The following is a 143,130-nucleotide window of genomic DNA, read 5'->3' on the forward strand; positions in this document are numbered from 1 at the left end:
TTTATTTAATAATTAATACAAATAAAAATAACAAAATGATTCCATATGCTTGACTCAATTTTAAAGTTTTTTAAAATTTTTTCTTTCAATTTATATTTATATTTATATTTATTTAGTTTTTCATTTTTATTCTACTTACTTATATGTTTTAAATTTTTACATATTTTCTTCTACAAATTTCTAAGAACCATCAACCATATTCTTTTTTTTATTATGTTATATGTGGGTTCTATCTTCTACTTGTCGTGTTTTTCTTTTTTCTTTTATGTGATTTTATTTTCTATGATTTTAATATTTAAAATTATTAAATTATTATATAATTCTCAAATATAAGTTGTAGTATTGCACTATTGCTTAGAATTTCATTAATGTATCATTTTTTATTCAAAATAACCAATGCATTCTGACATGTATGTTGCAAACTTCAATAAATAAGGATATACATACAAATTGACAGAATGAAATGATTGTATTTCTTTCAATATAATTTTATTTATTATATATATTTTTAATGACCCTTAAAATAATTTTTTATTTATTAATTATTTTTATTCCTCAAACCGTTTAATAAAATTAAAGTCATTATTGTCAGCATATTGTTAGTTAAGCCCAGCAAATAAATTCTATCTTAATATGTTAAGCCTATGAAATTGAAAAAAAAATAAAAGCGAGTCTGCTAACTCAATCCCACTAATAAATCTAAGCCCATAATAACATATTATATCTTAACAGTCTAACACAATAACCTATCATAACATATTTTATCTCAATAGTTCAACCCAATAACCAAATATGTTAATTAGTAATTTAAGAGGCAAATAGAAAATAAGAGGAGAGCTTCCTCAAAAAGCTACCTATTCTGTGTAAAATACACAAAGTAAGGAGACAATTTATTTGAGTTTGAAAAACTATTTTCTCTTCCACTCTTGCACACAAAGAGTGAGAGAAACTCCTTTCATAGTTTCATTCAATCACACACACACACACACACACATAACACCATCATTACTGTTAATGTGCATTTTTTTTGTATGTCCAATGTCTTGTGAAGTTTATTTAATGTTTTAGATGAGTGAGAATTGAATTATATATAAAGTTCTCTTAGACTGTTTAATGTCTTATTCTATTTGACCCTCTTTAAAAATGCTTTAGTTCCACCCCTATCCATTGTCATAATCGAAATACTAATTTAGATCACAACCAGACCTTGATTCCTTTATTATGACTCTTGTTGTTACTTTAACAACTCGGAATCAGTTATTGGTTTAGTAAACCAATGATCCCAATTTCTCTTCTTATGTAGCCTAAACAAAAAGTTTGTATCTGATTATAAATATAATCGTGCAGTTAGCTTTTTTTTTTTGAACCATTCTAATACAACTGCCCAATCATGACTTTTGTCAATTTAGCATTTAGGATTCTCTCTATGTTAAACTCTTTTAACATGTTATTCTAAATTCTTTTGTTAAGTCCCTTTTTAGGTTCTAACTCTTTTGTCTTATTTTATTTTTCTTAAACTGGCAAATGTATCTTGTACACTTTTAATGAGTAACTTATCTTACTCCCACTAACCTTATGATTTCCACAAAATATGTTTATCTCATTCAATGTATTCAAGTATTTTGAATTTATCCCATTGAATAGAGATTATTATCCAATCATTCATGTTGAATCATTTAGTAGACTAATCTTATAGAACTGGTGCATCGATATGCATCTTACTAGTAATTTGTATCATTTTGAGAGAATCACAGATAATTTGAATCAAACTCTTTAATCCTTAAAAATACATACATTTTTCCTTTTCATTTCGTTCTAATAACAATATATATATATATATATATATGATTAATTGACTGTTCATAAATTAAAATAGGATTAATATTTGATGCATAAACAATGCATAATTTCTGTACACTGTCAGTTCACTCAATGCTGTCACAACATTAATGAGGTAGAACTAAAAATTTTAGAGACTTAAAATTAAATATTAAAAATCTTTTAATAATCAATTAGATAAAAAAAAAAATTTTTTTTTCTCTCTCTAACTTAATTATTTTCTTCTCCCCTCCTTTATTCTTCTTCTTCTTCTATTAAAACTAAGTTTGACAAAATTATTTAACTTCAAGAGATTTCAAGATAATTTTTACTTATTGACTTTAGAGATTTTTTTAAAGTTATTCTTACAATTGATTTAGAGTTATAATGTGATAATCAATTGTTTCGTTTCAAATAAATAAATTAGGATTTTACTTTTAGTTTGATTTAAGGTTATAATGTGATAACCATTAAAGGTAAATGATAAAACTGGTAACATCAACTTAATATCAAATTAAAATTCTAATAGAAGTTGTTACAAAATTTTTCCAACACTGATAATACCCACGGTAACAACTTAAGGAAAGATACTTTATCACAATTGGCGGTCAAATTGGCCAACAACCCACCCATCTTATTACAATGCTAACTAACAAAAGAATTACTTCCTTATTGAGTTACAAGGCATTTTGATCCAGCAATCCTTTTTCTTTCTCTTTCTCTCAACAAAAAGCAATCTCCATACCAAATTCTTCACTTTTCTCTCTCTTAAGGTTTCAACATCACTCTCTCTTAAGAATTCAATAAGATTTTACGAACAAGTAAAAAAAAGTGAAATATTTTAATTTTTAATTTTGATGGAAGAAGAAGAAGGGAAAAAAGGGAGTTAGAGAGAGATAAAAAAAAAGAAAAACAATAAAAAATGTTGTGAGGGAGTTGGAGAGAAAAAAAAGAGATTTTTTTTGGTTTTTAATTAATTAATTATTAATAACTTTTTAATATTTAAGTTTGTATTTTAAAATTTTTAGTTTTATCTCATTAATAAAGTGGCAGCATTTAGTGAACTAACAATGCACACTTGTATACATTATCAATACGTCGAGTATAAATCTATTAAAATATGTAATAAGTAATCAAATTCAATTGTTTTGTCGAATCAAATTAAGTAGCAAAAGATAGTGTTTGAATGGGTCATGTGGTGGCTATAATAAAATTATTGCAAAACAAAGTAGCTAAGGAAATCCTAAAAAAGTTGAACAAAAATTGCATAAACATCTAATTCAGATGGTGATTGATCGTTCAAATTTATTTTCTTTTGATAAAGTGATTCATACATAGCAATAAGTGGGGTCCAAAGTTCATTTCACTTGGTTTTTTTTTTTTTTATAAAGCTGGAAAAATCTCTCAAGACCATCTACTCAATAAAAAGTTTTATTAAAGATGAGAAGGGGATATGAACTTTATCTCCATAATTACATGTGAGAGATAAAAAAAGAAGTCCTAATGAAGTTACTAAGTAAAATCTCTATAAATTAATAACTTTGATTAAATAATATTTTTGATCCGTCCAGACTTGGAACCAACGTGGTAAATTAATAATTCGCTAAATTTATAAGATAATACATTTTAAAAAACATATAGGTCCCATTTGATATATAAATTAATAATGTCTTTATACATCAAAATTATATACACATATGACTCAATTAGAAGGTTTTTGTAAAATATGACTCCAATGTTACTTATTTTTCTTGAAATTGATGTCTCTTTTGACCTCATTTCTAACTTTTCTTGGTATTGAACAAACCATTCATAGAGAACCTTTTCTAGCTCTAGGAATTTTGCAGTTTTGTATCATTTGGCATCACTTTTTTCAATGTTTGTTGATAAGTACTCTGATAACCTCTTGATCGTATTTGATATTGTTGCTTGGCTCACTTGTAAGTTAAACTTTTTTGACACTTGCTTTTGGGTGTAATTTGGATTTTCTATGTTGTACTCTCACAATGCTTTACTCATTACATCTATCATTGTTGATTTCTTTACATCTTTGAGATAAGAAGCCACTGTATTTAGTTTTATCTTTTGTAATACTGTATATTCTTTTATAGATGTTTTTGTTTGACTTAATGTTCATGAAGTATATTGATTAAGTATACATCAAATATAATTTTAGTTTGTTCGCAAAAATGGATAGATTTATGACTTCTATTTAATAAGACTAATTACATTTATGAACTTGTTTTGATTAAACAAATACATAGAATAATGATATATCGTAATTCAGTAATTAGGCAATATTCGTATAATCACAATACATAATATATGTATTAAGTTCAATATTTTGAAAACAAAATAAAAAATACCTTGATAAATTAACTTTTTATTAATTAATAGATAATTTAATAAATTATTAATTTATCAATTAAATAATATCTCGATTAATTAATAAATTTTCATGGTCCCAAGGGTATTAATTTATAAAGGTTTTACTATACTTTCCTTGCATATACTTTATGAGTGTATGTGGGATAAGTAATACTACTCTATTACAAAAAGCTAAAGGTAAAAAATAAATAAGGAGTTCTACTTCTTTACTTTTATTGAAATCTAACACAAGGTAGATTAATCCTATCTAGCTTTCTAATATCTATTAATTCACCATCAACTTTCTGAAATACTTTGAGTCCTTCATGTGAATATCCTCGGTTGGAAAGGAAATTTACAGCTTGGTTCCCTTCATGATGAATGTGAGAAATTCTATAGGAAAAATTTTTCAAACAATTCTAGATAGAAGCTAAAACATATATAGTATCATAAGAACTAGAATTGCTTTCCTGTATCATATTCACTACCACCATGACATCCATTTCAATCCAAATTTTGGAGAAATTGTACTCTTGACATAAATCAATCCAAATTTTGGAGAAATCGTACTCTTGACATAAAGATAATCTTCGTTGAAGAGCAAGAAGCTTGGCTTTCAAAGAGTTATTAAGACCAAAGTTCTCTGAAAAATAAAAAATGAGCTTACCTGTGTGATCTTGCATAACTGCTCCAGCTGCGGTATGTTGAATTGATTCTTGGAGCTCCCATTAACATTCAACTTGATTTCATCGAAGCATTGCTTGGACCATCTAATTATATATTTGGAGCGATATTGACTACTGATTTGGAAAGTGAATATTCTACAATTTCAAAATTTCTAAATCACCTCTTCATTGTGATTTTTTCATTAAGTCCCTTTTGTGAAGTTGTATAAACAATTTTTTAATGCGTCATATAATTTGTTGAGGGTAGATTCCTAGTTACCTATGTTTAACATCATTTCTTTCAACCCAGGATCCAACATATAAAGTTTCACTTAGTTTATTTACATCAATTTTCAACAACTTACAGTAAAAGTTTAGATTAATTTTTCTCAAGTTTCTCAATTAAAAAATAAGACAAGCCTTGTTATTTGTGATAAAACTAAGTTTATATGTGTCCATTTTATTTTAGAAATGTCCATGGGCTTGGCCTATTGGGTTTTTCTTTTAAAAGTCAAACTTGAACCCTATTCTCCATCTAGTTATTAATTTAATATTAAAATAATAAAATATTTTTAAAAATTAAAATTCAATAAAAGTGTATAATTTGTTAATATTTATAATCTAATCGAGACAGGTAGTCGGTTCTTGGACACCTCTAGTCCATTCAAAATCAACAATAACTTTTAAAAAGATTGACATAATTATCTAATTGAGGAAGGTAAAGAAAAAACCCTAAAAAATCTTATTATATAAGTTTTTTTTTCTTTTAATATTGCACCTAGAGGTGGGATTATAGGGAAAGGGCAAGGATGGTTTCAGGGGTGGAGCTAGTCAATTTTTATTGGAAGGTCAAAGACGAAGAGGAATAAAGACTAAAAATTTTTAAAATTAATATGTTGAATTTAATCAATAATTAGAGAATTTATAATAGATAATTTTATATAACATGTAAATCAAAAGAAATAAAAAAAATTATAATAGGTTTTTAGGAAAATTATGTTTGACGATATTTCAAATATTCAAATTTATCCATTATTGACTTTGTGCTGAAAAAGCTAGTAATGTTTTTTTCAATATAAACAACTAAATTATTTATGATAAACTCATCATCCATTTAGTTCCAAAATCTTCTTTTCACAATTTTCGTTAGGCTTGGTGGTTTAAGTGTAAAAGAATCATTTGAACAACTTGCATATTTTTTTTAAAGAATTTGTCAATTGTTTTCAACTTACTCATACTTTAATCAAACTTTTAAAAAATTAATGCAGTCAATAGCTAATATTTTTATTTTATTTATATTTATATTTAAAATACTAAATATAAAACTATAATATATAAATATATATACGATATATAGGATTTTATACAATGGTTAAATATATAAATAGTTAAATAATATAAATAAAAAGAAAAAGATAAAAGAAAACGTTACCTCGTCTTAGTTTATACAATAGTGGTGAGTAGTCATTATCCAAGTTCATAAATCTCTTTTAAAAAATGAAATATGTTTCAATGGTGAGTTTAAAAAAAGAGAGTAAAAGTTAAAATAAAAGGACAAAAGAGAAAAATGAGAGAAAGAAGTGGATAGAAACTTAATTAAGAATTAGGGTAAAATTGAGTAGAATTTGTGAAGTTATTTTATTGTTATTTTTATTTATATAAATTATTAAACACAAAAATTATTTTGAGAGGCATAAAAAATATAAAATAAATAAAAATTTTCAAAAATTTTCGAGGGGTCACACCTTCATAAAGATACTATTTTTTATAATAATTAAAATTTTCAAAAATTTTAGAGGGCCGTTTCACACATGACCCTCCGGCCCTGGATGGATTGGAGATTTAATATGGATGGTGGATTTTGTAACAGGGTTATAGGGTGGATGAACAGTTCATATGTTCTTCTATGGTGGGTCACTGTTTTCAACTAACTCCTATTTATCTATTAATTTGCTAAAAAAAAATGTAATTCATATTCATAAAATAGTGAAGGATGCTTTCTTCTTTTATACTGCACATTTCACACATCAAATGAGCTTGGAAACTTTTGCTCGAGCAAAGTTCCTTAGTTAGCAACCACTCACTTTATAACTTTTGGTATGGCAGAATCGAATAATTTTGTACTCTTCATCATCTTGCCTCAATCCTTCATCAGATCAACTTCCAGCAAACTTAATTATTATCACGTTCGAGCATATATTCGGGGGCCAAAGGTGGTCTCTGCATCCCATTGTTTTTTCTATTACCGAATAATGATCTTGTCCGTTTATTCATCCTATAAGGGAAGACATGAAAGGCAGCCGTTTAAGTCTTCCACCCATTGCTCGCCTCATTCTTAATATATACTATGATGTTGACTTGGTAAACTAACATTTTTGGTCTGCCTAAAATTTTATATATCCTCCGCCAACTTGAATGGTCATGGGCAATCTTAAAAGAAGTTCTAATATTTTTTCATTATATTGCTTGGGAATCAAAGTCCAGTCAATTTAAGTTGCTGTCAACGGATGCAATGCCCACCTGGTAAAATATCTCAGCCTGAGAAACGTTTGCTAACCACTTGGAGTCTATAAATTCCCAAAAATTGGTAATCAATTGCAGAAGCTATAGATTGGTTTCATCTTAGCAAATTGGAGATGGAAATTCAAATCATCTCCAGAGAAACCATCAAACCTTCTTCTCCAACGCCACACCACCTAAGAACCCATAAGCTTTCTCTACTCGATCAGTTAGTCCCTCCTGTTAACATTCCTGTTCTTCTTTTTTACTCGGCTACCGCTGAGAACCCAAGAAAAAGATCCCTTCAACTCAAAGAGTCTCTCTCGAAAACATTGGTCCACGTCTATACATTTGCGGGACGACTTAGTGAAAGCTTTTCTATTGACTGTAATGACAACGGTGCCACCTATATTGAAGCCCAGGTAGCCATTGACATGTCCGTTGTCCTTAAAGAACCAGAAATCGATCTTCTGCTACAGTTACTACCGTGTGATCCACATGAGAATTTAGCTGAACCAAGTGCTCAGGTTGTGCTATCTATTCAGGTGAACTACTTTGCTTGTGGTGGCATGGCAATCTGCGTTTGTGTTCATCATGCGGTAGCTGATGCCTCAGCAGTAGCAACCTTTCTTCAAAGCTGGGCAGCGGTTGCTTGTGGCGCCAATCTTACTGACACCGAGACTTTCGATTGCACTTCTCTCTTCCCCCGGCAAGATTTATCAGGCTTTTGGGAGGTCCTTGAAGAAAACAAAGATCTGATAATCCGCGAAGACGTTGTTACAACGAGGTTCTTGTTTGATAGGTCTAAGATAGATGTTTTGAGAGATGAAATTGGCAACGGATCATCTTTATATCGTCCAACACGTGTGGAGGCAGTGTCAGCGCTCATTTGGAATGCCATGGTAGCCTCCATTGCAGAATATGATAAAACTATTCCCATTTATGTGGCAACTTCTGTGAATCTACGAAAGAGAATGAATTTTCCATTCCCACAAAAATGTGTTGCAAATGTCTCCCAATTCATAATGACGGAATTACCGATCGAGAAGACGAAGAACCTTAGCAATCTAGCTGGAAACTTACATGATTCCATAACGAAGGTAGATGATGAATACGTGAGAAAGCTTCATGCAGGCGGTGCTTACCTTAACATCATGAAAGGTGCAATCAAAGGATTCGGAAAGAATTGGATTTTTAGTTTTAGCAGTTGGTGTCGGTTCCCATTCTATGAAACTGATTTCGGATGGGGAAAGCCCATCTGGTTTGGAACTACTCTAAGGCTTAACAGGGTTGCCTTTTTCCTGGATACTAATGATGGTGGGGGCATAGAAGCATGGATCACATTGACCCAAGAAGAAATGGTCAAACTTGAACAAGACACTGGCATCCTTGATTATGCTACTTTTAAACCAAGCACATAAGATGAGAATCCTTCACTCATCGTTTCAGCTGGATTACTTCAACATATTCCTCTCTCTTAAAGCTGCATTGAAACTTAACAAATTGTGAGCAGTCCACTCAGTCACATGGTGTTCAGAAAGCTCTCAAAGTTTCATTGTTACTTGTAAAATATTTTGTTTTTTGATCTGTTGGGTGTGTTTGATTTGTGAACATCAATTAATTTCATTAGATATTGTTGAACAATTAAGAATATTCTAACCTTGATGTCGAATATTTTATTTGAATGATTTAGGCAGCCTCAATCTTGTTTCTAACTATTAAAACTCTCAATTTGATAATCCTTCCTTTCCTTTCATAGCTCTGCACCTTTTGGATTTCACTTGTTTTTGAGACAACTACCATCTTGAGGGAAAATAAATATTTTCAAAGTTGTAGCTTTCTAATTAAATAAAATTTTACTTTATTCCTTGACACCTTTCTATGAACCATTATATGGAGATTGTGTCATAAAAGTGATAATAGTGCTCGGTTATTTATTCGACTAAACATATCCTTGCATCAATGCAGGCTAACTCATTGGCTCCATCTAGTTTTATAAGCTTTCACTTCAACAAAAAAGTTGAGAATTTAGAAGGGGTAAAAAATAAAAGCAGGTTGACTGGAGGAAAAATGTGAAAGAAACTCTTTATATGTGTCTTGTTCTAATGTCAGCATAGCTTGAATTCCATCCGATCACCATTCACCAACCCTTGTTCAATCAGAACATTGACATTGTTCAACAGTAATCTGGCGCTTCTTACCCAGATAGGCTTTCTCCAGCCAAAATCTGGTCACAAGAACAAAACCCCGTTTTCACCTTGCATTCTTCACGGTCAGTGCCAAATTTTTTATTGCATGCCTGATCTGACTCACTAGGTCATTCAGCTCTATCTCAGGATTAGTATAGCCGTTAAATTTCCAGCCAAAGAAGGTCTCCAGCTGTGCATTCTTTTGCAAGCAAGGGTGAATTTATCCTCGCCATACCTAAACTCACGGTTTGTTTCACTGGGACAGGACACACATACCCATTTCTTAACATATCCTTAGCTGGAGACACGGGCTTGAATTCCCATTTGAACTTTCCTGACTAAAATACTATATTATAATTTCTGATACAGGTTGGCTAAGAATTTTTAAAAGGCAATAAAAAATTGACCCCTCATTGTTACACAATCAATAAATTCTCTCTAATCCTCCAAGCAAGAAGGTAGAATTAATCGTATTAAAATTTCTCTACCTAAACCGTAGTCAGTCAATTTTCTTGTTTCGAAAACAAAAAATGAGTGTGAAAAGATCAATGTGGGCATAGTTTGACTTGAACTTGTACACAAGGGAAGAAGATCGAAGATTCGCATAGGAAACAATGCATTGTGCATCAAAGTATAATTCCTTCCTGCATTGAGCAAAGCTTTAGCGATGTCGATGTGAAAGTGTTGGTCAATAGGCTAGCTTAGTTTATTTCTTCATTTTGTTGGCCCAACATTGCTAGCTTTTTCTTATTCATTACCATTACAATGTAAATATAAAAAATTTAAAATAAATTTCTAGGTTAAATTTTGTAATTAGCACTTGTATTTTACAAAAGGTATGGATTTAGTTCTTATACAATAATTTGTATAAATTAGGTCTTTATACTTTGTGAATTTATTAATTTTAGTTCATAATGTTTACATTGTAAAATTTTACAATTAAATATATTGATGTGACATTTTAATTAAGTTGACATAGCACTTCTTATTGATGGGGTATTGATTACGTGTTGATGTAACATAGTCATACTAACATGGCATTGACTAGACTGGTAACAAGAAAATATAAATAAAGAGAAAGAAAACTTGCACGATTTGAACAGTTTTGCAACAACGATGGTAGTAGAGTGAGACTTCACCAAATAAAGAATAGAAGTTCTATACTTGTAAACTAGAAGTCTCTATCTTTGCTTCTCAATGCTTACATGCTCATATATGTGAAAAAAGAAAAAAAAAGTTTGATTAAATGCTCAATTTGGGATCAAAATTTTTGAGTTTTTGTCAATTTAGGGTCAAACATTTCAATTGTAACAATTAAAAGTCAAACGTTTTCGATTTCTTATAATTAAGAGTTAAGGTGAGAGGTATCTGGCGTGTGTACACGCTGAGTTGGATTTTTGCCTCTAACATGACTGGTGAATTGGATTTTTGACTAACAACGCCGTTTTGTCCAAGTAAATATGACTTAATTTTCCCCTATTTGATAACTCCCATCAATTAAAATTTCCCACCATCAATCCAAATTATCCACACTTTGCCTCCTCTCTTGTCATTTTCCCTCTCCATTGTCTCACCGTCTAGCTGGACATATGTCACCATCAGCTTATCAAGCGTTGCCTGTAATGTGTAGGTTCCTGTCACTGTCATCTTGTCACCGTTTGCTAAACCAAAAATAGTTAGGTATACCCTACATTTTCATTTTCATTTTTTATCTTTAATAGTTGCCACTAGTAAGGTTACCATTGAACAATTTTTCTACATGGCGTATAATAAATTTTGTAAATAGCGTGTAGCTTCTTTGTGATAACTAGTAATGGCGTGTAGCAAGTTGTTGTTACACGCCATGTTGAAAAAACAATGTTATTAGACGTCATGTTCAAAAAAATTGTCTAATCGTGATATTTTCTATATTTTGAATAGAATGGCGGATCAATTACATATCATAAGATTTTATTACGGTAGTACTTTAGTTGGGGGAGGAAAGAACCTCAAGTATAACAATAGTTTAGTGGAGGACTTCACATCTTGTCATGCAAGTTATAGAATAGTAGTTTTGTAAGAAAGTCTTTTCTATCAAGTCAAAATGGTTCAAATTATGGTGTGGGGTGTACAATTACATTATTCGACATGGTATGTAACAACTAAATTTTTAGCATAACGTGTAACAATTACATAAATTTTCAACATGGTATATAATAACTAAATTTTCAACATGGCGTGTAAGAATTATATTTTTTAACATGGCATGTAATAACTAAATTCTCAATATAATATATAACAACTATATTTTTAAATATGGTGTGTAACAACTAAATTTTAATATGGCTTATAACAATTATATTTTTAACATGGCATGTCTTAATTATTTACAACATGGTGTGTAACAACTAAACTCTAAAACATGGTGTGTAGCACTACATTTTTCAATATGGCGTTAATAATATTTTTTCCGCAAAAACCCTAAACCAAAATTCCACCAACATGACATGTAACAATAATATTTCCCAACATACCGTATAACCAATATTTAGAAAATGGCATATAACAACATTATTTTTCTACATGCCGTGGAACAACTTTTTCAACCATGGCATTTAACAACACATTATACAAGCTTGGCCTCTCACATATTTGCATATTCTGAGAAGAAGTTCACAGACACCCAAAAATTATACAAATCTTGATATATCAACATTTTGTGCAAATCATTAGCAACACTTCATACAAGTTATTAATTAGTTAACATCTAATGGAAATGGCTAACACTTCATATACAAATCAGCCACTCGATCGATAGATTTAACTGTAAAGTGATATGCTTCATTGAATTTTTAGCTCAACCGAGAAGTAGCCCAAAGCTTGGGGGCGTGGAAACTTTGATGCACTGCTTGTGTCACTTATGAAAACAACGTTGGAACATGTCTCTAATGAACTTGATCAGAACGATAATTAGCATTTGTCTTGCACACTTCAAACACAAGTTAACACATTTTGCAATGTTTAATGTTATGAGTTGATATCGCCTTACCAATGTCCGTGCACGTGCCTATCTTTGAAGAGAAGAGAGTTGGATCAGGGAGGAGATGAAACAGAACAGGTGAAATTAATTGGGAGAAAATTAGGCATAAGAGTTAGATCAAAATAGCGCCGTTTGGATAACATGCCAAGTTTGCTGCTACGTCATCAACTGACGTGATTTTTTAATGCATATAATACACGCTCCATCCACTTGTCAACTTCGCTTTTAGTTGTAAGAAATCAAAAACGTTTAACCCTTAATTATTACAATTGAAACATTTGGCCTTTAATTGAAAAATTATCCAAACATTTAATCTCAATTTGAGCATTTAGCCAAAAAAAATTTTTAGAGAAAAAGTAAAGACAAGAAAAGCAAAATGAAAGAATAAAAATTGAAAGAAAAGGGGAGAAAGAGATACCCAAAAGAGGAGGAAGAGAAAGAAAAAGACAAGAAAAGTACGCCGCCTCCGTTGTCGTTGAGGAGGCGGGGCTTCTCAGTTCCAGGTTTCCATAACGCGCCATCATTACGTTGAATCAGCGTTCTTGATTTCCTTTTATGTTTCGTTTTGGTGCTAAGGACTAAGGAGGCATCTGTTCAAGACAAGCTGCTTAGGGGATTTAATTTTCTTGAATTGCATGTTTCAATTTCCCTTGAAGAATAATATCAGGGGTGGTTGGATGCCATAATTTCGAATAAAGAAATAATTGTTTTAAAAGAATCAAAGAAGAAAAACAAGTTCACATAAAAAATCTAACAAAAAATTTCACAAGAGAGAAAGAAAGAGTGAGGAAATATGTAGTGAGTAGAACATCTCATCAACTCAAAATAATTACATATGGATTCACTTTTCTTTGAGGTGATTGAGTGCCAGAGACAATTGATGCTAAAAGTCAAGATCGGAGAACATCTATGACAAGAAAACAGCATGCAATCAATTTCCTCAACTCCACAATGTTTGGAAGCAAAGTTTTCCAACTGGATTCGCGTGTCTTCTATTTCACAGCAGCATAGGTTCGATTCAAATGATTAATTATCTTTAATAGGGAGATTAATACGTTTAAAGAATAAGACACACTTTGAAAATTAACACGTAAGCTTAATTAAAATATTGCATCGGTATATTTAATGGTTAATTTTAAAGATGTTAGAGTTAGAGACTGAAATTAACAAATTGACAAAGTAAAAAAATTTAATTTACACAAATTATTATATAGACATTAAATTCATATTTTTTATAAAATATAAAACCTAATTACAGAATTTAACTAAATCCATACTTTGAGTTGGTCCCATTGATGTTTTAAGACTTTGGATTCTATATAAATCGCCCCTCAATTGAGCCAAGCCGTATCAATATAACCGGACGCGCTATAAGCCATTGAGCAGCTAGAGATCTATCAGTTCATCGAATTGTAATATGGAGATGAAAGTTCATATTATCTCTAGAGAAACCATTAAGCCGTCTTCTCCAACTCCACACCACCTAAGAACACATAAGCTTTCCCTTTTTGATCAGCTAGCGCCTCCTCTTTACATCCCAATTCTTCTTTTCTACTCAGCTACTAGTGAAACCAATCCTAGCAAAAAGTCTGATCTCCTAAAGGATTCCCTCTCCAAAATATTAACTCACTTCTACCCATTTGCAGGACGAGTCAAGGAAGGTTGCACTATCGACTGTAATGATGATGGTGCCGCCTATGTTGAAGCTCAGGTAGACTCTGACATGTTCCTGGTCCTTAAAGAACCGGGATTGATCTGCTGCTACAGCTACTCCCTTGCGAACCACTTGAAAAGCTACCTGAACCAAGTGCTCAGGTTATCCTAGCTGTTCAGGTAAATTACTTTGCTTGTGGTGGCATGGCAATCTGCGTCTGTCTTAGGCATGTGGTTTCTGATGCATCAGCCGCTGCCGGCTTTGTTAAAAGCTGGGCTGCAGTTGCTAGTGGCGTAGATATGGTACTCGATGCTGTGATTTATGACTGCACCTCTCTCTTTCCTCCACAAGATTTATCAGGCTTATGGAAGACCATTGAAAAGAGTCAGAATGCGCTGCTAGCGGAAGTTGTGACGAAGAGGTTCATTTTTTATGGCTCTAAGATAGCTGCTTTAAGAAATGAAATTGGCAATGGGCTGAGTCTGTATCGTCCAACACGTGTTGAGGCTCTGTCCTCGCTCATTTGGAACGCTATAATAGCCGGTGACACAGAAGAGGGCGAAATAGTTCCCATGCATGTGGCGACAACTGCTGTGAATCTACGAAAGAGAATGAATCCGCCATTGCCGCAACTGTGTATGGGAAACATCTCCCATGTAACAATGGCGAATTTATTCATGGCAAAGACCAAGAGCCGCAACAGCTTAGCGGAAAAAATCCACGAATCAATATTGAAGATCGACGATAAGTTTGTTAGGCAGTTTTTTGGAAGTGGTGCACACTTGAATGTCATGAAAAACATGGCTGCAGAACTTGGAAAGAGTTCAAAAGCACGGTTGTTTAACTTCAGTAGTTGGTGCAGATTTCCATTTTATGAAACTGATTTTGGATGGGGAAAGCCTGTTTGGTTTGCAACTGCCCTGAGGCTTAACAAGCTTGCCATTTTCTTGGACACCAGAGATGGTAAGGGCATTGAAGCATGGATAGGATTGACAAAGGAAGAAATGACAAAGCTTGAACGAGACCCTGGAATTCTTGCTTATGCTTCTTTCAATCCAAGCATATGAGGGTTCAGCTACTCATATAAACTTGGAAAATTAAGATCACTGCATCAAGGTTCTCTTTCTTGAATCTTTGAAAGAGGCTCGAAAAGTGCTTTCGTATTTCTTGTAAATTACTCTTGCTTATTTTCTCAACATCCCTAATCCCTCTCTACGGAAGATGATTGGAGATTAGCAACTTAGAGTTGAAGGGTATTTTGCTGGTTAGTGTCAGAGAAATGTATTGCAAGTCATCTAGCCTTTGTGTATTCTTTTAGGTACAATTCCAAGTAATTTAGTCTAGAATAAAGAAATGATGCTTTTTTCCTGTTACTCAAATATCAGATAGATAAACTTAATATTTTGTCAAGAGCCGTATTCTTGAATCCCAAATTTTCCCTTTTTATAAAAATAAAAATCTTCTGTTGCAAAATTAACGGCAACAAATTTTAAACTCAAATTAATAAATAAATGATGCTAGACAATTGATGTAATGATATGAAACGAGCATCAATAGAGGTATCAAATGGGGTAGAAGTACCAAGATAGAAACTATGAACCTTCTACTTTCTAATCTTGCATACTCATATTTTTCCAAAATTTGGGACTATGTTAATAGAGAACTTATCACATTATTATAACAGCTGTTTCAGATTAGAGACTTAGCAACAATTACATAAATATTATATCACTTCAACCGTGCCCAGTAACATTTTTTTTATAAAAGTTTAATTTAAAAGGAAAAGAAACAGGGACTGTAATCTTGAAAAAATCACCAACATATTGATGGATATGTAGTAACAATGCTTAGTATTATCGAAGAACTTGTCCTTGATATATAACAGAACCATCGTGTTTGCTCATTGTTTCTATCGCAAATTAACATGTATTGATTCCTAAGTTCAAAAGCATGTATGAGTGGCACTTAGCCTTTTCAGGTTGGATTTGGAATTTTGTTTCTAAGGATTTTGAGGATTTTTTTTTTATTGTAAGCTTTTTAGATTGGATTTTTCCGATTGAAAATTTGGGCTGCCTTATAGTTGGTTTGATCTATCTTAGTTTGTCTTTATTCCTTCATTTAAATCTATGTTAAAAGCTTAGACTTTCATGTGTTGTTTCATGTTTTTAATATATTTCTATTTAAAATTTATATTTAAAATTAAATAATGGTACGCATTAAAAATATCAATTTCTTTTTGAAAAAATTGCCTTAATATTACCAACAATATCAATCAACTTTTTGTAAAAATTTTAAACTGATACGTAGAATTACAATAATCTCATCTTTTTTATACACTTGTGTAAACTTAATTGTAAAATATTATTATCAATTCAATGACTCTGACGTGAAACGTGGATGGGGATTTTACTCAACCAAAAAAAAGGAAAAAAAGAAAACACATTAAGTCGGGATGGGCAGTTGGGCAGTAGGCCAGTCCAACTACATAAAAAGTAGGATTCTTATGAACTGCTGCAAACTTCACTGGCCTGATTTTGGTTACGACTGTTCACGGCCCAAGGGCCTGCTTTTGGAGCACTTGAACAGTTATATAGCTATTATATAAATTTTGGTTAGGCCTGTGTAAATCACAAGTGTAAGAACGAGATAGCGTTCGAATAGAAATCCTTTTGAATTTCCAATGGAGTAATCCCTACTACAAGACCTGGAGTAAGAAGAAAATCTTCACATATATTGACTACGAACAACAGTAAATCTCTCTTTATTGGCAAACCAACAGAATACCAAGTTGTTGAACGCCATAAAACATAGCAATATAATCTTGACCCTCTGTTTCAGCACATTGTTAATTGAACTTTATAGTATAAAATAATCCATGTACGACCATATTCAACAAACATCATTAGCATTGGAATAATAGCAGAGTTGTCTGGTTCATGTGTCCATTTGAATGTTGCAGAAAAATTACGTCCGAATTCTCATAACCAAATAGGATATGAGCCTCCATGTATTCTACAATATCATGTGCTTCCTACCTACTTGGCATGATTTTATACTACTTATAAACTTTGAAATAAATATAAATTCTTTATTTCAAATTCTCAACTATGCAACTCATACTCAATTAGGTTAATTTCTATATACCAGTGCATAGATAATAATATTATAGTATATGGTATAACAAGTTTCTAGAGATACCTAAAACCATGGTATTTTGTCCATGGTTTTGATATATACATGTACATTTATAAGGAGGGATATACTGTGCCCTTTCATATTTATTTATTCAATTTAATAATTAGATTTTTAATCAATTTTTGAAAATTGACTTGCTTAGTTTACGTAAATAGAATATAAAATTTAAGGATTAAATTAATAAAATATAAAGTCATATAAAATAAATATGAAATGGTTTATTCTATTATATTTTAAATTTTATATTAATTCTATTCCTATTCCTTTTCATTTATATGTTATATAAAATTATTATCTATTATATATCTTTTGATTATTGGTTAAATTCAAAATATTAGTTTTAAAAATTTTAAATCTTTATTTCTTTTTGTCTTTGACCCTCTTATTAAAAATTAACTAACTCTGGCCTTAGGTAAGGTTGCTTGGTTGCGGCCACTAATATGACGCCTTCAACCGAATTTTGACTAGTTTATTATTTGTACCATTCTTAATCTTGAAGACCCAATAATGTCCAAACGCCATAGAAAAATATATGAACATACTATATATAAAAGAATATTAGCCTAAATATGGACCAATAGTTATACTTTACAATTTTAATGTAATTTGATAAATGATCTCAATAATAAGTGCATATGACATCTGTCATGTATATTTGTGGGCAAAACAGAATCCTGCTTTGGTTGCAACAACAGTAAAACAATATAACCTATATTAGTATGTTTTTAATGACACTCTCACATTTTTATTTCATGTAAAATTCATAATTCTTAACTTAAATCTCAAAAAGAAAAGAAAATTCCATCATTTTCCAGTTTTTGATGAAGCAAATGAGAGAAGCTCCGGGTCACGTTCGAATATGGCCATGTCTTCTTCCAACAGGTTCACCCACGCCTCAACGCCCTCACCTCCTTTGTCACTCATCAAAATAACCAAATTCTTGTAAGGCCTGCTAGGACTGCAAGCCCAAGCAGGCTTCCCCCATCCAAAATCAACTTCGTAAACGGGGAATCTGCACCAGCTGGTGAAGTTACAAAACTCTACTTCACTCTTAGAGAACTGTTCACTCACCATTTTCATGGTTTTTAAGTATCTATCACCATCTTGCAGCATCTTCACGTAATTATTATCAATTTTGCTAATTGCATTTCTCATGTGACTCACTAGGACATGATAATCTTGCTCCATCTCAGCAGGAAATGTAGCAATAGCCATCCTCCAAAAATTCCCGAAGGAATGCTTTGGCAACGATGGCACCATCCTCTCTCTCAAGTTCACTGCGTGAACTGCTGCATAAAGCTTTGCTCGTTCTGGTTTGGTCTTAGCTATCGCCATTTGGCGGCTCCATATAAAGGATGAAATTGCCTCAACGCGTGTTGGAGTTTTAACTTGAGAACCATCTCTCGAGGATGCTTTTTCTCTTGGAACGGTAATGCTCGGTTTATCGAAGACAAACCTTTTGGTCACAATCTTCTCTTTTGTTATCCCTATGCTCGGACGGAACATTGATATATCCCTTGGTGGAAAATGTGTTGCTGCTTCGAAAATGGGAATTATAACTTCACCAGGTTCTCGGGACATAGCAGCCCAAGCATTGACAAATGTGATTACTGATGTTCCGTCAGCAATCAAATGTGACAGACGGATACCAATGGCTACTCCACCGCATTTAAAGATATTGTATTGGATAGCAAGAGGAACTTGCTTTTTGGACTCAATGCAGTTTTGTTGGGGCTCAAATGGTAAGAATAGATTCAGGACATTGACGTCAGGATTTTCTGTGACATCTACCAGCTTACAGGGTACTTTGGTTTCAAAATACTCGACTCCCTCATCGTTGCATTCAAAAGTGAAATCTTCCCTCATAGTTCCTGCCAACGGATAGAACTGAGTCAGGGTTTTTGAGAGGGACTTCTTAAGCAAAAGGGATCTTTCCAAAAGATCAACATTTTGTTTAGCGGGATAGAACAGAACAATTGGAATGTAGATCGGGGGTGCAAGCTGGTCCAAGAAAGAAAGCTTCAGGTTTCTAAGGTGATGCGGGGTTGGAATTGCAGGCTTGATTGTCTCTTTAGAGACAATTTGGATATCGATCATCGTCATTATCTTCTAACAGATGACTAATCAGCAATTACAAAAGTTTTATAAGAAAAAGATGCCAATGCTTGTTCCAATGCGTGAGCTTTCCCTCTTATATAGAGGAGCTGATAACCTTGGAAATGTCTAATTAATAGACTTAAAGTTGTAACTAAAAATCATAGATTTTTACCAAAAATAGACATGGATCGCTATCCTTTGACGTAAATTATTAAAGGATGCATATTGACTTGGCCCCTGGCTGCAAGTGCCATTTTAATGTGTCATGCTTTGATTCATATTACCATCATCAATAAAAAATATGGTGCAAAAGAAAAGCCCGTCAAAATCCACCACCGCAAATGTTGATCACGGTTAATCTTTCAGGCCTACAGAGTGGTAAAATACCTTGAATTCCATTTTAGAGCGAGCTCCAAGCCGCAACAGAAATCTGGCGGAATATATAATGTTGCTTTGAACTGAGAATTCCAACCAAGGGTTTGACATTTTGAATCAATGTCGACTTCTCTCCTTATTCTAACATATTATGGATGGTCATTGGTCATATTTGATGCCTAGTGAGAAGACGTGTTTTACCCATTTTAAAAGTCAACTCATAAACGACAAAAACATAAAATTCTATGTCCGTTAAAATAAATACCAATTTTTGTTAAATTTGATATTATAGCTAAAGGTTTAGGATATTTCTTTGTTTTTTTTTTTTCGTAACTTAATTTTCTCTTCTCCAGTTAACATTAAGCCTGTTTGGCTTGATTTTTTTCTAATTTAAAAACTATTATGAAACTTTTATGAAATATAATAGCTTTTAAAATTAAGTTAAAATTGTTTGGTAAATTTCTTTTTATAAGTTATAACTTTTGTTAAAATTATCATAGAAGGCATTTCTTTTTTTTTTTTTTGAGAGGGTAATATTGTAATTATTTTTAACAAATGAGGATATTTTTGGAATAAAAATAAATATTTTCTTATATTTTTAAAAGAAGAGAAGAAAAAACTCCTCCTTAGAGCTTTTTTTTAAGCTCTTTTTTTTAATTTTTGTTCTTAAAAAAAAGCTGTTTTTTTTTCTAAGAGCTTCTCAAAAAATCATGTTTGGCCTAACTTTTGCTTTTAAAAAGTAGATAAGTTGAAAAAAAGCTAGGCCAAACTACACAGTATAATGGCTTCTCTAACTCTTATGATCGAAAAAAAAATAATATCGAAAATTCTTCTAACATTCTCAAAATATACTTTATCAATTAAAATTTGAGACTACATCTTATAATCATAGGCATAATATTTTAAAAAAATTAAATTATTCAAAAAATTCAAAAAAATTATTATTTTTTGTGATGTTTAATCAAGTTTTTATATTTTTATCTTGAAATAAATAAATTTTTTTAACTAACGGTTGAAGTTAGTCAAAAAACACCACTTATTATTTTATATCACTTGGTTAACAAAACATGCTAACATGTTGTAATAAATGATGATATACATGGCATGTTGATGTGACATGATGACATGATCATGTGATATTTTTTATTTTTCACATCAATGTCACTATCACTTGGTATAAAAAATAACAGAGACGTTTTGAATAATGGTCATTAATCAACAGTTAGTTATAAAAGTTTATTTGTACCAAAATAGAAGTATAAAAATTTGATTGAATATAATAAAAGAATTAATATTTATTTGAATTCTCTTCAAAAGTTTAGAGACTTTTTAAAACGTTATTTCTATAATATAAATCTCAAATATTATAAATCTTAAAAAATAACTATAATTAAGATCTATGGGATAAATAAAAGCAAGCTCTTTCTCTTCATATATAATCTAGAGCGATATACCTCCGTATGAGGATTTGAAGCGGGGACAATGATCGGCTATTCTTGGATGAGATTGGTTGAACAAAACCGATATAATATTAAAACACAATTCATTTCAAACTATTGTTAAAAATTGTGCAAATAAAATGCAAATTCCATGATTATATATTAGCCATGAAACAATTTGATCATTCTATGAAGTTAAAGCTCCTACACTTTTTTCAAACTACTATTTCTTTCTTTCGTTGTCCTTTAGCGAGACAGTTGGGTGGGTTTGACAAATGAATCATTCCTTTTCCTCTCAAAATAGGACGTAGAACCAAGAGAAAGGGGTCAAACAAAAATTTTGTAGTTCTTTTCTTTTCTTGTCTTTTTTTCCTTTTGTTTGTTAAAACTTTTATAGATGAGTATTTACAAAGCGATAACAACATTTTATAACAATATCTAAAACGTATTAAATGTAAACTCAAGCTAGTAGTTGTTCTTATCCTTTTGCTGATCAGAGGTTTGACCATGACTTTTTTAATATATGTCAATTTAAATGCTATTTTTCAATAAGCGGAAAGTGTCAATTAAAATGGTATTGTGTTCGTTGCCTTCTTTTTTCAGTACAAATTAAAGAGTCAATTCACTTACTTGCACTGATAATATCATGGAACAAAAAGGCTGTTAACTACATAGGGAGATTGATAAAGTTTCCTTCACAACGAACATGCTGTGTTGAGTGTTGGTTTAACTAGAACTTAAGATTTTATGTATCGCCTTGTGCAGCACTGGTTTGTCTTTCCCCTGTTAATGGCCTTGTGCAGAATGAAATTAGACAAAAATTGTTATTATGACTTATTCTATTACTTGGTTGGTAAGAATAGTTTTAAAAATAACAAAGAAATATGCGATAAATGATAAAAATACCTTTTATTATATATCTTTAAGCTCATTATCTCAATTAAACACAATCTCCTTTTTTTTCTCTATTGCTAGATCATTAATTCCATCAAACACACTTAAATTCTTTAGCCATTGTTTATCTCTTTAGGTGGAGCAACTACGAGTCTCAAGGTGTATTTCCACTCTCCCACCAAGAGTGATATTGGTGTGTTTCAACTCCCCCACTAAGCTCATTATCTTGTTTGAACACAAGCCTCTTTTTTTTTTATCTATTCCTAGATCATTAATTGCATCAAACACACTCAAAATCTTTAGCCATTGTCTATCTCTCTAGGTGGAGCAACTACAAGTCTCAAAGTGTATTTCCACTCCCCCATCAAGGGTGATGTTGGTGTATTTCCACCCCCCACAAAGCTCATTATCTCGTTTAAACACAAGCCCTTTTTTTATTTATTCCTAGATCATTAATTGCATCAAAGACACTCAAAATCTTTAGCCATTGTCTATCTCTCTAGGTGGAGCAACTACGAGTCTCAAGGTGTATTTTCACTCCCCCACCAAGGGTGATATTGATGTATTTCCACTCCCCCACCAAAAATGATATAAAAAGGATAACAAACCCATATAATGCAATCCAATGCCGAAGCCAGTGACCATATATCAAGAACAATACGACTCTAATGGCCCACCTTAGTCCACAATCATCAATAAAACCATAAAGCACGTAAACACACTATCATGCTATCCACAAGCCAATCATGGCTATCAACAAGTTGACCTCAACAACATTTGTATCATCATTGCCAACACAATCCACCCTATGATATTATCTCTACACAACTCATGTGGTCTCACAACACACACATATATATACATCGATCATTTGTATCATAACTACCAATACAATCCACCATACGCCATTATCTCTACACAACTCATGTGGTCTCACAATAAGCACAACAGAGCATGACTATATATATTAAATCTGCCTCATCGTCATTTGTATCATAAAAGCCAACACAATCCATCATATGCCATTATCTCTACACAACTCATGTAATCTCACAATACGCGCAACATATATATATATATATATATATATATATATATATATATATATATATATATATATATATATATATATATATATATATATATATATATATATATGTATGTATGTATGTATAATTTAAGCTTGTTGTTATTCTATTTAAGCTTGTTCTTATTCTATATGATACGTACAAATATATACATATATATAATATATAAAATAATACTAAACTTAATGAGTGTATATATTTATATACATACTGTGTAGAATAATAGTAAACTCAACACAATCTGATGCATAACAGAAAAGCTTGTTCCATGATCATTTATAAAATATTTATTTGCACAATCTTAAAATAATCTTTCATGCATTTCCAACAAAACGTTTTTATGCAAGCCACCCACCTTTTGATGTCACTTTCACCAAAAATTAACACTCTTTCACCAAAACTCTCCTAGTTGATGGGCCTTGCAGCTTTCAATGAAACCTAGGGCAACCAATAACCACAATTAAGTTCTACTAAATTTTACTCAAATTTAGAAATTCATGAACCCTACTAACAATCTCTAACTAATTCGCTCCTAAACCTAGGTTCGTCCTCCTATCACTTGGAATGCTACAAACCCATCGTCTAAACACTTAGGTTTTCTTTTTTTTATAGGGAACCTTACCATGCAGCTCTTGATTCAAATATTGTATAAGCAAGAAACCTAACATTTTAAAAGAAGAAAATGCTAGGAAATTTGAGATTAAATCAGAAAATGGTAGAATAAAAAAACACCCATCAATTTGAAAGTCTAAAAGTTGAAATTTTTACCTTAGTTTCAAAAAATTGAAGTAAAGCCCAAGGCTTCGGTATAAATAAAATGGTTAAAAGATGGAAGAACAATGAGGAAAGCGTGGCTGCTAAAAGTGGATAGGGAGCTTCGGCCAAGTAGCAGAAAAATAAGGGCAGAAAGGAAGTTTTTTTTTTTTTTTTTTGTAGTGGTAGATATTTTATTATTATTTATATAATATATAACAGATAATTAAATTAAATATGTAAAATTTTGTTGGTGTTTGGATTTTAATTTGTGCAAAGATGAGAAATACTCAACATTTTTAACAAATTTATAAATAATTCATTTTGATAGAAATTGATAGATATATTAATGTTATATGATTGTTAGTCAAATTATTAATGTGATGTCATTAATATATTTAAATTAAAAAACTATTAGATTATTAGTTATGTTTAAATAATATGAATATCTTATCATATTACAAGAAATATAATTATTATATATATACTTTTAATAAAAACATATTTACTTTCTATTTGTATTTTACAAAAATTATAACTTATAAAATTATTAGTTATAATATATATACTTTTGTTTATGTAAACTTATAATAATATATATACCTAAAAAGAGATTGTGAGATTAAAATAGTTTTGCAACTTATTTTTTTTAATTTCATGTAATTAAGGATAAATTTATAAAGTTAATTAAATTAATTCATGAAAGTATGATTATTGATCAACTTTTAATGTCTTTTAATATATATACTTTATAGATTGTGTTAATTTATAAAGAATATAATTACAATTACATTTATACTTTTACTATAAACATATATATCTACTTTCTATTTTGTGTTAATGTTACAAAAATTATAATTTATAAATTTTTTAAAGGGACTTCTTAAGCAAAAGGGATCTTTCCAAAAGATCAACATTTTGTTCAGCGGGATAGAACAAAACAATTGGAATGTAGATTGGGTGCGCAAGCTGGTCCAGGAAAGAAACCTTCAGGTTTCTAAGGTGATGTGGTCTTGGAATTGAAGGCTTGATTGTCTCTTTAGAGACAATTTGGATATTCATCATCATCAATATCTTCTAACAGATGACTAATCAACAATTACAAAAATTTTATAAGAAAAAGATGCCAATACTTGTCTCAATGCATGAGTTTTCCTATTATATAGAGGAGCTGATAACATTGTAAATTTGTAATTAATAAGTTAAGGGTATGTTTGGTTCGCATAAGGGTGAAAATGAAATAACTATTCTGCAAGAATAGAATAAAAGAAGAATATTTATTATATAATTTGATTCATGAGAATGGAATTAGACAAGATTTGCTATTATAACTTATTCTATTACTTGGTTGGTAAGAATAGTTTTAAAAATAACAAAGAAATATGCGATAAATGATAAAAATACCTTTTATTATATATCTTTAAGCTCGTTATCTCGATTAAACACAATCTCCTTTTTTTTCTCTATTGCTAGATCATTAATTCCATCAAACACACTTAAAATCTTTAGCCATTGTTTATCTCTTTAGGTGGAGAACTACGAGTCTCAAGGTGTATTTCCACTCTCCCACCAAGAGTGATATTGGTGTATTTCCACTCCCCCACTAAGCTCATTATCTTGTTTGAACACAAGCCTTTTTTTTTTTTTTTATCTATTCCTAGATCATTAATTGCATACTTTATACATACTTTATACATACATTTAAATAAAACGGTGATCTTTTATTTTGTATTTTTTTGCTCTTGATATTTGGTCTTTATACATACTTTTTTCTTCTTTTTTATTATAGATATTTTTTCTCTTATTAAAATGGTTTTCTAATTTAATTACTTATATTGTGAATTTGGATTTTTACAAATATAAATCTTAAAAAAAACAATAATTAAGATCAAATACTTTATACATACATTTTGGATTTTTTTTTGGAGGGGAGAAATGTTTGTTAAATTTGTATGGATGAGTGTTTACAGAGTGATGGCAACAATTTATAACAACTAGAAACAAACTCTTACGTTGCACAAGGCTCGTCCAACTTAGACCCCTCAGGACGTGGTCCACCCACTAAACATATCAAAATCCACGTGGTAAAATTTGGAAATCCTATTGGAATCATTGTTCAAACTTGACAACCCCTCTTAAAGTCTCTACGTGGTTAAGTGTGGAAGTCATTGGACTTCCTTTTATATAGTATAGATATATACTATACACTAAAGCGAATTAAATGTAAACTCAAGTAGTTGTTCTCATCCTTTTACTGATCAGAGGTTTGACCATTACTTTTTTTAATCACCCAAAGACAAGATAGATGCATGTGTCAATTTAAATGCTATTTTTCAATAAGCGGAAAGTGTCACCTAAAGTGGTTGCATTCTTTTTTTTTTTTTTGTAAAAGCGCAAAACAGTTACACTAATAATATCATGCAACAAAAAGGCTGTTAACTAAATCAATTGTATCGCTTAATGATGGAGGAGAGTGAAGATTTTATGAAACATACAAGCAAGTTCAATAGGATCATTGATCTATTAAAAAATATTGACATGAATGTGAAGGAAAAGGAGAAAACACAATTATTCCTCTCATCGCTTTGAGATTTTTATGAGGTATTTGTGAAATCTTTGATTTGCAAGAATGATACAATAACATTAAAGTAAGTACAAACAACTTTAATGTTCCATGAAGCCCAAGAGAACAAGAAAGAATAGGGGAAAGATTCAATTGACTTGGCATTAGTTGTTAAGGGTCGAAATAACAAGTCAATCGACAAAGGATCTTAAGGTAGCAAGTGTGGATCTAGTAATATTGTATAGAGTATGGGTATATTTAACAGGATGATCTTAAAAATTGGGTAAAGGAAATAAGAAAAAAAAAGTGAGTGTATTCCCGTTGCCGGTGATATCATAATACTATTCTCATAATTTTGAAATGTATGGATGTAAATTTTAGTAAATGATTATTATTTGGGTTTTGCTTGTGTCACCCATGTAAAATCCAAAAACGAACATTTTGATTTGCTTCAAGGAGCGGTTAGAAATTTTACTTTGAATGGAAATTCAATTGTGAAGGTCATGAGTCTTGTGGTTGTAAGAATTAAAATGTTTGATGGTGTTATGCATTCTTTGACATGTAAGATTCTAACTCTCAATGTTGTGGATATATATTTTGTCAATGCTTAAATAGTAACAAGGCAACATGATCCTCATAAGAAGAAATTTGCATAATAATTTGTATCGTTTAAAAGGTGAAGTCAGGAAAGGATAAAAACAGCACACAAGGGATAATAGCAAGCGAAGTTAGCTAAGGAGCTGATCAAAGATTCCAATGGTGTAGATGATTGCAAGAGGATGATTTTAAGTTACATTGTGTTTTCAACTTAAAAGGATAAAACTTATGAAGACAGGGTATGCTATGGCAGCGAACAAAACTTTCCATTCTGCTGTTCATTATGAGGCTGTATATGTATCATACGAGGACCAATACACCCATTTTGTCTTTATCTAGCTAGTTGATGGTTTTGAAGTCTTCTTCAATTAATGGTTCAAAGTTTGAAGTTTAGCCCTCTCCTTTATCTTCATGTTGAATTTTATGTACCGAAGGTAGATGTAGGACCCACTTAATTTGCAAGTACTGAAGGAAATTTTAATCAATATAAAAAAAAAAAAACAAACAAAGATGAAGAAGCACACCGAAACTTGTTGAATGTCTTATGTGGTTTGATGTCTTCTTCTTCATGGTTGTTTTCTTTTCTTTCTTTTTTTTCTTTTATTCACACACTTGAACTCCGTTAAGATGTTATGAATGTAATCTCAATTTTTATTTTTTGAGTAAATTACACTAGACATCTATGATTTTTTGTAAAATATTTTATTTTTATTTGTGCTTTTAAAACTCATTTTTTGATCTATAAACTTCAAAATATTTTAAGTTCATTCATTTTGTTAACAATGATTAAATTTAACGAAATTTGCTATTTCAATGTGACGTAAACGTCCATGTAAAATTCCACATGACATCTAGCCAAGCCATGTGTGGAAGCTCATGTGTTAAAAAAATTGGACCCATATGACTTTTTTTGGAGTGATCATATTTATATCACATGAATATTCATATTACGTTGAGGTGACACATATTGTTGATTTTTAACTATAAATTGATGAAATGAATAGATTTAAAACATTCTTAAAGGGTTAGGATCAAAATATTAAATTTTAAAAATTATAAATAATTAAATTTAAAAAATCATGAATGAAAATAAAATATCTTTAGTATATGAAACTCGTGAATTATTGGTGCATTTTACTCTCTTTTGCTAGAAAGAAAGTGTTAGTGGAAAAATTGTACTTTTAGTCTTAACTAAATTTCTGCCAGTCGCGCTGTAGCAGAGTTATCTTCTTCATCTCCAATTGTTTGGTTTGGCGGGCGCTCCACCAACACATGCATGAAATAGAGTCAAGACAGTGCAGGCGCCACCGTTTATAAAGAAACTTTTGGCTTTTGGCGACACCCATATTAGGTGGAGACTGTCTTGTTTCCTTTTAACTCATGACCATTTAATTTTGGGTCGATGCATGTGTGCATCTTATTGCACATGATGATGTGTCAGCTGATAAACTCTTTTAAAAGAAAATGTAAATAATACTACAATACGTATTTGAACTAAAAAAATGCAGGGAAACAAGGAGAAGTTAGAAATTCTAGCTAATACAATATAGAGATTTAGGCTTAGTGAACATTAACACAGAGAAAAGATACAGGGGAGACAATAAAGAGTCATAGTGAGGGCGAGGAGGAGAGGAAGGTGAAAACGGAAGCTTACGTCTACGTTTATATGTATAGTATTTAGGTGATCAATACGAGGGAGTGCAGGCAATGCAAGCAAGCAAGAGAATGGCAGACGAAGCACCATCTTCTTCAAGATTGGAGCTGCTCCTCTTAAACTTGGGAGTTTTCCCCTTGTTGCATTGTATCTGCTTCTGCAGCTGCTGCTGATGGCAATGATCCCTTCCCTTGTGACTATGTTGCTGTGACTGCTGTTGCCTCTTCATAGCTTCTTCCACTTTAGAAACCATAATTTTCTTTTATTCCTCTTACGACTTGATCGGGAAACTCACAGCAAATTATGACAATTCAGAGAGGAAAATAATAGAGGAGAGGAGAGAATCGGGCTTGTGCATGGGGAGCAACATGAACCTTGTCAATTTATAGCACAAAGTTGGACCAAAATGCCCTTGGTTTCTATTCCTTATCACAATTGCCATGCATTGTGCTACTCAACAAGACCTGGTTGGGATCTCCCGAGTCCCCACTCTTATCATTTTCCAAGAATATAAAAAATTTCTATGATCTGAATATAACATTATACTTTGAATATGATATACATAAATATAGAGGACATGGTGGGGTGATGCATGTAAGTCTTTGCTTCAACGTTGAATAATTGTTGTTTTTTTTTTTTTTTGAAGCATGGCCCTCCCTCCCCATTTTAAATGAATTCGATGTTATGTTGCAGGAGTTCAGGTCCTACATGTTTCGGTGCACAGCCTTTTAGCCATGTGTAGGCACAGCCACCGGTCCCCCTACCTTATATATATGATCTCTACTTTTAACTAATAATGCTAGATTCTGGACATAATGTCGTAACGTGCGGGTCCGGGAACCCGATCGCTAGACGTGACCTGTGAAAACTCACTAAAAAATTCAACTAGGAGTCGCCACCAATCTTTTTTTTTACTAGGTGTGATTGGCCACCTATTGACTCGATTCTAATCGATGCAAACTTAAATTAATTTTAAGCCCACCGAAAAGAACCTTAAACCGGTCTACAATTTTCTGGATCTAGGTTCGGGAGTACGGTTACGCCCGGGGAAGGATTAGCACCCCTCGGACGCCCGTTCCATGAACGGTACCATTTTTAGATTATCCTATTGGGCTTTAATTTTTAATTTCACTGGATTTCCTTAATTATTATTTTTTATTTTATCTCCTATTTAACCTAAAAAGGAATGCAAATGGGTGGTGAGATGAAATGCATGGCGTGAGATAAAAATGCCGGACAAATAACCTTTTATCGAGGATATTTTCCGAATCCGCCCATCATGCTGGTGGGACTCGGGATATTCTCTCACCTAAGGAATTATCCGAGAAACTCGCCTTCGCAAATTCGACGAATAATTCCCGTCATCGGGGTCATCGTACGTTTTCTTTTTAAAATAATATTTTTGTGCATAATGAACCTAATTCGGGCAAAAGCCTTTTATTAAAGATGATTCTCGAGCCCTCCCATCATACTGGTGGGACCCGAGGACATCTTTTCACCTAAGGAACTTTTCGAGAAATACCCGCCTTCGCAGGATCCCCGAAAGATCCCATCATCGGGGCTTAGACTCGAAAACAGAAATATTTATGTGCAATGATATGTATGATGCAATACGTATATGCTATGCTAATGCAATTATCTATATTTTTTGTTGTTATTAATTATTTTTATTTTATTATCATATTTCCTATTATTATTTCTAATTATTATTATTATTATTATTTTTATACTTTACATTTTTTGTTCTAAGTTCTTTGTTTTTCACTTATAGTTAGACAAATTGTTTATAATTCTATGTTATTTTAGTGAGTAAAAATTATATATTTTTTTTATCGTACTATTTTTATGTATTTTTATATTTTTATTATTATTATATTTTTCATAAGCGATTTTTATTCAAACCTAATGCTTAAGATCTTATTTTATATATATATATTTATTATCATTATTTTTTTTTTTTATCTTTACATTTCTTATAGTTTATGCCACTTAATGCTCAATATTTAATTTTAAATTAATTCTTTTTTTACTATTATATATTTATTTATTTTCATTTATTTAATGTCATGTATATTATATTTTCAAATTTATTATTTATTATATGTTTGAATTATTATTATTTATTATTTATTTATTTTTAATTATTTATTTATTATTTTTATCAAGTAATTTTTTGATATAGTCAAACTTTTCATTTATTAAGAATTTCGGAACCTTGAAATCGAGGCCCTCCCATCGTACTGGTGGAGCCTTGATTCGGATTCTGAACCTAAGGAATATCGGCCCGGGATTGCGACTTCTCGCATCCCGATCGATTATCCCATCATCGGCACTAAGTTAAATGATTCTTTATCTATATTAAATAGTTCTTTATCTCCTTCTATTTTGTTCTTTCTCCGTTTATATAGAACTACCTTTTTACCTAATTTGATTTTTCCACATTTTTGTTTCATCATATTTTAATTCTAGTTCTCCCTAATTTATTTTCACTCTTATTATCTCTATATAAATTTTCATGACTATGAATCTCATAAATATGTTCCACATTTCATCTTTTCCCATATTTATATATATATATTTTAAAACAAACAATCCGCTAAATATTATATGTTTTTTAGCTAAATTAATACTCTAACGAAACCAATTAGCTTCCTTTTTTTTATTTTATATATACATATATATATTTTAAGTCAAACTTAGCACCACAAAATCAAGCCAATATATCTATAATAAAAATGAAAAATTTACCTTGTTATGAATAGCCACACCCTCCAACACCGAAACAGTGTCGTTTTGTAATCAAAAGGGGTCTTGGGGTGAGTCAAAACGGTGCCATTTTAAATCTTTGGACCCTCCCTCTTTCTTCACGCACCATTCTTCTCCCTTTCTCCTTCTCTATTTTTCACTGTCGCCGGCACTGCGTCACTTGCAGATCTGGTGCCGCGCCAGCCGTCGCTCCTCCCTCTCTGGTGCCGCGCCAGCCGCCGCTCCACTCTCTCTTCCTCCGTTCGGTGCTCCTTCCCCTCGCGCCAGATCTTCGCTGCTGCTGCTCCCTTTCTCTCTGGTGCCGCGCCAGCCGCCGCTCCTCTCTCTCTGGTGCCGCGCCAGCCGCCGCTCCTCTCTCTCTTCCTCCGTTCGATGCTCCTTCTTCTTGCGCCGGCAGCAGAACACCTCTCCCTCTCTTCTCTATTTTTCTGCCCCGCTCTCCTTCCTCTTCTATTTTTCTGCTCCTTGGTTGCTCTCCATTGTTTTGAAAGCTGCCTCTCTGCTGCAGGTTCTCCCCCTCCCATTTATACCCGATTTCTGGGCTTTGGAGGGGGCGCTCCAGTACTGCCTTGTCCCTGGGCACCCAGGGGCAAGTTCCACTAACCTGCCAGACGCGAATTTTTCGCGTCTGGCAGGTGAGAGAGGTGCCTGGCAGGGTGCGTCCGCACCCTGCCAGTCGTACCTCTCTCCCTTTCTTTCCATCATTTTTTGTTCATTGTCTTTTTAATCTAGTGTCTACAGCTGCCCCTCTTTGAGCTTTTCGAAAATTCGAAATAGTGCAAAGACGTAGACACTGTATTTGACTAAATTCTTTAATTCTCTTATCAAATTTTATTACATATATATATTTATTATTATCATTATTATATTTATATTCATATATATATATATTTTTTTTAATAAATTCCTTAAAACTGAGGTCACCAGACTTTTAAGATGAACTCCTCAAAACTGAGGCAATGAAAATTTTTAAAAGTGAGCTCCTCAAAGCTGAGGCAACGAAACTTTAAAAATGAACTCCCCAAAAATGAGGCAACGAAACTTTTAAAATGAACCTCTCCGAACTGAGGCACTGAAACCTTAATATGAACTCCTCAAAACTGAGGCAACGAAACTTTTATATGAACTCCTCAAAACTGAGGCAACGAAACTTTTATATGAACTCCTCAAAACTGAGACAATGGAACTTTTTCATTTTTCCGAAATGGTGAAAAATAACCAATTCCTCATCTGAAATTCCTTATGATTTTAGAGATAAATTTCCCTATTTTTCAATTGTTTTAAAATTTTGAATATGTCAATTCATCTTCATTAGTTTCCCTTTTTTGGTGTTTTTAGAGCCTTTTCTTTGATCAATGGGGGATGAATCGATCACATTTCTGATCTCTCGTCTTCCTCAATTCATTGCTCATAACTGTTTTCTTCTTCTATCATATGCATAGTCCAATCACTCTTCACATTTTTACTGTGCTCCATTCTATTGCTAATTCCATTCTTTTCTTTCTCTTCTTAGACTCCATTTCATTCCCTGTCAATTACAATCCTTTTTCAAAATATTGCAAACATTTCTTACTTTATCATGCTCTTTATTAAGTATCATTCCAATTTTATGACAAATGCAATGCAATGTACTCATATCTCCTCTTTTGGCAGAATGGAAATGAGGGCATTGTTGGGAGTGAAAGGCTATTTTTCATTAGAAAAAAGTGAAGTTTCTACAATCAAGTATAATGACAAGGAACAAGGGAAAATTGATTAATACAAAAGGGATACAGTCTTTTCTTAATGACTGTTTCGATAGATATTAACAGTAGTCTCAAAATTTTATCCCGAAATAGGCACATTTGTCAGCTCCCTTGCCTTTTGTATGAACATCTCGGATCATGAGCTTCACCCATTCTGTGTTAAGCTTTTGTAGTATTTGGACCTTTCCGTGTCTAGACCGCCCTTTCGGGTTTTCGCCCTAAACACATCTCCCAAATTCAAGCTGCCTTTTCAGGTTTTCAACTTGAAAATTTTCTTTCTCTTTTTTTTTTTTTTTTTTTTTTTATTATTATTATTATTTTTTTTTATGCAAAATATTTCTTGACAGCATCGGCATTCACCGGGTTGGAAAACTCCCTTCCATCCATCTCCGCCAAAATTAGTGCTCCTCCTGAAAAAGCTTTCTTCACCACGAATGGTCCTTCCCAATTCGGTGTCCATTTCCCGCGAGGATCATGCTGGTTCGGGAGAATTCTTTTCAATACTAATTCTCCTTCTCGGAACTGTCGAGAGTGTGCCTTCTTGTCATATGCCCTCATCATTCTCTTTTGATATAACTGCCCATGGCAAAGTGCTGTCAACCTTTTTTCTTCTATGAGATTCAATTGCTCATAACGAGCATTAACCCATTCGGCTTCTTCCAACTGTACTTCTTTAAGGACCCGAAGGGAAGGGATTTCCACTTCAATTGGCAAAACTGCTTCTATCCCATATACCAAAGAGAACGGTGTAGTTCCCGTGGAAGTTCGGACTGTTGTGCGATAAGCATGCAAAGCAAAAGGTAACTTCTCATGCCAATCTTTGTATATATCTGTCATCTTTTCAATTATCCTTTTGATGTTCTTGTTGGCTGCTTCCACTGCTCCATTCATCTTTGGGCGATAAGGTGTTGAATTGTGATGCTTGATCTTGAACTTGGCACAAACCTCTCTCATCATCGAACCATTGAGGTTACTAGCGTTATCCGTGATGATCCTTTCTGGGAGACCATAGCGGCATATTATTTCTTTTTGGACGAATTTACATACCACTTTCTGGGTCACATTGGCATAAGATGATGCTTCTACCCACTTAGTGAAGTAGTCAATTGCCACCAGAATAAATCGATGCCCATTTGATGCCTTCGGAGTTATCAACCCAATCACATCCATGCCCCACATTGAGAATGGCCATGGTGATGTCAATACATGCAGTGAATTAGCAGGGGTGTGGATTCTGTCCGCATATATCTGACACTTGTGACACTTTCGAGCGAAGTCTATACAATCCCTTTCCAACGTGAGCCAGTAATACCCCGCCCTCATGACCTGTCTTGCCAACTTATGTCCACTTGCATGTGCTCCACAAACTCCTTCGTGAACTTCTTCGACTATTCTCCGAGCTTCGGCTGAATCCACGCATCTCAAAAGTGTTTGATCCCTACTTCTCTTGTATAGGATGTTCCCATCCAAGAAGAAATTCATTGCCAACCTTCTAATGGTTTTCTTATCATTTTCTGAGCTTTGATCCGGGTACTGCTGAAATTTGAGATAGTGCACAATATCATGATACCACGGTTTCCCGTCTATTTCTTCTTCTACACTAGAGCAGTGCGCGGGACACTCTCGAAGGTTAATCATGATGGGTTGGATCTTGACATTGGTACCAACTTTGAACATTGCTGCCAGCGTGGCTAATGCATCGGCCATTTGGTTCTCCTCTCGGGGCAAATGATTGAAGCAAATTTCATCAAAATTTTCAATCAGCTTTGATACATACTTGTGATACCGAACTAACTTTGAGTCACGTGTCTCCCATTCTCCTCGCAACTGATAAATAACCAAAGCAGAGTCCCCATACACTTCCAAAATGTGAATTTTCCTCTCGATTGCTGCTTGAATGCCCATGACACAAGCTTCATATTCAGCTACATTATTGGTGCAATAGAAGTTGAGTTTAGCTATAACGGGATAATGATCTCCTTCTGGTGATACTAACACGACCCCTATGCCATGCCCCAAGGCATTCGAAGCTCCGTCGAAAAACATCTTCCAATTCTCTTTCTCTGATTCCTCCCCACTTGTTTGACATATTGACATCAAGTCCTCATCTGGAAACTCAAACTCCATTGGTTCATAATCCTCTTCCACCCTTTCTGCAAGAAAATCTGCGATTGCACTTCCTTTGATAGCTTTCTGGGACACATATACAATATCATATTCAGACAATAACACTTGCCATCTTGCCACTCTACCTGATAAGGAAGGTTTCTCGAAGATGTATTTAATTGGGTCTAACTTTGCAATGAGCCAAGTGGTATGATATAGCATGTACTGCCTGAGTCGATGCGCCGTCCATGCTAAAGCACAACACATCTTTTCCAACGAGGAATACTTGGACTCGTATTCAGTGAACTTCTTGCTCAAGTAGTAAACTGCCCTTTCTTTCTTACCAGTTTCATCATGTTGCCCTAACACACATCCCATGGATCCTTCATTTACCGTTAAGTATAAGAGGAGGGGTCTCCCGACCACAGGTGGTGCCAATACTGGTGGACTCAACAAATATTCTTTAACTTTGTTAAAAGCAACTTGGCACTCCTCATTCCACGCCCCCGGATTGTGTTTGCGAAGGAGTTTGAAGATCGGGTCACATTTGAGTGTGAGTTGTGATATGAACCGGGCTATATAATTTAATCTCCCCAAAAATCCTCTAACTTCTTTTTGCGTCTTGGGAGGGGGCAAATCACGGATTGCTTGAATCTTATCTGGGTCAACTTCTATTCCTCTTTCACTGACGATGAAACCCAGTAGCTTTCCTGAAGTGACTCCAAAAGTGCACTTTGCCGGATTTAATCTGAGCTGGAACTTCCGTAACCTCTTAAATAATCTTTCAAGATTAGTCGCATGGTCCTCTGTTTTGCGAGCTTTTACAATCATATCATCCACATACACCTCAACCTCTTTGTGCATCATATCATGGAAGAGAGTCACCATAGCTCGCTGATAAGTTGCCCCGGCATTCTTCAAACCAAATGGCATTACCTTATAACAAAAGGTCCCCCACATAGTTATGAAGGTAGTTTTCTCTCTATCCTCTGGTGCCATCTTAATTTGGTTATACCCTGAAAAGCCATCCATAAAGGAAAACATGGAGTGGCGGGCAGTATTGTCAACAAGGGTGTCAATGTGGGGAAGAGGAAAATTATCTTTTGGGCTAGCTCTATTCAAGTCTCGATAATCCACACACATTCTCACCTTCCCGTCTTTCTTAGGAACTGGGACAATATTTGCAACCCATTCAGGGTACTTAGCTACTTCCAAGAATCCTGCATCGAACTGCTTTTTCACTTCTTCTTTAATTTTCAACAACATTTCGGATTTCATTCTTCTCAACTTTTGCTTAATCGGTTTGCATTCAGGTTTCAAAGGCAGTTTATGGGCTACAATGTCTGTGTTGAGTCCTGGCATATCTTGATAAGACCATGCAAACACATCTACATATTCATGAAGTAGCTTTATTAGTTTTTCTTTTTCCATTGACACCAACGTCACACCAATTCTAACTTCTTTCTTATTTTCTTCATCTCCCAAATTAATTGTTTCAAGTATCTCTTGATGTGGGACAATTTGTCTCCCCTCCTGTTCTACTAGCCTTAACAAGTCCGGAGTTAAATCATAATCCTCCACGTTTTCTGTACTGTCAAGTTCACTGACACTTGTACCTTTTTCAAAATCAACTTCAAAACCACTGTCATTATCATCTTTGCATTCATTATTTGGAATCCTGGAAGGTAAAGGGAATTGAAATATGTAGAACTATTGTATAGGTAAATAGTTAAAATAAAAGGATGAAACGACACTAATGGAAATGATTAATTATGAGAGGAGATATGAGAAATGCACTACGCATGTCAATTTATTAAAATGATAAATGATAAAAAGCCCGATACATAAAATTCCAATGCTTTTGGGCATAAGCATGGATGTTTAGTTTGCATTACTTTGAAATTGAATCACAAGTGACTGGTAAACTCATGGTGGTCCAGTTGCTCAGCTTTAGATTTGGTGGCCCAAGGTATGTAGTAGGAATCTCATCCGCATTTCTTGGCTGTTCTTCACCTTCCTCCGTTGCACATATTGACAAATCAGAAAAAGTCCCTCCTAGAGCTGACACTGATTCTTGGTTCTCAACGGTGAGTGATTCAGGAAAGATGCAACCTCCAGATCGGAATGTCTTGTAAAGATGAGGATATGTCATTCCTCGGATTTCCAACTCATGCCCCTTAAAGCGAGCCAACCTTTCTTTTCTTCTTTCGGCTATCATTTCTTCTCTTTCCTTCTTAGTTGGCTTGTACCCCAGGCCAAACCTTTCTTCATTTTTGGTAGTGCGTATGGGACTTCTAATACCTTGCAGTTCTTTTCCCAATCCTGCCCCCGCTCGGTATCCTTTTCCTAATATCTGACTGACAATCATCTTGGTGGTTTTGGAAAGCCTCGGAATAGGCGGTGTGGTTCCTTCTCCCACATACGTGGTGTTAACAAACTCGAAGGATCGAAAGGAACATTCAGGCACTTCTTCCGCTGCTTCCACGTAAGGCGTATCTGCTGGCTTGCTTATGAGTAAGTCCTCTTCCCCGTTAACACAGACAATCTTCCCTTCCACGATGAACTTGACCTTCTGATGAAGAGATGAAGGTATGGCCCCAGCCATGTGTATCCAAGGTCTTCCCAACAAATAATTGTATGAAGGAGCAATATCCATAACCTGGAATTCAATGGTAAAGGTACATGGGCCAATTTCTACTGGTATCTCAATGTCCCCTACTACTTCTCTCCTTGTTCCATCGAAAGCTCTTACGATCATCTGACTCTTTCGCATGTAGGACATGTTGATGGGTAAACGGGCCAAGGTCCTCATGGGCATCACATTTAAGGACGATCCGTTGTCAAGCAGTACCTTTGCGACGGTACAACCTTTACACTTGGTAGTGATGTGCAAGGCTTTGTAATTTCCTCTACCTCCAGAAGGGATTTCTTCATCGCTAAAGGATATTATGTTACCCACCGAAATGTTCCCAACAATGTAGTCCAAATTTTCAACCGAGATATCATGATCCACATATGCTTGGTTCAGAATCTTCATCAGAGAGTTCCTATGTGGTTCTGAGCTGAGGAGCAAAGATAGTAGTGAAATACGAGCGGGCATCCGGTTCAATTGCTCGATTACATTGTACTCACTATGTTTGATGAACTTGAGGAACTCGGCAGCTTCTTTTTCTGTCACCGATCTTTTCGAACCATCTGTCGATTCCGGAGGTTGTACCTCTTCTCCTCTAGGACTTTGCTCTTTTTCCTTTCCCTTCTCATTCTTGAGATTCTCGAATGCTTCCGGTGAATAGCAACGCCCGCTGCGGGTAATCCCTCCAACACCAGTTATATTGGCAGCATCATCTTGAGATTCAGCTATCCATTTCTTCGCTTCCGAAACTTGTACATTGCAGTTGTAGTTCCATGGGACAGCTTTGTTGTCTTTGTAGGGGAAGGGTTTAGGGACTTCGATGACCATCTTGGCATGGTTTTTGTCCTCCACAAACTCTCCTTTTGGTTCGTAGAAAATGGTCAAAGGTTTTATCTTCATTGGGTGAGTAGACTCCTTGGATATCATGTTTACTGCTGACTCTGAAGCTTCCGTATAGAACTCGATCTTTGATTCGTCCATCATTCTTTGCACTTCCTTCCGGAAAGAACTACAACCCTGGATTGAATGTCCCACACATCCTTTGTGGTACAAGCAACATAGTCTTTGGATATCTCGTGAGTCATTCACATTAGGACATTCAGGCCACACCTCGAGCATATCGGCCTTTACCAAGGCTTCAAATACTTTCTCCATGGAGGTTTCCACTTCCCGAATGTTCCTTTTAACATACACCTCCCTTTCGATTGCATTTACCCCCGCCCCAGCATGATTTGGCAGTGGGTTGTTGTTAACATTCTGTTCTGGCTTTTTTTCAAAGTTCAGGATTCCTGCCTTGATCAACCCTTGCACCTTATGCTTAAATGCCGTGCAATTCTCAATCGAGTGACCTTCGATTCCGTAATGGTAATCACAATGGGCGGACGTGTCATACCATCTTGGGAACGGAGGTTTTAATGGCTCTATGTATAAGGGAGCTACTAGATGGTTTGCAACCAACTGAGTGAAGAGTTCAGCATAAGGGATTGGGATAGGGTCAAACTGCACTTTCTCTTGCTTGTTTCGCCATCCTCTTGATTCACCGGTAGTATGGTTGTTTGAAGGTGTTGTTTGTTGTGTGGTTGAAGCTGTAACAGGTGTGGAAGCAGGCGGGTAAGGTGTCCGTTGGATGGGATTATATGGGTACGGGTTAGGGAAGGCATTTGGCATAGGCGGGTATGGGTATGGGCTTTGTGAAGTGTTGTGCACAGCTGGGTAATAGGGGTATGGTAGGTATGGCTGGTAAGGGTTGTATGTTCCTCCTTGGTGTTGTCCTGAAGTAATGGCTTGGGCTTCTCCTTCTTTCCTCTTGAAAGTTCCCCCTTTCCTTGTGTTTGCCATATCACCTCCTTCTATCTTCCCTTGCTTAATGGCAGTTTCTATCATTTCTCCCGAAATCACCATATCAGCAAAGTTCTTGGTGGCACTACCAACCAATCGTTCATAGTAAGGGGCTCGCAAGGTGTTAACAAACATTACAGTGGTTTCTTTCTCAGTCAATGGTGGCTGAACTTGAGAGGCCACATTCCTCCATCTTTGAGCGTATTCTTTGAAGCTTTCAGTGGTTTTCTTCTCCATGTTTTGTAAAGAAAGGCGATCTGGAGCCATATCTGTAACGTGCTTATACTGAGCTACAAACGCCCGAGCAAGGTCTTTCCACGTGTGGATTCGATTGCGGTCCAGTTGGACGTACCATTTTGCTGCAGCACCAGTAAGGCTATCTTGGAAGCAATGTATCAAGAGTTTGTCATCATGAGCATATGCGGCCATTCTTCTACAATACATGGTGATATGTGTGACCGGACACTTGGTTCCATCATACTTCTCAAAGTCTGGAACTTTGAACTTTGGGGGTATAACCACATCTGGAACCAGACAAAGCTCAATTGCATCCATAGAACAATACATTCCCATTCCTTCTACCATGCGCAGTCTTTCCTCAAAAAGGTCAAATTTTTGATGAGTATCGGGATTATCTTTCGATTCAACGGATCCACATTTGAGCTTCTCTTGTTCCTTTGGATCATCCAAATCAGGCACAGAGATGGGATCTGAAGGACTTGCCCCTCCAATTGGCCTTTGTTGAGCATAAGTCGGTGGTGGTCCTATTGGCATCCCAAAAAATGGATATTGACCCATGGATGGCATGGGAATAGAAGCATTCCTTGCAGGTGGAGGTGTAAATCCTGGTGGATACACGGGGTCTGTATTGGTTTCTGTCTGTTGAACGGCTTCTGGTGTACCAAAACTCCCCGCCACTTTCTTTCCTTTATCTGTAGATATTAACTCCAAAATTTTTGATAACTGACCCATGATTTCTTCTTGCTTCTTCTCAATCTTATCCATCCTCTCTGAATGCTCGTCCCCCATGATCTTAGAACGGGCTCTTGTATTGTATCTGTGGAGAATTTGTTTTTCTGGAATTTTGTTCTATTAGTTCAAGGAATAAGTTAGAATTTTATATTGAGTGCATTATTATTTATTATTTTTGTCTGAATCATGCATTATGATGCAAATGAAATGTATTTGAATAGAAAAAATATTGGCCATCCAACATTTACCATAAGAAAATCCGCATCCATAAAACTTAAATATCCAATTACATCATTGTCTAAAACCATTCATAACTATCAAAAAGAAAAACCGACTTTGTCATATTGGTCCCTAACCATCTTGAGGTGACTGATCAACCGCTCACTCAATTCATCCTTGGGAAGGATCTCCCGCCTGAGTTCTTCAGTCTTGTCTGCCATTACTCGAGCTCTAAATGCCACTTCTCTCATCTGCCTCAGTATCCATTGCATTTCAGCTTCTTTCCTTTGAAGGCTTTGTGCGCATGAATTGTTTCTTTCCCTCATTTGGAAATATTCTTGCCTTACTGCTTCATACTGTGCCTTATAGCCCTCCATGGCAGTTTCCAACATGTCGCAGTCATTTTTCAACTCTTGGATGGTTTGTTCTTTCCTTTGTACCTCGTGCTGCAAAGCGTTGTTGGCACTTTGGAGTTCTTGTATTCGGGCTAACAGAGAAGAATTTGCCACGCTCGCTTCCTCAAACTTGCTTTGCCACTCATCCCGCTCTTTCAAAGCCACCCGTACCTTTCTTGCAGTTTCTTTCTTCACTTCTTCTAGCTCATCCTCACGCCTACGCTTCATATTCATCATCTCCTTTTCAAGTCTTTTCCTCGTTAACTCACTCTCCAACAGGACGTCTTGAGGTTCTGGGTTTACGGGATGTTTGGATGGGTTCTTCGGGGGATGTATGACATTTTTCACCCTTTGGTCATGCCAAGTATGATATCCTGTGGTGACTTCATCAGTAACCCTTCCCTGATCTACTCGGCAAGTTTTCTTCCAGTCTTGAGCAATTTCCTCAATTCTCTTTAGCGTTTCTGGCTCTCCATATGTAAACTCTAACTGGTCGAGCTGGTGAGTCATGGGCACGAATTGCTCAGATCCGAACTGTCTCCGCACCATTATTGGGGCATAGCTGATGGCTCCCCAAGGTCCCATCAGTGGTACCCACGGCTTATCCCCACATTTATACATTACTTGCATTCGTGGCATCCATGGAGCTCTCCAAGTCACTTCAATGCTCATTAACCTCCGGAGCCTTGTGACCCACTCTTCTTTCCTTTTGTAGTCAGGCCATTCACTTTCGCAGAACTCAAGGATAGGACAACTCGCAGACAGATAAAGCTTTCGAAATTTGCTCTCTTTGCATTCGAAATGGCTTTTGATCCATATGGTTAGGAGTTGAGCACATCCGATGAACCGTCCCTCACCTTTGCGTCGACAGAAATTCAAGGATCTGAAGGTTTCAGCTAAGATGGACGGGGCCGGGTTGATGCTCCTTGTCACCTGATCAAAGAAGTCTATGACTGACACCTCCACATGACCTAGAACCTTTGGGAAGACCACTAAGCCGTAAATCGCCATCGCAAAAGCCAAGAGACCTTGTTCATCCTCCATGTGTTTTTTAATATATCCGTTCAAGAAACTCCACGGAAGGCATTCTGTGTCTCCTTTCTTCTTCAAATGCTGATCCACTTCCACCGTAGTCATTCCTAATAACTTGGCCAACTTTCGTCGGTGTCCCGTCTTCTGGGCCCTCCAATAGATCTTGTCAGGCTGCATATGGTCTATCCGGAGCAGAGAGGAGTATTCTTCTATGGTAGGGGTCATGTCCACCTTGTTAAAGACAAAGCAACGATATGAGGGATCCCAAAACTGGACAATGGCTCGGAGCATCTGGTCATCGACTGGTACATATAGGAGCCATGCAATGTGTCCATACTTGTTCTGAAAATCGTCTCGGTGAGCACGTCTCCATTGTTCCCAAATTCCTACCATCTCTGTGAGGTCATTCTGCTGAAGATCCAAGTGAACTCTCTCGGGTAAATTTGAGATATGTCCTTGGGTCAAACAGTCTCCTTTTTCCTGTTGAGTCTGCCTCATCTGTAACTCTATCTCATAGTCATTTCTGTATATGTTGAGCGGGCCGGCTGATGACGATGCCATGGATATAACTGGGATCTCTTAGGTTGAATGTTGTGTAGCCAATATTCCTCCTATATGCAATTACGATGTATGCAAATGAACATGTAACATGCGCATGACAAGCAAAATAAACTTAAGTTAGTATGGTAAAAAGAAATAATGTGGTGTTAAAAATAATAAGAGAATAACAAGCAATATCATGGGTATTATTGTCTACTCCACGATACTTTATTATCTCGGGGCATAATTTAAAATGGAGGGAGTGGAAGAAATTCCTTCATGTGTACCTATTTATAAGGTATGTTCTCACGGGTATGGCTCTTTCTAAGGTTAAGCTGCTCTCGGTACTCTATATGCTGAGCGGGGTTTATAAACAGAGCTAAGGTTCCCAAATCGTTCCTCACTGTCGTCCACGCGGACTAGTAAGGCACCCCGGTCCTCACCCATTACAGGCTTCAAACGGACTAGGTTCGATTTGAGTGGGAGTCTTCACTAGCCCGTGCGGAGGTTATCACCTCACGAGAGCGTAGCTACGAAACTCCCTCCTAAAAAGGACATAACCCGGGTGGAGGGTTTATGCATGAAGGTAGAACGTGCTGTGTGTGTGAAGGAAATCATGAGTTCAAAGTAACAATCTCACATCCCTCTACCTTAAATCCCCACAAGTATTAGAAGTAATAAAGTAATAAATGCGAAATAAACTAATGTACCAAACAAAGTATGCAGTACAAATCATTAATATTAAGAAAACAGTGAATTATTTAAAGCCTTGGATAACCTATTATTATTTTTTATGGCTCGACTCTCTATTCCCCAGTGGAGTCGCCAGCTGTCGTAACGTGCGGGTCCGGGAACCCGATCGCTAGACGTGACCTGTGAAAACTCACTAAAAAATTCAACTAGGAGTCGCCACCAATCTTTTTTTTTACTAGGTGTGATTGGCCACCTATTGACTCGATTCTAATCGATGCAAACTTAAATTAATTTTAAGCCCACCGAAAAGAACCTTAAACCGGTCTACAATTTTCTGGATCTAGGTTCGGGAGTACGGTTACGCCCGGGGAAGGATTAGCACCCCTCGGACGCCCGTTCCATGAACGGTACCATTTTTAGATTATCCTATTGGGCTTTAATTTTTAATTTCACTGGATTTCCTTAATTATTATTTTTTATTTTATCTCCTATTTAACCTAAAAAGGAATGCAAATGGGTGGTGAGATGAAATGCATGGCGTGAGATAAAAATGCCGGACAAATAACCTTTTATCGAGGATATTTTCCGAATCCGCCCATCATGCTGGTGGGACTCGGGATATTCTCTCACCTAAGGAATTATCCGAGAAACTCGCCTTCGCAAATTCGACGAATAATTCCCGTCATCGGGGTCATCGTACGTTTTCTTTTTAAAATAATATTTTTGTGCATAATGAACCTAATTCGGGCAAAAGCCTTTTATTAAAGATGATTCTCGAGCCCTCCCATCATACTGGTGGGACCCGAGGACATCTTTTCACCTAAGGAACTTTTCGAGAAATACCCGCCTTCGCAGGATCCCCGAAAGATCCCATCATCGGGGCTTAGACTCGAAAACAGAAATATTTATGTGCAATGATATGTATGATGCAATACGTATATGCTATGCTAATGCAATTATCTATATTTTTTGTTGTTATTAATTATTTTTATTTTATTATCATATTTCCTATTATTATTTCTAATTATTATTATTATTATTATTTTTATACTTTACATTTTTTGTTCTAAGTTCTTTGTTTTTCACTTATAGTTAGACAAATTGTTTATAATTCTATGTTATTTTAGTGAGTAAAAATTATATATTTTTTTTATCGTACTATTTTTATGTATTTTTATATTTTTATTATTATTATATTTTTCATAAGCGATTTTTATTCAAACCTAATGCTTAAGATCTTATTTTATATATATATATTTATTATCATTATTTTTTTTTTTTATCTTTACATTTCTTATAGTTTATGCCACTTAATGCTCAATATTTAATTTTAAATTAATTCTTTTTTTACTATTATATATTTATTTATTTTCATTTATTTAATGTCATGTATATTATATTTTCAAATTTATTATTTATTATATGTTTGAATTATTATTATTTATTATTTATTTATTTTTAATTATTTATTTATTATTTTTATCAAGTAATTTTTTGATATAGTCAAACTTTTCATTTATTAAGAATTTCGGAACCTTGAAATCGAGGCCCTCCCATCGTACTGGTGGAGCCTTGATTCGGATTCTGAACCTAAGGAATATCGGCCCGGGATTGCGACTTCTCGCATCCCGATCGATTATCCCATCATCGGCACTAAGTTAAATGATTCTTTATCTATATTAAATAGTTCTTTATCTCCTTCTATTTTGTTCTTTCTCCGTTTATATAGAACTACCTTTTTACCTAATTTGATTTTTCCACATTTTTGTTTCATCATATTTTAATTCTAGTTCTCCCTAATTTATTTTCACTCTTATTATCTCTATATAAATTTTCATGACTATGAATCTCATAAATATGTTCCACATTTCATCTTTTCCCATATTTATATATATATATTTTAAAACAAACAATCCGCTAAATATTATATGTTTTTTAGCTAAATTAATACTCTAACGAAACCAATTAGCTTCCTTTTTTTTATTTTATATATACATATATATATTTTAAGTCAAACTTAGCACCACAAAATCAAGCCAATATATCTATAATAAAAATGAAAAATTTACCTTGTTATGAATAGCCACACCCTCCAACACCGAAACAGTGTCGTTTTGTAATCAAAAGGGGTCTTGGGGTGAGTCAAAACGGTGCCATTTTAAATCTTTGGACCCTCCCTCTTTCTTCACGCACCATTCTTCTCCCTTTCTCCTTCTCTATTTTTCACTGTCGCCGGCACTGCGTCACTTGCAGATCTGGTGCCGCGCCAGCCGTCGCTCCTCCCTCTCTGGTGCCGCGCCAGCCGCCGCTCCACTCTCTCTTCCTCCGTTCGGTGCTCCTTCCCCTCGCGCCAGATCTTCGCTGCTGCTGCTCCCTTTCTCTCTGGTGCCGCGCCAGCCGCCGCTCCTCTCTCTCTGGTGCCGCGCCAGCCGCCGCTCCTCTCTCTCTTCCTCCGTTCGATGCTCCTTCTTCTTGCGCCGGCAGCAGAACACCTCTCCCTCTCTTCTCTATTTTTCTGCCCCGCTCTCCTTCCTCTTCTATTTTTCTGCTCCTTGGTTGCTCTCCATTGTTTTGAAAGCTGCCTCTCTGCTGCAGGTTCTCCCCCTCCCATTTATACCCGATTTCTGGGCTTTGGAGGGGGCGCTCCAGTACTGCCTTGTCCCTGGGCACCCAGGGGCAAGTTCCACTAACCTGCCAGACGCGAATTTTTCGCGTCTGGCAGGTGAGAGAGGTGCCTGGCAGGGTGCGTCCGCACCCTGCCAGTCGTACCTCTCTCCCTTTCTTTCCATCATTTTTTGTTCATTGTCTTTTTAATCTAGTGTCTACACATAACCTAAGAAAAACAGGCCTTTTCAACAGTAGTTAAGAGAGGTACAGCCACAAATATTCAAAAATTAAAATTGTACCTCAATTTTATTTTCAAATTTGACAGTTACTGTCAATATAAATGCATGGCTATGCATGCAAAGAACATTAAAAATTCTCCTTAACATGACATAAATAGCCACTAAACCAATCAAAGTGTCAAAAAATTTTACATGAAACTAGACATTGACAGTGGAGGTAAAATTTGACCGAATACGAAAACTCTTGTGAACCAATTTGAAACCGAAGTTGATCCAAATTAATTAAAAAAAATTAAAGACTTTAAATCAAAAAGAAATTGAACTCGAGATTATCCGAATGCAAAATAGTCCAAACTTTACATCATTAGAACCTGAAACAGCCCAAACTCAAAACTTGAAACTGATTTAATCCAAAACCCAAATTTTAACTTGAAAATATCCAAATTTTAATTATGTTTTTTACAAATGAGTAAATGAATAAATGATAATTTTTTCTTAAATAAAAATTTTAAATTTTAGAAGAATATTATCATATGTAATTATTATAGAATTATATAAATAATGTATTTTCAATATTTTTGATGTTGAATATTGGAATTTTAAACTTGAACTAATGTTATACAAAATAATTTATCGATTAAATTTATTATGTTATTGTCAAGCCAAGACATCTTTATTCTTCATTAATGCCAACATTAAAAAAATGATCCAATGTTAAAATTATAACAATATTATATCAATTAGGTATAAATATCATATTATTGAATTTCTTATAATTTCTAAATATTAATGTTAGATCAACTAATTGACCCATTAAGGTTAGTATTCTTTATGAGCGGTAATTAGTTATTTTTTAAGAAGGTCCTTTAGTCACTCTAATTGGACATTTGTCTAAGATCATATCTAATGATCATAGTGCTTATAATTTATATCCAAACTAAAAACAATAATTAGACACAAGAAGAAATACAAATCTTTATCAATTTTTGTATCATATTTTTATCTTAAATTTATTAAATTAATCGATAATATTAACATTGACATGACACCTAGTAAAAAATAAAATTATTTTTTTTGAAAGGTAAAAAATAAATTAAAATTATTTATTTTATTCGAATTTACAAAAATATTTATAGCTCATATAAATTTCAAAATGATCCGAATCTCATCTGAAACTATTTAAATCCAAAACAACTCGAATACAAAGGTTCAAAACCCATACAGTCCAAATTTAAAATATCTTAACTCAAGACGGTTCAAGTGCAAAACAGTTTGAACCCAATACAATTTAATTCGAAAGGATCTAAATCCAAAATGATTCAAATCCGAGATAGTTCAAACCTGAACTTAAGTATCGTCCAACCTGAACCCGTTGGAATCTGACCAATTACCACTTGTAATCATTAACATGGACACTAAAAAAAGAAGAAAATGCCTTGTCTAGAAAATATCTCAAGTTGAGCTAATAAACCAAGCTTATATAAGTACATTTGATGATTGTTCAATCCAGCTGGAAGTGTTGGCAAAACTGTGCATCGGATTCTCCTTCAACCATATATGCAGACTTCAGGAGTAATAATTTTTCTTAGCTGGTCCTACGTTAAAAATTATACTCGTTTCCGTCTGGAATGGAATCATTTCTCGTCCATTGACTTTCGCCTATATGCAAAAACAAGATGTAATTTTATATTTATTTTATTTATAATTTAAAGTTTTTTTTATATTATTGATGGACAATGCTTTTTAATGTTAAAAAGTAAGAAAAAAATTATGGAAAATAATTTTATTTTGAGATATTTCAGAAAATATGGGGAAAAAAGAAAGAGAAAGGAAGAGTATTTAAACTTGTGGCTTAGCATGCACAAATATAAAATAAATAGGGAAGTTGATACCTTAGAGTGAGAAACCAATCATTATAGTTTATAGATGAATCAAGATCACAAAAAATCGATGAAAATTTTGAATCTGTGTAATGATTAGTTTTTGACATTTGAAAGCCTAGAAGAGAAATATCAGATACAATTATGGAGATGGAAATTAAAAATAAACACAAAACAAATGGAATAAAAGACAAATTGAAGAGATGAAACCATTGCAAGAGACGTATATCGAATGGGGATTGGGTCGAGTAGTCATTGTCGTGACTCCGGAGTGAGGGAGTTCCTTCATGTGCATAGCCATGTGGGCATGTGTTCATGTTTCCGCTATCTTGCAGTCTGACCCGCTTCTGCTCGTCCTCACTTATAAAATTATGCTCTTAACTTTCTCTTTTTCACTTTCATTTCTTTTGTCCCACTAAGCATTGCCAGAGTTTTTACATGCATAACACCTACACTTCAGTACTTGACGAATGCGTTAAATTCGTTCAACCTTGATAGCAAGTAACACTAGATCTGAACCATTAGAAGATTGAGCAATTTATTTATGTTAACTGAAGCTTAATATCAAGTTTAAAATGCAATAGTTATATCAAGTATGTTGTAATTTTCTCAATTATCAATTTCCAGTATTACAAAGTCAATATCTCAACTCTAGTTGCTTGGCACTAGCCAAAGCTAGAATACTAGAAGCCAAACCTTTTGCAGTTTTCTATGTCCAAATGCATGCATGAGTACTTATCCTTACGACATGTGAGTAGGAGACGGAGCAAATGCACAACAATGGAGGGACCCGTCTGAATTCCAAGGAACATGAATGAGCCAAAAAATGGGATGGATATGCGAGTTTATCATTTATCAATGAAGAAGAAGAAAGGCGGTCAAGGTTCGTAACTGAGTTTTGTTGTAATCGAAAGAGACAAGAAGTAGAGGGGTGAGGGTCATTGAGCCCATAATTCTAAACATTGAAAGGGGCATTGGCTATAGAAAATGGGATGTTGGCTATTCAGAGAACAAGCCATTTTGGCCGGTTTGACCCTCCCGAAGAGATTTCATGGAGAACGCTATTGACTCCATTATTTTTTGATTGAATGCAACTATCTAGAGTCTCTCTGTTTCTGAAAACATATCTCCTTGTTTGTATTTTGGACCTTAACTGTTTCTTTCTTTCTTTCTTTCCTTTTTCTTGGTAGAACAGGCAAATATACTTGACCTTTACAGACTGGATCTTTGTCTTCCTACATACCTAGGAATACCAACTACGTTGATTCACATTAGTTGTATTGCCATCCTGGCTCTATGATTGACTTCAATTATATATAATTATCTTAAATAAATTTGAAAAAAAAAATGCCAGCCATTGTATGTTCAGCTTGATTAATTTGTAATCAACTCAACTAAATGGAATCAACAACTAGATTAAATTCTATACCTAAGCACCGGTATTTGAATAGTAGTATAATAGGTTGGACTCTTGTAAGATGAATGAGATGCAAAGGGGAAGCTAGCTAGCTTGTCAATTGTCATATCCAACACCAATTGTCGACTTTTATGCCTCAGTTTGGAGCCAACTATTTTAGGAAGAAAGTTGCAAATCCATCACCTGGTTGCTCGGGTGACCTTGGAGATAAATTTCAATGAAATGGTCTCTTCTCTTCTTCTGTTCTTGTGCTCCAAAAGAGAGAGAGACTGATACGAAACCCGGGCTTGGGCTTTTGTGTGTGTAAGCTGTCATGACTCGTGAGAAATTGGTCCAAGTGAGAAAAAGCCCCAAACTCCATCACACAGGAACCCAACATTTGCTCCAATGGACCACGAATGTTATCATCTAGCCCAAACATTTAACACAAACCTTTTTTGAAAAAAAAAAACACTTCTTTTTATTTGGGACAAGAATACTAGAAATAGATTTAACGCCCAGTCTCAAATTGCCTTTCATCTTTGAGCCTCGGTTTTTCCATTTCCCGAGCAGTAGCTTCGGGGCTTAGAAGAGCGACGAAATTGGCCTATATAACATAAAATCCAAGTAGGGCTACGTAAAAATGGACCCAAGTTATAGTCCGCCAAATTGAATAAAATTTGCATAAAACGATTAGTTTAATTGGTTCAAAAATTTTGATTTTATCAGTTTATTTGATTGATTTGCAATCTTAAAATTTTTAAATTAAATCTATCGAAAAATTGAACCTAATATTATATATAGTATAATTATATGTTAATTTTGAGGATGTTAATGGTGTTAATGTTAAATGTAATAATTTATGTATGTTTTATTAGTTTTTTTTTATTTATGTTGGTTTGTATTAATTTATTTATATTTAGATTATTTTTATATTTTATAATTATAGATAAAATTTATAAATTTCAATACTATAATTTGTAAAAGATAAAAATGATAAAATTTCGATTCTTTTGATAAATAATTAAATCAACTGAATCAATTTAATCTTTGGTAGATTCAATCCTATTTTTAAATTAAGTCAATTCAATCTATTTTCTAGCAAAGTTTGATCTATTCGATCATCAACTATAATAAACCAAACCGACTAATTACTCACCCTTAATTTCAAGGGCTAATAAAGTCTATAAGGTAGAGTGATGACCAAAAATGCATTTGAAGAATAAAAATCTATGACAAGGCAAAGATGATTAGATCAAAGGTCAATCTTCGTAGGAAGATTGTTTGCAATGGTAGCCTCTTTTAAAAACAAAAGAGGGACATGGTCCTCAAATATTTTAATTTTACATGTAATTAATTTTTTTAAATTTTTTTAACGTACTCTCATAATATTGTGAAACTTATATTTATCAGTTAAACCCAACATATAAAATTTAATTCAATATGCTAAGCTTATTAGATTTTTTAAAAATAAGAATGAGTTTATTAACCTAAATCCACTAATTTTTAATATAAATTTAAACCTATCATAACATGTTATCTATTAGTAGTACAGCCCAATAGGGGTGAGTAAAACCAAACCAGACTAATTATCTACTAAAATCGAATGTGTTTTGGGTAAAACAATTTCATCTAATTGATTCATTGGATCAATTGGTCCAAAATGTTTGATTCAATTGGTTTTTTGATCGGTTCTTGATTTTAAAATTTTTAGACCAATCCATCAAAAAATAAAACTAATTTTTTATAGATACATATATTATTGTTACACCTTAATACAAAATGTTTCATAATATACAATATTATAAATATATATATAATTGTATAAATATATTATATATATTTAATTTATACATAAGCATTACTATAACTTATAATAAACTTTATTTATATGATTACACTTAATAACTTTATTAGTTATTACTTTAGTTTTTATAACATGTTATTTATAATTAGCTATTATTTATACAAACTTTAATATAAAATATTATAACATATGAGTTGTGTCATTAATTTCATATATATATATATATATATATATATATAATAATAAAGTAATACGTATAAATATATACTATATAAAATTAACATATTACTTATACTTATTATATATAAGTAATTAATATTTTAAAAAATAATAAAATTAATTAATAATTAATAAATAATATATTATAAATAAAGAACAAAATAATATTGGTTTTGTTTACAAAATAATATTAAATATATTATATTATACATTAATGTTTAATATATTATGAATATCTAAAGATATTATTATTAATAATTATTCATTATATAGTAAATGTTAAATTTTATGACTTTCTATATAATTTTTCATTTTTAATCTTCTTTTACTTTATTATTTAAAAAATTTATACTAATTATATTTTTTATTTTCTTTTAATTGTTAACTAGTCTACGTGATTGAATGTGAAAAGCCAAGTCATGGAGAAGATTCAAGTTAATAATCCGTGATGGTTAATGGTTTTGTATTTGTTTTATTTTACGGATGTTAATTTTATTATCTTTGTTTTTTTGTTATGTTGAATCTTGAATGTTAAATTGATAGTCTATGTAAAAAAATATAGTTATGTGAGTCAAAGAACGAATGTATGTTTTTTTTATGTTTAGATTATTTGCATATTTTATAATTGTGAATGAAATTTAAAAGTTTTAATATTGTAATTTACAAAAATAAAATAAAATAAAATTTTAGTCTATTGGTTCAAAACCAAACTGATCAAATTAATTCTATATTTGATCGGTTTAGTCTTCCTTTATATTTGATCGATTTTAATTGATTTTTTAAAAATATTTGATCTATTTCATTCTTAATATGACGAACCAAACCACCCAATTCACCTATTTACTCAATGCTATAACCAAAAAGCCCAATATGCTAATTAGCAATTAAAGAGGCAAATAAAAAATAAAAAGAGATATTCTTCAAAAAGTAACCTATTTCGTGCAGAACACATAAAGTAAATAGATATTTCATTTGAGTTGGAAAAATTATTTTCTCTTCCACTATTTGCACAAAGAATGAGAAAGAGACTCTTCTATAGTTCTATTCAACCATAAAAAAAACAAGAAGCAAATTGTTAATGAAAATTTTATATATCATTCAATTCTTACAAGTATCTCTTTCGTTGATTTTTAAGTGCTTCTTTCTATTTGATCTCCTTAAAAATGCTCGTTCCGCCTCCGCCTCTGATCGTATGTGGTAAATTATCTTCAAATGAAAAATGCACCTTTGCTACGAAAATAATGAAAATTGACTGTTAGGTGCAAAGACAACAAGAATATGAGACAAACAATGGGTCTCCCTTGGGTTTTCAAAAGCTTGACAACCCCAAAGGTTTTAAGGTTTGAAAACGACATGCCTTGTTTTAGACCAAAGCAATATTATCATATGTTTCTTTGTCATTTTAATTTAATTTCTGTGTTTTGAGCCCACCAAGATACATCACAAATTTCCTCCCCAAGTTTCTACCATTCAGCTTCCTCCATTGATTGACGTTTTTCCCTTTTTCGATTAATACAATGTTCCTCAATTCAATCCTATCATTAATGACATTCTCCCAAAATCTTGTTCCTAATAATTTTGAGATAGTATCAAATTAAAGGAAAGAATAAAATTAAAATAATCATTGTCTAATCTTGATAATTCTATAAAATCACATCAGAATTAATTTTTGATTTTCCATAGCAAAACTTTTACGCAAATTAAGATTTTATAATATGAAAATAACAACAAAAATCCCAAAAATATTGAATACAAAAATTTGTATCGACACAAATTTTCAACCACAGCGGGGCTCAACTGGGGTTTTTAGCCTCGATTTGAAGTTTGGTCCACCAAACAAAAAAACCTGGGCTCGTTGACATTGAAGCACGGGGGAGTCACCACGACTCAACAAAAAGCTGACCACGACATATGTCAACCTTAAAATCCACGTGTTCAAAAATATGGCGTGGCAAGCCAGCAGTCATTGAACGTACTTTAAACTCCTCAGCAAAAGTACCATTTTAGATTTAAATCATATTAAAATTAATAATTAAAACTCAGATTGACATGCAAATTATATCATTTTAGACTTACAATATTTTTAAATTTAATTTTTTTATATTTTCATCAATTCAAATTTAATATGAATATTTGAGTTTAAGTATGTTTCGTCACCGTTACACCTACAGAAGTGCGATTCCATTATTCGACAACAATGCCGGCGGGCGGCCCCGTTACTGTGACACCTTTCTCTTTCCGGATGCTTGGAATCATCGGCCTTGATCTAAATGACCGGGCGTCACCTCCCATTGGCAGTCATCGAATCAGACAGCGTACAACCAGCGCATCATGATGTTAAGACGAACCTGAATTTTAAGATAGCTTTAATCTCGACACGTAGCGCACCACCCCACTCCCGAACCGGCAGTTTCCGGTTTCCCGCTTTACTGCCCTTTATAAAGTAGTAATAAAATAATCCGTAATCTCACTTTTCACCTAATAATAAATCATCTAAGCCATTTCTCTCTTCCACTACGCTGCTTGCTTAGCTTTGAACATCTTTCTGTCTCTGCTCTATCACCCTTTACACCCATGGGTAAGCAATCATATCGATTTCTTTTTAGAATTTAATCTATTTTTCTTCGTCTAATCTACCTTATTTTTTCTTTTTCTTTTTGTTTGCATTGATTTACAGCGAAGGTGAAGATCGGAATCAACGGTACGTTGATCTTACGCTGATATGATTTTATAAGTTTTTCTTTCGATCATAAATTAAGATCTAATTTAGTTTTTTTTTTCTTATTACAAATGAATAAAATTAGGATTCGGTAGGATCGGTAGATTGGTGGCTAGAGTTGCTCTGCAGAGGGACGATGTTGAACTCGTTGCTGTTAATGATCCTTTTATCAGTACTGATTACATGGTACCTCTTTTTACTTTATTTGATCATTTCTTATTTCTTATTTTTCTTTTCTACAAAGTTTTCATTTTTTTTATGGCGGATTGTTATTTATTTGCTCTTTTTTTTTTTGGATTATGGTTTTTTAGACATATATGTTTAGGTACGACAGTGTTCACGGTCAATGGAAGCATAACGAGCTCAAAGTAAAGGATTCAAAGACCCTTCTCTTTGGCGAGAAGCCAGTTACCGTTTTCGGTATTAGGTATAATTTGCTCTTCAAAATTCAGGATGTTTAATTTTAACCTTTGTTAGTGTATATGATTGAGCACGGAGTGAACTGTGTTTTATGTAACTCTAGGAACCCAGAGGAGATCCCATGGGGTGAGACCGGAGCCGAATACATTGTTGAGTCAACTGGAGTGTTCACTGACAAAGACAAGGCTGCTGCCCACTTGAAGGTATTTTTTTATTTCGTTTGTCTTTGCATTTTTGAAATTTTTTTTTTATGTTATTTTCCTGCATGGTTTTTCTTTGTTATTTAATTGTGAATGCCCTGTTGAATTTTTGGTCTGTTTCTTTGGAATATAGTAAGTAAAGCATAATGATGAATCTATTTATAACTCTTCAGGCGTATGGTAAGGTTCTTCACCATGAATTGACTTGAACTTACACAGGGATTATCTCAAATGATGTTGGTTGATTGATTATCAGGGTGGCGCTAAGAAAGTAATCATCTCAGCCCCCAGCAAAGATGCTCCTATGTTTGTTGTGGGTGTTAATGAGAAGGAATACAAGCCAGAATACGACATTATTTCCAATGCTAGCTGCACCACCAACTGCCTTGCTCCCCTTGCTAAGGTTTATCTTTGATTGTTATTCTTGAGTGACTTAATCTTTACTCTGATCTCAGTTGGCAACTGTTAATATTGCCTTGAATTACAGGTCATTCATGACAAATTCGGCATTGTTGAGGGTCTTATGACAACTGTTCATTCCATTACTGGTAAGTTTTCCAACAGAATTTTTACGCAGTTATTTTAGTCTGCTCTGTGTATTCATTGTGTTATTCCACTCTTACTCAGCCACACAAAAAACTGTGGATGGTCCATCAATGAAGGACTGGAGAGGAGGAAGAGCTGCTTCATTCAACATCATTCCTAGCAGTACTGGAGCTGCAAAGGTAAAAATTGTGTCAAGATTGTAGCTCAAGAGTTGATAAGCACTCTCCACTTTCATTTCATAATTATTATTCTTTTATTTTCTAGAGATTGATTTCTGCTAAGAAGACTGTTGATTGCAAAACAGAAAGATAATTAGTTCAATAAAATCCCCTTTTCCATAAGTATGCATATAGGAACCAATTTTTTTTCAGTAGGTTAGATTGCTGTTCCTTGTTATCCTTCACATTCCAACATCCAATGCTAATATTTTTTGGGATGAATTCTGTTTTGTCACTAGGCTGTTGGTAAGGTGCTGCCTGCCTTGAATGGAAAATTAACTGGAATGGCTTTTCGTGTTCCCACTGTTAATGTCTCAGTGGTTGACCTCACAGTAAGACTTGAGAAGGCAGCCTCCTACGAGGAAATCAAAGCTGCTGTCAAGTAAGGAATTTCTTAGTTGTAGTTTAAAGTGTGCTCTGTGCGCCAATTGAAGATATTCCTTTCCTATAATATTTAGGCTACGCTTGTTTTGTGGAATAAATAATAATGAAATAAAATAATTATTTTTTTAAAAAAAATAAGATAAGAATAAAATAAAGTAATTATTACGTAATTTGGTACGATAAATGAAATATAGTAGGAATAGTTATTATAATTTATTGCAATATTTGGTTATTAAAAATAATTTTGAAATAATAAAGAAATAAAAAATTAAAAAATAAAAATATATTTTATTATATATATAATTTATATTTTATTTTTTAAATATCAATAATTTATAATTTATTTGAAATATGAATAATTAATAATTTAAATGTTAATATTTTATTTATAATTTAATCCTTAGCATTATATAATATCAATATTTTATTATAATTTAAATGTTATTATGATTATTTTTATATAATTTTTTAAATATTAATAATTTATAATTTATTTCAAATATTAATAATTGATAATTGAAATAATATTTTATAATTTAATAATTAACATTATAAAATATTAATATTTTATTATAATTTAAATGTTATTATGATTATTTTTTATTTTTATTTTATTTTTTAAATATTTATAATTTATAATTTATTTAAAATATTAATAATTGATCATTTAAATATTAATATTTTATTTATAATTTGATCATTAACATTATAAAATATTAATATTTTATTTATAATTTAAATATTATTATGATTATTTATTTTTAAATATAAGTAATTTATAATTTGATCATTATATTAATAATTGATAATTAAAATATTAATATTTTATTATATTTTAATCATTAATATTTAAAAATATTAATAATTTATAATTTATTTAAATATCAATAATTGATTATTTAAATATTAATATTTTATTTATAATTTAATTATTAATATTTGAGGGTTGTAAATTTCTAAATTTATGAAAGGTAATTTAGTCATAATAATTTTTGAAACTATTGCATTAGATATGAAATAGCTAATACCATGGGGAGGTGAGTGTAGTTAAAAAAGACTTTTTACCAATTTTGAGGAATAACTAAAACAAAGGAATTGTTATTCCTTGCTAAATTACCAAGTTACCAACCAAACAAGGGGAGTAAATAGTAGCTGGAAATAAAGAGGAATAGCAAACGTGCCCTTAGGCGTTTCTATTCCTGTGTGTTACTGGAAGATACAATAGCTCCAGTACTGGTGGCGCTGATAATATTAATTTCCTAACTAAGAAGTTATAAAGTTTTGTTTGTAAGCTTTTTTCTGCCTTTCTTCGACTTCAAAACCATTTCTTTTTTGGTTTGACATAGGGAGGCATCTGAGGGAGAACTGAAGGGAATCTTGGGTTACACTGAAGAAGACTTGGTTTCCACCGACTTGGTTGGTGACAGCAGGTAAAGATAGAAGCACATCTAGTCATCTATGATAACAGTAGCAGTGAAATCATGTGCAGTGTGCCATGCATCTTTTAGCCATGATTCTGTTAGAAGCACTGATGATATAAGGACCCAAGTACATCATTATCTGATGGTGTGTGTCCATGATGCATATATAAAGGACTGATTGATTATTTCCTTCCGCATGTTTGTCATTGGTTGAAAGTCACCTATGTTGCAATGGCTTTGAAACTTCTGGGTTTAATCTTTTGAGCTGTCTGTTAAATACAATGGACTGCAATAAAGTGATAACTTTTGCTCAATTATCCAGGTCAAGTATCTTCGATGCAAAAGCTGGAATTGCTCTGAATGAAAAGTTTGCCAAGCTTGTCTCGTGGTATGACAATGAGTGGGGCTACAGGTAATTCCATGCAGCAGTTTTACACTTTTTCTTGATTGTTAAGTGCAGACGGCCAACTTTTGTATCCGAATTGAACCAATCTGCTGAAAATTTGTCTCCCTTTTCTTTACCTTGTCAATAAGCTATATATGTGGCAGTACTCATTTTTTTTCTATTTTCCATCTTGTTTTGCAGCTCCCGTATTATTGACCTGATTGTTCACGTGTCAAAAACTAAGTAAGTTGCTTGGCAGTATTGCTTCGGCTACTATATTCTCCGCATGCTTCCCATGTTGTTCCATGTCTACTGTGGGGGCAATGAGTTAAAAATAAGCCTTGTTTTGAGACAATGGCAATAGCTTTTATCACTTGGCAGTTGTTTTTAGTTATCTAGTCTGAGTGAAGCTATATCTTGCATGCATGTATGTTTTGTTCTCGAGGAAATTTGAATTCTTAAAACTGGCCTTAATGCTTGCTACTAATATATTTTGCTTCGCTGGATTTGAATATGAATATAAATATATGATCTTTCTTCTTATTCTCTCTCTCTCTCTCTCTCACACACACACACACACACGTCCCTGCATGCTTAGAGAGGAACTATTTCGAGTGAATTATCAGAGTTAAGTTTGGTTTTATTGTTTCTTTATGATTCAAACTAGTTTTGTAACTTGACAAATGGGGTGTTGAGTGGCGCTGCCACAAGTCATTAACTCCGGATAATCTCCCTAGAAAAGTTGCATTCGACATGAGTCTTGTGGTGATGGTTCATGTCAATGACACAACGAACTTTGATCACATTCCTGTCTCACTTTTTTATTTTCAACAAGACAATACATAGGAAATTTGTTAGTTGCACTAAAGTGGGATTACTAATTTCGATTTGTGTGATTCTTAAATTTTAAAATATCATTCATCTTTATAAATGAAAAAAAAGGTGATCACCGGGCCGATCAATGTTATGTCATGAGTCGAACATGTGAAATTGTAGATGGTGTCCCATATTAAAAGCTATCAGTAAATGGATCCCAACTACTCTTGCATCTGTTGGAATAGGACCGGTGATGAAATGAAAGGGTTCACAGCCTTCGAATGTTAAAACCTTTTGGTCCCCAAACAGAATACCTTTTGTTGTGGCTCACTCACTCTTCTTATTGATCTAGTGCCCACGTTCCCGCTTTTAATTTGCTTTGGCTGCTTATTATGTTTGGTCACAATTATTGAATTCGAAAGCAAAAAAAAAAAAAAAAAAAAGAAAAAGAATTTTAAAGTTGAAATGAAACATCAATTTGAACGAGGAATCAACATAGATTTCATAGTATTGTCCAATAAGATTTCTTTCTTTTTTTTAAAAAAAAAAAACAAATTGAAGAAATGGCCTGCCTGCGGTAATTAATCACCCTGGATATTCCACATCTGCTCATTAACTTATAAGCTAGGTGGCGGTACAAGTTAAACAGCCCCATATTTCAAATTCCCCCCAAATATCGATCTCTCCGCCAATCTCCCCATTTTTTCAAAAAACGTTACTCTCTCTTTCTGCGTCTCTGTTAGGCGGCTACCTCTTCCTTGTTGAGCTGTATAACTCTCTCACGACAACCCCCATTCCTCTCTTTTTACTATTGTTTTTCTTTCTTGGAACGTTTTTGATTTTCTCGATTCAAAATTAAATGCCCCCAAATCATGACCTCCCTAAATCCCTAATAAATTGGCACATTCCAGCACTCCTAGATTAATTTCCCCCTTCCTCTTTGCTTCTGCTCTATCTGCCCTTCCCAATGGCAACTTCAGCGTTCAAGTCAACCACCAAGAGAACTTCCCTCGCCAACTCAACCGGCGACTCTTCTTCCTCCAATCGGACCTCCGTCCACCGTCGCGCCAGGAGTCTCAGCAGATTCTCCAGCCGGCTTCCCGGAGCCGACGACGATGAAGAGCCTACTCCGGCTCCGAGGTCCAGAGGAAGGTTCGTCAACACTGTCAGGGGATCGGGCTTCCCGGAGATTAGTCTCGACGATCTCGCCATTGAGCTCTTTGACTCCTCCCTCAGAGGACGCTCGGCTTCGCGGAATGCTGACGTCAGTCCCCGTAATGGTGAAGGAGGGAAAGGAGGAGGAGAGAGTGCGACTCAGAGAAGAGGAAGGTCGGTGTCCAGGCAAGGATCCAGGGGTAGTTTTGTAAATAGTGGTGGTGGAGGAAGGTTAACTTCGGACACTGCTAACTCCAGGAGGAGAAGATCGGTCTCAGTTGTTCGGTATCAAATTAGCGATTCTGAGGTAGTATTATCATCATCAGCATCAGCATCATCACGATTGTTTTTATTCTGATGTGTATGCTCATTATTTAGAAGAATGCATTAGTCATATTAGACTGTTTAGCTGTATAAAGGATTAGAGGTCTAATCTCATTTTAATGACACATTATTGAGAGCCCTGACTTCGCTATCTGTTTGCTTGTTTTGCGGTTGACTTTTGCTTAATTTGGAATCAAACATCAATTTATGTGGACAAGCCAACAAAAACTTTTATCTTGTAAGGCATGCACTTGTAACATAGCCGTAATTGCTTGGTTGAAGTTTAAATACATTGACCAATATGAGAAAAATGTGGGATTATTTGGTAAGTACTTTTGGCTTCCCTTTCAAGTATTCAATAACTTTCAAACTCTTGATGGTATAGCTAGTGTCATTGCTAAGTTTGTGTTCCAAATCTGGAAGGTTCAGTTCAGTTCATTCATTGGCATTTATTTTGTGGATTTTAGTGATTAGATGCCAAATCATTTTGCTTTACTTGATAGTAGATTAATCTTTTATCAGGCTAGGTAGTTTTGCATGTCATTTGAAGGAAATAAATGCAGAATTTAATTAGTCAAATACTATTATTTTCTTGTCTTATATTTAAGATGAAGTGTCACTGATAATAGACAATAATGTACTAGTGTACTTGGTCAACTGGAACGGTTTGGTTGGCTTTAATAAAATCTATTGGTTTTTTAATCGTACTAGGAATAACTTTCAAAATACTTACTTGTTATCATGTATGCATATCTTGTTATTAAAAATGGCAGAGTGATCTAGATAATTCACATAACTCAAGCAATCGTGCAAGTGTGAGGAGTTCCATTGGTGGAAATCAGATATCCTCGACTCATAAGCCAACAGCTTTGAATGATAGACAAGGATTGAGAAGGACTCTGAGCCAAAAGGACTTAAAGTATCATGATGGCTACTCTGTAAGCTTTCTATCTCTTAAAAATCTCATTCAACTTTATTTTATCACCACTTAGTTAAGTGGGATGTTTATATAAGGATGCAATTTAGTGGTTGGGTTTATCCTCACTGTACCAGAATATCTTTTAGCATCTTTCAAACTCATTTTTGTCAAATTTGTTTCGTAAGCTTAAATGAAATTTATACATATATGGAACCAGAGCCACTCTTCTGCTTTAACTGATGATGAGGGAAGGGATGCTCTTTCCAGTAAAAATGGGATGGAGAGGACAATACGAGCGGTTTATGCGCAGAAAAAGGTTGGTTTTCTTTTATAGAACACTGCAATTTTATATAACCACTAGGAAGATGTTTTGCTAAATCTGCCACTTACTTTTGTGTTTCCTACCCGTTAGGGGGAGCATCCCACTGGGGATGATATGAATGGTGGGTTGTATGCCGCAATGCGAAAAGAGCTTAGACATGCTGTGGAAGAGATCAAAACACAACTTGAAAAAGTCTGTATTTCTATGTCCTGTTAACATGCTTAATGCTTTATTCACTCCTACATGAGCAAAATTTGGTGCACAGATTTTATCTTCTAAACTTGCTGGATGGTCTCATTGTTTTATGCAGGCAATGGTGAAAACAGAGAAGTCCGGGATAGCAAGTGATTATAGTTTGCAGTCTGACAATTCTGATGTTCTTCAGGCTGTTTCTACAATTAGAAGGAAGTGCACAACAAAATTTGAAAAGGTGTAAAGTCATATCATGAGCATTCTGTGGTGCAATACTTACCAATGTTATGTCATGTGATTATGGTTATCAGTATGGCATGCTTGTTAAAGTGTCTAAATTAACTAATAAATACTTAAATCCTTTTCTCTGTTTTTTCTGTGTACAGAAGTAACTTTGGGTTGCTAGTTGCATGTGGCCTCTTTAGTCTTCAACAAGTTATACAGTGCACTTTGTAGAATATTTTTATGTTGCTGAAGATTATTGATTCCATTCAGTGACTTAATTTTGTTGGTTCATGATAACCCTAAACTGATGTTTGTTCAGTTTTGTACTTTATATGGGGAAACCAGAAATAAGGTTGCATTTAAGTTGCTTTTGATGAAAAAAGATAACTTTCTGTTTCACATTTTATGCATATAAACAAAGATTTTGGTTAATGCTTAATGACCAGACGATTGATAATTTATATTAATTATTTACTTTAAACCTTTGATGCTATTTATTTCCTTAATTGAGGTTCTGTACCTCATAATGGAATTCGTTGGTGATTGGTTATATTTCTTGATTTGACAGTCAGAGAAGCGTAGACAAGATTTATTAGCTGAGATTCTGTTGGAGGAGCAGCATGAGAGGGAGCTGTCTAAAATTGTTAAAGAATTGCTTCCTGAACCAAAGAACTCAAGTGTTGAGAAACCATTGCGAGCCAGAAAGGTACAACGTCCTCTTACCATCTCTACAATAATGCAGGACTTTGAATTGCATATGGTTATTTTCAAGTTCTCATTAGTTATTTGTTAAAAATCCATTATATTCTGATGTTCTTTGATATAAGAAAGGTGAATGAAACTTCTTTTGATTGTTTAATGAAAATACAAATTGTTTTCCAGAGGAGCAATGATAGAACTAGGATGTCCAAGCAATTGACTGAGGAAGCTGAAAAATATATTGAAGATTTTATTTCAAATGTTGAAGATACAGATATTTCTTCATTAGATGGAGACAGGAGTGATACTAGTTCCAGTTTAGGAGGAATGACAAAGACACCAACTTTCCAGAGTCCAGCAGTATTTAAGTCTGTACCCGTTGAAATGGATGGGGTAATGCTGCCTTGGTTACAGTGGGAGACTTCTAATGATGCTTCTCCATTATCTTGCAAGAATAAACGCAATCCTTCTCAGGTAATTTGTGACCTGCTAATTGCTATGCTTGCTTCCTATCACTTGGTGACTTACATACCTGCTGTTCATGCTTGTATGCTTGTTGGGCCTTGACAACAAATTGAAAGTTTGCTGATTATGCAAACCATCTCTAATCATTCTCTCTCCATCTCCTGTTTTTTTCTATTCACATATTAGGAAGCATCCTCTGCACAAGATATATGCAATCAATTTACCAGCAGCCGTGGGAGTTGTAGCCCGGCATTTACTGATTGCCCTTCAGTAAGTATTGGGGAAGATACAGGCACTAAATTTGGACAACCTGGAAGTTACCAAAGCCAATTCTCTTCAAATGGAAACAATGCAATGCGGTTTGATGTGGATGATTATCTCAACCTTAAAAGCAACGAAGCGTTTCTACATGAAATATGGAGCCAACGACATAGAATTAGTTCAGGTGGTCTTCTGCTTTGTAACCAGATGTTTTTTTAGCTGCAACCTTGCGGTGCTATGACATATTCGTCTTACTCCGATTTAAACTACAGTGATTACCCCGTATATATAATTGTTTAATTCCTAATAATCTTTCAACACACTTTCAAGATATTATTCTTTTCTTGCCCTAATCTAGTCCAGATTGAAAGCGACAGGGCAGTTTAAACAAGCTCATTCTAGCCCACACGAAATACCTATCGGGGGAGTCGGTAGCTATTCCAATTTCTCTCGAATTTCGTAAACCAAATAACGAAATAGAGGAAGAAAAAAGAATGGAGAATGGATTGGAAGCGACGCAGGGGTTTAAACAAGTATATTCTAGTCCACACCAAATACCTATTATCGAGGGAGTCGGTAGTTATTTTAATTTCTCTAGAATTTGTCATTTTTCGAAATGATCTTTTCATGAGCCAAGTAACGAATTAGAGGAAGAAAAAAAAATGAAAAATGGAATAGTCATTTTCTCAACTAAACATGTGTATATTTATCATTCTTAAAGATGATTTGAGTTGTTTTTTTTAATAAAGGAATGAAGTACAAAGATTGATTGATTGCATCATTTTAAATTAAGAAATGCTTAGAGTGTTTGTAAATAAAATAACACTAACACTAGTTGATGGAGAATTAAAAACATGTAACTCTAGAGATAGATTCTCATGGTGAGTGGTTATTTAATCAGTACACTAATTCGTTTCATGATGAACATGAAATATGGTGGCATCCCAAACTGTTAGAGTAATTCCTTTATAAGCTTGAGCATATTGATATTCAGATCCAAATGTGAGCTCTGATTAGATACCTTTAAATGGCAAGCAAAGAGTTTGATTCTACCTGAATTTTCTTGAAGCCTCTACCCTAACATAACTTTAATCCCCAGTATAAAGCTCTTAGTTCTGCTGTTAAGGATAAAAAATATCAATTTTATATGTAAAGCCTCCTATCTAATTACACCGCCCGAAATTGTCCTCTAGCACTTCCATCAACATTAAACTTAACATAAGAATGCTTTGGTAATTCCCAACCTTTTAGGATTTTCTTTTTCATAATGCCTTGATCTCTCCTCCAATTGTCCCAAGCTTCTTCTCATATTTGTTGCCATGCATTGTTAGGTCAAACAAAAGAAGAGTCAGACATAGATAAGTTGCTCCAGTACTATAACGCCACATGGAATGAACAAAAATAGTGCCTCCTGATATTCCATCAATCATTCCATAATTCAGCATATTGTCGTTCTTAATGATTGATTATTTTTTATATTGTTAAATATAAGGTAAAAATTTGACTTTGGCCTCGTAGTATATAGCTCATTCACAATATATTTGGATTTGTATTTGATGCGCTTAGATTATCTTATTAAAAAATTTTAAAAATAAATATTATTAATTTTTAAAAATTAACAAAAAATATAAGTACAATTTTTTTTTTCTGTTCGTAAATTCGTCTCATCCAATATCCACTTCTCATTTTCTTAACAACAATAAGTCCTCCAATTCCGTCTCACCTAATCTCTTTTTCTTTCCTCTTCTCTTCTCTTAACAACAATGAATTCAAAACTTGAATTTTAATTTTAATTCTTGAAAAAAATATTTATTTTACTCTTCTTCTTAATTTACACATTTTTTTTACTATTTATGGTTGTTTATTTGTCATTCTTATTTGATTAACAAAAGAGATTTTTCAGATACTTAGGTCCTGGCTTAACACCATGCAGTGTAGTATGGGGTTAATTCTTCTGTGTGTGGCTTGGCTGTCTACTTCAGTGTAGATGCGTTGCTATTGCTATTGCTGAACAGATAATGAAGAGGACCAAATAGAGATATATCTTAATGATTTTATGGCCTAAGGTAAGCTTGGTTCCGGGTAGCATGGAGACAACATTGCTGTTAAAGGAAACTAAGAAGAAGACTGAAACAAATATTAAAAATTAAATTAAGAAGAAGAAAATAACTATTATATTCAAGAATTAAAATTAAGAATTTTGAGTTTTGTGACCTATTTTTTTAAGTTTTTATAAAAAATTGATAATATTTATTTTTAAGTATCTTAAAATTTTATATTTGTTTTTTAATGACTAACAATATTTCATAATTTAATAGTATATAAAAACTATATATGACATTTGTGCATCAAATATAAATATTATTCTTTTTGTCATATGTTTTTACAATTTTGTACAAACAAATTCTCTCTTAAAAATAAGAGTAAAAAAACCAACATTATAATTGTTAATATTTTGAATTTGACAGAGATATTCTTATTTTGATTTATTAACCGAAATTTTATAATTTTAAAAATTAAACTTCAAAATAATGTACAAATCTGTTTGTTATTCCAATGTCAAATTTATGTATCTCTGGTACCTACCAAAAACTTTTTAATGAATTAAATAAAATTTTTAAATTATGAAATACCAATAATGGACTTTTAAAATTTACTCAAATTTTTTTTTCTAAATGTGAATAGTGACTTTAGTCAAGCTTAGCCTATCACGATCACATGGTAAAAAAATCAATAATCAAATGCATTTTCTTAAATTTATACTAATCTTAATCATCCTTCTTTTTCTCTGTCTGTCTGTGTTGGATAGTTTGTAATATTTATTGGAAGATAATTATTTAGGTGTGACTGTTTAAAAATAAATATAATTCTTAAAAAAAATAAGTATTTATAATCAACACAACTATTGAAAGTTGTAGATACAGACACATCTGTTGAAAGTAAAAAAGACACATCTGTTTAAAGGCAGTAGACACAACCTCCCATTGTCTATAAAAAGAATGTATTTCCAAGCCAGAATTCATTCAAAGCATTCTGCAAAAAAGGCTTGTTGAATCCTAGAGAGTCATTGTCTACAAATCCCCATACTAGATAATAACTCTTTAAAGAAAGTGTGTTGCAACCTACTTTCTTCTCTTTTCTTCTTCTACTAATTTTCTAACAATTTTAAAGAGTTGTTTTCAATGGAGTCTAATTCAAATTCAAGATTTCAACTCATGAATCAAGAATTCATCAAAACTTGATCGGTTTGATGGAAGCAATTTCACTTGCTGGAGAGATAAAATGGTGTTTTTGCTCACAGCCTTGAAGGTTTATTATGTTCTAGATCCAACTCTTACTACACTTCCAGAATCGACTGTTGAAGACTCTGATGCACAACAAGTAAAGAGGAAAAAACGTGAAGAAGATAAATTGATATATCGTTGATACATCCTAAATACTTTGATAGATCGTCTATATGATCTCTACTTCAATATGAAAACTCCAAAGGAAATTTGGGTAGCTTTAGAGACTACCCATAAAAACAAAAAAAAGTACTGACAAATTTTATCTTTAAAATATTTCGAGTTCAAGATAAGTGACAATCTAGCTATTTAATTTCAAAACTAAATGACCTTGAGGTTAAAGGCAATTTCACTCGCTGGAGAGATAAGATGATGTTTTTGCTCACAACCTTGAAGGTTTATTATGTTTTAGATCCAACTTTTACTGCACTTTCAAAACCTACTGTTGAAGACTCTGATGCACAACAGGTAAAGAGGAAAAAATGTGAAGAAGATTAATTGATATGTCGTGGACACATGTTAAATACTTTGACAGATCGTCTATTTGATCTCTACTCTGATCTGAAAATTCCAAAAGAAATTTGGGTAGCCTTGGAGACTACCTATAAAAACAAAAAAAAAATGTATTGACAAATTTTTATCTTAAAAATATTTCGAGTTCAAGATAAATGACAATCTGCTTATCATGGATTAAGTACATGATTTACAAGTTTTAGTTTCAAAACTAAAAGTCCTTGAGGTTAAGGTTCCTGATGCGCTACAAATAGGTGCAATTCTTTCTAAATTGCCTCAATCTTGGAATAATTATAGAAAAATGATTTTGCATTTTATGGAGTCTCTATCAATAAAACAATTCATAACTCAAATGCAAATAGAATGTGAAACACGTGCTCGTGATGCTAGTTGGATAACTAGTATTGATTACAATAAATCCACATCAAGATGTACTTTTACTTTAGGAGGTGGTGCCATTAATTGAGCATCTAAGAAGCAAACTTGTATTATATATTTCATAATGGAATCAAAATTTTTAGCATTAGCAGTTGCTGGAAAAGAAGCAGAATGACTGAGAAATTTGTTATTAGATATAAAGTTGTGGCCTCAACGATGCCAACTATTTCCATATATTGTGATAGTGAAGCTACAATGTGTGTAGCCCATAATAAGATCTATAATAGAAAGTCTAGACACATAAGTCTACGACATGCCTATATAAGTGAATTAATCTCAAATGTCATTATAACAATAGTTTATGTTAAATCTTGTAAGAATTTGGCTAATCCACTTACCAAAGCTTTGTCAAGAGAGGCTATAAAGTCAACTTCTAGTGAAAACGGGCTAAACCCTTGACTCAAAAGCATTAGTAATGGAAACCCAACTTTGAGTTAGCAAAATTAACAATAAAAATTCAATGGGTAATAACAAGTTACTATATATTGTCATTATGCACTGAGTTTTTATATTAAATAGCCTCATTCTAGAATATTCAGTGCGACTGTTACGAGAAGAGGATGAGCAAAAGGCTCTTAATGAAAATATCAAATGCCTGTAGTAACAGAGGCATAATTACAAATTTCACCTATATGAATATTGGAGTGGTGCCGCTTCAAACAAGAATTAAAAAGGTCTATTCTTATAAATATTCATGAAACTAAGATTAGCACAAGATCAATAAGTGCTAAAGCAGTTGGTAGAATCTTAAAATAATTAAATAATAGTATATGTGTGACATTTTCGATTATGACATAAGGAGTTGAGGTTCAATCCTTGTGATACCAATAACTTCGTCTTAACTTTAAAATTTCTACACTAATAGAAAATTCAATTTTTCAAGGTACTTTCTAGTATGCATAGTATTATTAATATTACAAACTAAAAGGGATTGTTGGATAGTTTATAATATTTATAGGTAGATAATTATTCAGGTGTGACTATTTAAAAATAAATATAACTCTTAAAAAAAATATAAGTATTTACAACAAATACAACTATTAAAAGTTGTAGATAGGTCTGTTGAAATACAACAGACACATCTATAAATAACAGTACAAACATATCTGTTGAAAGTAAAAAAGATACATCTGTTAAAAGACAACAAACATAACTTCTCATTGTCTATAAAAAGAAAGTACTTTTGCATTATGCAAAAAAGGCTTATTGTGTCCTAGAGAGTCCTTGTCTATAAATCCCCATAGTAGGCAACAAATCTTTAAAGAAAGTGTGTTACAGCACACCTCAAGCCTACTTTCTTCTCTTTTCTTCTATTAATTTTCTAACAATCTGAAGTCTAAATAGTCTCAACTCTCAAGATCAAAAATTTGCTCCATTGATTAAGTTCCTATTGGAAAATATGGAAAGAAGAGATTCTTGAAAATCCTGATTTAGAGACTGGTACTTGCTCTTAATGGACTATTGGCATTGCTTTAATGTTGATTCTCTAACAATATATGACAATGCAGACTCAAGAAATTAAGTTTTGTTTGGTCACTGATCATAGTCTTTAGGCTTTCTTCATTGATGATTAGTGTTAATTTTGCTTAAAATTCTTGAGAATTCCCTTTCAGTATTTGTGAATAGTCTGACCTTTTTGGTTTGGAACAGAAGTAAATGAAACAACAATAAATATACAGAAGCTGGAACTGATAGCTAAATGCTATTTCAGTTGCGATTCCACGAGTCTACATTTTCCTCCACGGGGCAACAAGCGTTGTTGGTAGTTGATTTGACAAATACCTTTAATCTACTGGTTCATTTAATACATGATCTTACCTTGGGCATGAAATAGTCTTCACTCTCTTTTCACCCTTGGTTTAATCAGTATTACCTCCCGCTTCGCATAAACAAAAAAAAATAACCTTTGTAAAAAAACAACCTTAAAAATTCTCTGCCTTTATCTTTTGCCATTCTCATAAAATTCTTATATTAGTCTTCTTCTAATCTAATAAGTATGTCTAATAAGTAATCACCCACTTAAACCTCCAAAGCCACTGAACTAGGAGACTTAAAGCCAAGATTTAGTAATTATTATTGTTGTTATCAATTTTTTACTCTTATTTCATTATTCATTCATGGATACTCCCATAATTGTGCACCTAAACACAAACAAAGAAGCCAACCGAAACCTTGATCATCCTTTGACAAACTCTCACTCATCAACTTTTCTCCTACACAACGGTTGGGCCACATTGCAATTATTTTGCAACAAATTATTTTTAAAAATAAATTTGCAACAATTTGAGTTAGAAATTAAAAGAGTACTAGCATTATGCAATGGATTAATTGATTATAAATTAAATTTAAACTGTTTCTATTACTTTAAGCTATCTTAGTATTTATATCTTATGTGTGATGTTTAACACGTTAATAATCACTTAAGAATTTAATTAACAAAAATAATCAATTTTCAAAGCAAGAAATTCAATTCTATTAACTCAATTTGCATGAACTTTATGACATTGAACATGACAAAAAGAATTTTTTTTTATTTTTTCAATGTTTGTTTAGAGTAATATATTTTTTTGTTTTTATTTTATTTTGTTTTGTGGTCTCAAAGCATGGGAAAGAAATGAAGGAAGGAAGGGAAGGGAAGGAAATGAAAACATGAGGTTTTGATAGGGGAACGGTTGGCTGTATTTAAAGGGGAGTCTAGGAAATTGAGTGAAAAGAAAAAAGGAAAAAGAAAATCGATTAGACCTTTTTATTAAAATTGAAAAAATATCTAAATCATGTATAAAGAATGATTGAGACACAAAAAACAGTGATATTTTGTTAAAAAGCATAACAAAAAATATAAAAATACCAAAAAGTAGATAAATACATGTTTTTAATTTAATATATAGTAAAATACTAAAAAACATCTGTTAAAAAAATATAAAATAACTATAATACCTTCTATAAGTGAGGATCATGGTGGTTTTAATTGAAAAAATATTCAAATCATGAGTAAGGAATGACTATGCAATACATAAAACAGTAATATGTTGTTAAAAGCATAAAAAAATACCAAAATACCAAAAAAATATTGACAATCACGTGTTTTCCATTTAATAAATAGTAGAATACAAAAAGCACCTGTTAAAAGATATAAAATTACTATAAAAATCCTATAAGTGAAAATCATTATAGTATAGATGGAAACAAACTCTAGTCTTTGGGATTCATGCACTTTGTATTTCTAGAATCCCGCAATGAAAGGTCATCTTCTCAGTTTTGTAATATGAGAATCTTTATTACCATCTAACTGTTACTCGAATTGTCAAGTTGGTGAACAAGGAGGGATGGAGACTCAACCAGAGACGCAAGACTCATCATCCAAGGCGGAAACTCTCAACGATTGGCTTCCCATTACCAAGTCTCGCAATGCTAAGTGGTGGTACTCTGCCTTCCACAATGTCACTGCCATGGTTGGAGCAGGAGTTCTGGGTCTTCCGTATGCTATGTCTGAACTTGGATGGTACGTTCTGATATTCTCTTTCTATGTGAACGACTAAAATCTTGATTGGTTTCCAAGAAAATGTGAAAATAGTAAAAAGATTCAAACAGAGAGAACAAAAAATTGAAGGGTTTAGCATGTAGGATTGAACCCATTTATATGTTTATGCCTTTGTCATTTTTGCTTTGTACAGATTTCATGGTTTGATTATTGCATGAGAAAATTTTTCAATTTCTCTTCGTCATGACTTTTGAGATCCAATAGCATGTGTTTAAATGTTTTCGTGCAAAAATAAAATGACTCGAAAATTTTCATCAGGGGTGCCGGTACTGTTATCATGGTATTGTCATGGGTGATCACTCTTTATACTTTATGGCAAATGGTGGAGATGCATGAGATGGTTCCTGGGAAGAGATTCGACAGGTACCACGAGTTGGGGCAGCATGCCTTTGGTGAAAAGCTGGGGCTGTGGGTAGTGGTGCCTCAGCAATTGATGGTGGAAGTTGGTGTCAACATTGTGTATATGGTCACAGGTGGAAAATCATTGAAGAAGTTCCATGACACCGTTTGCCCTAACTGCACAGACATCAGAACAACTTACTTCATCATGATCTTTGCATCAGTTCACTTTGTGCTCTCTCATCTCCCCAGTTTCAACTCCATCACCGCTGTCTCTTTTGCTGCTGCTATCATGTCCTTTAGGTACACTACAGATCGTCTTTCAAATTTGGTGAAAATAGCCTACAAGCACCCGTTAATCAATTAGCTAGTATTTTTTTGTTGATCTACCAGCTATTCTACAATTGCTTGGGTAGCCTCCATTCACAAAGGGATTCAGCCAAGTGTGGAGTACATTGAAAGGGCCTCAACCAGTGCAGGGCAAGTGTTCGGCTTCTTCAGTGCTTTGGGAGATGTAGCCTTCGCCTTCGCTGGGCATAATGTGGTCTTGGAGATTCAGGCAACAATCCCATCCACCCCGGAGAAGCCATCCAAGAAACCCATGTGGAAAGGGGTGATTGTGGCCTACATCGTGGTTGCCTTGTGCTATTTCCCAGTTTCCTTCATTGGCTACTGGGTGTTTGGGAACAGTGTCGAGGACAACATTCTCATTTCGTTGGAGAAACCCGCTTGGCTTGTTGCAACTGCGAACTTGTTCGTTGTCATTCATGTCATTGGAAGTTACCAAGTAAATGATTCGCCCCTCTCTTTCTTTCCAATGTGAATTTCATCTGCAAGATGTTCTCTTCATTTTTCTCTCTTTGTTCATTGCAGGTCTTCGCAATGCCAGTTTTTGACATGGCAGAATCATATCTTGTCAAGAGGATGCATTTCACCCCAAGTCTAATGCTTCGCATCATTACACGCACTTCATACGTTGGTAAGTAACATTGAAGTGGAAATAAATATAAATCTCATATCAGATATCATAAGATATCAATAAACTTCAAATGCAATAATGGGGAGAAAGTAATTAATCTGATAATGACAATTACAATCTGTCTAATTCTGACTTGGCAGCCCTGACCATGTTCCTTGGAATGACTTTCCCTTTCTTTGGTGGACTGCTGAGTTTCTTTGGAGGCTTTGCTTTCGCTCCCACGTCATACTATGTAAGGCATCCGTAGTAACATCAAAACTTTTCCCCCTATATCACCTTTAACCTCTATATTGCAACTGCCAAAACCATCTAATTTGTTAATCAACTTTGCAGCTTCCTTGCATCATATGGCTTGCCATTTACAAACCGAAAAGATTCAGCTTGTCATGGATCACGAACTGGGTATGCTCTTTGTGATTTTGTGGAAACTTAATTATAATTTTGACTGTCTAAAGTATCCAATCGGATAATATATATTTCCTTGGATGTGGCAGACATGCATTATCGTTGGTGTACTGTTGATGATATTGGCTCCAATAGGCGCATTGAGGCAGCTCATTCTTCAATCTAAGAACTTCAAGTTTTACTCTTGATTAAACTTTCTTCAAAGAGAAAGATCAGGGAGTGCATCAATCGACAAGCTGCATGCTGATGTGCTGTTTAACATTTACTCTTTTTTCTTTTTCCCATTTTTATTTTGTTTAAAGATTAGAGATCTTGGTTAATGTAGTAAAGGTACATAAAGTTAGTTACTAGCTTATGTTTAGGTAGAGTTGGGAATGTGACACATAAAGAATGTGTAACATCTTCCTTATTTTTTTTAATGTCGATTGTGTTCTAATGTTGATTATGTATTAAAATTACAGATACATATGTGACATAATATTTAAAAAAAATTTCAAAAAATTTATTATATACTTTTATTAGATAAATCCTTATAACTAAATTTTTTTTTTCTTATTGTAAGAGTTAAACAAACTTTATCCATTTCCCTCCACACTCACACTCACTCTTTCGCTTGCAAAATGCAAATCCTCCAAACCCCTCATTTCTTCTCTTTCCCTAAACCCTTAAACCTTTCCGCCCCAAAACCCTGTTCTCACCCCCATCATTTACCATGCTTCCCTTCCTTGTTCAAAACCCATTTCCCCAAACCTTCGACCACCCCAAAATCCTTCAGCTCCGACGAATTCCCCGTCGATGAAACCTTCCTCGAGAACTTCGGGCCCAAAGACAAAGAAACCGAAGACGAAGCCCGTCGGCGCAACTGGATCGAACGAGGCTGGGCCCCATGGGAAGAAATCTTAACCCCAGAAGCCGATTTCGCTAGAAAATCCCTTAACGAAGGCGAAGAAGTCCCTCTCCAAACCCCTGAAGCCATCGAGGCTTTTAAAATGCTAAAACCTTCTTACAGGCTTCAAAAAATGAAGGAAATGGGGATTACAGAGGATGAATGGTATCGAAAGCAGTTTGAGATAAAAGGGGAGATTCCAGACCCTCTGGAAACGTTGTGGGCAGGGCCATTGGCGTTGAGACACGTGCCGCCACGAGATTGGCCGCCGAGTGGATGGGAAGTGGATAGAGAGGAACTGGAGTTTATGAGGGAAGTGCATAAGTTACAGGCGGTGAGGGTGGATTTGGAGAAGGTGGAGAAGGAGGCGATAACTGGTGAAGCAAATATGGGTTTGGACAGATATAAAGCTTTTTTGAAGCAATATAAAGAGTGGGTTGATGCTAATAAGGATAGATTGGAAGAGGAGTCTTATAAGGTTTGCATTTTATTATATATATAGTCTTCCTTTTTCATTTTGAGCGTGTTTGGCATGTTTTCTTTTATGTGGGTGTGTGTGTGTTTATACTAAGTTGATTTGGGGTCAAATTTGGACGTTTTGGTTAATTATTTTGTAATGGGGTTACAAAGAAGTTTATATTTAAAGTATTTTATTGTGAAGGCATTTAAAGAAATAATTATCTAAATCTTAAAAGTGTGATCGAAGGAGAATGATTCGTTGACGCTGAAATCTCTCTTTGAGTTTCGAGTAAGGTTGATATGTTAATGAGTTTCTGTGCTGGGTTTTAAATTGGGATAAAGATCTGGTAATATATGAGTAGTGTATGTATGTATAATTGAAGAAGTTCACCTCGTTAAGCCATTATATTCTGCTGTTTGGTGATGCAGTATGACCAAGATTACCATCCTGGTAGGAGAAAAAGAGGGAAGGACTACAACGAGGACATGGTAAATTGAATTGCCAGTTTCTCCTAGTTTATAAGTATTAGTTTTTCCTTTTCTTCTTTTCTTATATTTTGTTCCAAATTACTTAAAGGTATTGATGATGACCAATTTATTGTTTTTCGACAGTATGAGCTTCCATTTTATTATCCAGGACAGGTAAGTTTCCCAGGTCATTGTTTCTTATTGAAATACTTTTTAAGTTTTCAAAGATCACATTAGAAAGAACAGGTGTATGATGGATTATGTCTGTGCAGATCTGTGAAGGCAAAGTGACTACTTTACACCTATATCAGGGGGCATTTGTGGACATAGGTGGTGTATATGAGGGGTAATTTTCATCACTCAATCTAACTTAGTTGTACCAATAAAATTATTAGTTTAAACTATAAATTTTATCATCTCCTAAGTTTTGTTTTTTCTTTTCCTCAAATTAGTTTTGCATAACTTTCCCCCCTAGTGTATCCTAAAGGCTTTTGTAGCCAAAGATCACATGTACCCAAAAAGAGAATCTCTCCTAAAGGCTAAAATTCCCTATTTGTTTACAATTTGATTTTTTCCAAACTTCAAATATGTGTAGCTTTGTTCACAATTTTTTAATGTGCAGTTACTAGGACATTGACTTGGCATAAACTGTGTAATTCTCACCCATAATTTTGCAAAGAAGAGATATGGTATTTTGCAATTCCAAATGGCATACTTAAAGACATAATGTAAATTCTGAGAGGCATCGTTTATTTAACAATTTGATAACTAATGATTTCAAATATTCAGCAGTAGTGGATTAATGGCTATTGTATAGGCTTGATTCACAATAGCTGATTCAGTATCAACTGATTCAATAGATTATTTATGATTTCACTCATGATTATAAGTTGATAGAGTCCATGTTTAACTGTGAAGGTTTCCTACTAGATTTATATATTGTATCCATATATTTCAGGTGGGTCCCAATCAAAGGTAACGATTGGTTTTGGATCCGCCATCACATAAAAGTTGGTATGCATGTTATTGTTGAAATTCTGGTGAGTATTTTTTGGCTTTTCCTTTTTGTATTAATTATTTCTATTAATTCCTTTTTCTGCTACTAAACTTCCTATTGACATTAATTATGTATCTGTTAATTGTATGTTTCACCTTTTTCTTTTATTTCATCTTTTCTGTAGGCCAAACGAGATCCTTACCGGTTTCGGTTTCCTATTGAAATGCGTTTTGTCCATCCTAACATAGATCATCTGGTGTATGTAAATATGGTAGTTCTTTGTTCTTTATTTTCTATGTGGTATAACATGGAATCTGATTGGTATTTAGTGCCACTAGGAGTTCATGCTGTTGTTAAGTTTATTAATTCTAAAATGCTTTCTCATTGTTTTCTGACATTTGCATCCTTACTTCCAGGTTTAACAGATTTGACTTTCCACCAATATTTCACCGTGATGAGGATACTAATCCAGATGAATTACGGGTATGTACCTTCTAGTCTACTTTTTGTCCTTTTTATCATTACTTTGTCAAGGTTTTCTATATCTGAACTGAACTCGTTGAGACCATCTTTTATGGTGTCAACATGGTAGAAATCGGATTTGCCTCAACTTTAACATGTTCTATTTTGATTTGTTTGGTTTTTTAGAGTCTTTCTCAGGTGTTGTGTTTTATCTAACGCACATTTTATGGACTGTAATTCTTGTTACTATAAATTTGTTGGTTTTCTCTCGATTGTTCACTAGGAAGCAGACTTGTGGATGTTTACTCCTCTATTGATGGTTTTGTCTATCTAATTTGTTTGTTTGGAGGGTGGGGGGACTTTGATTCTACCATCCTGAAGCTTGTTGTTCGGGTTATTTAATTAAAGTATGACTTCAAAAATTAGTGCAACTGAGATATTTGTTATCCCCTAGTGATTTTGTTTACTGATTGTTCTATTAATTATTTTGAATTTCAAATTTCTACCATCATTATGCTCTAATTTCTTTTTGCTCCCTTTGCAGCGTGATTGTGGAAGACCTCCTGTTCCTAAAAAACATCCTGGAACAAAACCAGAAGAGGAGCCATTGTTGTCAAATCACCCTTATGTTGATAAGGTAATTCGGCAGCAATATCTTTGTTGCTGATCAGTTTTTTAGATATGAATGCATCTGTTTTCTTCTTTTTGGTAGGACTGACTTCTTTTTGATAGCATTGTGCTAAACCTCTGGCTAATAAGTTTGTTCATGCATGTGCATCAGTGCATGCCATGGGTGTGGGCATTCCAAGAACTGATGCATCTTCTTATGACAATATTTGTACATAGCCATGTTAACAATGGTTGTCTAATGCTATTATTACCCACCTGACCACTTCTTCTGTGAGCCGCATATGATCAATCTTTCTACTAGATCCATTTTTGTCTTTTATGCAGTTGTGGCAGATCCATGTTGCTGAGCAAATGATTTTGGATGATTTGGAGGCAAATCCTGAGAAATATAAAGGTAAAAAGTTATCAGAATTAACTGATGACGATGATTATGATGACGAGAACAATGTTCAATACACCAAAGCATATTACAAGAAAAGCCTAATACCAAAAATGATTCTGGTGAGCCTTTTTTTTTTTTTTACTCACCAACTTATCTGCCTATATCTACCTTCTAATGGTTATATATCTGGATAGAAAACAAGTGTTAAAGAACTTGATTTGGAAGCTGCCTTAGCTGAGCGTGAGGTAATTATTCCTTAGCTGTTTGCAGCCTCTATTCTTGATTTTTTTTTTAGTTTCTCTCTCATCTTTCAGAAATTTCTTTTTACCACCTTAGTGCTTGGTAGTTATGTGAAAGATGGACAGTCTTCTGTTCTAACAATATTCTATGAACAAGGCATGTGCTTCTTGTGAACTAGAATAAGATGCAAAGCCTGAGAATTGTCCTGGTGGTCACTAATCAAAAGTGATTGTGTTCATTTTATGTATACCTTACACAAAGGTCAAACAATTTCATAAATATCCATAATGTCAATATGATATTGCTTTCCAACCATGAAGTGCGAATTCTTTTATAATTCTACGAAGCCGTCGGGAGTTTTCTGTTGTTTTTTTTTTTTTTTGAAAGGTAAGTGTTTTCTCTGGTTGTGGTCTTTAAGTTACCATATAATCAAACTTCTGATGGAGATTTATTTTTTTCCCTGGAATCTAATACAGCTCCATAATAAACTTAGAAGTGAAGCAAAAGAAAGAGGAGAGGAATATAAAATCAGCAAGTTTAGGCGAAATATTGAGATGGATGAATATGATTTTATACATTGGCGTCGATCATTTGAGGAAAGAGAAGTTTTGATCAGAGACATCAGCTGGTATTCCCATTGGTCTTTTTTCTTCCTCCCCCTTTTACCTATATGTTAACCCCACAGCCGACCTCTGTTATGCTGTTATATGCTCCTATATCAGGATATCAACCTTCAAATCAAATTAAACTGTAACATGACCTCACAATTTTGAATTTTATTAAGACTGAACCGAAGGGCAATCTTGTTTTTGATTGCACCGTACTAAACATTTTTCTAGGTAATGAAACTAATTCTAACAATATAAAGGGAGGTCAGTGATGCTAGTTGCCTTTAGAATTGTCATTTCAAAAAATTAACATATAAAGTTGCAAATGCTGAATAAATTAAGTTATCTTGCCATGTATGCAAATCACTCTTTTATAGGTACTTCGTCTTTTAATTGTGAAATACATGCAATACATTATTCATTACTTATGGTGATTTTAGCAAATTGCAACTGGTGAAAAAATTGACTGTATTAATAGCTTATTTTCTTGGCCTAAAGTAGTGCAATTTTGAGTGATGGTTCATCAAGATATTTGTGTCATAGAATCTTAACCAAGCATTAAAATAGAGTTGGCTTTTAATCTATGGTTCTTAGGATCAGGTTAATGTAATAGTCTTTCACTAAATCTTGATCTTGTCATAATGCTGTTTTGCTTAAACCTTGTTCCATCATGTATTTGATTTTAGAAGTACATTGATACATGGCTTTGCTTTTGGCTGAACTTTCTTGTTGACACTTTAGAGCACTTACAATTACACTTGAGTTGCTTTTATCTATAAAGCTCGACCCCTCCTGCTTCATTCTGCATTGCATCACTTGTACCTCTATCTAGGTATAGCAGGCAGTTATTGAGCACATGTCTATAGGTGTATGCTTTCTGTATCTTAACTCCTACTGAAGCACTTATTTTTCACAGCCGTCAAGCTCTTGGTTTGCCATTGGAAGAGCCCGGAAGGTATAAAGATGCCAGTTATTTTGGGAAGGATCAATATGATCCTTCAAATCCCCTGTATCGATATGACTACTGGGGAGAACCCAAGAACTCTGAAAAGAGTAAACAAGAGCGGATGACAGATGCCCACAACAAGTCTATTGTAGGCAAGGGCACTGTTTGGTATGAAATGTCTTATGATGATGCCATCAAGCAGAAAATGCAAAGAGAAGCCCGTTCAAAAGGAACAATGCAGAAGGAGGCTGATGAAGATGAAAAAAGACAGCAAGACAGCGATGATGAGGATTTTGATTACAGCATTCTGAGCGAGTCTAGTTTGGGGTTCCCAAATCAGCCTCTTGTTAATGGGACTGAATCTTCTAGTATAACAGATGGGGGAATGTTTGAGAACTAACGTTAGCGGAGGATCATGCTTGTACACAAATTGATGTATAGTTAACAGGTAAGAGCTGAATATACGACGGGGAGATGAGATGAGACTTTTATTGTAATGCTTGTCATATATTTTGAGAAAACAAAACCAGACATCAGTTGCTGAAAACAACTACCGGACCATCAGTCACAGCCTGTGGCTTTGAAATAGTAAAAGAGAGTTGAAAGCAAGCGATGAACAGAAACGAGCCAGAAAAAGGATGTACTGCTCAACCATTAATGCAATCCTTCAAGTTGTATTTCACGTATTAAAAAGCTTGAGATTATGTAATAACAATGGAAAGAATTCCAGCAATGGTGACCACAAGTAATTATGGAAAAAAGAATGGACGCACCGTGATTCCCATTTTCTCTACTTAAAATATATTACAATTCGCCAACCCACCTCTACAATTAAAAATACACTCCCAAGCCCCCCCCGGAAGACCGACATCCAAATCAAAAATAAGGGTAAAGCAGTGAAAAGAGTGAAAAAATATACTAACGAGAAGGCAGAATTCCCTTCCTCAGCCCCCAACACCTCAATGCATCAGAAACATTTAGCTTTCTTTTTACAAACAAACAAACAAAAAAAAAAAACACCTGAACTCTGATGCTTCCTACCAAGCACAATCCAACAGCTAGTCAATCACAAGATCCGCAAGCCAGTAGCAATTCATGCTAAACACTAACGCTGCTTCTGCGGTCTTCATTTCTCTGAAGGTTGTGCTTAGGGTGTCAAAGGACCATTGCGCAGAATTTTTCAGAACCGCACTTACATTCCACTCAACAAGCAATGGGAGAAAACACAATCAATCAATTTCTCCTTCCTCTACATCATTTACTGGCTCTGGAGCACTTTGGGGAGGTTCATCTTCTTCATCCTCATCATCCGCCTTCATGTACAATCCTAGCTGCTCAAGGGGATTACTTCTCCCCTGGAGTTTGAAACTTCCCAACCCATTTTGAGAATGACTTGGGCTTGTCTCCTCCATGAAATTAGGTAAATGTTCATCATTGGAAGTCCTAAGCATTTCAAAATCTTCCATAAATTGACTGTTCCCGTTGATATCCACTGTCTTCTCCATCTGCAAATAGCATAAAGTTCTTAGTGGCATTAAGATAAGGCCGCACCATTTCTGCCGCATAACAATGTTATCCCTATTTACCTTTAAAAGTGCCTGACGTGCAGCTTCTCTTTCCAGCTCCCTCTTCCTTTTTGCTTCAGCAGCAGCTTCTGCTTCAGCTTTTATCCTAGCCTCTTCTGCAGCCTTGGCCTCTACTTGCAATCGTGCTTTTTCTGATAACAAATTAAAAAAAAAAAAAGGGAAAAGGGGATCATAGAGCTTCAGATATTCAGAAAAGATTTCTAAATTTGCTTTCAATCAAAGGAACATTAGTGCAGGAAAACATTTCAACAATGATACAAATTCCAAACCTTCTCTCTGCCACCTTTCAAGTTCCTCCCTCTCCATCCGCAGTTTCTCAGGATCACCCTTTTCACCCTGCACTCAATCACATTATAAATTACCAACCGGTGAGTCAGAGTAAACTGACTCTTCGACCATATTGCACATATACAATGGCTACTGGACTAACCTTTTCAAGTGCCTTTTCTCGAGCTTTAAGTATGGTGTCAGCAAAACGTTTCCTTAATACAGCTGCACGATAGAGCTTCTCAGGGGAGACTTGCCTCTCAGCAGGAGCACTCTCCTCTATTATATTACATTATTATGGGTGAGATGATGCCCCAAAAGTTAACAGTACAGAGCTTAATTATGCTTACCATCTTGGTGCCCTTCTGCCTCAATAGCACTAGGCTTATCATGAAATTTTAACTCAACTTGACCCAACTCGTTTAAAGACTCTGAACAAGGCACAGAAGAATGGGCACTTTTATAAGACATTGACCCAAGACAGATTTTCAGGAGGCATGCATGATGCATAGTCAAGAATGGGAAACTCACGATTTCCATCTTTAGGAACAGCAATACTGCCGTTCTTTGAATCCACATTTGTTCCTGAATCCAAATTTTCCTACCACATAGGGAGGGGAAATTAGCTTTAGAACAGTGATACACTATGTCTCAAACATAACCACTGGAGAAAGAGAGACAGCAGATTCATTTTCAATTCACCAAGACACTCAAATTTTCCAAATTATCACGACATAGAGATACCTTCACAGAACTTACAGGAACTGAAGCTTTAACAGCATCTGATTCACTACCAGATGAACTACCAGAATCTGATTCTGAAAGAAAAATATCAAATGAAAAAGAAAGTTTTTAAAAGAAACAACATAAGGTTACAATTGCTGTGAAGCAGGCTCCACTTAAAGTAAAAAATAGCACACAAAAGCCTAGAAGTCTTCGCCAATTTATGGATGCCTAGACAAAATTAGTAGGAGATAAAAATAAATAGGCAACCAAACATATATATATTTTTTGTGGGTTGACTCACATAGCTCCAAATTATAGATACATCACCAAGTGAAATGTAGAAATTATCCAAAAAATAAAGACACGAAGAAGTAGAAGCTAGGCAACAAATCTCATCAAGCAAAACTAATTTAATAAAATGGTTCTAATTTCAGAAACTCTACTCTCAAAACCAGTAAACTGAAACCACCTTGAGCTCCAGTTTTAGTGACTCATGTTCCCATAAAGGCCTAAGGTAATACGTCAAACACTTGATAGAAAGAGTTTCACTGTCAAACACTTGATAGAAAGAGTTTCACTGTCAAAGATCGACAAGTGACTTGGTCAACATTACTCAACCTCGCATCATAAACAAAGATGGCATGTTACCAAACTATTCCCCTTTCTTTCTTTCATCTCAAATATGATGCCCCAAAAATATTCAAGAGTCATCTACGAATGCTCAACCTACTCCAAAATCAAAACAACCAAAGTTACCTAAAAGCATCAGGGACAAAGATCCAGAAAGAAAGCCAATCTATGGCTAAGCATGTCAGGATGATTAGATAGGCTGAAAATGACCAGAATTACCCATTGCAAAAGAAGGATTTTACTTGAAGGTTCAATTCCATCAACGAAAAAATTTCCACATGATGTCATTTTCACAAATCAAAAACAAACTCCTAAGGATTAAGTTAGATTTGAGTTTCAACATGTTAGGACAGATATGCAAACTTCATAAACAAGGTTTTGCCCTTTACTCCAAGTAGGAAGTAGAAACCTAAGGACATCATGGAGCAGCAAAAAATAAAAAACCATAAAACTGTTTTATTAGCCAATCAACAACAATGAAAAGTAACAAAGAAAATTTTCAGGCTTGAGAGCAGTTTGAAGTTGCAAACTATGGTCGATAAAAAATAGTTAAAAAGCTCAACAGGGATAGGAATATAACATCAGAATGTTTATTAGAGATAACATTCACATAAAACTGCAAATTTTTCATACATAGCAAAGACCAGCAAGACCCTAATCCAGCATATTTCCCATATTAAAAGAGTAAAATATATTTCCTACTAAACTTTTCTTTGATGATGAAACAGTGACGGCATGCTCATACACACTCCAGTTGCTTAAAAAAGGATCAGTGAGGCTGAATAAATAAACAAGGAAAGGTTAACTATGATACAAACCACTAGAAGAAGAGCCTGATTCACTGCTGGAGCTACTGGAACTACTGCATCTACTGTTTCTACGGGTTAAATCCTTCTCTATTTCTACAGGAGGGCAGCTTGAAGTAGGATGATCATTTCCACCAACGACATCTACATCCTCGTCAACTTGATCATTACCTAATAAGAAAGCGAAAAAAATCAGTTCCTTTGATGATTTGGTTTACTAGCTTACTATCTGCAAATAACCCAGCAATGAACAGAAGTACAGAAAATTACCTCTACATGGCTGCATTGATGAGTTGCTAAACCCTGATTCATTATGAAGCTGCAACAGGGGAAAGACATAGCAAAATCATAAATGCCATTATCACATTCTGAATAGATAAAGCACCAAACAAGGATGAGATAGAGACATGGGAATACCTCCATTTCGCAAGGTTCAGCTTTTGCCTGATTTTTCTGCTTCTCCAGCAAATAATCATCCAAAAGTTTTCGCAATTTGAACAAAGTTTCACCACTGAGTGCATCAATGTCAATCTCAATCTCATCCTCCATTAGACCTTCACTAGAACTCTGTTCTTTAAGGAAGTCAACAATGTTTTCAGGCAATTCTCCCAACAAAGCCTCCAACTCTGCGCTCAAATTATGCCTCTCCTGATCATTCATGATCTGTCTAACAGGGTCTGGCTTGATCATAGTGTCTTTTGGGTTTATAGTTTTCTTTTTGAAAGGTAAACTGCCACTATTTTTTTCAACTTTTATAGGTGCAGTTGCTGTTGAAGGTACAGCATCTATATCCATGGTCACAGGAAGCTTCTTTTCTATAGCTTTCCATCTCACTTCAAAATATTTACTTAGCGTCTCAGCCATGTAGTGGACATCGTTTCCAGGTGGGTTATATGTCAATGCATTTGAGAAAGTAAGGCGAACATCAGCAGCAAAGTCCAATGGGCTCAAATACTGCCCTGAAGCTAACCTCTTCTTCACAGTGCCCAAATCCATAGGTTGCTTGATGACAGTTAAATAATCCGGAATGTTCAACTTCACCACATCGACAGGGTTGTTAAAAACCCAACCAAAATTATGTTGCATCAAACGGTTAAGTAAAGTCTCACATTGCTTCATCAAATGAGCATTCGAATTACTCACTGTCACAGTTGGCTTCACAGTTTCAAAACGCTTGGACATGCTCTTTTTAATGCAGGCTCCATTACGTCCTCCGAAAGGTCGTTTCCTCCCTTGCAAACTCAATACTCCTGCTGATTGACGAAAACTCTCTACTGGAGGCCTCTTCTTCCCATCATTACAGCTCTTGTTATTAGTAGACAGTGATAAACCAACAACACTCATGTCCAAAGAAGCAACCTTTTTCTGTAGCACCCGAACCTGTTCAAGCTCCATCTTTAATCTCAACTCCAAATCCTTTCTCTCAGGTCGTGACATCTTAGACAATGACAATACTTGCGTAGGGACACCAAAATTACCATAACTATCAGCATTCAAACTGATACATTTCCTTTTAGGTGCGCCTGAATCCTCTGATGCAGTCATCTCTGTATCAACCTGTCCAAAGCTCCCAAAGCCCTCCGATCCACCCATGGTCTCAACCACATGACGGTAATCGGGAACAAAACCAGAAGAATTCCCTCCCTTAGAGTACTTCCTAGACTTCCCCATCAATTGTGAAAATGAACACTTTTTGTATTCCTTCTGTCCTGTGTACTCTATGGGAATAGCAGGTGCCATAAGATTAACTTCCAATGACCGCACATATCAACTATTCCAGCAAGTTTTATACTCCCTCACAAATTATCCTATTAAAATCCAGTCTCCAAATGTTCAATTTGGTGTAACTAAAATAAATCTATTCGTAATTCGTTTGTAACCAGTTGAAACTCCAAATGTTACGTACCTATTTATTCAAAATCTTTAAAAGTCACAAATGGGCAGTTCATTACTCCTCCAAAGAATACGTATGGCAAAATTGCAACCTTTTCAACCCCATCAATAGTCCTTTATTCTCCAGCCGAACACCAATCTCAAATCTTAGGATTCACATTAGTCAAAGAACAAAGTTTTCAATTATAACCCTAACAAAAGACAATCAATATCTAAAAATGAAAACCCAAGAATTATAAACTCTCTTCATACGTCCCCAGTTGGTGCTACCTCAAAAAACCCTAAAACTCTATCTTTCCTTTATTTGCCGCTCAAAGAAACTCAAATTTCACTTATTTTTCCTCGTTTTCGAACTAATTGAAATGAATTGGCCGAGCGATGAGGATATATTTAAAGCGAGAACTATTGAAGAAAATAAGAAAGAATTGGTACTTACAAGCGAAAAAAAATGAAAATCTATGCTAAGCTCATTTGAGCATAAGGCCTTTAGAAATGAGATCGAATCCAACCAAAAACCGGGAAAAAAAATGTGGCTAAAACCCTAAATCTGCTCCACAAGAATCCCAATTTCAAAACCTGGATCTCGCAACGGAGCCGCTGATTTTCTCGATTAGAAACCCTAGAGAGAAAAACTGAAAACCCCTTCCTCGACAAATCTTCCCTTAGCAGTGCGAGCAAAAAGAGAGAGAGAGAGAGAGAGAGAGAGAGAGAGTAGACGCTGATGATGATGGGCTCCGCTCTCGAGTTTGCCTCCCTACTTAAAGGCCCAATGGCTTCGTCACCCGCCGCAATTGAACGGATCCCAGCCGTTGATATGTTCAGTCGGTGAAATCTAGCGGTTAGGATTTTTATTACTACATCAACCGTCAGAGTCTAGATCTGACGGCAGTTATAATTCTCTGTCAAATCTTGATGACTTACTTAAGTTCTAGAATTACAGAAATCCAATTATTTAGATAGTCAAGCGAGTGAGCAAACGCTCTTGTTTAGGTAAATATGCATTACTCGCTCCGATAGCTAGACGCGCTGTTACGGTTTTCATAATGGGACAGGTGGCATAATAAAATCAGCGAGTAATGTGTTTTGAAGGAAATGAGGGAAGTCATAGATGGGAAGAAAAGAAAAGTTACCGACCACGTGTCTGCATTGACTTGTCACCGTCAGAACTCACATGTGACGCGGCAAGCAAGCTGCTTTGTCAACAAGTGCTCAAATTGGGTGCTCAGCCGATTCTCTGCATCTTTTTACTTCAACGAAATTTTCAAAAAGCAACAATTTCCTGTGTTCTTTTTTCTGCAACAGTATGCATGCCCATTGGGCCTTGTTGGAGAGCCGAACGGACTCAAAAAGAATCGTAACCCACCTGTGGGAATTGGTGTGGGCCTTGATCGGATGACTGCGGTCTGTGGATTTTAGAGCATTTTGCTTTTCAAAAACTAACAGAGAGAACTGAATGCAAATAGTAAAAATGTAGTAAATTCGACAATGAAATAAAGCCTATATATCCCAGATTGGGCTACCCTAACTCTATTCATTTAATGAATGAGAGGTCTAAATGTTTTGCGTCTACAACACATGTAGGCAAGTGTTTGTAGGAGTACATAGAATAAAGATAATGAATAATTGAAAAGTAACACTAATTTAAACATATTCTATATTACAATTCTTGCAAAAGTGGAATCATACTTTTTAGTATAATCTAGAAAAGCTAGATATAGAACTTTTAATTTCTTTTGTATAATTTTTATTTCGGAAAAAGAAAGAAAAATAAAATAATAATAATAATCAAATGGAGATTTTACTTTTTTTTAACAATGAATCAAAGACTTGCAAGTGGCGAAATCAAATATTAGTCATTGACAACAGATTACGAAAAGAAATATACCTGTTGGTCCAATTACAAGTGAATTATGTGTTTTCTTCTTTTTTCACTAGATTCAGCAAAGATATAGATTCCTCTATTTTACCTCTTTTTGCGTTCAATAAAGCATTGATAAGAAGCTTTGTTCACCAAAAAAAAAACAGAATTATAAATGGGTATGCGGTGCTTAAAGCCACTGCCACAGCCACAGCCATTGTGCCAGAACATTGGTACGTTATTGGGCCACGAGAGTAATGCCAGAACCCTCAGGCTGAATAAATGCATGCAATTAGAGAAGAAAGAGGTTCTGCGATCACAAATAAAACCCTAGCTAGAAGCTTTTTCTGGTAGTTTCTATTCATATACTATGCTCTACCTCAGCCACTATCACCAATTTGGAATTAGTTCCTACCTTTTTTTTTTTTATTTTAGTTCTTGTTGTCGTTGAAATAATAAAGCTCAAAATAATATTATTTAAAGGATATTGGTTATGTCAATGCCTTGCCTATAAATATTTAAAGCGTCTGCCATGTGTTGCATATAATCATCCTACAGAAATTTAAGTGAGCTAGCTTTTGGCAAACCGTATAAGAAGAACTATCAGTCGGAGATCTTCCGTATCCTAGAGCTTAACTTATTAATGAACAGTTTAGTTGTATGAGAAGTCTCGGCTAAGCCATATGCAAAATGCATGATGAAAGGAACCAGTGGGGGAGAGACAAGAAAACCCAAAAGATAAAAGCATGAACCAATGCATGCATCATTTAAGTTGCAGAGAGCGTCAGAACTGAATATATATATATATATATAACACAGCATGCCCTTCTCTGTTCCCAACCTCCCTACTCGCATTTACTACCTCTTTTAACATCCTTTAAGCACCACAAACCTTTTACTATCTCTTCGACTCTTCCCCGTTTCATTCCACCGTATCCTCAACCTGTTCTCTGTTTTTTTATATGTTATATATATTTTATGTGTTTTTTCCATGTCCTCGTATCTCTCATCATCTCTCTTCCTCTCTCGGATTTAATTTAACATTATAGCTGTTCCAAAGAGGGAAAGTAGGCAACTCAAAAACCAAAGGGCGAGGCCGATCCAAAGCCCATTTAAGATTCTAGAACGTTAACAACTGAAGAAACTATGCCATTTCCTTGTTTGTACATGCCAAGAAAAAGAAGAAACTTATATGCCAATACATGATAATGAAGAAACTGTTACAGCACATGTGAACAACTGAACAAGTAGAATAAAACCATATATAATTTACATTAAATATGGGTACTTTCAGTTCTTTTTATATCCCTTCTGAACAAATGTTATATCTCAAAATAGAAAACACAGATCCAGTCAGAAAGAGAGAAAGAGGACGACTAAACAACGTGCCACAACAGTGAAAAGTTGGAAGAAAACACAAAAAGCAAAACAGCAAAAGAAACCCCATCAAAAATATTCACAATTCAAAAGGACAGTTGATGTAGATTGTAAGCTTGGTCACGCACTTGGCTGATATCCCTAGCTCAACCTTTATATTTATAGGTAGATCAGATGAGGAAAAAGAAAATATAAAACCACATGACTGTGATTTTTCTTTTTGTCTTTTTACCGGCCCAAGCAAAGAGCAGCATTGATATCAAGCCTCCATGCAAATCCACCGCCGTCCATTCCCCAAACATCGCAAGGCAGCGTCAAGGAACTCCTCTCCTTCCCACACGTGTACTGCACCCTTACCCTGCACGTAAACGCCGGGTATGTTATCATCGGCAGCCTCTCTTTCATCACCAACCAAACCATCATTTCCCCTCCTACCATTTCTTTATACGCACCATTAGTCCACGTTACTCTCCCCAACCCATCCGATATAAACCCCGGACACGTGTCCTTCACCAGATTAACCTTCCTCTCCTCGTCCGTACTCCCTAACCCATCCCCACTCACCCACGTGTCCGTCACGCATTCCACCGTGATGCACGACCCCGCCACCCTCCTCGCCTCCGCTGCCATAACCGCCGTCCGATCTGCTCTCGCAGCACCATCCAAAAAATCCACCTTTTCATCAGCAGCTTGACCAAAGCTCAACCACAGAGGCACCATCTTTTTTACTACTCCCCCCTTTTCCTCCTTCGAAATAGAGTCTTTGCAGTCAGGGGTTTCAGGGAGAAGAGGCAAAGTAACTCTTTTTTCTTCGCTCAAAACTCTTCTTTTTCTGTTGCACCGCTTTGTATTGTTCATATTATTTTCTTTGGAGTGTCTTCTTTTGCCTCTCCCTGATTTAGGATAAGCCTCACTGCTCTTCTGGGGAGAAACCGACCCACCGGTCGCCGGTTTTGGAGCGATCGGTCTGAACCGGAGCATTATCCGGTTCACTTTTGACATATCGTAAACCCCAGCAGCTGCATATCTCGCTATGCAGCATCCTCCTCTACCCTCCATTTTTCTCTCAAGAAATCTGTTTTCTTCTCACCTTGGAAATCTCTCTCTCTCGTGCGTGTCCAGGGTTAGGTCGATGGGACGCACGAGATGAGAAAGGGCAGAATGAGATCGGAGATTTATAAGGGGGACGAAGGGGACACGTGTGAGATTCGACACGTGTGTGAATAGTACGACTAACAGCTCATAAAAAGGATTGGTCGAGAAGCGAGACGTGGCATTCAAAATAGGTGGGACCCCTACGTACGGAACAAGGCGTGAGTGCACCCCGTAGTTGAACCAATGGGAGGGTTTGGAGTGTCCCGGGTATCCGCGCCAATAAGGAGGCACGTAGGTCTCGGGCCTCGGGCTTAACTGCTTACGTGTGAATCGTGGGAGTTAAAAGAAAAGGACACGTTGGCCAATGGGATTCGGATAGAGATATGAGGGGGTGGGTTTCGGGGTTTCCATAAATAGTAGGGGGGAGATGGGTGCCGCGTGGACGGTCGGATGATGACGCGGATCTCGGTTTGATTGGGAAGCGTGACGTCAGGTATTTTGATCGAACGAAGAGGCGGGTAGGCGGACGAGGACGAGATGATATTTTCTCTTGTCTCCGTGATTGCAGAAAAGGAAAACGACCGGTTCTTTTATAAAAATTTTGGTTACTGAACTACCCCTGTGTTTTTGAAATGACCTTGATAGTTGGGTATATTACAAATATGGATTCCTGGAGAAGTGACATTTTAGTTGCCTGGCTTGAACTGGAAAGACTTACACATTGCTGCTTTGTAGATGTTGGGGATCAACCAATTCACCACCTCATACCTGGATGTATACAGCCGAATGAAATAGTATATAGTTTTTATTATGCTATTCGTATTATTTTTATTAGTAGTATCTGAATTTGCTTACGAAGCAAAAGAAAGTTAAAAAAATGTATGCTGCTACAAAATAATTCTTTAATTTCAAGGAATCAAAATGTTAAAAATAGAATTTTCATAAGTATCAAAGTGCATTCCGAGGGACTTCCCAATAATTATGTACCAAACTCTATTTAAAATAGTAATATTGTTTGTTTATTTCTAATCAACTAATGTATGATTATGTTTTTAAAAATAAAAATTTAGTGTCTGAATTTTTTATTTAAGGATTAGCATATGATCTTCAATAAGATTCAAATCCTCTTTCTTCAAATAAAAAAAAAATAGAGAGATGAAACTTACAAGTAGATGTAATATGCAACTATGGATGAGTCCATTTAGGGGTTGATGAAGAAATAGGAAAAATAAAGTTTTAGTCGTGTAGAGGGTTCATCTAGTAAGAAGAGAGAACGTGTTGCAATAAATAAAACCAAATGCATTAGAAGTATTAAAGATGAAGACTGAAGCAATTATTGAAATGTAAGTATTTTGGTTATAGACAATGAGCAATAAAAAAATGTGGAGAAAGCGACAAAGCAGGATGGGTGGAAAGAACTAAGTGGATAAATTTGGAACAATTTGGAGAGAGTTTTGAGAGTAATTTTTGATGAATTTCTTTTGTTTCTCAAATTTTCAAACTCTCGTATTTATACCATATAAGAAAGCTTTTTTAAGAGTAATTGGTAGAAAAAGAACATTTTTTGGAAAACACGTTCTATATTAAAAAAAAATGCTTGTTATGAAAAAGAGCATGTCCACTATGAGAATAATGAATTATGAAATAGCATTTTAAAAAACGATTTATTACACATTATGAAGAACACGTAATTTGATAGTTTTTTTAGGAGAACATGTGTTGTATAAAAGAACGCACTTATTATAAGAAAATAATGTAATTAAATAGTACGTGTAAATTTTGAATAGCGAAACAATAACACTTGATAATATATCAAGTGCACTTTTAAGAAAGAAGAAAAGGATAAAGCACATGTAGTTTAAAAAAAAGTACTCTTAATTATTTTTATATCTAATCTATCAACTCAAACTCTTAAAGCATCCCAATCATGAAAATAAATCAATCATTCTGAATTACTTCAATCTTCCCATATTACATAGCTATTTCATACATACTTTAGTGCTCAAAAAGATAATAGTTAACTAAAATATGATGAATAAACTTAATCAAAGATAAATAAACTAAAGTATGTTAAATACTAAACTTAATGTACATCTACAAGTTAAAAATAAAAATTATGGAACTCAATTGTTTTAGTTTTATTTGAAAAGTAGAGAATATATGAAACATTAACTCCAACATTAAATATTAACGCATCATCAAACAATGTTGAAGGGTAAAACTTAAATGGCTAAAAGAGAACAACTAGTTTTCCATTCTTAGAAAAAGGGTTGATTTAGGTGAAACATTAACTCCATTATTAGGCCATAGTTTTCTTTTTTCAGATATAGGCCTTAGGTTTATTCATCATTAAGTTTTTTTTTTTTTGGTATGTGCTTTGCATGGTTAATATTTATTTTATCAAAGATAACTTAAATAGAAAGACGTACATATAATACACTTATGTTATTTCATTAGAATTAAAATTAAACTTAATCACATTTATATAAAAAAAATACAAAAGTGAAATTAATCTCATATTTAATTTTGTCCCAAAATGAAACTTACAAAAAAAAAAGAAATAAAACACCAGTGGAGAAAAATCTACCATTAAAAAAATTTTATGTAGAGATAAAATAATGGAGATTAAAATTTATGGACAAATCATTAATAATTATAAATTAAATATAATAATTGCAAAAATCATATATAACAATAATAATAATGGCAACCCAAAGATTACATATGATTAAAAATATTTTATTATAATTTATTGTAAATATAGCAAAACCTTATTATTTTGAAAATAAACTATATTTTTTTTTATCAATCTCATGAAAAATTTTAAATGAAAATGATTTAATTACTTATTTTTTCTAAAAAGTTATTTTCAAATCATTAATTAATAGAACATGAAACTATTGAAATCAACGCTAAAATATCTTAACTTTTCATTTTTTTTCTATTATTCTAGTTAGATTTAGTGATTAATAGAATATAAAAAGTATTTTCAAATGAAACGATTAAATCAATATGAAAATATTTTATGATTTTTTTTATAATTGGAAGAGAGGGATTCGAACCCTACTCTTTAAGTAAGGGGATTATACATTAACCAATAAATCAAATGCTCAGGTATAAATTATCAATTATCTTATGACTTATTTTCCTTTTTTACTATTTTAACTAAAGGTTTGTTTTCAATTGAAATTGATTTATTTTCTTTTTAAAAAATTTTATTTTCAAATATTAATTAACAGATTATGAAAAGATTGAAATCAATATAATAACATCTTATTACTTTTCCTTTCCCTACCATTTATATTAAACAAACATTTATTAAGTACTCGATATTTAATTAATCTTATTAATTTTGCAAATAACTTTTTGTGTTTCTCCACCATTCTAATTAAATTCAACCGGCAAATAATTAAAGTCTAATAAAATTCTGAACTTTATTAGAGGTAAAAAACAGCATTTACCTCTGAATGTAATATCATCTGTCTCTAATTCTTATCATTAGAGGCAAATAGAAAACTTGGCCTTCTATTCAAAACTAAATGCCTCTAATAATTCCTACATAATTTTTTGGGATAAAAAATTTGTTTTTAAGGCAAAAGCAATAGTTGCTTTACTTGAGGCAAAAGCAATAATGCCTCTAATGCATTATTGCTTTTTAGAGACCAATACATGTGACTTTAATTAGCAAATTAGAGGAAAATGCTTATTTTAGTTGAGAGAATGGCCATTTCATTTCCTCTTTATGCTAGAGTTGACATAGCTATTGATTCGGAATAGATAAAAAATCCTCGAGCATTTTGTAAAATTACTATTTTATTTATATTTAATATAACCTAACTTTAGCATATAAAAACTTTTTATTTTCCCTTTTTTTTTGGTTTCTCTCTCTTCCTCATCCGTGATCTGCCTCACTCATTCTCTCTTTAAACTTCCTCCACTAAAGCCATGCTTCGATGGTCGTCGGTGGTAGTGATCGCAGGGAATGTCTATGCGGAGCTTCATTGTATCGATCATATTTTCAGTGACTGAGTGATGCCAGAAGAGAAAAGAAAAAAATAAATTAAAATTTATCAAATGCTTAAAATACTTTTATATTAAATTTATCAAATGCTATCTTAAACTTTTTTTTTACATTACTTTGAAGACAACTCCAATCAATAACATCTTTTACAAAACCTCCAGTAAAATCAAACAGCCCCTTAATGTATAGCTTCGTCTAAAAGTTCTAATGAGTTTTCTGCATAAGCAAAATATTTTAAAATTTTGGAAACCAAACACTTTATTTATGATTTTGTAGTAAAAAAGCTCTTCCAAAAATTAGGAACACCCATGATTATAATATTCTATTTTTAACTCAATAAAGGATTATAATTTTATTTTATGATCAGAATATAGTTTCTAACCTTTTCTTTAAGAATTTTAAGTTTCCCTTATTTAATGATCATAAATATTTTCTCCAATTAAATTATGAGAATGCTACATATATATCAAAGCTCTGTTCGGTAGGTACCTTTTTTTTTTGTTATTTGTTTTTACTTTTCTATTTTTTTAACAAAAAAAAATAAAAAAGCAAAAATTAAAAGTATATAACAAAAAGAGCCTAAAAAATTTACAGATGGTCTCTAAACTGTTTTTAATCAAATTGTATTACAATGTAACAAAATAGTAGTAGTACACAGACTATAACTTAATAACCATACTTGGGAAAAAAATCATGCATATATATTTTTAAAGATTTAACATCAATTCAGGATTTGCTACTTAACATGTTTTCAATATCGTATATGTTTGGTTTGTGGAATGGAGTAAAATAGTTATTATGTGGGAATAGAATAAAAAATAAATGGAATATAATTATTATTATGTAATTTGGTTCATGGAATGGAATAAGGTAAAAATTATTATTATGATTTATTTTAATATTTGGTTGAAAGGAATAATCAAGGAATAAATGATAAAATGACAAAATTACTTTTTATTATAATAAAATTTATTTTCATCAAAAATAAAAATAAATTCGATTTTCATTAAACATCAATAAATTATTATTAAATTTGTAATATAAATTATTAATATTTTAATTTATTTTTAAATTAGTTATATAATTTTTAATTTTAATTATTTGAATCATTTTTCTCTATTTGTATTTTTCATGTCTTAATCTTTTAATTTCTATTTTCATTAAACATCAATAATTTATTATTAAATTATTAAATAATTTTATATTAAATTGTTATATAATTTTTTATTTTAATTATTTGAATATTTTTCTCTATTTGTATTTTTTATTTTTCAATCTTTTAATTCTAATTTTTATTAAACATCAATACGAGAGAAAAAGAAAAGAAAGAAAATATAGTGCTATGGTTGTAATTAGTTCTATTAAATAGGGACATTTTCCTCCAATGATATTTTTTTCCCATTCCATCAACCATGGAATGGCTAATAATGAAGAGAGGGAAGGGAATGGTTAAGCCTCTTTTTTGGGGACCACCAAATAAAGAAATAAAAAAGTGAAAGAAATAGAATGAGAATGACTTAGCTATTCTCTCGTATCAAGCATGCCATTAGTAAGTAACTATAGTTATACAAAGTAAGTGGCGCAAAGTCAAATTTATTGCATATTTACAAAGCAAATTAATTGCTAAATATAGTATATTATTATATCATCAGAAAAGGAAAGCTAATATTATAAAGCTAACGTACCTTGGCTTCTATACTCAAAACAGAAACTAAGTTGGATCACACGTTAACACAATTTCAAAATTAATTTCTGGCTAAGATAATTAAGGCATAATAATATAACTCCTCAAAAATCTTAACTCATTGTTAAATATACCCATATATATTGTGTCCATTTGTTTATGGTTTCAAATAATGTAGTGCTTGTAACGCATGAGTCATGTTTTTTTATGAGAATAAATTCTAGCTACTTATTGCACCGCCCGGGAAGATATATTGGTGTATTACAAAAATACATATTTGATAAACAAATTCTCTATAAAAATATATGATTTATTATAATGCATGAAAAGAAAACCTAACACATTTTGTCTTGAACATGCTGCAAAGTATAGGAATAATTTGTCATGAAAAGTGATAGTTTGGTATTAATTAGATACTAGATGGAATGCAAAAACCTTAGAAAAAAAAAAGTGACATGCTTTTAGAGTTGAATGGGCATCAATATAATCTTTTGTCTAATTAAAATATATCTTCACAAAATTTTTTTTTTTTTTTTGCTTTCTAATATTGATCCTTTGTCTTCAGTGGCAAAGCCAAAGTGGTGGCCGTCACCTTTTAATTTTTTAGTTTTTAAATTTTTTTATTAATATATGTATAAAATTTGAAATATATAAATTAATAATTTAAAATTATTACTTTTTAATCACATTTCATGTAAAATTTTGAGTTTGTCACTGTTTTGTCTCCTCATAAAAAAATAAATAAAAAAAACTGCAGATCAAATCATCTTTTCAAGAGGAAAAAATTAAGACAATTTTCATTGGTATGTTCATAATCTCATTTGACCAATTTTGTATTGGACACCTTTCTACATGAAGCGTGCTCCACGACAAGCCATGCTTTTAATTGAAAGAGAGTGGTTACTCTTAGGTGTTCAACACACTCTTCTGTTTATATTCATATTTGTTTCTTTTATATATCAGAAGAAAATTGATTGGTACACCTTTGCACCTTCCTAACTCACTCTTTCATATGTTAATTCGAGTATATAATAATTATATGATTCAAATCTGTTACCTGCCAATGCAATCTATTATCCACACTAGGTATGGATACGAAGATGAGAATCCAAAACTTATAATCCTTCCATTTCATATATATTATTTTATTTTATTTTATTTTTGTTAATTTTTTTTGTCAAATTTGACCTAAAAGATTTTACTATGTATTAAATCTAATATGCAAAGTTAAAATTAAAAAAAAAATTGATCAAAAAAAGTTGAAATAGAACAATAAACATGAAACAGAGGGAGTACAGCTAGTAAATCAATTACATATATATAATCCTTATTTAAACAATTATTTTCTTCTTCTTTTACTAAAAATATTGTTGAATGAATTGGGCAATAGGGGCCGACCTTTGCACATAGCCATTAGAATTGAACATAATGAGGCTTCTTTCTGCAACCACATAGCTGGCACTTCGATCCCATTATTTTACTCAACACAGAGATCACTTTGGAACAAAATTAGAGGCAGAGTTTACCATAGTAAATTATTAATCATGATGATGACACCCTAATTTTATCTTTTAAATTAAGCTTTTCCCCTTCCCCTCTTCCTAAATTATTGCATAATCGAAGAAAAATTTAATCCCTTCAATTGTTGTCAAAGAATCTAATCTAGTACAGGCAAAAGCCATCATAGAATCCAATACAAGAAGAAGGTGTAAAGTCCCTTCAAACTCCAAAAGTATGTGTGGATTACTGTTTTTTTTTTTTTTTAATGTGACACAAGATCAATGCGCTCTTTTTACTGTTTTGGGACATGGGATTTAAGGATGTGTGGTTAGAGTCCCTTATAACCCTAGCCCCCACCATTTTGTCGACATGATTGGATAGTGTCTATCACCAGCTCTCTTGGTGCGTGGGCATTGGGCAAATGTTGAACTTGAGGCCTCCTCAGCTGGATTTTTCGTTCCGCCCAAACAGAAAAGCAGGATTCCTTTGTGCTACGACCGAGCTTGATAAGCCAGTAGAATTGTCGCACGTTACATCAATTATAAGCATTTCTTTTGCCGTTATTGTAAATTAAAAAGAAAAGAAAAATAGTAGCAGAGGGGTTTTAGCTCATCGCCAAGTGTCAAGTGAAGCACTTTGAAAACTACTCAAACCTTCCTTTTTCCAGCCTCTAGATTTTTTAAAAATCGAGGAGGCAAACAGACAATTTGTTCAATAATTCCGGCAATATAAAATATTTCACGTGGACCCCATTGCTAAAACTTAAAACATACAAATGGAAAGATCTTACCGATTGAGTTTTACTGAGGAGAGGGTCCACGAATCCGCTGCAAGATCATAGCCATGATTGAATCGTACGACTGAAAATTGGTGGTGGGGAGAGAGCGAGAGAGAGAGAGAGAGAGAGATGTACTCGACTTTTGGTAGGTCGAAATGATAATTGAGGTGGGGGATGTTCGGGTGGCAATTGGCAAATCTTGAGCCATGCAACGTTATGATTTTATCTTTTGGTCCTTTGAATAAGGAACAACCTCGGCGTACGTTTTAAAGCGTGTGATTCCTTTCCTTGTTTTAAACTTTAGATTACGCCCGTCGAGAGAAAGTGATTACAATATAGAACATGCACCTACGGTCATCCCTTGTAGGAAAAGCAATAAGCAATCAACCATGGATCAGTGGGATTTATCTCAGCTCCTTGATGTGAGTGCTGAAAAAGACTGGTATCTGCATACAAGTTTATTCATTTAATTTCCAATCTCAGTGTTTTGTCACACTGTATGGTTAACATAGCCTTTTGTTATCACCATCACCCATATTATAGATTGCTGCTTCTTTTGTTGCTCTTCTGATTGTTCATTTTTTGATACAATCACGTTTCTTATATCTTCTGTATATGCATACATATGTATACGAGTTGCATTGCCATGTATTTTTTGCCCATGTTTAGTTTTTTCATGAAGGAATATATGCATCTATATATAGTTAAATCAGATGATTCATTTGTAAGTAAAGAAATTCCAAAATGAATATGCCTATCATACACTATCTGATAAAAAAAATAGTAAATCTCAAAAAATGTGGCATGACAAAAGAATAATCAATATATTTGTACATTTGAAATCTAATAAAGATGTTGTAGGCATGTGAATGAGAGGAATGCTACCGATGAATTATTTTATGATGAAAGGCAGCCGCGCAACCATGGACCCATGATATATAGACCAATATCATCACAGCAGCTACCAGGTGCAAACGTATGAATCTAGAGATGCGTAAGTAGATATGACTACTTCCTAAGGGGAAAGATGTCCTCGTCACTTGACACAAAGTATATATATCCCAAGTCCACCGCAATTGGGAAACCTAAGGCTGGCTGATGGGCACGTTTACCTGAACTCAAATGGTTGGTAGAGCTAGCGGAGACGACACTATGAAAAGTCATTAAGATAAGGTTGCATATGGAGTTTGCTTTCTTTCCTAATTAGGGAGATGCGATATCATCTTGACCAAGTTAGCCTGCTGTGGAAGGCTAGCTAGCTTCCGTCAAACACAAACCCAAAAGAAGAAAAAAAAAAGGAGCACTAACCTTTTGTTGGATAAGGATAATTAGCAATCTCTATATTGAAAAACCACGCATGAAAGATTTGAATATATATTTGAATCTGCAAAATAATAAGATTCTGAACCCTTGTCTTTCTTTCTTTTTTCTTCATACTCAGCAAATTTTATCTAGTTCCCCGGCAGGGATCAGTTAACCGCTCTTGGTTTTCCTCTCCTTTCTCATTCCTGTAGCAACCATTAATTAACATATTAAGTGAGCATGGATACTGTATGCCATTCTTTTTTTTTATTAGAAAGGAATAGAATATGGCATATTATGACGTGATATTCATCAGGTTAGGTTAAAATTTCCCGTAAAGACGAGACAGCAAGGTATGAGCATTGGACCTTTGGTGGTTACTTGAAAAAGAAAGGGGATTGATTGAGTAGGTTCTTAGTGGAGTCTCGATTAAAGTGACTAAGACTTAAATTTGTTTCAGATTTCAAGGGGAGACAAGATCATCCAGATGCCATTTCTTTAGTATTTGTACCCATAGAGTTAGGTCACCTTTGGAATAAAGAGTTAGCTTCCCTGGCCAAACAAGTGAAAAGGATCTAAAAGTGATTGCTATAGCTCTCCTCGTTTTTTCTTCTATTCGTATTGCAGAAGCAATGGGCACCAAAAGCTTTTAACCATGCAATAATCTTAGGCCAACTGTGTTCTCTAACATCCTCAACTTCAACCCTTCCACTGTTTGTTATTAAACCCATATAGTTATTCCATTTACATATGTTTCTTTCTGCTCCTAATTAGTCATACCATCATTTTGCTCTAACAAATTTAGACCTTAAGTAATGACCTTTCATCATCCATAGGAAGGGTATGAGGTAAATATTGTAGGTTGTTTTTCCTTCATTGTATTTATTAGCCCTCCAACAATCTCATTTTGTTCCTGTCTGGATGACTAATTTGTATTTAACAAAAGGCTCTTGCATTGATTTTCATTATGAATAAGGATAACATATATGTGTCTCTAACTTAGAATTTTCAATATTTAGGCATCCCATCCAATGTATACATAACGCTATAATTTGGAGCCCAAATTTTATAAAAGCAAAATTATATACGGTAGGTAGAATGCTCCCGACAGTAGCATAGATAAGATTTTTTTCCTTTAGGTATCAATGTCTCTAGAAAGAACATCTTGATAAATTATATTATTATATTCTATAACCAAAATATCAATGACAAGATTGACTAGGATGATGATGCAATTCATTTCAATGAGTCCAATTATAGTTTGATCATTTATTAATTTATTAAAATTTTTTATTTTGATCATTTAATTTTGAAAAATATAATTTTAATTATTAAATATTTATAAGTGTTATTATTTTTCTCATTTAACTGTTGAAAGATATCACTTGATATTCTACGTCATCATTTCTTGTGAGATGGCATATCCATGTCAAAGACAACCAAAACCTTATGTCATAGGTGGATGACTAAAATAGAAAATTTTAAAAGTTAATAGAATAATAAGAAAATTTACTCTAAATCATCTCGTTATTTTATTTTTTTATCTAATAGCTTGTACATTAGAATGTTTATTGAATAAACGCGCTTAAAAATTTAATAAATGTCCATTTCGATTCTTTTATTTAGAAAATATAATAAAATCTCAATAAATTAATACTTAATAAATTAATATTCTCGATTAAATAATATTTTTGATCAATCTCGATTTAGGATCAACGTGATAAATTAATAATTCACTAAATTTATAAGATAATACATTTAAAAAAAATACATACGTCTCATTTGATGTTTCTTTGGACCTTATCTCTAACTTTTCTTTGTACACAAATTAAGAAGCTCTATGGTGTAGTGTTCTAATATTACAAAAGAAAATTATGCAATGTGATTCTACATCTTCATTATATTTGATATTATTGCTTGACTCACTTACAAGTTAAACCTTTATGACATTCACTATTGCAATTGCTTTTGTGTGTAATTTGAATTTTCTATATTGTACTCACCCAATACTTTACGCATTTCATCCGTTATTATTGAGTTCTTTATACTTTTGAGACGAGAAGTTATTGTGTTTAGTTTTACCGTTTGTGACACTATATGTTCTTTTCATAGATGTTTTTATTTGACTTAATATTCATGAACTATATTAACTAAGTACACATCGAATGTAATTTTTATTTATTGCAAAAATAGATATATTCATGACTTATATTTAATAAGACTGAGTACACTCATGAACTTGTTTTGGTTAAACAAATATACAGAATAATGATAATTTGTAATTTATTAATTAAGTAATATTCGTATAATCACAATATATAATACATGTATTAAGTTTAATATTTTAGAAAAAAAAAAGAATACCTCGATAAATTAAATTTTTATTAATTTATAATTAATAAATTATTAATTTATTAATTAAATAATATCTCAATTAATTAATAAATTTTTATGATTCTAAAAGTATAATTTATAGAGATTTTACTATACTCTTTAATTAGTCCACTGATCATACTTAGTAAAGAAAAGGGAGAAGAATAGAGGAGAGAAAAAGAAAACTAAAGAATAAAAGAAAAGGAAAAGAAAAAGGAAATGGAGGCGAAAAAATTAGTTTTATAATACTAAAACTTAAAACATAAATTTAATAGATTAATAATTTTATTTTTTTTTATTTTCACACTCATAGAAGACCTGCTTATCATCTTGTGACTTTTGCCCATGATACTCTGGTGTTGAAATGTAATGCGTCCATGGTCTGATCCATGAAAGGAGCTTCATTCATTTCTATTTCCGTGTCTTGGGTTGCCATTTCATATGTATTGCTACTTAATTTAGGCCCCTGAGATTATTTTTGAGAGGGACAACGCTACTTTGTTCTTTTGTATAGGGTTTCTTTACATGTATATTCTTTATTTCAGACACTTGGGATAACCTCGAAGAGGGATATGTGTTGTCCTTTTTTTTTATTTTAAATGCTTTTTATGTAAATATGATCTGAATGACCGTGCCATTCGGTACTTTTAAGTGAATATTTTTATGTCAGTTCAATTACTTGAACTGCGTGAGCTTTCTAATTCTAGCCATTTAATTAATATAATGAACTTTAAAGTTCATTAAGTTTATATTAATGTTCGGCATGTTTTAGACAATAAGCAATCCCTTTTCATGTATAACAGTTTTGAACTATTTGAGCGTGTATATATATATATATATATATATATATATAATGCTAATTAGGCTTATATATGTGAAATCATACTTTACGTTTTTAAAAGTAAGGGGAAAAGATTATTCATATCTTTAATACCAATAAAATATATAAATATTGAAATATAAAAATTCCCAAATTTTACTAATAATTTAAAACTAAAAAATAGTTGATTATGTGTTTTAAAAATGTATGTAAATCATAAATAACCTTTTATCCTCATTTTTCAACGACACAGATGGCACTCCCCCGTCACCAGTTGATAATACCCGTTCATCACCTCACCCACCTTTTCGCACTTTAGGTCCTTCATGTAATAATCATTGTCTCCACAAAGTTTGCCCCTTGAAAAGTTGAACCTTGTGTTTCCTGACCGAAGAGATTTGCAAGCATTTGCTGCATATACATGACTTTATAGCTTTCTTGACTAACTAAAATAATAAATAAATTCCGGCTGATACATCATCCGTGTGTAACAAGCAATCTCTTATATTGGCTTACAAATTCTGACTCTTTGACCCCGTAAAATGGCAGTCATGTTGTCAAAATATTTGACAAGAATCCCTATCCACTCATCTCTAACACAAGGACAAAAACTTCACACGTGGTTTTCCAATATGCAGTATCACGGCTAAACTCATGACACAAAGGGTAAATCAGATTCCGGATGTCTCCTGGGAGAGACGAGCCTGCCTGCCAGGGACTTGGTGGAGAAGTCGGTTTCCTTTCCTGGTGATTTTAACTTCAAATTTACTGGACTGCTAGAAGCTATTATTCTCTCACACCCAAAAACCAAAAGCTGCTTGCTGTATATAAGCTGACATTGATTATGTCGCATTGTCGCGAATCCTTGCATTAATTTAGGGGCCATGGAACACAAAAAGTTGATTGTTAATTGATTTATTAGCGTCTGCTTGGCATATTTAGCTGGGGAACGTGTGGGTCATCCATCCTCCATGATTTGATCACCTGCATCCAGTAAGAAATCTCCACGACCATGCAACTAGAAGTCCCGTTGAGAATATTAAAATGGAAAGGGAAAAGCCAAAAAGTACTCATCTTTCAATGCTCCAAACTATTCTTTGATCTTAGCCTAAGTTGGAAAGTTGTGTTGCGTATGTGACACGTGTTGGAGTTGGTACCAGACAAAACGTGCCAGGGCAGCAGCTAAGCTAATGTCTGATGGCCAATGCTAGACGATGGGATTAGGTTCCTGTAGCTGCTTTATATATATAAACAATCCAAGAGAAAGGAACATAAACACTGTTGCTCGTGCAAAGCAACAAAAGAGATATGTAACCTACTCTTCATTGGAATTTTCTCTAATCTATAATCTATGACATTCCACTTGGAGGAAAGGTTCAGTCTCTGTTGCAAAAGAACCAATCTCTCTTTCCTAAGGAACCCAACTTTTGTACGAAGAATGCTTTTGTTGACTCTGTAAAACGAAAGGAATTTGGACCACACGTCATGGGTTTGAATACAAGGTTGCTTGCTGAAGAGAGGAAATGAGAATTGCCTTCCTCCCTCAGGCCATTTTTCTTTTCAATTCCTATCACTTTCTGTAAGATTGAGTGATCGTTAGCGCCTGTTAGGGTGGCATCCTGCTCGGATAAAGATATGTTGAACTTTTCTAATGCTAGTACTAAATTAAACTTCATAAGACACATAAAAGAAAACGAATGCGCATACAGAATGAATGGAATGCCCCTGCTGGGGAAAAAAAAAAAAGAAAAGAAAGGGGAAAGCCTTCCTATTCTCATCACACCTTCAAGGCATGGTTGCATCAAGCCTAATGCTGATTGACGCATTTGGAGGCTCTTAAAGAAGTGGCAGTGAGACTATTTAATCATTTCTTCGGATAATTGATGACCAAATACATGATTGAACCATTTTTACTTCCCTGCAAGAAGAGCATCACCTTACGAAGTGTTGAAAACGACATTTCTAATATGGAATATATATTTTTTGGAAACGGAACCATAAGTTTCATCTCATATGCTGTCATTGAGCTTAAATGGAACAACTTATATTGTTACGAAATATTCGAACATTTTTTAATTAAAAAGAGAATATCTTTTAAGAATTTTTTTTATAATTATTTTATTTTATTTTAATTGCAAATAAGTCTATATTAGAATACTTTCTTATTTTATCATTTACTTTACTTATATATCAAGTATGTTTAGATCTAGTTTGCTATTATAAATAACCCATATAATTTTTTTTATTTTCATCAAGCAATCAAACAAATTAGCTATCAAGCAATTTAGTTTTTTACTTAAATCTTTGGTATTTCTACATAGTATCAGAGTTTAGTTGCTCTTTCTTGTGAAATTTTTTTTTCTATGGTATAAAAACTAATAGAAACCTTTAGATACTTGATTTTGGTAAATACTTATTCTCTAAAAAATTATTTTATAATATAATATTATACAGAGAACAATTAAAACAAGTGAAGTGCTACTTTATGTAGAACCACTAGAATAAGTGAAAGTGCTACTTTATATAAAAGAACTATAATAAGTAGAGCACTACTCTATATGGAACAACTAATACAAGTAGAACAGTTACTTTACACGAAATAATCACTTCACACGGATGATAGTGAAAGCAACTCGAAATAAGTGGCAGGGTTCATGGTTACTTTTATCTTGGGATGTTTCGAAGAGTTTGGCTTGATGGGTTAGATATAAAAGTAGTTAAGAGGTCTTCCTCTTAATCTTTTTTTAAAGCACAAGTATTTCATCCTCCTACCTTATTCTCATATATCTATTCACATATACCTTTTTCTCTTGTACCTATTCATGTACAGCTTCTTCTTTTGTACCTGTTCATGTATAGCTTCTTCTTTTGTACCTGTTCTCGTTTAATTTCTTCTCTTGTGCTTATTCATGTACAACTTCTTCTGTTGTACCTTTTCACGTGTACCTCTTCTCTATTACTTTTTACTCGAAAACAATTTTATTACACCAAATTACAGTAACGATTATTCACATTAATGTTCTTCATAATAATGTTATTCATTAAGCGCATTAAAACTTATTCTTCAATAACCACCACATTTAACACTATATATAGAGTCTCACAATTCATTTAAAATAGCTTCTCTTCCTCCCGGAGTTAACACATTTTCCTCTAGAAAGCTTTTCTCTCTAAATTCTCTTTTACTCCCTAATTCTCTTTTTACTTTCTTCTACTTACCACGACACTTAGTACATTAGGAACTACTCCAATCTTTCTCTTCGTCGCCTTCGGCGCATCATTTTACTTGTTTGCAACGCTTCTTTTCCCTATTACAAGAACCCTTTTTATAAAACCCAAACAAATTTTTTTACTAAAACCATGAACAACAAGCCATTCCACTATCATTTAAGTGATTCTAATAGACTAGGTGATTTGTTGGTATCCCATGCACTAAAAGGACCCAACTATTTAAAATGGAGGAGAATTGTTGGCAATGCTCTGAGATCGAAACACAAGTTGGTATTCATAGATGAAAAATTACTGAAACAAGAAGAAAGAGATTTAGAAGAAGATGATTGGATTATTTGTAATATTATGGTAGTAGTATGATTGTTAAATTCACTCACTGAGGCGTTATATAATAGTGTTGCATGTCATGACATTACTTATGACATATGAAGAGATTTGGAAAAGAGGTATTCACAAGGAAATTGACCTTGAATTCAAGAACTGAAAAGAGAAATAATCAACATTAGACAAGGTGAATTGATAATCTCAGTTTACAACACAAAAATAAAAAGACTTTGAGATCAACTTGAAAGTTTTTCTAAGTCTCATGAAAGAAGATGTAGGAGTTGTATATATGAAGTTTTGGCCAGGGAAAAAGAAGAAGAAAAATTGCATAAGTTTCGAATAGGATTTAATGATTCTTATGCTATTGTAAGATCAAATATTCTCTTTAAGGATCCATTATCAATTTTAACAATTGCTTATTATCTATTTAGTTCAGAAGAGGTGATAATGGTAAGGCCAATTGTAGAGGCAGCAGTATATGTTGGAGAGAGGAATCAAAATCCAAATAAAAGGACAAAATGTGAACACTTTAAGTAGATAAGTCACATAAAAGAAAACTGTTTTAAGATTGTAGGATATCCACTAAATTGGTAGAGAAAAAAATTACGTGCATTCCTAACAACAAGCAAATCAACAGTAGAATTTTGGAGAGAATTTTCCTTATGTAATCTTTTTCTCTTTTTTTTTTTTTTAATTTTACTTGTACTCTAAGGAAGTCTAGGGCTAGAATATTTCTTTATTTTACTTGCAAGCCAAGTGGATTTAAACCTAGCTTGCTATTATAAATAACTCCTTATGTAGTATTTTATTTTCATTAAACAATCAAACAAATTAGGTATAAAGCAATTTTTTGTTTAGATCTTTGGTATTTTCTACATATATTTCCCTCAGCCACCTTTAGAAGGGAACAAAATGAATTTAATTCCTAGTCATTATTTTTACAGGTTTTTGTGTTATTATATAAGAATTCTTATTGAATTTTTAAGGTTTTACGTATTGGACTTTATGAGATAACACCCCATAATAGTCATCCTATTTGGATAAAATTGTCTAAAGTAACTCTTTATCCTTTCTATCTTGATAGATTAGAATTATTAAGATTACTAAATATTAATATTATTTGATCAAATGTTATCAAGATTGTCTTCATAAAAGTGATCAGGTGATCTTTAAAGGGTCATAAATAGATTTGGATGTTCCACCAAATAATATACTAACAATTCCTTAAAAATATAAAAGCAAAAAGTTTATTCCCTAAGGAGAAAGCACTCTCCCTCTATTGTTAGATTAAAGTTCTTGTAATATGAAAAGTGTGGTTATTAATCTATTTTGTAATAGATTTCTATATATCATGAGTTTTTGAAAGTTAATAGACTCATTTGATGTCCAAAAGTCAAGATTCTAGAGTCATTCTACGTTAGTTTTAAAAAGATAAAAGACACTACAAGTATGATTAAAGTCCAATTATTTTGTAATTTTTTTTTGTAATCCATACATTTTTTCACATTGGTATCAAAGCCAAATTTAGTGTTTTCAATGTATGATCTCTGAAAAACATGATTAACATGCTAAAATTCGTTATTTATATATGCTTTTAGTTTATGATTATCTTGTTTTTGAAGCTTCAATGGCATATTACTGATAATTACAGAAAAAAAATGTCCTTTGGGTTTAATTATTTTGTCATATGATGCTAATATATGCCTGATAAAATTTTGAAAAAATTGAGCTTCAAGTGATGTGTAAATACTGAGAATAATCAAACCGTAACCTAACGCTTTGAGTGAGTTTTCTTTATTTCTTAGATATTTTGGTGCATGATTTTTGTGCCAATAGAATTCTTGCATGATAAGCTTTCCATTGTTATATTATTTGCATCATTTGGATTTGTATGTTTGGAAGATTTAACCAAAACAAGGACTAAAATGAAAACGAAGAAAATTTGATGGTTGAAAATGAAGTGCAGACCATAAACTTGACCCAATCTCGGTTCGGCACGTGTTGCACTCTCCATACTTTGATTGGCGCACAGAACACGACAATAGACTTCCCTTGCTGTGATGGAATAAGTGGCATTGAGAGCGCGAGAACAGACCGTGGAGATGGCAGCGCGTGGATTGCATGTGCCACCTTAGGAGAGTGATTTATAGGGGAAAATATTTTTTGGGGAAAAAATAGAGGCATGACAACGCTTTGGAGGTGCGTTTTTTATTATACAAATGCCATCAGAAATTCGGGGAATAATGCCTTTTTAACGTTCAGTGATTTTTTTATAATGCAAAATTTTTCTGATCACTCGCACGTGTGGGGATACGTGCATTTGATTTTGAGCCGGTGAGAGTTCGTGTTACATATTTCTAAGAATGTGTGCAACACAATGGTAGAGAGAGACCTTGTTATTTCCAATTTTAATTTGGATTGTCGTTGGGGGCTCAAACTTAGGCCATGGAGTGGTCCTGTTCCACTTTCTTTGGGCCATTCCGGTTTGATGAAATATTCTTAATCTCATTATATAAGCTACATTTTTCTGAGCATTTTTCATTAGTTGTTTATATTTTATTCACCTAGCAGACTTCCATTGAATACAAATTCAAAATCCTTAGTGGAATTATATTGTAATCTTTCTTTAAAATGTCTTTCTTGCTTTGTTATGTTATTTGCAGCATTATATTTTGTGGTAAAGAGAGACAGGGGATATTCAAATGGCATAAATCATCCTGATTCCACCTTAATCAATGAAATAAACTGTGTCCTAATATGTTCTGCAACTGGATTAACCATGTTGAAGCTTTCAGTAAAAACAACAGTGAAATCGTGATTGATTATTTACTTACTAGCAGTAGCAGTAGATTATGAGACAACACAAGGCAGAGTCCAGGATTCCAGGCTTCCATGGGAAAAGAAAAAGGGATGAGCTCGTTTAGAGCTTAGACAGACCCTTAGGATGATGCACGACAATGTGATTATAGGCATCAAGAGTCAGAAAATCATCCAGGGTGGGAGCAGTGCATTGGCGGGTGAAAATCTTTCCAGCTTCTTTGTACATTCCCTTTCTGAACTTATCTTTTCCAACCTCTCTCTCAATCCTAGCCATCTCTTCTTCCACCACTCGCCCAAAGAGATCACCGTTCACTCTAACCCCAAGCCCATCCCCATCCAATTCCACTCCATATTTCAGCCATTGCCAGTTTTGAACTCTGCTGATCTCAGCTGTGGCAGCATCTTCCATGAGATTGTAAAGAGGGACTGACCCTGCCCCAGTTAGCCAGGCTGCCAAGTACTGGATCCCTACACGAGTATTTAGGCGGAGACCTTCCATGGTACGGACCCCTCTAGGCCTTTGCAATAGGTCTTCTTCTGTTAAGTTAGCTGCATCTTCTCTTTTGACGGTTTGAATTTGGTTAGGAGCATTTCCCATGTTGTTGGTGAAGACTTCCATGCAGGCTTGGATGAGTCCTGGGTGTGCTGCCCAAGTTCCATCATGCCCTGCCTTGACCTCTCTCAGTTTATCCTTCCTTACAAGATCAAAGGCTGCCTCATTTGCTGCTGGATCATCTCTAATGGGAATCTGAGCTGCCTGTTCCAGAAAATTGGGCCTTCAATATCAAAGATGCTCTCAAAATTATAGTATGATTCTTCCAACAGAAAAATAAAATGAAAACAGAAAACCAGAAAAAGTTGAATGTTAAATAATGCATGACATGAATTTGACTCACATACCATTCCACCCATGGCGTGCACGCCACGCCTATGGCATGTCCTGATGAGAAGATCAGAGTAACTCTTCATGAAGTGTTGAGTCATACCAACTTGAACCCTGTCTGGCAACAATCTATCCGGATGACCTTGAAATGTCTTAACATAGCTGAAAATGTAATCCCATCGTCCACAGTTTAGTCCAACAGAGTGATCCCTGAGCTCATAAAGGATTTCATCCATTTGGAAGACAGCTGGAAGTGTTTCAATTAGAACAGTGGCCCTGATGCTTCCTTTTTCTATACCTGCCATCTTTTCTGCCCTCTCAAACACACAATTCCATATTTTTGCTTCCCTGCCAATAACGTAACATTTGTATTATATTCCTGAATACGAATTATGGTTTTTGAACCACTTCTACACCTACAGTCTAGTTGATTTCATTGAAAGTCATGCAGCTGTCTTTCAGAGCCCATATTAAACGATTAAATTTAAATGGCAGCAAGAAATACTTAAACTGGCTTGATCTAGGTGTGTTCTAGCCTTGGTAGGTAACTACTTAATTACCTTGAATGCTCCATCTTAGGGAGATAGAAGAAGGGCCCAAATCCTTCACCTTGAGTCTTGCGGAAGATGGCATAGTTGTGGTAAAAATAAAGGCCAAAATCCACGAGAGAACCAGTTGCAGGCTCGCCATCTATGAGAATGTGAGCCTCAGGTAGGTGCCAACCTCGTGGACGAACAAACAGCTTAGCTATCTGGTCATTGAGCTTGTAAACCCTGTTCCTTGCCCGGTCATGAAACGTTATTGTTCCATCGACAGCATCCTTTAAGTTAATTTGGCCTCTCATAAGATTCTCCCAACTAGGAGAGAGTGCATCTTCAAAATCAGCCTGCCAAAAAATTAAAGCTTAAGTTTTTACACTTGAAAGAATTGATGACAATTGCAATGACTAACGTAATGTGATCACTCACCATAAACACTTTGGCTCCAGAGTTGAGAGCGTTGATGATCATCTTCCTCTCCACAGGCCCCGTAATTTCCACCCTCCTGTCAGCAACAGCTGGTGGAACTGGTGCACAAGTCCACTGCCCTTCTCTTATGTACCTTGTAGCCGGATCAAAACCTGGCAACGCCCCTTCATTATACCGCCTTTTAGCCTCCTTGCGGCACCCCATTGCGTAGTTAATATGGTTCCTAAACTCCCTCTGCAAATCAGCCACAAACTGCAAAGCATCCTTGGTCAAAATCTTTGCAAACTCTTCATCAAATCGACCACGGATGTCCACTCCTTCAGGGACGTCATAAGCATTGATCTTCCTCGCAGCTGGTGCGGTAAAACCGTAATTCCCAAGACCAATCATTCTGTTGTCTCTTAGACTATTAAACGCTGGTAGTGAATGGTTTCTTGAGCTGAGTGTGCTTGCAATGTGAGAAAACTGGAATTATATATAGAGAAAAAGAGTGAGCAAGTGGATAGCTACATTGAGCGTTATCGTTTCAATTTTTTTACTTGATTTAAACTCTCTAAATCGAGTCAGCAAGTTAACCGGTAATGGTTTTTTGCTTTGGTGGTTGAGGCGTGTCCGCCATTCCGTCTTGTTGGAACGAGAACGACCGACTGTCATAAAAGCGTTTTTCTTATTGGTTCTGCATGGCTTTATGTGCGTAAACTGTGACGCCAGTGGCGGAAAATGGCAGCTCAGGATAGATGGATTGTTTTGAGCTGTGTGCCTTCCTCGGGATGTGCAGTTTGTTAGGATATGATGGATGTTTTCTCTGATTCTTGCTATGAAAAATTTTGGGCCTAGATTGAGTTATAGAGACTTCACAACCAGTTGTGCTGAATGGTTCGTTGCCTTGCCTTGCCTTGCCTTGCCTTGTGCGTCTTTATCTCTCTGTCTAAATAAGCTGGGGTCTTTGGGGGAACTAAGCCAATCGATTAAAAAGGGCCTACAATTAGAGGGAATGTTCCTATCGTATGGGGCTATGGCCTAGCTAGTGCCTAGCGAGGCAGATAAAGAACAGGCCCTCCTTGGCAGGTTGCTATGCCCTGTGCACCTTTTGAGGCAATTACTATGAAGGGCTGAGCTTTAAAGCACACATTTGCTAGTACAATAAACAAATTGATTCAAGTCCAGTTTTGCTTGAGTTGGGCTTTGGAATTAAGGCCAGAAGAAGCAATTCGAAAACAGAATTGCACCGACTCCAAAAAACTAACCCTAACGCGCTCTCTATAAATTGCAACGAGGGCGGCTAGAGATTAACGTCAACGCGTTAAACGAAGAAGCGTCCAAAAGATTCTGTCTTGATTCTCTGATTCCCTTTGCGTGTGGTTTCCATCTCGCTTTCTCTTCTTTCTGCTAAGATCTTCAATTATCTCTCATTTATCGAGGTGAGGTCAGATCAGCCAAAAGGGGCACAACAAATTTCAGGTTCTAGGGTTTTTTATTATCTTCTCGTTTATTTGATCTTTCTTTTCTCTCTCTCTGATAATTTCCGCTCCTCAAAATCTAGGGTTTAATCGTTCTGTTGTTCGTTTTTTATTGATTGTATTTCTGAGCTTTGTCCGCAGATCTTGGGTTTGTACTTTTTAGGGAACCTAGGGAAAAGGAAAAAGAAAGAATAGTTACTGAATTCTTTTGTTTTGTGCATTTTGATTGGCGATTTTGTTGGATCTCGTTTTTTGAGTTTTGAAAATTTTGATTGAGAAGAGTTTGGTTGTTTGATTGGTATGGCGGCAGGGCGAGTTGATTTTCCGAGGAGAAGTGGTGTTGGGAAGTTGAATCGGGGTCTTGCTCATGCTGCTCCCGATAAGAGTGGATATAATTACCCATCTAATGGGAAGAATTTGGTTGCCCAGAATAAGAATGGGTACAACTTGGGTCCTAGGCGATGTGGGTTAGAGGAGGTTGTGAGAGTTAAGAATGGTGGAACACGGTTTGTGGATGATGGGGTTCGGCAGCCCCCACAGAAAAAGAGGAAGTTTTCCCCTATTGTATGGGACATAAAAGAAAAGGAAGTAAGAATTTCGTCTAGGAACAGAGTTGTATCCACACCTACAACTCTGTCATCTCCTCCTTCACCTTGCACGTCAAGTATAGTTTCTGATGAGGGTGTTACAAAGCATTCAGTCTCTGCAAATCTTATTGAGGAAGTGCAGCATTTGCCACCTAAGTCTTCTGTTTTTGGTTTTGCTGCTGTTTCTGGCCAGCAATGTCCGGATGATGAACCAGAACAAGGTCTGGTGCGGAAAGAAATTGTTCAAGCACCTAACATATTCACATCACGTTGGTCATCTGATAGCGATGATGAAGATGTGTCTAGGAGTGAGGAAAAGAGTAGGAGTTCCAGTCTTGAAAGTGGAGAGTGTGAAAGAGATGATTTGGAAGGAGACCTGATTGTCTTAAATCAATCTAATGAAAGAAGCAGTTGCGTATTGTCTGCTTGTGAGGATGGAGATATGGAATGCCAATCGGTCTCTTATGGTGTGATGGACATTGATGACAAGCGTGAGGAAGATGTTGCTGTTGACCAGCCAGAGTTAGATGTTGAAGAGCCAACTGGCAGAGGTGTGAACATGCTTCTGGGTTGCAGAAGTGTTTTTGAATATGCAAAATTGAACAAAATAAGTGAAGGTACTTATGGTATTGTTTATAGAGCTAGGGATAAGAAGACAGGAGAAATTGTGGCCCTGAAGAAGGTAAAGATTCTTGACCGAAGAGATTTTGAAGAATATGGTTTCCCTTTGACATCACTGCGTGAAATTAATATACTTGCATCTTTTGATCATCCTTCAATTGTTAAAGTTAAAGAAGTTGTAGTAGATGACCATGAAAATGTGTACATGGTTATGGAGTACATGCAACATGACTTCAAGGGGCTAATGGAATCCATGAAACATCCATTTAGCACAAGCGATGTTAAATGCTTGATGCTACAGCTATTGGAGGGTGTCAAATATCTTCATGATAATTGGGTGCTCCACAGGGATATGAAAACATCCAACCTTCTCTTGAACAACCAAGGTGAACTGAAAATATGTGACTTTGGTATGGCGCGCCAGTATGGAAGCCCTCTAAAGCCATATACAACTAAGGTGGTCACGCAGTGGTATAGGTGAGCTGCACTTTGTATTTTCTGAAAAGTTATGAGCTTTTAAATTTGACATTATCTTTGTTTTATTTCCAAGCTTATAGTTGTGTGGTTTCTGCATTTCAGAGCACCTGAACTTTTACTTGGAGCAAAGAAGTATTCAACAGCAGTTGACATGTGGTCTGTGGGCTGTATAATGGCTGAGTTGTTAGCTAAGGAACCCTTGTTCAAAGGAACAAGTGAAATTGATCAGCTTCGCAAGGTAATCATTGTTTCTGTTGAAACTTCACCACCTTTTTATGTTATTATAATTATTTTGTTTTCTGATGTTTGGTCTTGATGGTTGCAGATCTTTGATACTCTTGGTACTCCAAGCGAGAAGATTTGGGCTGGGTTTTCTCAATTGCCAGGGGCTAAGGCAAATTATTCTAAGCAACTGTAAGTTTTTCTCTGTGCAATTGCTTTCTTCATCTGTAGTACTATTTATCATCATGTTTTATATGTTCAGCATTTATTGACTAACTCTTCATGTGATTTCCTGTTTTATAAGTAGTTGCTTTTGTTTTCTTCTTCCAGGTATAATTTGTTGCGTAGAAAGTTTCCTGCAGCATCTTTCACAGGATCTCCAGTTCTATCTGATGCTGGATTCGACCTGTTAAATAGGCTTCTTACATATGATCCTGAGAAGGTATACACACATGAGTTTAAAATCTATTTTAGTGAACTCTAGTTTATATGTATGGGAGGTTTTATGTATTGTTTATTGCTAATTAAAGTTTCTGTTGCCTGTGCAGAGAATAACAGCAGATGATGCTCTTAATCATGATTGGTTCCATGAGCTTCCTCTACCAAAATCTAAAGAATTCTTGCCTACTTTCCCGCCAAAAATGTAAATGCAACAGGTACCTGGCATGACTAGTGAAAGCTTGGGCACCCGAAAAACACATTTGGGCGACATTGTTAGTTTGCAGTTGTAGCTGTTTCTTATTTTTCTTCAAATGACTCTTAGGCATATACAACGAACCGTGAAGGATCCAAATCTAATACAGCAGTGGTAAAAAAATTTTTTATCTATTGGTTGTGCTACGGGCAGGCAGATTGTGCATAAATCCACTGTGTTATTTATCATGCTAGTGTATCTTAAGCACATGATTGGCAAGAGGTGAGGTGCAGCAGTTGAATATTTTGGTGGCAAAATATTGTGAGAAACTGATATTGTCCTTTGGCAGGCCAATAGATGACATTCCTGTGGAGATTAATATCTCGAGGAAGTTGAATTACAGGACCCAGTTCTTAGTTTGGATGATTTTGTGATGAATTGTAATGGTCCTTAGCTGCGATTGAATATGAAGGTGCAGCTTATTGACCTTACGGTTCTTAGATCTTTCTTGTTCCCACTTCCTTGATATTGTAACAGATGCAATTCTTGTGTAAATATTCTTGACTATATTTGAATTTTCGTTTTTCTATTTCTAAAACTACTGCTCACGTTGTTTCCTTCAATTTTTTTCCCATTGGTTGCAAGAGTCTACTGATGCTTGGAAGGGAACAGCATTGGTCTTTCCTGCTCATGGGCAGTAAGTTTTGCACACTCAAGGTACTTTTCCTGATATTTGTGTTGTGCCGTCAAAAATCAGTTTCCTGTTTTGTACATGGTGATTTTACCATATTAAGTAATGGAGGAGCTCCACTTTTTCGTACACAATACATGTTTCTGAAGTGAACGTATGTATGTGAATTAAGTGTCATTTATGGAAACTCTGAAGTAATGTTGCTGAGAATATGGCTGTAACTTGTAAAACACAGAGATGTAGGGTGTGGTTGTAGTTTCCAAACATTGCGGGGTAACACACAGATGTAGGCCACATTGCTTTTGAATGAATTAGTTGATCTTTTAACTTGTGAGATTTTTGTACCTTTCTTTTCTTCTCTGTTTTAAAGTGTTTGCAGCAGTGCCAGAGGTTTGAAAGCCTGAATGTGTTTTACATAATCATTTAGTGTGCAAGTCAGATGCCATATGCATAGTTGGTATAATAATTGTATTAATCTTGTTGTACTTTGGTGACCTCTTCCTTAATGATTACTAATTGTCAGTCTAAGAGTTGATGTTGCCTGGCAATTAAATAATAATGATGGATACTGATATATTGTACTAGTTGTTATCAAAGTGGATTTTGATGGTTTATTATCTGTATGGTATATCGTCCTCAATTATTTTTTGGATGGTAATGGTAGAAGGCGGATGGTGACATTGATGACACACAGAAGGTTGTGAATAACAGGCAGACGTCAGTGCTGGAGAAAAGATAACAGAAGGCTTGTTCTATTTCTTTTCCTTTGCCTTTGTTTTTTTTAATTTTGTTATATTATCCTTGTCATGAATGGGTTCTTAACAATTTTTACTTTCTTGAGTTTCTGCAAGATACCATATAACTGAAAAATTGTAGAGGACGTCATCATACCCAAACTTGGCTGTTGCTGCAGATGGTTCAACAGTTGGGAGTCCAAATTTCACGAACAGCATATATTGTTGTCAAGCATGGTTTAAATAAACGATCATTGTCTTCCTTTGCTTTCTAGTTTTGGGCATAGTAGTAGTTGTCAGGAAGAAATCCTACAACTTTTGAATCTAATAATAAAATTATCAGAGAGTCTTGTTGAATTAGAGTGTTATGACTGTTGGCTCCATTCTTACGAGATGAGTTATATGATGAGCATAGCACTGGAATTAAAGATTCAACTGATGGAGGCAGATGATGATGTAGTTAACTCTTTCAAGTAATCAACAATACTTGTTTTGGCATCCAGAAGATAGGGGCTGTAACAGTGGACTGTTATGCCTGTTGATGAGTTTCACTTGGCAATAGAAAAATATTAGTTAGGATAATTCCAATTTCCAAGCCCCCTTTTATTTTTTCGTGAAGTAAAAAGTGCTGAAATAAGGGGTTTCAAAATTACAAAGAAGATGTTAATGAGAGTCCTTATAGAAAGGAAAATTAACAATCGTCTCATTTGGTAGTGAAAGTCACAGTTTTCCCAAGCACAAAAAGAACAAGTGAAAGCTCTATGAAAAAAATGGTACTGATAAGTGCCCGATCAATTTTCCATCCGTAAACCGTGGCTCCTCCTGGGTTGAACTGCAAGTACGTGACTGCATTTTGCAGAGCAAGCATGGAACATATTCAGTAAAGCTACAAAATCGTTACTCGGTAGGCACTGGAATTGTTATCCAGCCTTTGCTCTTTTCTTTTTTCTCCTCAATGAAAACTGGATTTAATCTAAAGTTTAGAATATGTATGCAGGTAAGGAAAACTAAAAAATGGGTTTATACCATCCAATTGACTCTATTTATGCAGGAAAAACTTAAAAGGCGACGGAATGTACTTACCAAAGGCTTGTCGCTTGTGATACAAGGACATATACGAAGCCATTTGAGTATTGGTTGGAACAGGCACATAATCAACTGCCTCCAAATCAGTTTCTGAGTAATTTATAGGCATTGGGACTGGTAGATGGGCTGCTTCCAAGCCTCCATCATCATTACTAATTGAAACTGATTGAGAGGTATCATTAGAGTTGCAGGTAACTAAAGCATGCCATCGGCTAGCTACTGAAGCTAGACCTTGGGCTCTATGTGAGATTTTTGCAGCTGCGTGCAGGCAGATTATTATTCCAACAAGCTCAACGATGGAGATGACCTGCCATATGTGAAAAATTCTTTATTGATATAATCCAATGTTAGCATGAGGTGATACATCAGATTCGTACCGCACTTACTGCAAAATCACCACCATTGATGAAATTGATGATTCCACGGTTTTCTGTGGTTTCCAACAGAGCTACAAACTGACTAGCCGTCACAACCAGGAATTCTAGGAGGAGAAATATTCGAAACCTGTGGCTTATCTTGGATAAATAATGCGTCAAACGTATGTGTTCCTCCATATAAACAGAGAGATCCGAGTCCCTTTCAAGAAGCTTCCCATAATTCTCAAAGTGTATCACCTGCAAATTACACACCAAATTGAACAAGCCACTGCCTGATAAATAGATGACAGTTGAATAACTCCAGGACACGAGCAAAACAGTTAGCATTACGACTGATCTCCACCATGAATCGTGATAGGCATAGACAACCCGAGTGACTTCTCGAGCAGCCTTTACAATGAAACATGGTAATATCCACGCTGCCAACAAACGGAAGAAATCCTGAATAAATGGAGCAAATCGAGTTACAGAGAGGAAAAAGGTGACTCTGAAACAATTTCAACTCTTATTAAAAGGTAAATGATTAGATCTCATGTACTTCAATTTTCAAATGAGCACTAAATAAAAAGAAAAAAAGGGGTAATAACAATTAGAGGGTCCTTGCTTACATCTATCTTCTTTGCGTATTCCTCACGAAACTGTTCCACGTGACCATGATACCTATCCACAAACAGGAACTTCCTTATCCCATATTTGCGCAGATTGCGAGAGATGCAGAAAAGAGAAATGGCAGAGACGAGAAACTGAGATACGAGAATCTCAAGCTCAAAACTCTTGATCTCGTACTTGTAACAACCGGAACAATAGGAGAGCAAAATGATGAGAAGTGGAAGAGTAATACCGAGAAGCAGGAACAAGAACCAGGATATAGAGAAGCTGAAGACGGAATATTGGCAGAAGCCAAAGAGCCTTAGAACGGTCTCTAAACGGTGGAGGGAACGGGAAAGTTGTGTGTCGTCTTGGTCTTCTTCTAGCTGGGTTGATGGCTCTAAAAGGGGAATATTGGTCTGGGCTGTTGCAGTTTCTTGTGCTTGTGCAGGAGGAGCTGCCATGGAGAGGAAGAGAGTTGCAGAAAAGAGGGGATTTGAGCTGAGTTCTTGCTCAGTTTTCCCTTTGAAGTAGCTAAAGAAACGAACTGAAGAAAAGCGTTGGTGTGGGGTCACATAAGACGCCGTCTGCCGTTGCACCCATGACTTTATAGAGTCCATAAAGATACATTGAGAAATTGAGACACAGAGACTAGGACCTTTATCCTGGACTGACCCATTAGCCAGACAATTTTTTTTTTATTTTTATTCATAATTTTAAAATTTTAATTCTGCAATTTTTAATTTTTTAAAAACATTTCAAAACCCATCATTATTAAAAATAAACAAAATATATCATCTCAATATTACGTAAATATTTATATGCTATAAATTTCAACTCAAAATATTAAATTTGTTTATCTTTTTATGTCATAAATATTAAAGTGTCAAAATCTATCTATTTTTATCACTTGACATTAAAATAGATAGATTTCAATTTATTTTAACGAGGATTAGCAGATGAATCAAAAATTAAATTTTAAAGGTGATTATCGAAAATTGATTTGGAAAAAAGGTGGTGAAAAGTTAGTGAGAAAACAAAGATTTTTGTTTTGTTGCTGACAGAAAATCAGAGGAAATAATTTCATGTCCACCTTTGAGTGCATAATGAATGTTAAAAGTCTCAAAGCATTTGTAGACATTCATAGGACATGAGCTATTAATACCCATGGTTTCCCCTTTTTGCACTAATTCAGTTATTGTAAGAAAAAAAAAAAAAAAAGGACTTAAAACAGAGCATTGACGAAGTCAGTCCAGCCTAATCCAATACCCTTATTAAGGAGTAGTCACTAATATGATATGCACCAGAAAATGAAATAGAGAAAAGAGTTTTATTTTGAAGTGACCTCAAAACTTTTATTTTTTTATTGAAAATTCGTAATAACAAATCTATATAACTCTAAGCAGATAATAACAAATAAATATTTTTACGGTAAAGAATAAATATAGATATTCCATTTTGACTGCTAACCTATTATCTCTCTAATATAATATAAAATTATGAATAATGATATTGTTACATAAAAAGTAATGAGATCGGTTAAAATAAGTAAAATAATTATATCACCGTAAATAATACTAAAAGTAATATGAGAAAAGTTGTAAGATTCACGAGTTTTGAAAAATTTGACTTGATGACTTAGATTTGGAAGTACTAGAAAGAGATTTTCTCTTACAAGATTTTTTTTTTTTTTTCTCTTACCTCAAGAACCAAGTGATACACTTTGAAGTGTGAATAACCTCCATTAAGCCTTAGCGGCCTAAACATATACTAAAAACTTGCCACCCCATTCTACATAATAGGGGTAATGTGTTGCTACTCGTTACTACGCATGTTAAACACTGTTTTTGTTAGTTGCTCCTACTTGGTTTACATATAAGAAACTTTCACAATTCATTCGAGACTTTCCTAAGGTGAAAATTTGAGAGAACCCCTTTCTAGGCTTTCTCTAAGCACCATTTCTCTCAAATTCTCTCCTACTTAGCTCTTCCCTCTGCCTTGCTCTGCCACTCTCATATTGTCTACCCTTTGTACACCACTACCTATTACAACACTCAGCACTTGAAGGATTGCTATAATCTTACTCTCCCAACACATCCCATTTTACTTGTTTGTAACGTTACCTCTCTCCTTATCGTAAAAAACACAGAAATGAAATATTAATGGTTACGGCAGTGCAGATTCAATCTTCCAAAGCATAGTGGTTGAATTAAAATGCAAGAGATAGGTAGAGATTACTACAAAATACAAATGTATGAATCAATAGTAGTTTGCTGCAACCTTACTGAAACCTGAGTCTTCTCCGGGTTTGCAATCAAAGTGCTTCACTCTGAGTAGCTGAGATATAAATGAAGTGCAAGAAACCGAAAGACATAAAACTGTATTTCACCTTCTCATTTTGCATATGAAATGAAAACAGTTAAGGGAGTTGAGTGGGTTAGATTTTTATTTACTTCAAGCTTTAAGAACAATTATGAAACGAATTGTTATCCAAGGAAAAGAGAAAATCAAGTATTGCATGATGCAATTCCAAGTGTCCTAACCTTGTCATCTTGCCTTAATATTAATTGATCAAGTTGAGGAATTAATGACTTGGAGAACATCACTAAAGCAAATAAACCTTTAATTTGTAGCAAAGGGACCAGCGCCTATAAACTTTTTATTTATTATGTACGGAAAGAGAGGGTAGAGAATTGTCCTTTGTAGACAGTAGAGCAAGTGAGCAGTCTATGACCCGGAAAGGACTTTGCTATGAGAGTTTTGAACTTGTGCATGCATTTTCCAAGGTAAAGCAGATTGTTCTGTGGTTTCTGAACTAGGGCACTGGTGTTAAGCTTACAAGGAGGAAGAAACCATGGGGAAAACAGTCATCAGTCCCATGGTTTAAAAGCTTCCAACGAAATCTTCCACTTCAATCTATAAGACTCTTGCATTTCCTACTTCCCTCATGTCAGGTTTTACACCTAGGAGGCTACAGCATAAATTTAATTAAAATTTCTATTCTTTGGAAAAGAAAATCAACAGAGCTTGCTTCAGTGGTAGAATGGTATAATCTATGTTTCTTTTCCATCAATTACACAAAACAGTAATAACATAATCTGAATCACAATTCACAATCTACGATCAATAAATTAATGATTCTGATGGAAATACAGTTACTGTTTTATGATTTTGTTGCTATGGAAAATGCCGGGAGTAAGGGAACTCATTTAGAATCCCAAAATGTGAAGGGAATTTGATTTCAATTTGAGCTGTAATCAATAACCAGCCAGCGGTGGTATCCAAAGCTTTAAGCAGATGCCAACAAAGTTTTCATTGTTTACTGCAGCTCCTTCCCAGCATTTGGCGATATCCTATTGTCATATATTCCAGATATGGTTTTATAATTTAGATAAACCACCAGATAGAGAATGATTAACCAGCTCCCTCCTCAAGATCTTTCCTGCTGGGGATTTCGGAATAGAGTTAACAAAAGCAACACGTCGAATCTTCTTGTATGGCGCAACCTGCAAGAAGAAAATCAGCTCTAGTAGTGTCAGGTTGCATAAAAATACAACAAAGAAGCCTAATATGCTGAATAGTAAATATGCATTTCAAATTTCCCAAAAATTAATTAAAAAGCAAATACTATCTGTCACTATTTTAGAAACCATGCCTGTTTTGCAATGAAATCCATGACTTGAGACTCAGTGATGCTACTTCCAGGGTTTCTCACTACATAGGCCATGGGAATCTGCCCTGCTTCTTCATCAGGGTACCTGCTCTCAGATATAACAAATTGATATGAGACTAATAGGTGCCACTAGCATCACAACAGAATTGCAGTTCTAGATCAACTTAGGAACTATTAGACAGTATACCACCATACTATCAAATATTCTGGGAACTAATTGATCAAGGCTGATGTTAGTACTCCTTCAAAAACATAGATTAAACACAGCACTCTCCCTTGTGAGGTATTCTGCTAAGTGATCTTAACTTTTTCACTCACTTAAGAGGGCTCCAAAAGCATTTGGCAAGAAAACCATGTTCAGAAATGAATGAACTGATGTGCAAGTTGCGTCTTTGATTGGACAAAATGTCAAAGCTACAAACTAAAAAAAATCTAGCATACACAGACATCATCATTCACAAGAAAAAAGAGAAACTCAATACATACGGAATCACAGCTGCATCAGCAATTTCAGGATGGGAATAAAGTAAATGCTCCAATTCAGCAGGAGGGACCTGCAGTTTTTGGTTTAGATAATGAGATTATGTGGTCCAAAAACATTAAAGGAACACTGCCAACCACATTGCTTTAAAACTGGAAGTAGGGTGCAAACTCCGTGGCAACTCATTCACCTGATATGCCTTGTATTTGATCAATTCCTTCAATCTATCTACAATGTAAAGAAACCCTTCAGAGTCAAAATAACAAATATCGCCAGTTTTTAACCAGCCTTCTGAATCCAAGGTTTCAGCGGTTGCGTTCTCATCTCCTACATAACCTGCATTGACGCCACTATTTCACTTACGAAGGAATAAGCTTTTATAAGAGTTTGAACTTTGCAAAATGCCAAAAAGGAAAAATCTATGCCAATTGCTCCTCATTAATTATGAAGTTTTGGCTGAAATATGTAAATTATGATTATTGGTCCAAAAACAAACCTTCTATGATTATAGATTTCTCCAGATTTATGTCCTTGATTACAAAAACCAAGCTTCCCAAATCAGAAAGATTAAGGAAGGGAAAATGACAGGGATTAGTATGGTTAATGTACTACAAATTTACAATATTACTAACTCTTCAGTTTTTTCTTTTGTTTAAAAAAAAAAAAAACCCTCTACTTGTAAGTAAAAGGTATGGTGGTGAAATGATGTTATAATAATTTTCAATCCTCCCATTTCATAGCTTTATCAAGCAAAAGAAGAAAAAGACTTCTTTCTCTTTTGTCAATCGATCTATCTGTCCTACAATTTCCTAGAAACCAAACTCCATGGAGAAACGTAACTTCCTATTGCTAGCCAGTTGGTTTCCGTCCCAAAATTACGTAATTCTAGCGGCACATTTAGCACCAATATTAAAGGCAAAAAATGTAATACCCTTCATTACTGTTGGACCCCGCAACCATAGCTCCCCTCTCTGCCCTGGCGGCAGGGCCTCTCCAGTTACAGGATCGACAATCTTGGCTTCCATATTTTCAGCAAGGCGGCCAACTGTCCCATATCGTGCTGCCTCCTCAGGCCCTATCACCCTTGTTGCTCCCCCTCCAGTTTCAGTCAGCCCATATCCCTAACACAAAGAAAAATGAAGGAACAATACTAACATTCACACCCGACGAAGATACTAATTTGAAATCTATGCTCAGAGTACTCAAGGGACAAATAGAATAGTTCAACAAACTCAACCATATACCATGGGCAATAGAACTCATCCCTTACTCTTTTTTTCATTAAAAATACATCCCACTAGAAAGCATACTTAATAAGCAGAATGCCAAAACTAGAGAAAACTGCCTAAGCTAATGAACTAGAATAAACGAACATAAATCAAATATTTCTTTTATTTTGAAAAACTACTGCATAAGCCTTTTCCATCAAGTATACATAGATCAAACAAATCAAAATATAAGTATGTTATTACAAATGATTATGTCGAATTGTCAATATACATAAATCACATTTTTCATATGTGGGAACTTATATATGTAGAGATGATAATTTTTAGTAACATTGTCACGTTTTAATTTATTAAGCCGACAATAGTAGAAAAGACGTTAACAATTTATCCTTCTCCAGTTATTTCTTACTTGAACAAGTTCCACGGCGGGAAATTTCTCCTTGAACCGCTCAACAACCTCCTTGCCAAGCGGGGCGCCACCGCAACCAAGCAACAGAAGCGAGCTGAGGTCATACTCTTTAGTCAAATCTGATTTACTTAACGCCACCACAAGCGGCGGCGAAACGGGCATGTAAGTTATCCTGTACTTCTCTATGGCTCTTAACATTCCCTCAAATTCAAATCTCTCCGTGAAAACCACCGATTGTCCCATCGAAAACGCCCTCGCCAACATAAAGAACCCAAACACGTGAAACAAAGGCACCGTGAAAAACGACACCGGGTGCGGTTCCCTCCGCTCCTGGGGAAAATGCCTTATGTGGTAAAACCCGGCAATCAACGCGATCAGGTTCCGGTGACTCAGCATCACGCCTTTGACTCGCCCGGTGGTCCCCGAAGAATAAAGTACCGCCGCTGTGTCGTGCTGGCTCACATGGACTCTATTAATGAAGTCGTTATCGACATCGTGTTGAGTTAAGAAAGTGAGGAACTCGGGCGAGTCGAGGAGGACAGTTCCCAGTTTGAGAGATGGAAGCTTGGAACTCGTCTTCGATGTGGCGAACGCAATAACGGGTTTACAGAGTTGAACCTGGTGAGCAATCTCCAACTCGGAACTCAGCGGGTTGGCGGGAGAGACAACGATTCCTAACGACAAGAGAGCGAAGTAAAGCAAAGGGACACGAAGAGAGGGAGGGGAGAGTATGAAGGCGACGTCGTTTTGGGAAAGGGAATAGTTTTTCCGGAGGGAGTGAGCGAGGGAATGGATTTGAGAAATGAATTGGGAGTAAGAGAGGGTGCCTGCGTTAGTAGCGTCGACAGCAAAAGTGGTATCGCCGGTGGTGGGGGTGGAGGAGGAGCGGATAAGAGAGAGGACATATTGAGGGAGGGAGAGAGGCTGAGACGGTGGTGGGAGAGGTACGAATGGCCTGAGACTGTGGAAAGTCCTCGTTTGGGGACAGAAACCGGTGTTTGGATCTATAGAACGGTGGGGATTGTCAGATTCTGCCATCGGAGTGATGATGTTAGCTTGAGGTAGCTATGTAGCTGCAATGAGTTTTTACTTTGCAGTTTGCAGAGAGGTTTCAGAAGCTTACAAAGTGAAAATGGAAGAATGAGAAAAGCAAGCAGTGTACCTTTTTCTCCATATGGCTTTCGCCTTTTTGTACATTTTTTTTTTCCTTCTTTTCTGCAGATGATGACGGTGAGCCGGCGAGCCGGCAGTGGGTAGAAAGAGTGTTTTTTCAGTTTTGTCGATGGTTTTTGACTCTTTAATTGCAAACGTGGCTTCTCAATTTTAATTCAATAAACGTGTATAGTACTATAGCTGAGAGATCGTTTGGCAACTGCCATTAGAGATACGTTTGGTCTCAATCATTAATATCAGTACAATAACAAAGGCATCTAGAATCTTCCATTGTGATTGCATGTATTTTTTATTAAATTAAAAATACAAATATACCCCTCACCATTTTTTATTGGTAAATGATCAAAATACCTATTAAGCTCATGTATCTCTATATTTTATTTAATTTAATCTCTATACTTAAAATAAAAATAATTTAATTTTTTTATTTTGAGCATTACTTCAATTTAGCCTTTTGCACTAACGGTATCTAATTTTGCTATTAAAAGAATGACGTCAGTGCTGACGTAACATGCCACGTGCCATCAACTTGATGACGTGATAATACTACGTGACTCTAATATGATGATGTGATGATACTGACTTGACATTGATATGTTAATATGTCAATACCACGAGACAGATAAAAAAAATTTTTATGTCACAATATAGGGATTAAATTGGGTAAAAATATATAATATATAAACTAAATTGAATAAAATTGAGATGATGAGGGACTAGGTTAAAAAAATATTTAAAAAATATAAATCTTTAAGTAGATGATAGATATACTTATTAATAAAATAAATATTTAAATGTAAAAGATTTATAGTGTTAAAATATATATAAATATTTTCAAATTTGATTTTTTTATTCTAAAATATGTACATTAATTAATTTTCTCTACAAAAAATAAGTTTGAATTCTCTTTCTATAAAAAAAATTTGAAAAAAATTTCATACCTAAAGTCAAATTTAAATGAATAACTTACACTATTTTAGAATAAAATAATATAAAAAGACTAAATAAATTTTTTTGATATTTATAATAGTATAAAAAATTAAATTTATTGGACTTAGTTTTTAACTTGAATTGAACTCAAATAAGCAAAAATAAGTTGATTTAGTTACAACTTTCACAATTTACAAATATTTATTCTTTTGGAATTATTTAACTCTTACTCAATTTTCCTTTTATTTAAATTTATTCAAAATTTCTTATAAAATGATTTTATTTAAGTTCAAATATCACAATCAAATTTTGCTAATTTTAAATTTACATTATTAATTTGGATTTATAAAAAAATTTGTAAATACAAAATAAAATTATATAAATATTTATAATTATATTTAACTCTATTAACCATAAATGCAGTTTTTAATCAAAAAAATTTCAACCTAAAGAATATAACTTAAAATATTAAACAAAATAAAAACATAAAAAATAAACAAATAATTGAAGGAGTGGAGTAACTCAGATTCTATGTTTGTAATAAGATGTTTGTTATACCTAAATTAAGCAAGTTAGAGCAAAAAATTATTTTTATAATCATTGCTAGCTTTATATCTCCCTTCTTCATCTAACATAATGCAAGCTATTCATCTAAATTTGACTTTAGATATGAAATTTTTTGAAAAAATTTTTATAAAAAGAGAATTCAAACTTAATTTTTGGAGAGAAGATAAATTAATGTATATATTTTAGAATCAAATAATCAAATATGAAAATATTTATATATATTTTTTAACACCAAAAATATTTTACATTTAAATTTTTAGCTTATTAATAAGTATATTTTACATTTAAATATTTTAAATATTTTTATAATTTAGTCCCTCAACATTTCAATTTTATTCAATATAATCAATGTACTTTATATTTTTATTCAATTTAATCCCTATGACATGATAAAATTTTTTTTTTTAATTTTATTATCTGTTATGTTGCACTGATATGTCAACATGCCAACATCATAACAGCATTACCACATCATCATACTAAGGCCACATGGCACTACCACATCATCAAGTTAGTGCCACATCATCGAAATATGTCACATTAGCGTTGACATCATCATTTTAACGACAAAATAGAATGTCGTTAGTGAGAGAGATTAAATTGAAGCAATTCCTAAAATTAAGATATTAAATTACTTTGATTTTGAGTATAGGGATTAAATTGAACAAAACACATGAATACAAATACTTGATGGATATTTTGACCATTAGTAAATAGTTTTGAACCTAATTTATGAAAACAACTCTTTAACCATTTTTGAAATTTTATCATTCCATACCAGTTTTAACGCAACAATATCAAACACTTCTAAACTATCAAATTATCAAATTATAATTTCCTTTTCATAAATTTTCAAAAACAATTTTCAAACCACAATCCTCCTATGGTCAATTACAATTGTAATCGCAATACTAAACTAATATTTTTTTTTTAATGTTTTAAATTTGTGTTTTTTTTCCTTTTATTTTTTGAACATTTAACACTCTTATTTTTTCTATATTCTAAATTACTTTTTCATGATTTTTTTTACCTTTTGATATTAAAAATATAAAACGTCGTTTTTACTAGAAAAAATTAAAATTTTTAATGTAGTATACAACAATCAACACTTTTTTCTTGAATTTCATAAAAATTAAAAGAAATACAAAAAAATACTTATTAGGTCATTATAATCAAAATAGGGTTATTTCTCATGATATTTATTTGGATTAACATACAACGTTTTTTTTTTATGGATGGATAACCTAAGTAGTAATACTTTGGGACCACACATTAGTGGACAGATAAGACACGCAATAACACACCCAGCTTTTTTGCATGCTACTACTACATAATTCATAATTCAACATTTTCTTATTCCACTTTCGTCACTCCAAAATTTGATTGGATATCATAATTAATGGAGCAAAAGCGACACAAATCAATATCACAAACAGCTTGCATGTGATAATTTAGCTTTCCATAACGTTTTACATTATCGAAGTCAGTAAATATCCTTTTACGCCTAAGATAAGAGTAATTCAATAATCATCGAACTATGTACAATTGAAAACGAATTTGAATGTGTTATAGACTAAATTTATCAAGCAATTAAGAAATTTGATTTTTATACTACTAGTCTTCTATATCATTTTATTTATATTTAATGAAGTTTCAAAGAGACATGAGATACACGCTTTATATTTTAAATTTCAAACTATTACTTATTCCGTCTTATTATATATGAAATCAGAGGAATAATTTGTTTGATTATAATTCTTAATTCATTATTCTTTTTCGTTCCTTCAAACTTCAAACTATTACTTTTTCCAGTCTTAGTATTAAAATTGTTTTTAATTAACTTTTTTATTTAAATGAGCTCAAATTTGATAATTATTTTTCACAAAATTATAAAGTTATAAAATTTAAAATTATATAAATTTTAATTTTTTAAAATATATTTTCGAAAATTTAATTTTATATAATATTTTAAAAATTATATCAAAATATATTAGAAAAAAGAATCGAGCAAACTAACACAGTCGGAGTAAAAAGAAAAGAAAACTATCATTTAAAAATAATGGTATTAAGTAAACATAAAAACGAGATAGTAAATAGAAAAATACCTGCACTAATACCACATTGGGAAACTTCTCCTTGAACCGCTGAGCAATCTCCTTGCCAAGCGGCGCGCCACCGCAGCCAAGCCCCTGAAGCGGGCTCAAGTCATACTTTTTAGTCAAATCCGATTTAACAAACGCCAAAACAAGCGGCGGCGAAACCGGCATGCCAGTAATCTTATACTTCTCAACTGCTCTAAGCATTTCCTCAAATTCAAATCTCTCCGTCAAAACCACTGTATCGGCCGACAAAACCGCCCCTAACAACATAAAGAAACCGAATACATGAAACAAAGGCACCGTAAAAAAGGTCACTGATCGCTGCGGGTTATCATTATCGCCGCCTTCGGTTGTGTTGTAGTGATGAATCGCCGTCATTATTGCGATTAGGTTTCGGTGAGTCAGCATCGCCCCCTTGACTCGCCCGGTGGTTCCTGAAGAATATAATATCGCAGCCGAGTCGGATTGGTTTACCTTCACTCGTTTAATGATGTCGTTATCGATATTGCACTGAGTTAAGAAAGAGAGAAACTCGGGCGAGTCTAGGAGGACAGTTCCGTGTTTGAGAGATGGAATTTTATGAGAGGCTTGTGACGTAGCGAAGGCAATAACGGGTTTACTGAGTTGGACCTGGTGAGCGATTTCCGAGTTGGAACTGAGCGGGTTGGCGGGGGAGACAATGACTCCTAACGACATGAGAGCAAAGTAAAGCACGGGGGTATGCAGGGAAGGAGGGGAGAGAATAAAAGCAACGTCGTTTTGGGAGAGGGAGTAGCGTTTTTGGACAGAATAAGCGAGGGAATGGATTTGAGAAACGAATTGAGAGTAAGCTAGCGTTTGGCCGGTGGTGGCATTGACGACGAAAGTGGTGGCGCCGCTGGTGGAAGTGGAATGGAAGAGGGAGAGACAATATTCGGCGACGGAAAGAGGTCGATCGGTTGGCGGGAGAGGGATGGGTGGTTTCAGGCTACTGTAAGTTCCTGTTTTGTAACAGAATCCGGTGTTTGGATCCATTTGAACGGTTGGGATTTGTTTCTGCCAAGGAAATGGAGATATAAGTTAATCGGCAATTTAGACTGGTTAGTCCATGTTTGCGGTTTTCATTTGAAGATTGTGGATGCCAGTGATTTTTATATGTAAAGCAGATAGAAAATGGCTGGAGGAGGCTGTTGGGTTTAGTTTACGATTTGAAATGAATTACGTCTCAAATTTTGGTATTTGCGACGCCTTTGCTTAATTAATTAATACCAATCGACAATGATTGAAGACTTGTAGAGTTATCTTTTCGGACTTTTTCATGAAAATAGAATCTTAAATTTTACTACTTGCTACCAAGGACCAAAGCAATTTTTTATTTTTTGTTTAAATTTTAGTAAAAGTATATACTTTTAAACTATATATATTTAGCATTTAAATTTCTCTGGTGAGGCAAACATTACTGTCATTTGTTACTCTACGAGGCATTGTTTGAACTTTGGAAAATACTTGTTTATCAAGTGATCATTAATTAATTTGATTAACAATTAATCCTCATTTATTTTACTTATTTTTCTTTATTTTCAGATCGAGAAGTGTTTTTGTTTTGTGGGTTGGGTTAAGTTTATTAATTTTTTAAAAAATATTTATCATTTAATACATTATTCTCATCAACTATTTTTTAAAAAAATATATTAATTACAAAAATATTTTTATAAATAAGTAAAAAGGATTTAGACAACAAACTGATTGATGTTTGGATGAGCGGATTTGGGGAGTTAGGGTCAAAGCGCCTTTTATGACTGACTATTTTGGGTTTGACCGATTCTTTTTCAGTTTGACTTGTTGTTCGATGATTGTCGTGACTGCCAAATGGTTTGGCTTGGCTGGTTATTTCAGAGGAGATGTTGCGTATGGGGTAGCACGGGCATGGCCGCTTAGTTATCTTACAAGTTCGCTCCCCCTCACAGTCTCCGACTTTTGCATGCTTTTTTTGCTGCGTTGAAACGCAACAGGCCCGTGAACTTTGCTTTAGATATCTGACCCCTTCTTAATATCAAGACAACGAGATTGATTGAAATATCTTTATCAATCATTAATTGCCTTGGTCTTTTCAACTATATAAAAGTTTAAATCAGATATTTGAAATAATTATTATATTTTATCATTTTATATTCACTCAAAACCATACCTAATACTTTGGATATTTTTAAATATAAAATATTTTCAAAAATAGCTTTTCTATAATTTTAACTATTTTTCATCAAATTAGATAAAATTACTCTTAATAAAATTATACGTTATAATGTTACACGTCATATACAAAAACATGTTACATATCATGAGTAGATTGTTACATACCATATACAAAAATATGTGACATGACATGATTAAGTTATTACACATTATGTTGAAAAAAAATATTGTTATTACACGTCATGTACAAAAACATGATACATGTCATAATTAGGTTGTTACACGTAATGTACAAAAATATGTGACACGTCACGGTTAGATTGTTACACGCCATGTTGAAAAAAATACTATTGTTACATGTCATATACAAAAATGTGTTACACGCCATGGTTAAAACAAGTTGTTACATGTTATGTTAAAAAAAATATTGTTGTTATACGCCATGTTGAAAAAATATTGTTGTTACACGTCATATTCAAAAACATTTTATTACACTTTAATATTTAAAATGTTGTTGTTACTTCGAACCAAAACTTCAAATTCTCTTAACTCTCTTCATTTCTTTTGTTTTTTGGCAATTTAGCACCTATTAAAGTGCTTCTAATATGTTTTCGTAAATCAAAACATAAATTTTCTTATCTAAAACACCTATTTCGATAAAAAATAATTTTTTTTTTGAAAATCTAGGTTTATAAATTTTAAAATTTTGAGTTTATTGGTGTCTAAGTTCCGAATTGATTCAATTAAAAACTATTTCATACATCTGTGATCATTTCTACCATTTTAGTTTTATCCAAAATATCTAAAAATCAAAATTTTCAAATAGCCACATACCCAAGCACATCAAAACCATTGTTTGGTATTTTGAAAATATAAGAAAGAGAAATATAAAAACGTGGGAGAAAGAAATTGAAAGCATAACAGACGAATACTGAAGAAAGAAATTGATAAAATTTGAGAGATGGGATGGTGAAAGAGATAAATCAGAAGCACATATAGGAAGAAATTGTTATGAATGATTTAATTTATTTGAAATAGTTTCAAGGGTATTTTCATCAAGTCATGACTAAATATGGTTAAAAATAGTTAAATTTATTTTGATGGTTATTTTTAAAATGTCCTTATCAAGAAAGGTTATTCTTCATAATTTCCTCTTTAATATTATGATTGCAATATGCAACTCTCTCTTTGACTTTAGTGTACTTTATATTAAATTTTTTTAATGAAATTGATATATCATGAGTTTTAATGTCAAAAATTTGAAAGATAATTATAGAAAATCATTTTCATATGTATAAAAGAAGATTAAGAGTTTTTTTTTTTAAATAAGAAGGGCATAATTTTAGGATATATAAAAAATGAACAAAAAAATAGGATGAAGAGAGTATAAGAAGTGTTGCTCACTATTTTATAATTAAGAAAAAGTAATTTTAGATTTATTTTTACTTGGATTTCATAGCACACATAGGGCTGTGCAAACGGGTAGTTCAGTTAATTCGATTATTGGATATCCAGTAACTGAACTAACCAAACTCCTGTAAAAAACTAACCAAAATCGAACCAAAGTAAATAACTAGTTTGGTTCGGTTACCAAAAATCGAATTTAATAAATTTTTTTATTCAAAAACTGGACAAGTGAAATTGCACTGTACAATTGTACTTCAACAGAGTGTTAAGAGGCTAATTTAAAATTTCTTTCCTCCATAAAGCTGACTTTAAAATTTTCTTTTCCATGTTACTAGGTTTTTTTTTTTTTTTGAAAGGAAATAAAAATTCCATTTCATTTCCTTTCATTAGTAACATGTACATTTGCAAAAGAAGGCAAAACAAAATAATTGCCCATACAAAAGGAAGGGCAGCATAACCTCCCCAGTCCAATACCCCAAAAGTTCCTACAACTCCCCTGTACATATTCAAGAAACAAAGCAAGAAATATCCCACAGCAGCACGACCATCAGTCTATCACCAAAAATTAGGGAAAGATGCTGCACTTTTACAACAATTTAGATATGCAAAAAGAAAAAAAGACCTGCATCATTCCGATCCTTATAAATTTCAACATCGTAGAAAAGCAAAAGATCCAACAGCAGCAAGAACATCCAATAATTAACAAATCCATAAATTATATTTCGAAGTGGACAAATTCAGCTAGATAAAAACAATTAAACAACAACAATTCAACAAATAGTCTTCAACAACAACAGAAGGTGGTTCAGATGGAAGGAAAGATGCAGGAGACAAGGGTGGTGCAACAAAGGGAAGTGCAATGGCAGGTGCTTAGGTTGGATTTTCAGCAGCAACCTAAAATATAATATTCAAGAATAAAGACTATCATTAAAGACTATCAATAAAGGCTACACTTTTTAAAGAATAAGATAATATAAAATTGTTAATTTGATAAATATTTAGGAGTCTATTTATCAAGTACTAAACCTTACTTGATTACCTTAAAGATTATCAAGTACATTGTCCACTGCAATCTTTGACAACTCTACAATACATAAACAAGAAAGTAAGAAATAAAGCAATAACATATTAACAATTGAAACAACAAAAATGAAATGATGATATAAATAAAATACTTACCTTCATCAATTTTCTCAAGCTTTGCCAAATCATTCTCAGTGTCATGAAGATAATAAGAAGGTCCACGTAGCCAATCTTGAGCACACATAAGAGCTTGCACCATCTTAGGCTTTAAAGAACTCCTATATGCATCAAGCACACGACCACCGGTGCTAAAAGCTGATTTCGAAGCAATTGTGGATGGAGGAATTGCTAATACATCACGAGCTAGTAGGGCAAGAGTAGGATACCTATGACTATTGAGTTTTCACCAAATGAGAATATCAAAGTCATCACTATCGGTTGCATCAGGCTCATTTAAACTCAAATACTTCTCCAATTCTGATTTATCCTCTTCCCTACCAATTGTAATTTTATATCTCTTAAATTCATTCAAAAGAGCAACACTAACATTGGAGTCAACATCATCATCAAATTCAGAAATTTGGCTCACTTGGGATTGGCTACTGTCACAAATTTTCTCAAAAGGAGGTTGTACATTTTTTTGGTATTCAACAAGCAACTCTTCCATTGTTTTCTTCAAACTCACATAAATCGATGAAGCCTGCTCGTTCGAATACATTTTCCTTAAACAAAACTCCACAAATACAAGTTTCTTCCTTGGATCAAGAACAAATGCAACATAAAGTAGCTTATTCATTTTTTCTATATTTCCCCAATACTTATCAAATTTCTCTTTCATTTTCTTTGCCATTGTTTGCAACTCAACATCAGGATGCCTTTGTCTATCTCACAAAATGCAATAAATACCACAAATATCATCAAAAAAAATATTAATAGTGGCATAAGAAGTACTTGAAACTTTTACTGTGAGTGTGTAAAAATGTTTCAAGAAAAGATTCAACCTCCTAACATTTTCCCAATCCTCATGTTCAGGTATCCCATCTCCCATCAACAAATCAGTTCTATATTGAGAATCAGATTTCTCAAATAAATTAAAGGCTTCTTCAAACTTTTGAGTTGTTTCTAACATCAAGTAGGTGGAGTTCCATCGAGTACTAACATCCAAACACAATAAATATTTTGATTGAATATTTGCAGACTCAACACATTCTTCGAACTTTGCTAACCTAGCAGGTGACTGTCTCACGTATCTAACATCCCCTCTGATACAAGCAATTGAATTATTCATTTCCTTCAATCCATCAGTGACAATGAGATTAATGATATGTGCAATGCATCTCATATGTAGGAATTTGCTTTCTAAAAAGCTATTTCCTAATAAGTTCAATTTTTTCTTCAAATATGCTATTGCAACATCATTGGAACTAGCATTATCAACAGTAATAGTGAAAACCTTACTAATCCCCCAATCACGCAAACATTTATCAATAATTTTTCCAATGGCCTCACTTTTGTGACTATAAATGGAAAAAAGTTTAAAATTCTTTTGTGTAATTTCCAATAATTGTCTATCAAGTGAGCTGTAAGACACAAATAATTCTCTCTTTGAATTGATGTCCATGTGTTTGTGGTCAGAGAAACTCTAAAGGAAGATGTTCTCAATATATGCTTGAAATGGTTCATTCCATCAACAAAAAGGTTAAAGCAATCTTTAGCAACAGTCCATCGTGATGGCACAATAAATCTAAGACATGAAGTTGCCACGAATTCCTTAAATCCTTCCCCTTCTACAAATCTGAAAGGTAACTCATCTCTAATGATCATCTTAGCTAAAGACTTTCTAATGGCTTCTTGACTAAATTTTCAAGTTCCTATTAATCCACCCCTCGATTGAAAAGCTAACTCAGTTTGAGTAGAATCATTAGCAGAACTAGGAAACTTTTTGCAAGAATTCATGTGATTCTTCAATGAAGTTGTGCCATTATATTTAGTATTAGCAGAAAGTATCCTATCACAATAATCACATCTAGCTTTTTGTTCACCTTGATCATTGACGAATTTGGTGAAGTGTTTCCAAACTTCAGACCTCGGTGGAAGTGCTTTTTGTTTCTTAGAATTGACAGCATCACTTTCATTAGTGGAGATTATAGTTTGCTGTGTAGTTGGTGTTGGTGACGTTGACGGCATGGCAATAGAAGTAGACTGCGTAGCAGCATCATTAGGAGTAAGAGCTGGAGCTAGATTATCGCTTTCACTTGCCATTGAAATCTTCAACCTGTCACTCAAAAAAAATTAATTAATTAGCAAATTTGTCATGATAACTTTCTGTTGGAAAAAATTAAATGCCAAAAAATTTGTAAAAGGAACAATGGGCTAACCTTAATCAATTAGCTTTACACCTTGAAACATAAGAAAAAGAAAAAATCAGTCAAAGAACCTATAACTATGATTAAACTTGTCAATTCTGAATATAGGCATGAAATGCATAGACAGCTCGCAAACTTTCCTTTATAATTGCAATATTTAATTGTTGTCTCTTACTTTTAACGTATCTTTTTAGCTCCTTTTTTTCCTGAAGAAAAAGAAACTTTCCTGATGTAGATGCTAATATATGTGAATTCTGTTACTTATCATTATGTTATGTATTTAAAGTGAAAGCAGCACAAAAGCTAGGTGTGAGGTGCCTTAGTCGAATATGTTTGAGCAGACAGTAGCAAGCAAACCAGCAATGTATACCAAACCAAGTAGTAGACCAGACAGAAGAAATCATAGTAAGACACAAGCACAGAAGAGTAACTCTTTACCTTGTAAATCAGTAGATACAAAAGAAAGCAAGCAAGCTAATACAAGAACACTAAGAAGTAATTCCATCTTCAACAAAGTCAACAAATAAAACAAGTAAAATGGAAGAAAAATCTTGGCTAAAAATTCAATATTTACCTGTGAAAGAGTCAAAACTTGATGGCTAGAGTCTTGTTTTCCTACAATAAAAAAAAGGTAGATAAATCAGATCTCATTGAACCCTAAACCCAAATCAAGAAAACCCAAATTTGAAGAAGAGAAAGAAAAATAAGAAGAACCCTAACCCAAATTAAAAAAAGCAAAAAATCAAATTTAAAGAAAAAGAGAAAGAAAAAAGACTAAGCAAAAAGTTTGAGATGAAAAAGAAAAAAATCAGATTTGAATAATAGGGCTTACCGATTGAGATGAAAGTCTGAGAGAGAGAGCCTTCAAAATTGTGAGATAGGCAGATACTGAGAAGAGAAAACGAAGGCCAGATTCGCCAGAACCCATAAGCTATAGTGTGGGAGAGTGGATTGGAGATGGACGGCTCACGGGGGGGGGGGGGGGGGGTGGCAGAAACCAGAAAGGCTGAAAGGGAGAATTGAGATTTTCATATTTAGGTTTAGGAATTTTTTAGGTAAAATGTTCAAAATGCCCTTCGATTAGTTTGGTTAGACATTTTTCTAACCGAAACCGAGCCGAAGTAATTATACTAAGCGAACTATCTTAACCGAATTAACCAAAAAACTGAACTAACTGAATCGAAAAAATCGAACTCATTTCTATTCGGTTCGGTTGTTTGGTTCGGTTTCTATTTGCTCACCCCTAAGCACACAAGCTCTAAGTGAGAATTAAAAAATTATCCAATAATTTTTGTTAGAAATGACTTTTAATATATATATATATATATATATATAATGATAAAAAGAAAAAACAAGATAAAAAATCTTTGATATAAAAAAAATGTGAAAATGGGTTAGTATTTATCAATTTTGGCAGTGGTCCATCTAAAGTTAAATGATTGAAAGCAAATCACAAACTAAAATAACAACTTCTTTTCTATAAATTATTGATTTATAAATTATAAACATGATTGATTTCAAAAATAAAATGATAACATGATTTTTTGTCTACACGAATATTATTTTTCCAAACTTATAAAGTGATGTTGTAGTTAACGGTTAAGATATCGGTAGTCCTAAAATACCTATGTTAGGGATAAATAATTAGGGATAAACTGTGTGTTTTGCATGTTAGTACTGACTACTAATACTTCTTTTAAAAAAAATCTAAAAAAAAAAAACTATCCATTAAGAAATATCAAAAAGAAAGAAAAAAAAAATCAAAACCATCTATTGCTACTTTTGATTCTTAGCCCTTTCTAGGATGCCCAACGACCAAATTACTACAAAAATCATTTCACCGACATGACTTTTTGATATATATATATATAGTATTTTTTAATCGGATGAAGGAGAATACAAGATTTGGATTTTAATATATTATTTAGTTATTTATAAATATTGGATTTTGATTATTATTATATTATATTTCTTAAATTATAAAAAGTTATTTTACAATATCATATGATTATAAAAAAAATAAATGAGTAATTTCTCTCTCTTAGAATTTCAAAAAGATGTGAAATTCGGTGTGAATTTTTATTCTTTCAAGAAAAACTTGAGGGCGTGCTTGGTTAGAGGAAATGGAATGGTCATTATTTCCCTTTTTTTATTCTTGAGATAAAGAATGGTCATTTCAAGAGAAGCCTGAATAGTTATAACCAATGTTCTCATTCATAATGGTTATTTCAAATTGTTGAGAATAAAAAAAAATTGATTAGACAAATATATCACTTTACAATTTAAAAAATTACCTTATAAAAAATACTAAACCTATTTTCTCTCTCTTTCTTGCTCCTTCTCTCTCTAAAGTACAGAAAACACAAAATTTTTTACTTCATTTTGAAAAAAAAGAAAATAAAAATATTTAAATATGATTTAATATATTAATATTATTTTACTGTAATAAATATTATAAAAAATATTATTTAATATTATTATTTTAATATAATAAATATAATAAATAATATTATTAAAATTTTATGAAGAATATATTTTGTTTTTTAATAGTAAATACTATTTAATTATAATGAAAGGTTTAATTATCTTCTAATATAAAATATTATTAAATTATAATAAAAATATGTTTGTATTTTGGTGAAAATATTATTTAATTATAGTAAAAGTTGTTTTGATTTTATTACTTAGAATATTTTTATCTTTCAACAAAATAAATTCTTCAATTTTAATAAAGAGTATTTTTTCTCATCATAATATTTTTGTTTTTTAATTAAAAAATCTTTAAATTTTAATAAAAGATATTTTTATCATTTACTTATTATTTTTTGATTATTCTTAAAATTATTCCTGCCAACTAAATAATGAAATAAGTAATAATAACAATTTCTATCTTATTTTATTCCCAATAACTAATCTATATAATAATTATTATTTTTCTATTTTATTCTCTTAGAATAATTATTCTATTTTCATTTTATTCCTTCTAGTGAACCAAATATGCTGTGAAATTCTCTTACCAAATTACTCAATCTTTTCTAAAATTTTAGAAAAAATTTATTTTGGATGAGTGGTGAAGAATGAGAAAAGAACATAAAATTGTGAAAATGATTTTAAGAGATACATAAAAATATTTTATTTTTATTTAATTAATTATTAAAGTTTTTAATATTTAATTTTAAAATTTTAAAAATTTTAATTTTATCCTATAACATTTGGTACATTAAATATAAATCTTATTTTTTTAACAATTTTTTTATTGTAATTTTATTAAGTCGAACGGTGGCGTTTTGCCTAAATAGAGTAAAGGGTTTTAAGGGTTTTTGCCTGCTAGGCTGCCACCGTATTTGACGCAAAACCTCTGAATAGCCGTTGAACAAAAGAGAGCTGAGGATGCCTCGCACGACCACCGTCGAGTGCCCTGGCTGCCCTCCGTTTCGAGCCCTGACCTTCGATGCCCTTGGTCTCATCAAAGGTTTTAATTTCTATTAACTTTACCAACGCTAATTATTTAATTCAAACGATTGAAATCGTCATTAGTTTTTTCTTTTATTGTCATTGGTGAATAGTAATCGAAGCTCGAGGCAAAGAAGGAGGGGTTCCCAAAGTGGTAGAGAGATGGGGAGATCCTGACGCTTCCAAATGCGTTCTTGCTGCTTCCATTGACGACCGCAAAACGGACCCGGTTAGTTACATATATATATAAAGAAGCAAAATGGGTATTGAGAAATATTGCTTTTTTATTGAAATTTTGATTCTTCTATTGCAGTTATTAGCTGTTGCAAGAAAAAGTGGTATGGTAAGTAACCTTCATTTTTCTTCTCCTGTCCTAGTAGTTCCAGGACAGATTGAGGTATTGAGAAATGTTGCTTTTTTTTTTTTTTTTTTAGTGTTGAATATTTCTTTATTTCTTTGTGCAATATATACTGCAGGTTGAGGTACTTAATCCTCTTAATGGTGAACTTTCTGTTACGGTTTCAAATGTTAATAGTGGTAGTGCTAGACCAGAAGATGATGCTATTGTTGGTTTGCATTTATTCAGAAGACAGAGGCTGGAGTTAACATCCAGGTATAAATGTATTCTTATTATTTTCTGGATTTCTATCAGTGTTAAATGGAAATCAATACGGTTCCTCCTCCCACTCTCACTCGGACTCAACTGTAGTCACATTCCTCTACTTAGATGACATCATTGATCTCTAGAAAGTTTTTATCATTATTAGGTCGTGCACTTTGCTCACATGTACAACAAAAGGAAATGCGAGCATAAGGTCGGTTGAAATGACTGATTCTCCAGCAGATTCTGGTGCCTCGAGAACGTGGAGTGTATGTGCCTCTGGTAATATCTCATGTTCTTTAGTGGATGGAAGTGAAAGCTATGCAATATTTGGAGGGTGAGTGTGTTTATGTTGTATGACTCTGCAATCTAAGCGTCAGACTTGATTTTATATTCCTTTGCTGGTAGGGTATTTTCATACTCCACTGGATGATTATTATTAATAGTTTGGTAAATAATATCGAATTCTTTTCCAATTCAGGAAGGGTGTTGAAGTTAATATGTGGGATCTAGACAAATGTACTAAGATTTGGACTGGAAAACCTGTGAGCCTTTTGATCCTCACTAAATTAATTTAACTAAAATAATTATCTTTTAGCAACTGCTGCTTTTTCTCATTTATCTTAACTTATCCCATTTTGGACAGCCTCCTAAGAACAGCCTCGGTATTTTTACCCCTACTTGGTTTACATCTGCAACATTCCTCAGCAAAGATGATCACCGTAAAGTTGTGGCTGGCACCAACAGCCATCAGGTGATTTTTTACAGCCATCTGGCAGTCCTTGAACATATATGCTGACATTTTAATATAATTTTGATTGTGCAGACATATATACATTTTTATAAGTTCTCTTCTGAAGGAAACTTTTGTGCTTGACTGCATATTGCCAGTTTCTACAGCTATTTTTGATTCCGAAATATTGATGCATGTTGGTTTGAGATGTTCAAAGGTTAATTTCAGTCAAATTTTGGAAAACAAGTTTTTCAATCTTTTTCGGGTGTAGGTTTATGTTTATATGCAAGTTTCATCAATTTTATTTTATTTTTTATTTGCAATCGGGACTGTGGTGGACGTGAAGTTTAGTCTGCTCCAGAAATATGGGTTTAGGTCTGTTATCATAGCAATGCATGGGATCCTTGTAATTTCCTCTTTTTTTTTTTGAAAAGCTATCCTTGTATTTTCTTGACTCTGGATAACCTTTTTTCTCTTATGGTTTCTGTTGACAGGTTCGCCTTTATGATGTTTCTGCTCAACGAAGACCAGTTATATCATTTGACTTCAGGGAGACCTCCATAAAAGCAGTTACTGAAGACCTAGATGGCCATACAATCTATATAGGGAATGGATCTGGTGACCTTGCTTCTGTGGATATACGCACAGGTACAAGATTGATTCTATATGCATGTTCAGCAGTACTTCATGCCATTTTGCACTTTTGCGTTTCTGATTCTTTGTAGGTCAGCTCTTCTACGAGTTTAAGTTGACTTTTTACAATGCACTAGTATTTTTTCTGGTAAATTTATTTAACCTTTTCGAGATCTAGGCCAGAATTCACACTTTTATTATGGTTGCATGTTACATATTTTATACTAAATTGTCCCTTATGGCCAAAATCAGAGCAGTTTGAGGATTACCTCAATTGAATATTGTGTCCGTTAGAAGTAGGCTTAAAGAATTCTTTGAGTTCTGTAGTTATAACAGATTATGTTCATGTACATTTTAGTCTACTATCTTGGTGAGAACATCGGCTTGTTGTCAGTTGAAATTGCGGGGATCAATTATCTATTGTCTACTTGAGGTTTCAACCTATTTTTTAAGATGCCTCATTGCCAAAATTGAAGATTTGTTATATACCTAAATAAAAAATAGATTGGACTTGCTGGTTTCCTGGAGAGGATCCAAAACAAGTAGAAATGGATGTCCTCTTGTTGCATCTGTTCTTAATTGACTTTTGCTTGAATGATTTGGTGTGTTCCTTTCCCTGTAATTCTGTTAATGCTGGAAGAATTTCCTTATAGGTAAATTGTTGGGATGCTTTTTGGGAAAGTGTTCTGGAAGCATCCGATCCATTGATCGGCACCCTGAACTTCCAGTGATAGCATCATGTGGTGAGTATATGATATAATGTTTTGTGAAGCTAAAGCTTTTCTAGCATCTATGATACTTGGTGTGTTAATATAATTTTGCAGGCTGTGTTTGCATGCACATTCTGCACTTTGGGAAGTTATTTTCTGCTGGCAGTTCTTATGAAAAATAGTTAAGCTCTTGGAGATTATTTTGTTGCTTGAAGAGCTAGAAAGGAAGAAAAAGGATTTTTAATTTGTCTCAGATGATGCTCGAAGCTTTTACTCTTATCTGTGTTTCCAAATTTTGTCATGCTATCAATATTTTCTTCCCCGTGTCAACTTTAAATATTTTCATTTTTGCTTTTTGAAATTTAGTGGATTTGCAATTAGCTTCTCAGCTTGTGTTATTTCTAGGTTTGGACAGCTATTTGCGCATTTGGGATATAGGAACAAGGCAACTTCTTTCATCGGTATGTTCTGTTCAGAGATAGAGAGTTAAATGCAACTTGCATGTGATGTGCGACTTCTTGTTGTGCATGTGTATGGTAAAGTTGCATAAAAATACACTATATACTTAACACTTTAACTGCCTACATTTTTTGGTGCAGGTGTTCTTGAAGCAGCATCTTACAAAAGTTGTTTTTGATACAAATTTTACTGAAGGTCACTTCTCACTCAAATCTGTAGTGTTGACAAAAGCGTAATTTCCATGTTCTGTGTCACTGGTTATCAATATGGCATCATGTTGTGTTCGTTCTGGGTCATACTGCATTTAGTGAAAAAGAATTTTGGTTGGAATCATGCTGTTTTTAGTGTTTTGTAAACAAGCAGGGGTTAGCCTTGTTTCTTGTCCGCAACAAAAGGAAGACCCCAGTCAATGGCCTCTGGTCAATCACATACTTCCTCTGACAATGCAAGGGTATGACTAAATATTAGGTTCAAACAAGTGAAGCAAGGAGGGGTTGCCTTTCATGTATGGAAAGAGTGTTATAGAGAATGTATGATCATCACCATAAGCTGCCAATAAGTTGCAATCATGCCATTACTTGAAGGCGGAAAAATCCAAATGCATCTAGGCTCAAATAGAAAGAAAAAACGAATGGGGGAGAGGATGATTTCCTAAAGGTTTCTGTTGTCCTTTAGCCTACCAGAAGAAAGCAGATTGCTGAGTGTAGAGTTTGAGAAAATTTGTACTTTTCTTTTAGGGATTAGTAGAAGGGTTAGGGAGTGTGGAGTAGGTGGAGCCAACAATGTTATGGTATTAGGTGACCATATTTCTTACTGAGTTTGGCTGCTAATGCATGGACATTCTATTATATGCAGAAGTTAAACACTCTGCGGCAGATTCAGCACTGCATGAAGCACAGAGCATAGGTGAAGTCCAATCCGCAGATGAAACAGAAAAACTGCCTACAAAAAGGAAGAAGTCATCCAAAGAAGATAGAGGGAGCAGAAAGAAGGCATCTAAAGATAAGGATGGAAGCAAGAAGTTGAAATCCAAGAAAAGAAGCAAAATCTTAGAGAATGAGTTTGCTGATGATGCATAGTTGAATTATTACTTGCACCGGGAGGCACTGGTGTCAAACCTCAGACATAGTGATCAGGAAGGCATGGTAAAGAAGCAGGTGGCAGATGGTTGAAATTTAAGCGAAGGAAGTTGCTGTATGGCAGGTTTGACAGAAAATAGGCGAGCCCTACAGGAGGACTTAAGATTTCTCCAAAAGAAAATTTGTGTTATGGTAGTGTAATTGACACTGTTAAATTGGTTTCTAAGTTATTGAAAAGAGCCTGTATTTCATCTGAGTGAGTCATGCAAAACTCATTTTTGTTTTCCAATTTAATGCCATCATATTTTAGCTC

At 33.9% G+C, this 143,130-nt stretch overlaps 14 protein-coding genes and 2 pseudogenes across 20 annotated transcripts in view; 8 read left to right on the forward strand and 8 right to left on the reverse strand.

The window, feature by feature from the left end:
- Positions 1-7,463: 7,463 nt before the first annotated feature.
- On the forward strand, positions 7,464-9,021 carry LOC18605052 (epi-neemfruitin B synthase L1AT pseudogene; annotated as a pseudogene).
- Positions 9,022-13,974: 4,953 nt separating this feature from the next.
- Positions 13,975-15,278, forward strand: LOC18605053 (epi-neemfruitin B synthase L1AT-like). Its single transcript, XM_018117090.2, is given in 2 exon segments — positions 13,975-14,305; positions 14,308-15,278. Coding segments are annotated over 2 exon segments (1,302 nt in total).
- A 2,848-nt stretch (positions 15,279-18,126) lies between these two features.
- LOC18605054 (stemmadenine O-acetyltransferase pseudogene) lies at positions 18,127-19,557 on the reverse strand (annotated as a pseudogene).
- Positions 19,558-28,679: 9,122 nt separating this feature from the next.
- On the reverse strand, positions 28,680-29,332 carry LOC18605055 (uncharacterized). Its single transcript, XM_007037840.3, has one exon. It carries the CDS (start codon positions 29,117-29,119, stop codon positions 28,898-28,900), a length of 222 nt encoding a protein of 73 aa, XP_007037902.1. The 5' UTR covers positions 29,120-29,332; the 3' UTR covers positions 28,680-28,897.
- An 11,837-nt stretch (positions 29,333-41,169) lies between these two features.
- Positions 41,170-46,241, reverse strand: LOC148763770 (uncharacterized). The gene is made up of 2 exons (XM_088804796.1): positions 45,875-46,241; positions 41,170-43,183 (listed from the first exon to the last, which is right to left on the reverse strand). The coding sequence occupies exon 2, from the start codon at positions 43,131-43,133 to the stop codon at positions 41,244-41,246; it is 1,890 nt and encodes a 629-aa protein (XP_088660922.1). The 5' UTR covers positions 43,134-43,183; positions 45,875-46,241; the 3' UTR covers positions 41,170-41,243.
- Positions 46,242-54,426: 8,185 nt separating this feature from the next.
- Positions 54,427-58,789, forward strand: LOC18605057 (glyceraldehyde-3-phosphate dehydrogenase, cytosolic-like). Its single transcript, XM_007037842.3, has 12 exons — positions 54,427-54,531; positions 54,631-54,654; positions 54,758-54,858; positions 54,984-55,099; positions 55,196-55,295; positions 55,549-55,695; positions 55,780-55,840; positions 55,920-56,017; positions 56,296-56,438; positions 57,787-57,870; positions 58,184-58,273; positions 58,448-58,789. The coding sequence occupies exons 1-12, from the start codon at positions 54,528-54,530 to the stop codon at positions 58,491-58,493; spliced, it is 1,014 nt and encodes a 337-aa protein (XP_007037904.2). The 5' UTR covers positions 54,427-54,527; the 3' UTR covers positions 58,494-58,789.
- An 898-nt stretch (positions 58,790-59,687) lies between these two features.
- On the forward strand, positions 59,688-63,946 carry LOC18605058 (uncharacterized). Its single transcript, XM_007037843.3, has 8 exons — positions 59,688-60,524; positions 61,315-61,479; positions 61,678-61,776; positions 61,873-61,974; positions 62,093-62,212; positions 62,768-62,905; positions 63,082-63,372; positions 63,550-63,946. The coding sequence occupies exons 1-8, from the start codon at positions 60,030-60,032 to the stop codon at positions 63,841-63,843; spliced, it is 1,704 nt and encodes a 567-aa protein (XP_007037905.3). The 5' UTR covers positions 59,688-60,029; the 3' UTR covers positions 63,844-63,946.
- Positions 63,947-71,185: 7,239 nt separating this feature from the next.
- LOC18605059 (lysine histidine transporter 1-like) lies at positions 71,186-73,311 on the forward strand. The gene is made up of 7 exons (XM_018117237.2): positions 71,186-71,361; positions 71,659-72,042; positions 72,133-72,526; positions 72,613-72,718; positions 72,859-72,950; positions 73,052-73,120; positions 73,213-73,311. The coding sequence occupies exons 1-7, from the start codon at positions 71,186-71,188 to the stop codon at positions 73,309-73,311; spliced, it is 1,320 nt and encodes a 439-aa protein (XP_017972726.2).
- A 380-nt stretch (positions 73,312-73,691) lies between these two features.
- On the forward strand, positions 73,692-79,810 carry PDE312 (Nucleic acid-binding, OB-fold-like protein). Its single transcript, XM_007037846.3, has 12 exons — positions 73,692-74,487; positions 74,898-74,957; positions 75,081-75,110; positions 75,209-75,282; positions 75,895-75,976; positions 76,118-76,191; positions 76,350-76,416; positions 76,940-77,032; positions 77,350-77,526; positions 77,602-77,652; positions 78,124-78,275; positions 79,172-79,810. Exons 1-12 carry the CDS (start codon positions 73,744-73,746, stop codon positions 79,599-79,601), a joined length of 2,034 nt encoding a protein of 677 aa, XP_007037908.3. The 5' UTR covers positions 73,692-73,743; the 3' UTR covers positions 79,602-79,810.
- A 140-nt stretch (positions 79,811-79,950) lies between these two features.
- On the reverse strand, positions 79,951-85,826 carry LOC18605061 (transcription factor GTE10-like). 5 transcript variants are annotated; one of them, XM_007037849.3, is made up of 10 exons: positions 83,634-85,826; positions 83,487-83,535; positions 83,229-83,387; positions 81,814-81,872; positions 81,586-81,655; positions 81,405-81,485; positions 81,218-81,333; positions 81,057-81,123; positions 80,788-80,918; positions 79,951-80,706 (listed from the first exon to the last, which is right to left on the reverse strand). In XM_007037849.3, exons 1-10 carry the CDS (start codon positions 84,954-84,956, stop codon positions 80,431-80,433), a joined length of 2,331 nt encoding a protein of 776 aa, XP_007037911.3. In that variant the 5' UTR covers positions 84,957-85,826; the 3' UTR covers positions 79,951-80,430. The 5 variants fall into 5 exon arrangements, with proteins under 5 accessions (XP_007037911.3, XP_017973299.2, XP_007037913.3 ...); XM_018117810.2 differs by having other exon boundaries at positions 81,799-81,872; XM_007037851.3 differs by lacking the exon at positions 81,405-81,485.
- A 2,389-nt stretch (positions 85,827-88,215) lies between these two features.
- LOC18605062 (uncharacterized) lies at positions 88,216-89,504 on the reverse strand. Its single transcript, XM_018116648.2, has one exon. The coding sequence runs from the start codon at positions 89,401-89,403 to the stop codon at positions 88,573-88,575; it is 831 nt and encodes a 276-aa protein (XP_017972137.1). The 5' UTR covers positions 89,404-89,504; the 3' UTR covers positions 88,216-88,572.
- Positions 89,505-108,267: 18,763 nt separating this feature from the next.
- On the reverse strand, positions 108,268-110,594 carry MLS (malate synthase). The gene is made up of 4 exons (XM_007037855.3): positions 110,144-110,594; positions 109,736-110,061; positions 109,193-109,523; positions 108,268-109,049 (listed from the first exon to the last, which is right to left on the reverse strand). Exons 1-4 carry the CDS (start codon positions 110,531-110,533, stop codon positions 108,393-108,395), a joined length of 1,704 nt encoding a protein of 567 aa, XP_007037917.3. The 5' UTR covers positions 110,534-110,594; the 3' UTR covers positions 108,268-108,392.
- Positions 110,595-111,422: 828 nt separating this feature from the next.
- LOC18605064 (uncharacterized) lies at positions 111,423-115,926 on the forward strand. 2 transcript variants are annotated; one of them, XR_016025206.1, is made up of 6 exons: positions 111,423-113,288; positions 113,391-113,526; positions 113,614-113,702; positions 113,841-113,952; positions 114,059-114,861; positions 115,500-115,926. XR_016025206.1 is itself a non-coding variant. In XM_088804338.1 (5 exons), exons 1-5 carry the CDS (start codon positions 111,904-111,906, stop codon positions 114,155-114,157), a joined length of 1,821 nt encoding a protein of 606 aa, XP_088660464.1. In that variant the 5' UTR covers positions 111,423-111,903; the 3' UTR covers positions 114,158-115,926. The 2 variants fall into 2 exon arrangements, 1 of the variants encoding a protein (XP_088660464.1); XM_088804338.1 differs by having other exon boundaries at positions 114,059-115,926.
- A 312-nt stretch (positions 115,927-116,238) lies between these two features.
- LOC18605065 (uncharacterized) lies at positions 116,239-118,240 on the reverse strand. Its single transcript, XM_007037858.3, has 4 exons — positions 117,641-118,240; positions 117,042-117,473; positions 116,653-116,962; positions 116,239-116,415 (listed from the first exon to the last, which is right to left on the reverse strand). Exons 1-4 carry the CDS (start codon positions 118,238-118,240, stop codon positions 116,273-116,275), a joined length of 1,485 nt encoding a protein of 494 aa, XP_007037920.3. The 3' UTR covers positions 116,239-116,272.
- A 2,411-nt stretch (positions 118,241-120,651) lies between these two features.
- Positions 120,652-129,374, reverse strand: LOC18605066 (AMP-dependent synthetase and ligase family protein). Of its 2 annotated transcripts, none has more exons than XM_018118068.2 (6): positions 128,188-129,374; positions 122,706-122,895; positions 121,965-122,110; positions 121,780-121,847; positions 121,276-121,378; positions 120,652-121,126 (listed from the first exon to the last, which is right to left on the reverse strand). In XM_018118068.2, exons 1-6 carry the CDS (start codon positions 129,193-129,195, stop codon positions 121,001-121,003), a joined length of 1,641 nt encoding a protein of 546 aa, XP_017973557.2. In that variant the 5' UTR covers positions 129,196-129,374; the 3' UTR covers positions 120,652-121,000. The 2 variants fall into 2 exon arrangements, with proteins under 2 accessions (XP_017973557.2, XP_017973556.2); XM_018118067.2 differs by lacking the exon at positions 128,188-129,374 and adding an exon at positions 123,413-124,901.
- A 9,114-nt stretch (positions 129,375-138,488) lies between these two features.
- Positions 138,489-143,130, forward strand: part of LOC18605067 (Transducin/WD40 repeat-like superfamily protein) — a 4,645-nt gene continuing 3 nt past the window's right edge. The window contains exons 1-12 of the mRNA XM_018118004.2: positions 138,489-138,621; positions 138,716-138,831; positions 138,916-138,945; positions 139,079-139,215; positions 139,370-139,540; positions 139,685-139,748; positions 139,850-139,957; positions 140,431-140,584; positions 141,223-141,312; positions 141,685-141,740; positions 141,879-141,933; positions 142,594-143,130. The exon at positions 142,594-143,130 is cut by the window's right edge and continues 3 nt beyond it. Of these exons, the coding sequence (XP_017973493.2) occupies positions 138,540-138,621; positions 138,716-138,831; positions 138,916-138,945; positions 139,079-139,215; positions 139,370-139,540; positions 139,685-139,748; positions 139,850-139,957; positions 140,431-140,584; positions 141,223-141,312; positions 141,685-141,740; positions 141,879-141,933; positions 142,594-142,817 (1,287 nt within the window). The 5' untranslated portion in view covers positions 138,489-138,539 and the 3' untranslated portion in view covers positions 142,818-143,130. The remainder of the gene's footprint in view (positions 138,622-138,715; positions 138,832-138,915; positions 138,946-139,078; positions 139,216-139,369; positions 139,541-139,684; positions 139,749-139,849; positions 139,958-140,430; positions 140,585-141,222; positions 141,313-141,684; positions 141,741-141,878; positions 141,934-142,593) is intronic.

The sequence above is a fragment of the Theobroma cacao genome, chromosome 3 (assembly GCF_053813885.1).
Source record: "Theobroma cacao isolate CCN51 chromosome 3, ASM5381388v1, whole genome shotgun sequence".
Taxonomy (NCBI): domain Eukaryota; kingdom Viridiplantae; phylum Streptophyta; class Magnoliopsida; order Malvales; family Malvaceae; genus Theobroma; species Theobroma cacao.

Coding starts and splice junctions, on each gene's coding strand:
- LOC18605055 (XM_007037840.3), bottom strand. CDS start 29,119: ATGGTTTCTAAAGTGGAAGAAGCTATGAAGAGGCAACAGCAGTCACAG.
- LOC148763770 (XM_088804796.1), bottom strand. CDS start 43,133: ATGGCATCGTCATCAGCCGGCCCGCTCAACATATACAGAAATGACTAT.
- LOC18605057 (XM_007037842.3), top strand. Junction 55,296..55,548: donor AGGCTGCTGCCCACTTGAAG/GTATTTTTTTAT, acceptor ATTGATTATCAG/GGTGGCGCTAAGAAAGTAAT. Junction 55,696..55,779: donor GCCTTGCTCCCCTTGCTAAG/GTTTATCTTTGA, acceptor CTTGAATTACAG/GTCATTCATGACAAATTCGG.
- LOC18605058 (XM_007037843.3), top strand. CDS start 60,030: ATGGCAACTTCAGCGTTCAAGTCAACCACCAAGAGAACTTCCCTCGCC. Junction 61,480..61,677: donor AGTATCATGATGGCTACTCT/GTAAGCTTTCTA, acceptor ATATGGAACCAG/AGCCACTCTTCTGCTTTAAC. Junction 63,373..63,549: donor ATAAACGCAATCCTTCTCAG/GTAATTTGTGAC, acceptor TTCACATATTAG/GAAGCATCCTCTGCACAAGA.
- LOC18605059 (XM_018117237.2), top strand. CDS start 71,186: ATGGAGACTCAACCAGAGACGCAAGACTCATCATCCAAGGCGGAAACT. Junction 71,362..71,658: donor GCTATGTCTGAACTTGGATG/GTACGTTCTGAT, acceptor AATTTTCATCAG/GGGTGCCGGTACTGTTATCA. Junction 72,951..73,051: donor TCGCTCCCACGTCATACTAT/GTAAGGCATCCG, acceptor TCAACTTTGCAG/CTTCCTTGCATCATATGGCT.
- PDE312 (XM_007037846.3), top strand. CDS start 73,744: ATGCAAATCCTCCAAACCCCTCATTTCTTCTCTTTCCCTAAACCCTTA. Junction 76,417..76,939: donor CTAATCCAGATGAATTACGG/GTATGTACCTTC, acceptor CTCCCTTTGCAG/CGTGATTGTGGAAGACCTCC. Junction 77,033..77,349: donor ATCACCCTTATGTTGATAAG/GTAATTCGGCAG, acceptor TCTTTTATGCAG/TTGTGGCAGATCCATGTTGC.
- LOC18605061 (XM_088804348.1), bottom strand. CDS start 84,956: ATGGCACCTGCTATTCCCATAGAGTACACAGGACAGAAGGAATACAAA. Junction 81,656..81,798: donor TTCCTGTAAGTTCTGTGAAG/GTATCTCTATGT, acceptor CCTATGTGGTAG/GAAAATTTGGATTCAGGAAC. Junction 81,486..81,585: donor TGTTCCTAAAGATGGAAATC/GTGAGTTTCCCA, acceptor TGCCTTGTTCAG/AGTCTTTAAACGAGTTGGGT.
- LOC18605062 (XM_018116648.2), bottom strand. CDS start 89,403: ATGGAGGGTAGAGGAGGATGCTGCATAGCGAGATATGCAGCTGCTGGG.
- MLS (XM_007037855.3), bottom strand. CDS start 110,533: ATGATTGGTCTTGGGAATTACGGTTTTACCGCACCAGCTGCGAGGAAG. Junction 110,062..110,143: donor CTGGAGCCAAAGTGTTTATG/GTGAGTGATCAC, acceptor ATTTTTTGGCAG/GCTGATTTTGAAGATGCACT. Junction 109,050..109,192: donor TGCACGCCATGGGTGGAATG/GTATGTGAGTCA, acceptor TTTCTGGAACAG/GCAGCTCAGATTCCCATTAG.
- LOC18605064 (XM_088804338.1), top strand. CDS start 111,904: ATGGCGGCAGGGCGAGTTGATTTTCCGAGGAGAAGTGGTGTTGGGAAG. Junction 113,527..113,613: donor AAATTGATCAGCTTCGCAAG/GTAATCATTGTT, acceptor TGATGGTTGCAG/ATCTTTGATACTCTTGGTAC. Junction 113,953..114,058: donor TTACATATGATCCTGAGAAG/GTATACACACAT, acceptor TTGCCTGTGCAG/AGAATAACAGCAGATGATGC.
- LOC18605065 (XM_007037858.3), bottom strand. CDS start 118,240: ATGGACTCTATAAAGTCATGGGTGCAACGGCAGACGGCGTCTTATGTG. Junction 116,963..117,041: donor TCAATGGTGGTGATTTTGCA/GTAAGTGCGGTA, acceptor CACATATGGCAG/GTCATCTCCATCGTTGAGCT. Junction 116,416..116,652: donor TCACAAGCGACAAGCCTTTG/GTAAGTACATTC, acceptor TGCAAAATGCAG/TCACGTACTTGCAGTTCAAC.
- LOC18605066 (XM_018118067.2), bottom strand. CDS start 124,450: ATGGCAGAATCTGACAATCCCCACCGTTCTATAGATCCAAACACCGGT. Junction 121,848..121,964: donor TCAAATACAAGGCATATCAG/GTGAATGAGTTG, acceptor CAAAAACTGCAG/GTCCCTCCTGCTGAATTGGA. Junction 121,127..121,275: donor TGGATTTCATTGCAAAACAG/GCATGGTTTCTA, acceptor TTCTTCTTGCAG/GTTGCGCCATACAAGAAGAT.